General features: G+C 38.4%; 4 protein-coding genes, 1 long non-coding RNA gene and 1 pseudogene across 5 annotated transcripts; 1 reads left to right on the top strand and 5 right to left on the bottom strand.

Annotated features, from left to right (window-relative positions):
* Positions 1-15766: 15766 nt before the first annotated feature.
* On the top strand, positions 15767-44700 carry LOC140841265 (uncharacterized). The gene is made up of 2 exons (XR_012120114.1): positions 15767-16093; positions 43455-44700. It is a non-coding gene; the product is annotated as an uncharacterized lncRNA (long non-coding RNA).
* Positions 44701-44939: 239 nt separating this feature from the next.
* On the bottom strand, positions 44940-47209 carry LOC140841264 (glutaredoxin-like). The gene is made up of 5 exons (XM_073208542.1): positions 46762-47209; positions 46561-46634; positions 45898-45972; positions 45492-45518; positions 44940-45222 (listed from the first exon to the last, which is right to left on the bottom strand). The coding sequence occupies exons 1-5, from the start codon at positions 47031-47033 to the stop codon at positions 45146-45148; spliced, it is 525 nt and encodes a 174-aa protein (XP_073064643.1). The 5' UTR covers positions 47034-47209; the 3' UTR covers positions 44940-45145.
* A 485-nt stretch (positions 47210-47694) lies between these two features.
* On the bottom strand, positions 47695-57156 carry LOC140840422 (probable indole-3-pyruvate monooxygenase YUCCA5). Its single transcript, XM_073207620.1, has 3 exons — positions 56451-57156; positions 48176-48547; positions 47695-48069 (listed from the first exon to the last, which is right to left on the bottom strand). The coding sequence occupies exons 1-2, from the start codon at positions 57111-57113 to the stop codon at positions 48479-48481; spliced, it is 732 nt and encodes a 243-aa protein (XP_073063721.1). The 5' UTR covers positions 57114-57156; the 3' UTR covers positions 47695-48069; positions 48176-48478.
* Positions 47830-48433, bottom strand: LOC140840720 (probable indole-3-pyruvate monooxygenase YUCCA9). The gene is made up of 2 exons (XM_073207891.1): positions 48176-48433; positions 47830-48069 (listed from the first exon to the last, which is right to left on the bottom strand). Exons 1-2 carry the CDS (start codon positions 48431-48433, stop codon positions 47830-47832), a joined length of 498 nt encoding a protein of 165 aa, XP_073063992.1.
* An 8700-nt stretch (positions 57157-65856) lies between the features above and the next one.
* On the bottom strand, positions 65857-67829 carry LOC140840721 (uncharacterized). The gene is made up of 5 exons (XM_073207892.1): positions 67674-67829; positions 67593-67597; positions 66935-67530; positions 66486-66638; positions 65857-66371 (listed from the first exon to the last, which is right to left on the bottom strand). Exons 1-5 carry the CDS (start codon positions 67827-67829, stop codon positions 65857-65859), a joined length of 1425 nt encoding a protein of 474 aa, XP_073063993.1.
* Positions 67830-72999: 5170 nt separating this feature from the next.
* On the bottom strand, positions 73000-88231 carry LOC140840722 (uncharacterized; annotated as a pseudogene).
* Positions 88232-144179: the final 55948 nt, after the last annotated feature.

The following is a 144179-nucleotide window of genomic DNA, read 5'->3' on the forward strand; positions in this document are numbered from 1 at the left end:
TAAAATAATTTTAAGATATAAAATATGGATTTCATTTTATAAATTACCCTCCTACTATTTTGACATTTCCACCACCCTCTAATGAAAAAGGGTATCGTATTTCCTTAATAAGCACGTAGAGTCCAATTAGCCAATTATAATCCCGAATAATATCAGCCAATTATAATTTCTAAAAGGTAGAATCCAATTGCATCCCTATGCAACCTCCGCGTGTTTTGCCTCACGTTTAATAAGGACACAATAATATGACGTCGTTTATTTTCGTGTGCAAACCAACCCATAAATATTGAATTGTAGTAGACGGTCGCCATGAGTTCCCCCAATAATATGAGCCGAAGTCATGGGAGTTCCACTCAATTCATATCATATGTCCGGTGGAAGTCACAGCTTTCCGGCGTACAGGCCTCCCCAATAATATGAGCCAGACACTGTCCGCGGGTAGTGATCAACATGCAACCACGGTTGATGGAAGACAAGGAAAAATTAAAATCCTTTAATTTTTACTTTTTCGGTTTGATATATTTTTGAATCTTATTCAAAATGAGATATTTTAATTTTAAAATTGTCTCATCATTTTAATTTAAAAGTCGCGTGCCACGAGTTTGTATGTTTGCCGGATTCATGCAACTATATTATATAATAATACACATACATGCATACTACTATATATCACATATATCATAATATGACATTCAATAATAAATAAGGATGATCGATTGCCAACACTATTAGATCCATGTGAGCCAAACATGGATCCATGTCCAAAACCTAGGTGAATGCAGGGATGCAAATGCAACTATTACAAGAGCTTCTAATATTTTACATGTCTTCATCTCGTTAATCGGGCCCACCAACTTTCAATCTTGATCTCCCACTATTTCTAATAATTACATTTAAATATTCATGGCACATAAGGGATGCATCTCATTGCGTGAGAACGGGCCATAAACCAGGCTCACTTTAATAATATCAAATATTAAAAAAAAAAAAAGAATAAAACAGTAAAATATCCTAACATACACCTAACACATTGGTCAAGGCTCTCGATCATCCTTCATGCATTTAATATCGAATATTAACATCAATTTAATTAAACAATTTAATTAATTGATAAATCATATATCTAATAATTTTATCACTAACCACCACAATTATTAAAAGATTTAATAAATTAAATAAACTCCTTTATTTAATTTCTAATTAAATCAATAATAATTGATTTATTGTAAAAACTCATTTTTACAATAAATAATCATTGGGGCTTTGTCCGTCACGATTCTTCATTTCCTTACCGTCACAATCAAATCACTTCCTCCAAAATATTTTTCATCGTTTCCATCACTTTATAAAAATATATGCATGAACATCTTTTTATTTTACACCAAGCATGCAACACGTCTTTTAGCATTTAACATTTTTCATCATAAAATTCCATAATATCTCAAAATAAGCGTTTTGGCATTCATTAGACCATTTAGGACGCTTCCAGGGCTCCTAATATTTTCGAGTGTAAAATGGCAGTTTTGCCTCTGAAAACCTATTTTTCCCAACTTACCCTTGGAACTTAAAACAATGACCCGAATCTATTCAAACTTACCATAACACCTTAAAACACCCCATAAACATTCCTTGAACGTAAACTTAAGCCCCTTAACTAAATTCGTAATTCATTTTAAAACTTTATCCGAAGTCCCGATTTTAAACTGAATCTTAACTAAACTTTAACCATAGCTTACTAACACCTGACCAACCCCTTTTCAACCCAATTCAATCCATTTAGAACCCATAGAAACGCCTAGAAAGCTACTGGAAATTTCTGCACTTATTTGAACAAAACCCTAACCCTAACCAAGTACAAGTCCTTCGAACCTAGCCCTTAACCAACGAGTCAAGACCCTATGCAACCTTCCTAGGACCAAGATTGAACCGTAGGACCCTACTGGACCGAGCCTAGTGATCCATGCACGAGGAAATGCATGGCTCCAAAAAATCTTGCGCGCAGCCTTAACTTGCGCTACAAAACTGTGCGATGCCCTCCTAGCCCTTGCACCAGCCTCCCCTGAAACCATCTAGGACCTTGTGGCAACCCTCTAAGGACTTCTGGACACAGCCCAAACTGCAGCACGCAGCCGCACCCTTCAAGGAACCATGACTCGAGCCCTATTTCCCACAAAAACAAAAACTCGGGTAGCCCTTCCGTTCCCTCGTTCCAGCCCTGAACCGTGCTTCTAAGGACCATTAAACCTACTGAAAATCGACCCTTCTAATAGCGAACCTGGAAGCCTTTTTGTGGATCAATACCATGAATTAAAATGCATGAAAATCCAAGTTTTAACATGTGTATGCCATAAAAAAGAAAATAATATGATTCTTATTAGATTTTTCATGTAAGAATACATATTCACACATAATATGGTATGAACGATAATAAAATAAAGATTAAGACGTGTCTTTGCGTGATTCACTCACGAAATTCCAATTCTTGACACGTTGAGCATTGGCGAAGAGACGGGGGAAACCTTGCTGCGTTTTTCATTCAAAATCCAAGTGAATGGCCTTGAAGTGAGGGTGTGTGTGGTTGGCAGCTATGGGAGAAACTGTAAGATCCAAATGCGATAGCGTAATACAACTGCATGCAAATCTAAGAAAAATGAAAAATGACTAATGTAATTGTTTTAATTGAATTTATTAAATGTGGTAGGAATTTTTACATGTTTAAAATATGGTTTTTCTATTAGGATGCATAAAACTGTGTTATTAAGGGTTCCTCGAGACACGATCGAGAAACGGAGACCGGAGACTATAAAAGGAAAATATTTTTTATTAAATTATTATTTTTAATTATTTAATATATGATATATTTTAAATGATATTTTCAAAAATTGTGCTTTTTGAGATGTTTTTATGCGCCAAGTCGTATTTTAAACCAGTAATCGATTTTTGACGAAAATAAAGACATTTTGGGAATTCAGCTAATATTTTTGGAAACTTTCCTAAACAAAATATTTAGCTACATTATAATGGCATAATGTGCATATTATACTAAGGTTATTGGGCTTAGCTTACTACACAATTATTTATATCAAAAGATAGAGTTCCTAAACCCAAAACAATTCAAACCACGTGTTTAAAACACTAGAAACCTAGGGCTTTTTCGACCATCAGCGCACAAACACACACCACACATTTTTTTAAATATATTCACGTGGATTTGAAGGAATTTCAGCAAGGTCATCTCCCTCGTCTCTCTTCAACGTCCCTCGTGTCAAGGATTGTTTTCGTGCATGAAATATGCAAATGCGTGCCTTAATCTTCCTTCACTCATCGTTCATACCATATTATATGTATTTAACATGATTGCATGAAAAACATATTTTCTCAAATTTTCGTTTTTTATGGCATAACATGAACAAAATTTGATTTTTTTATCTTTTAAAATTCATGTTTATGATGCACAAAGGGGCTGCCATGATAAGGCTATGGGAAGGGACATTTTTCCACAATTTTAAGGGTCCATAGATGCATGTTTAAGAGTTGGACAAGAAGGGGTAACATGTTGAACGAAAATTTGGGTCTTTGGAAAACTAGGGTTTGCATTTGTTGGTCCTAGGAGGAGAGGCTGCTAGCTGCTATTTGGGTTGTGTTCAAGGGCCATAAGGGGTCTAGTAATGATCCTAGATGGGTTGTGCAAGGGCTGGAAGGGAAGGTTGAAAGTTGCACGTCGTTTGGGTCGCGTAGGCTTGAAGGGGAACGACTTGGTGGTTGAAATTGCTAGCTGTTGTAGGGCTGGTATTGAGGGTCTAAGGGGTTTGGTTAGGGTCCCAGCAGGGTCAGTTAGGGATTTATTGGATCGGCATGGGCTAGGGTCGAATGGATTAAGGGTTGGTTCAAGCTAGGGTTTCTTCGAAATCTTGCGGAATTTCCAGCAAGGTACTAAGCTTGATCAATGGTTTTAATTGGCTTGATTTGGTGGTGCATAAGGCATGGTTAGTGGTTAATAAGCTATGGTCTAAGTTTGGTAAATTTTGATTAAGTTTCGAGACGATTCGGGTTAAAATCGATACGAACGTTTAAGTTGTAAAACGAATTGACAATTATTCAAGGAGCGTAAGTTTATGTCTAAGAAATATTTATTGGCGTATTTTAAGGTATTAATTATGTTTGGGTAGATTTGGGTCATCGTTTTAAGGTGCGAGGGTAATTTTGGAAAGTTAGGATTTCAAGGGCAAAACGATCATTTTACACCTGAAAAATGTTAGACGTCCTGGCAATGCCTTGAATGCTGTAATGAATGATAAAATACTTATTTTGGAATTTTATGATGAGAAACGATAAAGCTAAAATACGTGTTGTATGGTTGGTTTAAAAGAAAAATGATATATATGCATGAGTTTTTATAATTGATGATTATTGTAATGCCCGGTTACTCGTACAAATGATAATAATGCGTTTATGTCGTTTATTATGTAGTTGTTTAGCTTGTTAGATTTAAAGTGATGATTGAGGTATCAATATTGAGATTGAACATGACTTTTATATTGTCCATGGTATATTGTGAATGAATATATGCCTAAATAGTTAGAGTAAGATGTGTAGGTAATGATAGTGTAATGGAAGTTGTGGGAAATGAGACGTAAATATGGTAGTTCGTACGGGTTTTAGCATGATGATTTGAATATTGATCCAAATTGTGTTAGGCCTTAACCCTTAGAAAGCTAAGACATAATGCTACAACTTTCACATTTTGGGTTTTGTCCAAATCATTGTGGAAGACAAGCAAAAAGCGCCCCGAAGTGAGTTGTGTGTATCGTCACTCCTACAATGACACATGTTAGGAGAATGGGCATAACCTTTTACTCAGACCTCCAAATGACCTGAAACCAGTGGGAGATTCAAGCCAAGACATAGAGCTACAACTTCCTAGTTTACCGCTTTTCCAGATTATGAACGGAAGAGACGTTTCTGGAGCGATCTTTGACGAAGTAGTGCGCAGAGGCAGAACAGGTGGCGCCCGAGCGGTAAGATTTTACCGCCCGAGCGCCGGTACTTTACAAGCTCACCAATTTTACAGAACATATGGCGCCCGAGCGGTAGAATATGACCGCCCGAGCGCCAGTGCACGAAAATTTTACCTCTTGGACAGAACATTCCGCGCTCGAGCGGTAGAAAACTACCGCCCGAGCGCCGCCTTATATATATATGGATAAGTTTCGACTTTCTAAGCCATTTTATCAGCTCTCCACTCTTATACCAGCAAGAAACTCGAGAGAAAAATCTAGAAAACATCCTCCAAAGCTTCCTTCTTCATTCCTTTCAAAGTTTTGAGGTTAGAAGTTTATTCTCCATCACAAGAACATCATATAGGTGTAAGTTTTCTTCTCTTTTAGTTGTTCTACATGTAGAGGAGTGATTTTGACCTAATATATACATAGTGATGGGTTTATTGATGTATTTGACAGTATAGGAGCGAGAAACACCATTTTAAACCAGTGTTCTTAATCTTGGACGGTAAGTTGGCATGTTCTTGAAGTAATACATGAGTAATATTATGATTTCAAATGATTCTCATTGATTATTGATATATGTACATTGTTAGTATATTTATTGTTGAAACATAGCACCATATTCCATTGTTATGTATTAAATATGTAAGGAACTCATGAATATTGAAGATGGGTGCTATGTCAAGAACGAGAACATGAACATGAAAGGAAAATGACTGATTTTTACATGATATAGAGCTTGTTGACATCATGGGTGGTTTTAAGTCCACCAAAGCTACTGGCCAATATATGTTCATGGGGCGTGGGGTTGCCAAAGGTTGCTCCCTGACGTCCAACACAGTAGTAGCTATATAATAAAGCAAGCACGGTAGTACAGGTCAACTAATGAAGCTCAAGTACAAAAATGAACATTGAATATATGCTACGGTATGACATGTTTTTAAGATTCATTGTTGTCACGACTTGATATGTATGTTCCTTCGATGCATATTGATACGTATAAGTGCCAACTTATTGAGTTTTATAAACTCACGTAGCTCATGTGTTACAGGATCAGGTAGTGAAGAGACATAGGATGCCGGTTCGCCAATGGATGCTTGTGACGTGCCCTACCTCGACAAGAACCGGGACTTCTTATTGTATAGCTTCCGCATATGTATTGTAGTAAATTTTATATGAGGGTTTGAAACAAGTTCCATGTTATGTATGATGATACAAAGTATGTTGGTGTAGATGAAATATGTTTTTATATATATGAATGTAGTTGCTTGAGTTTTGGGTTAAACAAAATGTAGGGACATCATGCCAAAATTTTTCTAAACCGTCAAAGTGATGTTCCTTGTTTGATTTGCTTCATACTATAGTGATATCAATCAAAACCTATTTTGATTATGGTAATTATGCTAAGTATAGAGTAAGGGTGTGACAATTATAATGAAAAGTTGAAGTAGGTGACTTGATTGTGACTAATACCATGATAATATGATATGATGATATGTGAGGCCAAGGCTTAGTTGACGGGTGAGAGTGTTGTCGATGTCTCCGCCGCCTGGTACCATGGTTATACGTAGATGGATCCATCGAACTACAACTAATAAGAAAGTCACAATTAACGATCTGAATTTAATAAAAACAAGGAAAACGTGTATGTATACGATGAAAATAAATGTTCATGATGAAAGAAAAAAGATTTAAAGTTATGCATGTTCAGAGCAATGTTCTTGCAAAGGGTTGTGTCACTGCCAGTTCCGGAAAGCTCAGTTGTCAAACCTCTAATCTGTAAGTTTAAATACTTTAAATGATTTTAATGATGGTACATGCATGTTTACATGGTTTACATGCGTAAGTTACATGGTTAAATACCTTTTGAAGTTAATTGATATTTATGCTTAAGTTGCTCGATAAAGGACTTTTATATGCTGCATGGCTAGAAGTTTAGATTTAAATAGATGTTGGTCACGTTTAGAATTTTGAAAATGATCAGATACAATGCCTCCTAGATTCACACCTAGTACTAATAGGCAAGCTAAGACTATGAGGATCGTAGAGAAAAGGCACCCCCAACTCCTAATGAGGATGTTGCTACTATAGTGCTGGAGGGTATGGCATGCTTCTTGGAACAGAAGGCTTTCAGGACACAGCACGACATGTATGATCAGTTCTAATGGTTGGGTCCGAAAGAGTTTTCAGGCACCACCAACCCATTTTATGCCGAGGATTGAATTAGATCACTTGAGGTGCACCTCCGTTACATGAATATGGGAGATGCTGACCGAGTTAGGTGTGCTACTTATATGCTGCGATATGATGCTTTTATTTGGTGGGAAGGAGTTGAACATGGTATTAATCTAGCCACCCTCACTTGGGTGCAATTCAAGAACATCTTCTACGAGAAGTATTTTACTGCTGACGTCTTAGGACGCTTGAAGAGGGAGTTTATGAGTCTCCATCAGGGAGACATGTCTGTGCCTGAATTCATAGGAGGTTTGATAGGGGTTGTCACTTTGTGCCCCCATTGCTAGAGACGCTGCTGAGAAACTGAGGCACCACATGGATGGCCTTCGACCTACTACACGATTCGATGTGACGTTGATGTGACTCGCAGATTATGCAGCTGCCATTGCTTGTGCTTTCCAAGCTGAGCATGCCTTGAAGAATATTGGTTTTGAGATGCAGCGCAAGAACCAACAACACCAGCAGAATTCTCAGCCAAACAAGAGACAATTTAGGGGACCTCCAAAATCTCAAGGGCAGCAAATGCCCCAAGGACAATGGAAGAAACACGGGCAACTGAAGCCACCACAGCCTGGAGCATCAAAACCTGAAGAGAGGCCATTGTGCATGGAATGCAATCGCTTACACTTTGTCAAGTGAATGTGGGGAACATACAAGTGCTTCATATGCAAGGAAAAAGGTGTTAGGATCGGTTATAAGGGTTGAAGTGTTTAGAAAGGGGGTTTAATAAACATTTAAATATATTTTCTTCTTTTTCGATAAAAGTGAATCAGTTTAGCGATAAACTGAATTCAAGAATCTTGTTGTCAATGTCAGTCAGTTAAGTAGTACAAGTGCTGAAATAAACTGACTGACATATTGAATACTCAAGGAATTGTTGAAGTAAAGAAAATAAAAGATTTTACAGATGTTTGGATACTTTAAATGCTCCTACGTCACCTCTTTTATCACAAGAATAAGATACTCACTAAAAGACTTTGATTAGTTACAGAAACTGTAATATCTCACTTAAATTTGGTATTAACACTGTCAAACTAAAACTCTTAGTATCTTTACAACTTATCAATATACAACTGATTTTCTTATCTTAGCACAACTGATCTTATGTGATCGTATACAACAAATTAATGTGCTAATACTTTTGCTCAGATGATGGCCTGAAAGCTATGAATATCACTGTGAGTTTTTCTGTCTGAATATTGTAGCTGAGCTTGTATGCTTGAATTCAAAATTCACTCAGAGAAATTGTTCGCCAAAAAGCCTTTTTCTCAGCAGAACTTCACGTATATTTTTAGGTTTTGCTTCCAACGGTAATATTGAATGCGTTTAAATGACTTATATCTGTTGATTTGCCTTTTTTAAATGTGTAAACATTCTTCTGACAATAGTATACTGTGGTATTCTGACATACAGTGATTCCGCTACAAGTTATAGTCTGCTTTCGTACAAATTGTCGGTTGTTGACTACGCTCTTAACTGATGACGTGTTAAACTGATTATCAGTTAACTATATAGTCGATTAGTTGAGTTTTCTGTATAACTGATAGTTCAGTTAGCTTTGATCAGTTTGATTGCCTTCGATTATTTTGCGTATTAATTATCAGCTCAGGGAACTTCAGTTTAAGATCGAATTAATTCAGTTGAGTCGATCAGTTCTCCAATCTTCAAGGATTTATTTGTCAAACTCTAGAATTCTAATTCCAACAATTTCCACTTTTTTGGTGTTTGACAAAATATAGAATTCAGGAACTGATAAACTCAATCGTCGATAAAATAATCTGAATTATTGTAGATAAAATAATCTTTCTCTGTACAGATTCGTACAAGCAAAGAATGAAAAATGAAATGTATAGATTCGTACAAATTAAAGAATGAAGAAATTTCATCTAACTGATCTTGATGCTTTTCACTTCTTTGCTCTTTTATCAGCAGTTTCTTGATCAGTTGGTTGACTCGTATTTTCTTTGATTGTTGATGCTGCTCTTCTTTTTCTTTTCCCCCTTTTTTGTCAACACAAACACAGTTTGATAGAAGGCGGACTTTTGAGCTGACCTGAGATATAGCGTTCAGCATCTGTTCCTGTATCAAATCCATTCATGACATACTTGTATGCACGAAATCAATTCGTTGGATGAGCATGTCCTGAGTTTGGAAAAGAGCCGGAATTGTCACTCGGTCCTTCTTCAGTTGATCTACGAGGAGAAATAGTGAAGTAATATCCTTAGTAACCTGCTTGAGGTTCTTCATGGTATTTTCTTTCATAGAATCAATCTTAAGCGTGTGCATCAGCTGGGTTGATTTCATATAAAAAACAGTTAAGATGAGATTGTTCAGGCTGGACTGGATTTCTTCAATCATGAGGTCAGTTGCCATAGGTATTTCAGGAAATAAAAATTCAGATGTGGCTGGTGCTTTGCCTTTGTCTTTTTGCCGAAAATTACCATAGCTAGACGTTGTGATTCAGTCTTAGTCTGATCTAGTTATTTAGTTATTTAGCAACTTCTTCAACTGCTTCATGTTGATTGTCTGGGGCTGAAGTAGTTGGCTGAGCAGTAGTTGAACTGGAAGGCAAATCAGTTGGCACTTGCAAATCAACTGTAAGTTAAGAGTGCAACTAGGTCATCTCAGCTTATTTTTGTTGTTCAGTCGTGATAATTGATTGAACTAATTCTTCAACTTCTTTCATAGCCTCCAAGGCTAGTTGTTCTGATGAACTTGAGTCTCCATTTGCCTCAGCTGGTTGAATAGATTCAAAATTCAGCTGAATGTCAGAGGCAACTAATCAAACGACTTCATCAACATTGGCGAATGACAACTCAGCGTCTGTGTATAGTTTTAGTCAAGCTGGCAGAGATTTTGTATAAGAAAAGGATGAGGATGGCAGATCATCCTGAGAGACAGGAACAATCACTGGCTCAGAGCTCTCTTCAGCAACTGCTTCATTGGTTGGCTTTGAATGATCTCCAGTTGGCTGAGCCTGCTCTACGGATGATGGACTTTGTGAATCAACTGGTATATACAGTTTTTGATCTATTTCCCATAATTTTGATCTTTAGTTGCAGAGATAAAAGATCTGAGTCTTGCGGCTGAAAGACGACTCTGTCATTGTAAGCAGTCGGAATGATCGGATCGTAGTTTAGTTCTAGCTGAGCTGTTTGTTGGAACATTTCAAGTTCGCAATCTTTATTTTTGTGATAATAAAACCTGTTAATTATGTTACTAATATCTAATTTAGTGTGCAGCATCTAGGATCACTTATGAGATGTTTACATCGCAAAACTAAAGACCCAACTGATCGCACAAAATGAATCAGTCTAACTGATTACGTCAATTGAGCAGTCCAGCTGATTATCCAGTTGATAGATAATTCAGCAGGAAAACCTCAGAAGCCTTGCCAGCCGAAGGAGTGTTCAACTGATGAAGAAACCCAACTAATCAGTCCAACTGAACAAGTGTGAAATCAGTTCTACTGACGAGTCAACTCATTTCACCAACCCAACTGAAAGATCAGTTCAACTGACCAGTTCGAAGCATCAGTTAGAATCCTTCAGTTATGGATGAAGAAAAACTCTCTCAAGTGGAATCCATCTGTCCGTGAAGGTACAAAGCCATTAATTCAGTCAAAGGACAATAATAGACGTTGCATCAGTGCATTAAAGACAAAATTTTTCAGAAGGGCAGTCGAAAAGTCGATACACAATGTCCAAGAAACAAATTCAAGATGCAACGGATACCACCAATGAGTCTCACTGTACAATCATTTTCCCGCCTATTTAAACAGAAGACCAGTGAAGACTCGATACACACACAACACAAGAGAGAAAAAGAAATGGCACGCTTCAAAGTCACATCAGCTTAGAGAGAGAAGCATTCAGCCCAGTCGAGAAAACTCTTCACAGATATATCAGCTTAGAGTAGAAGCATATTTCCCTCAGTGTGTGAGAACATCCCCGTTAGTTCTCACACACACAAACACTCTCTAAATCCATCCAAAAGCAGTCTTGCACAAAGAAAATAAATTTGTGTATGTTCTTTGACACATAGACGTTAAAGAAGTGTTGGCTGGAAGGTGCTGCCTTTAGTCGTAGCTAGAAGTTCAGTTTCAGCAGTAGTGTAAGGCCTAGCTGAGTGGGTTTGTACAAGTAGTTTTATAAATCAAAGTCTTCTAGTGGATCCTATCCATGGAGATAGAAGAGGTGACGTAGGAGCAGTTGAAGTCTCCGAACATCCATAAACATATCTTGTGTATTTAACTGATTAACTATTGCTTTCAAATTGTTTTGATCAGTTGGAGTATTCGTCAGTTCGGTTGACACCATAACTGAACTGAAGAATGCAAAAACTAATTTGTCTTTTATCGGTTATTCAGTTTACATAAGATAAAATGTTTTCTAAGTTAAAAGTTTTATTCACGAAAGATTACTTCGAGTTTCTTCCGATTGGTTTAAAACCAAACTCGATTTAATTCATCGATGTTAATATTCTTAGAACACGAGCTATTGCGGCTCATTGGAGAATATTTTGTTTGAAGCATCCTAAAGATGCTGAGCAAACGATCCTTCACTGTTGCTTCAGTCAGCTTCTTCACGCGCATCAGATCAAAGAAATAGGTCATCCTCTCCAGTTCTTGAGTGATTGTGACATCATTGACTGTCTTCAAGACCATTGTTTCCTATTAAATGAAATCATTTAAAACTGATTTCTTCTTCAGTCGTCTGGCAAACACCACAGTCCTGAATTTGACTCATTCATCAAAATTTTCCAACTCTGACTCATCAAACTCATTTATTTCATTCCAGATTAGATCAATGTGAGTCTGAATCGAGTTGGTAGGCCTGAGCTCTTCAATTATCTTGCCCTTGCCTTTTGGATCAATTAGGGCATGAGATATACTCAGTCTTGTTGTAGTTGTATCCACTCTTTCACGTATCACCACATCTTTTGGTCTAGCGATAGGTAGAATGGTTGGTCTGATGACAGTGATAAGTGGTGCGCGGACTCCAACAAACTTTAATTTTTCACCAGATTCGGTGATGATTTTCTTTGGAGGATCAGTTGGCTTCTTCCACTGTGTCTCTTCAGCTGATGTTGCAACTGGAACTGACTGAATAGGTATTGCAGTGATTGATGTCTCAGCTCCAGTAGGCTTTAGTGATGCGATTCTTCGACCACGAAAAGAAAATAAGCTAAAAAACGGAGTCACGTCCTTGATTCGATGAAACAAAGAAACGGTTGTGTTGTTCCAATCTTTTTGAACAAGTAAGGTTGTAATATTCACCTCTAAATTACGAAGAATTCAGCTACAAATATTAACGAAAATAACAATCGAAATTCAAACGAACCTTCAAAGAACTCGTCTTTGACAATCCGAGTGAAGAACGATCGACAAACGCCACAAAATATTAAACTTTTGATAAGTTTGATTTGAGAAACACACTACGGAGTATACAAAGTCAAGCTTTGAAATTGGAGAGAAAACTCACTCAATATTATATAACTCAATAATCTATCATTTACAATGATCAATTTCCATCCATATATTGTTAACAAACTCTAAAAGATCGCAAAATCTAGTTACCTAATAAATTAAAACTTTAAACTAGATAAAGATAAAGTTTCTCGGAAGGCGGCGCGCTCGGGCGGTAGGATGTTACGCTCGAGCGCCTAGTATTCTGGACATTGCGCACTCGGGCGGTAAAGTTTGGCCGCTCGGGCGCGGGTCGTTCTGGAATTCTTCTCTTGGACAGTGAGTTTGGCGATCGGGCGGTAGGATTTGACCGCTCGAGCGCGAATGATTCTTTCTTTCTCTTCGTTTAACACTTCCACTATGATCTTATGGCCCCAGGCTCATTTCCATACATCACGAACCCTTCGAGGCTTGGAATCTTGCTTGCAAGCTTTTTTTGATTGCTCATGAGTTCATGCAATGCTTCCTTGAACCTCCTTCCAATCCTTTGAATGCCATGCCCGGCCAGATTCATATCATAGCTACAGTAGGGCTGGTCTAGCAGGGTCTAAGGGGTTCGGTTAAGGTCCCAGCAGGGTCAGCTAGGGCTGGTTGGGTCGGACATGGGCTAGGGTTGAATGGATTAAGGGTTACAAATAGGGTTTCTTCGAAATCGTGCAGAATTTCCAGCAAGGTCCCAGGCTTGATCAAGTGTTTTAATTGGCTTTATTTGGAGGTGCATAAGGCATGGTTAGGGGTTAATAAACTAAGGTTCAAGTTTGGTAATGTACTAGGAGTGTCAGTGTTTGGTATTGGATATTACCAAGCTAAAGTAGGTTTTTGCAATTTTTTTAACAATTAAAGTCTTTTAGTTAATTCCTTCTTTGAGTGATAGAAGGAGAGACATAAATGGATTTTGTCTTCGAACTTTCATATATCTTGTGTTATTTATTTTACGCATCTTAATATAATTTGCTTCAGTTAATCTATTGTTTAACTTGTTAAGAGAACAATTAATTGAATATATTATAACTCAGTAGTACCAGCTAGACCTAGCTGCGATTTTCAGTTGTCAAGTTGTGTCTAGCCGGTTGAAAATCAGGCATTAACAGTTAACTATTAACGCCAGTTCAAGTGTAGAAGAAAATTTTAAAAATTTTATTCAACCCTTTTTCTAAACTCATTTTTTGTCCTAACAAAATTAATAATCCAGATCAAACCAAACCAAACTAAATAAAAGCGAAATTCCTAGTCTGGTTAGGTTTAAGAAAGCATGGTTTGGTTTGAGATTTGAAATTTTGTAATCGATCAAATATAATTTGATCTGATATTTGATCTAGAATCGTATAAAACCAAACCATAATTGAACATCCCCACATCATGCACCTTAAAATTATTGTCTTGTCGAAAAGACACAAAACAAACCATTCTATTTACGAAAATTATTTCTTAAAACACTTCCTTAAAATTTAAAAATAAAACCAAAAGCTGCAAATTAAGGCTAGAAAAAAAATCCCAAAATCCCGACTCATCCTGACAGTGTGTTTGACAACCAGGATTTGAGAGGATTTTGTGGGATTTAGAATTGGATTTGGAATTGGATTTGGAAATTCAAGTATTTGAAATTCCATTTGGTGTTTGGTTTAAAATTTAAAAATAGTATTTAAAAATCCATTTCTTGTTTGGAGAAAAAAAGATTCGAATTTGGAATTTTAAAATTTTACTAAACTACCCTTATATACTTTTGGTGGAGAATGATGTGTTGGATAAAAAAGTAATTTTATGTTTTTAAAATCCAAATCCCACCAAATCTTATCAAATTTGATGGGATTTGGATATACTTGTTGAAATCCCATGAAATCCTAAGCAAATCCAAATCTTTTTTTTTTAACATCTTGCCAAACAGTAAAAATAGGATTTTGAAATCCAAATCCCATGAAATACTCCCAAATCCAGGTTGCCAAACACACTGTGAATATCATCCCGTTCCCATCCCAAATCTTTCCCTATCCAATTGTTTCTCGAAAAAAATCCCAAAATCCCGACTCATCCTGAATATCATCCCGTTCCCATCCCAAATCTTTCCCTATCCAATTGTTTCTCGACCCAATTTATGGGATTTGTCCCCTCCAGATCAATGTAGAGAGAAGGATCGGAAAATAATCTCTATCCAATTTTATTAATGTTCCGACCTAAAATAATATTATTAATATTTAAAATATTTTATCAATAGAATTATTAACACATTGGGCCGAAGCCACCCACTAAACACGATTTATTTCATCCTCCTCATGTGGACATTACTCTCATGATAAGATGGATGATCAAGATTTGTCTATTTATATAAAACCCACTTTTTTTTTGAAATTATATGTGTGGTAAGATCTTACCCGTTGAAATAAAATAGGTAGTACCCACACGGTAGGATCTCATCTACCAACAAACACATTGAGCTCTCATTTTTTTCTTTCCTCTCCAAATTTCCTAAACCTAGAAGAGTTGAGTCTGTGACCGAGAAGGAAAATCACGTCAATCCATCTTTTTCAGCGGGAGGAAAATCACATCGATCCAGTTTTTCCATCGGGAGGAAAATCTTTAAAGGTTAATAAAAATTTTATGAATGCTGTTTTGATAAATGAAAATCCATTTTATCCACGAGTTTTTTCCATTATTGGTTTTTCAGGTTTGCAGAGATTGGGAAGCGTCTACTCCATGATTATTGGACATTTCAGGTCTGATTTATTCCATATAACGTGAAAGTCTCACTTCAATTAGTGAGAATCGAGACGGTATAATTGTTTTATTCTTTGTGAAGTTGTGTTTATTGTCTCTATTTGTTGTATTTTCAATTTGATTATATGTAGATTGAATTATAATTTCTCTGTTTATTCAATTTGTACTCGTTTACACTCGGGTCTAGTTTATTCCATATTAAAAATTGTATCTTTGAAAAATTGACTTATCTATCAATATGTATTTGGAGATTATGGATTAAAAAAATTTACTTTTCGTGATATCTTTCTCTATCCCAAGATATTCTGAAAATTCGGGCCCCGACAATTATCCAGCATGGGATAAAGAGGAAAAAAATGTCTTTGAAACATAGATTGAGTACAAGAAATACGGGACAGATCCATACCCGATCCTACCCCTACTACCAGTAAGTTTTTCCAACAGACATTTGTCGGGTGAAGACCTGCTCCTCGGTATTTTACACCCGGGAGTATTTCTGTTTGATTTATTGCTGTGTAATCCTCGTAAAAATACAAGGGATACACTAATAGCTTCATCTTATTTGAACTATACATTCTCAAACTTTTGATACAATAATTGCAACACAACGCCCAGAAAAGTAATGGAAATTCTTACCACTATGAGAGGATTACTAGAAGCAGTTCCAAAAAGTGGGGTATTGTTGGATCCGGTTTTCTACACGCCCAAACGTAGCGGAAGTTTTAAAATTTTTATTTTATTTTGACAATCAAAATATATTTGATTTGGACGCTCGTATGATTTTCATAATCAAACATACATAGGATGTTCAGTAATTATACCTTTGGTGAATAAATCACGTGGCTCCAACTATTCCGGGGTTAGCGGAGATAGCTCTTCGTGAATCCATACGAACGTTCTTCGATCTACTTCGAATTAGGTCCACGACTAGATGGTTTATTCCTCTTCCAATTTGCACTAGAAATTTGGAAGATATTTTGCGTTGGAGAGAAAATAATTGAGAGACGGCACAATAATTTTTTTTCCTTAAAAGCAAGTGGCCGAATTTTCCTTTCCTTGGAGGTGGGTCTCTCGAATTTTGGTTGGTGGTTTTTTAGGGTTTTTCTTAACATGTGTTATTTATAATTAAATTAAACCCTAATTACATAATTAACATTAATGGGCTTGATTTAATTAATTGGGCTAGTCTAACTAGTTTAATTAATTTAATCAAAGTCCATTAAAACTTTAATTATTTAATATGTTAGACTTGTACCCCTACAAGCCCATTAAACATATTATCCATCATATTTAATTTATTAATTAATCAACTCAACTTTTGAGCTTAATAAATTAAATACCTTATAAATTCAACATTTGAATCTATTATTTAAATTATCAATTCAACTCCTTGAATTTTTATCACCTCCAAAATTTAATATTTAATAAACTCAACATTTGAGTTTAATAAATTAAATTCTCAAATTTTATAAATTCAACTACTTGAATTTATTCTCTCAAAATTTAATTATCATAAATTCAACACCTTGAATTTACTATATAATATAAATTCAACTTCTTGAATTTATTCTCTCAACGGGAACGAACGATCCAGTACTTGTGTGACCCTCAATGGTTCAGGGATACAGCTAGCCGTGGGTTCACAACTCTTTGTGATTCAGGACATAATCCTTTATTCGGGCTTACCCTAGTTAGCCCCATTCTTTTCATCAACACATTGATCAAGAATGTCAGAACTCATTTCTGATTGCACCCATCGGATCATGGTAAGAACGTCTAGTAGCATCGCCCCATGATCCCCTAGGTATCACAGATAGTGCCTGCAAGAACCAGTCGATTATGATTAACGTACAGTACGGTCCCTTCATCTCATATATCCCGATCGAATCTGCAACCATTGGTTCATCAAGAGTTGCATATTAATTCGATAACTATGTGATAACTTTAATAGTGGCATCGCGTGTACTATTTGGAGAACTCCTTCTCCAATGTACATCTCATACTCTGGCCAGAGATTCCATGCACTATTATTACATAAGATCACATAGGATATCCACACCCGCAGGTGAGCGGTGAATCCCCGACTACAATACACTGGCTCCTATATGTGTCGCAACTATACCCAACCTCGCCACCTGATTACTCTCCTGGAGCCGGTAAACGAGTCAAAGCACAGCCCTAGCATATAGAGCCTCAGTGTTGTCCCGGGTCGTAAGGACTAATGGTGTACAATCATAACCACGGACTTATCCTCTCGATGAATGATAACCACTTGGAAAATCCGAGGGAGGGTTGTTCGGTATAATCATCATATGACTACCCATCTGTATGTTTGGACATCTCTATGCCCTTACCAAGAAACGTGGTACACAACATCACAGATGCTAGTCTCGAGCTCAAGCGACCTTTATCCATGTTTTAGGCGGCTGAATCGACTAGGAACGAATTTAGAATATGCAGTGTTTACAAATGAGTTTCAACATCGAATTACGATTCATTTGTATTAAAGCATAATCAAGGACTTTATCTATGCTGCTTGCATGGGTATACAGATAAAGTATTACGAAACCATTAAAAGTTAAATTATATTAAAATAAAGATTGTTTATTTCACTTGAGTCAATAAATTCCCTAGCCAACCGTTGGCTTGCAGGGCATCTACTCTAACAATCTCCCACTTGCCATAGAGCCAACTACCCTTCACTTTAATCCCATTGTTTCGCGATGCTTCTGAAACAATGGTCCTGGCAAGGTCTATGCAAGTGTATCAGCAACATTATCTGCAGAGGGGACTCTTTCGACTGATATATCTCCTCTTCCCACAATCTCCCATATGATGTGGAACTTCCTCAGTATATGTTTGGATCTTTGATGAGACCTTGGTTCCTTTGCTTGCGCAACGGCACCAGTGTTGTCGCAGTACACCGGGACTGGATCAACTTTATTAGGAACGACGTCCAACTCTTGGACAAAATTCCTCATCCAAACTACCTCTTTGGCTGCATCAGATGCAACACTGTATTCAGCTTCAGTAGTGGAATCCGCAACGTGTCTTGCTTGGAACCTTTCCAAGATACAGCCGCACCATATAGCATGAATACAAAACCAGAGGTTGATTTCGAATCATCTACGTCACATTGGAAGCTAGAATCAGTGTAGCCTTCCAATTTTAATTCTCCACCCCCTTAGACCATGAACAAGTTCTTAGTTCTTATCAAGTACATAAGAATATCTTTCACGGTCTTCCAATGCATTGGACCAGGATTCGCCCGATATCTTCTTGTAACACTCAAAGCGTAAGCAACATCAGGACATGTTGATATCATACCATACATGATACTACCAATAGCTGACACATATGGAATACGTGTCATCATCTCTATCTCTTCATCAGTTTTGGGACACATAGCTTTAGATAGAGTAATACCATGACATATTGGTAAGTATCTTCTCTTGGACTCTTCCATAGAGAATCGTTTTAGAATGATATCGATATATGTGACTTGGGTGAGTCCTAGCATCTTTTTTATCTATCTCTATAGATTTGTATTCCCAATACATAGGATGCTTCACACATGTCTTTCATGGAGAATTTATAGGCCAACCATACTTTAGTTGATTGCAATAATCCTACATCATTCTCAATGAGCAGGATATCATCAACGTAAAGTACTAGGAATGTCACTGCACTCCCACTAATTTTCTTGTACACATATGGTTCCTCAGGATTTTTAGCAAAACCAAACTCTTTGATAGTGCTATCAAATCTGAGGTTCCAACTCCTTGACTCCTGCTTGAGACCATATGTTGATATCTGAAGTTTGCATACCTTATGCTCACTTCTACTGATGTGTATCCCTCAGGTTGAGACATATAAATTTCTTCTTTGATGTCTCCATTGAGGAATGCAGTCTTTACATCAATTTGCCATATCTCATAGTCATACCATGCTGCTATGGCTAGTAGTATTCTAATGGACTTAAACATAGCAACTGGTGAAAAAGTTTCCTCATAGTCAACTCTTTGCCTTTGAGTATATCCTTTTGCAACCACTATCTTCCCATCCGCCCCAAGCTTTCTTTTGTAGATCCATTTGCATCCTATGAGAACGATTCCCTCAGGTGGATCCACTAATGTCCAGACTTGGTTTGAATACATAGAGTCTATTTCTTACTGCATGGCTTCAAGCCATTTGGTTGAATCAGTATCAGATAATACTTCTTTGAAATTCATTGGATCATATCCAACACAAGACTCATCATGGCCTTGTTCATGAAGAAGCTTATATCTTGCAGGTGGTCTAATAACCCTATCAGACCTTCTAGGAGCTTGTACTTCAACTTCTGGTTGTTGGGGATTAGGTTCAACTACTATAGTTGAGGGAGTATCTTGAATTTCTTCAAGTTCTATCATCTTTCATTTTCTATCTAATAGAAATTCTCTTTCCAAAAATGTGGCATTTCTTGAAACAAACATTTTGCTTCATTGGGATGATAGAAATAATATCCAACAGAATTATTTGGATATCCTACAAAGTAGCACAAAGTGGATTTACTATTCAATTTGTCTCCCACTGTCTGCTTCACGTAAGCAGGACATCCTCATATTCTCATGTAAGAATATTTGGGAGTTTTACCCATCCATATCTCATATGGTGTTTTATCCACTGTTTTAGTATAAACATTATTCAACAACATTGTCGCAGTTTCAAGCGCAAAGCCCCAAAACGATGTAGGCAATTCAGTGAATCTCATCATTGATCGAACCATGTCCAACAAGGTTCGCTTATAATGTTCAGAAACACCATTCAATTGTGGTGTTGCTGGTATAGTCAACTGTGAGAGAATCACATTCTCTTTTAGATAACCCAAAAATTCAGCACTTAAGTATTCTCCACCTCGACCAGATCGAAGTGCATTAATACTTCTTTCTAGCTGATTTTCTACTTCAGATCTGAATTCTTTGAACTTTTCAAATGCTTCAGATTTGTGTTTCATCATATAAACATACCAATACCTCGAATGGTCATCAGTAAAGGTAACGAAGTAGGATTTCTCATATTTTGTGCTAACACTTAGCGGGCCACAAACGTCTGTGTGGATCAAATCCAGTAGACCATGTGCATGTTCCACGTTTCCATCGAATGGAGTCTTTGTCATTTTTCTTTTTAGACATGATTTACAAGAAAGTAGAGAATTTATGTCTGACAAGTCAAACATGCCTTCTCCCACTAGTTTGAGCATCCTTCTTTGGGAAATGTGACATAGTCTAGCGTGCCATATTTGTGTGAGATTTGGATCATCTAACTTTCTTTTTTTTTATTTGTTGTTGAAATCATGTTTACTTGGACATTCACTTATCATTTTCAGAACATTTCTGGCGCATATAATTTCTTATGTCCGAACTTCTTGCAGTGAAATAAATATGTTCTGACTAATCGGGCTTTGTAGACCTTTTAAGTGTCTTTCAGAGTTTGCCTCTTATTGGGATTGTTTTTCTTGTGAGGGGCAGAACATTTTTTTCCCTTACCTTGTGGGCCATTTTCGTCTGACGAGTTGCCCATGAGAAAAACAATAATTTCCTGTTTTATGGTGATCTCATAAGTTTTAAGCGTATTGACTAGCTCATCAAGGCTATCATCTATCTTATTCAAATTGAAGTTCACCATAACCCCGTCAAATGAGGAAGAGAAAGACAACAAATTGATGTCATCAAAAAACTCGTTAGGAATCACATATTCCAGGCCCACCACATTTTCAATAAGCCCAATCATATGTACACCACGCTCATGGGCAAGAGCCCCATCTTGCATGCATGTAGTCATGAGCTCCTTGAAAGTGGTGTGCATAGTTTCATGCACCATGCAACTCTTGCACGTGCATTCGAATGTCAGTAGCATTCCAAATTTCCTCAAACTGTCTCTACTGTTCGTTTGACATAAAAGAGAGCATGTTACACTTTAGCTTGCATACTATGGTCCTACCATCTTGCATGCTTTTGTCAGTTCAACAAGACTAACATTAGTGTGTATGCCATTTTCTCTGAATTCAGAACAATTTTCCCAACCAGTCTTGAAAATTAGATTCGATTAGCTTTTTAATAAAAAAGTATTACGTAACGAAATCGAAAATATACTGATACTGAAACAGAATAATGGTTGCTAATTATTTTAAAATAATTTTAAGATATAAAATATGGATTTTATTTTATAAATCTCTTTCCCACTATTTTGACATTTCCACCACCCTCTGATAAAAAAGGGAAATCATATTTCCTTAGTGGGCACGTAGAGTCCAATTAGCCAATTATAATCCCGAATAATATCAGCCAATTATAATTTCTAAAAGGTAGAATCCAATTGTATCCATATACAACCTCCGCGTGTTTTGCCTCACGTTTAATAAGGACCCAATAATATGACGTCGTTTATTTTCGCGTGTCAAACCAACCCATCAATATTGAATTGTAGTAGACGGTCGCCATGAGTTCCCCCAATAATATGAGCCGAAGTCATGGGAGTTCCACTCAATTCACATCATATGTCCGGTGGAAGTCACAGCTTTCCGGCGTCCAGGCCTCCCCAATAATATGAGCCAGACAATGTCCGCGGGTAGCGATCAACATGCAACCACGGTTGATGGAAGGCAAGGAAAAATCAAACTCTTTTAATTTTTACTTTTTCGATTTGATATAAATTTTGAATCATATTCAAAATGAGGGATTTTAATTTTAAAATTGTCTCATCATTTTAATTTAAAAATCACGTGCCACGAGTTTGTATGTTTGCCGGATTCATGCAACTATATCATATAATAATACACATACATGCATACTACTATATACCACATATATCATAATATGACATTCAACAATAAATAAGGATGATCGATTGCCAACACTATTAGATCCATGTGAGCCAAACATGGATCCAGGTCCAAAACCTAGGTGAATGCAGGGATGCAAATGCAACAATTACAAGAGCTTCCAATATTTTACATGTCTTCATATTGATCATCGGGCCCACCATCTTCCAGTCTTGATCTCCCACTATTTCTAATAATTACATTTAAATAGCCATGGCACATAAGGGATACATCTCATGATGTGGGAACGAGCCATAAACAAGGCACACTTTACTAATATCAAATATTAAAAAATGAACAAAAGAGTAAAATATCCTAACATACACCTAACACATTGGTCAAGGCTCTCGATCATCCTTCATACATTTAATATCAAATATTAACATCAATTTAATTAAACAATTTAATTAATTGATAAATCATATATCGAATAATTTATGACTAACCACCACAAATATTAAAGAATTTAACAAATTAAATAAACCCCTTTATTTAATTTCCAATTAAATCAATAATAATTGATTTCTTGTAAAAACTCATTTTTACCATAAATAATTAAAATCATATTCTAATTATTTATTTCGCAAGAAAATTATTAATTTTCTAAAAATCAATTTTCCAAAATAAAAATTGAACCAATTTTCGAAAATAGCCATTTAACCCAAAAAATTGAAAAATCAGAAAATTGCACCCTAGGCCCAAACAATTCAAGCCCATCATCCAGAACGGTTCCCGAGACACTCCCGGGCAGCCGCCCGCGCTGCCCGCCACACTGCCCGAACGTTTCGGGCAGCCGCAAGGGCCCTGTGCGCGCGGGCGCCTGCGCGGCGGCACGCTGTGCGCGCAGGCGCGCACAGTGCACTGCCCGGAACAGTTCCGGGTAGCCCCCATAATTTTTTTTTATTTAATTTCTGGAAAAATAAACTTTTTAATGGTGCATCAATTTTCTGAAAAATTTTCTTGTGTGGTTAGAAATAATTATTCAATATGATTTAAAAACCATACGATTTAGAAAACCTGGCTCTGATACCACTGTTAGATCCGGTTTTCTACACGCCCAAACGCAGCGGAAGTTTTAAAATTTTTATTTTATTTTGACAATCAAAATATATTTGATTTGGACGCTCGTATGATTTTCATAATCAAACATACATAGGATGTTTAGTAATTATACCTTTGGTGAATAAATCACGTGGCTCCAACTATTCCGGGGTTAGCGGAGATAGCTCTTCGTGAATCCATACGAACGTTCTTCGATCTACTTCGAATTAGGTCCACGACTAGATGATTTATTCTTTTTCAATTTGCACTAGAAATTTAAAAAAAAAAAATTTGCGTTGAAGAGAAAATAATTGAGAGACTGCACAATAATTTTTTTTCCTTAAAAGCAAGTGGCCGAATTTTCCTTTCCTTGGAGGTGGGTCTCTCGAATTTTGGTTGGTGGTTTTTTAAGGTTTTTCTTAACATATGTTATTTATAATAAATTAAACTCTAATTACATAATTAACATTAATGGGCTTGATTTAATTAATTGGACTAGTCTAACTAATTTAATTAATTTAATCAAAGTCCATTAAAACTTTAATTATTTAATATGTTGGACTTGTTGTTAGGAACGATTTAGGGAGCCCGAAAACAAGCAACGGAAGCATAAAATTTAAAAAATTTCGGCCCCTATACATTTGTGTAGCAAAAATACAATAAACACCAAGAACTCATTCATAGGGTGTTAGAAAGTGATATACCTATCATCCTCACAAGGTTGATGAATGGCACCAACTTTGTTGTAAACAACAAAGCTCTTCTTTGGTAGACAAATCTACAAGCCCCTCCTTCTTTCCTTCAAGAAATAAGGCCCACCACTAGCAAGGCAAACCCCCTCAAGTTTTGCACTAGAAAAACTTAAGGATTTTTCAAAGAGAAGATTTTACTCTCCAAGAAATGAAGAACAAAAATGGAAGAAAAATGGGAGAGAAAATGGAAGGGAAATTTCGGCCAAGTGAGGGAATGGGAGTGTGTGGGAGACTAGCCTTGGTTTTGTGAAAAGTTGTCTCTCAAAAGTTGCATGCCTTTGAATTTTTTAATAAAAAGTAATCCACACCTCTTCACCTCCCAAGCATGCAAACCCTAGCATGTCTCACATATATCATATGGTTTCTAACACATTAAAAACCATGGACTAAATTTTTAATTATCTCAAACACATTTGAGATTAATTAAATATTACTTGAATTTATTCAAGTCCCACTAGTTAAATAATTATTTTAATTGAGCTTTACAAGACTCAATATAATTTAATTAATTCAATACTTGAATTATTTAATTATTTAGACTCTACTAGGTCCACTAGTGTTTAATTAATTCAACACTTGAATTAATTTAATTTAGTCCTCAATAATGTTTGTGAAAATCACAATTTTCAACTACATTATTTACTTGGCCAAATTTTAATCTAAGGAACACTTCCATAAATTAAAATTTATATTTCTCTCATAGAAGTCATACTTCTATTTTTCTTTACACTTATAAACACATTTATAAGCCGTTCAACACATTGAACTATTTTACTTCTCATCGGGATTTACAAAGCTAATACTTGTGTGGCCCTCAATGGTTCATTGATACAACTAGCCGTGGGTTCACATCTCTATGTGATTCGGACTAAACATGTCCTTATTCGAGCATACCACAATTGCTTCATTCTTACTTATCAACTCCTTGATAGTAAGAACGTCAGAACTCAAGTCTAATAATACCCAACCAATCACGTTAAACGCCTAGCAGCATCGCTTGCGTGATTCCCTAGGTATCACATGATAGTGCCTGCAAGAACCATTCAATTATGGTTAGCGTACAGTACGGTCCCTTCAACTCATATATCCCGACCGATTCGACAACTATTGGTTTATCGAGAGTTGTCAATGAATCGATACTATGTGTCATGTTGTGGTTGCACCGATGGTGTAATCTATGAAACCTCTTTCATAATTACCACCATACTCTGATCAGAGATTTCAACCCACACATACATGAAAAACACATAGGATATCCATACCCGTAGGTAAGCGATGAATCCCCGGCTACAATGCATCGACTCCTATATGCTTCGCCGTAACACCCAACCTTGCCACCTGACGACTCCACAAGAGTCGGTAAACAAGTCAAAGTGAAACGCTAGCACATAGAGTCTCAATGTTGTCCCGGGTCATAAGGACTAATGGTGTACAACCATAAACTAGGACGTTTCCACTCGATAAGTGAGAACCACTTGGAAAGTCCTTTATAGAGGGTTGTTCAGTGCACTCTACCAGGAGCACCTATCTGCATGCTCGGACATCACAATGTCCCCTACCAATGAAACATGGTACTCACATCGCAGATACTAGTCTCTAACTCGAGCGGCCTATATCCTTCTTAGTGGCGGCTGAATCGACTAGGAACAATTTAGAATATACAGTATTACAAATATGAGTTTCATGATACTCATCATATGAGCATCTCATATTCTTTCTACTATTTGTATATTCAAGGACTTTATCTATGCAACTCGCATGGGTATAAAGATAAGATGCGCCAAATTAATAAATTCAAATATTATTAAAAATAAAGATCGTTTATACAAAGAGTTTCATCGTGAACAGTCGGCCAACACTTGGCTCGACGTGTACCTACTCTAACAATCTCCCACTTGCACTAGAGCCAACTACCCATATACTTCAGACCCATTGATTCGCGATGCTTCTCGAATGATGGTCCTGGTAAAGGCTTAGTTAGTGGATCAGCAACATTATCTGCGGAGCCGACTTTGTCAATCGTGACATCTCCTCTTTCCACGATCTCTCTGAGGATGTGGTACTTTCTCAATACGTGTTTGGACTTCTGATGAGACCTTGGCTCCTTCGCCTGAGCTATGGCTCCCGTGTTGTCGCACATCACCGGGATAGGAGCAACTCCATTTGGAATGACGCCCAACTCTTTGACGAAATTCCTAATCCAAACAGCCTCCATTGCTGCAGCCGATGCAGCAATATATTCTGCTTCAGTGGTGGAATCCGCAGTACTTTCTTGCTTGGAACTCTTCCAAGAGACAGCACCACCATTGAGCATGAATATGAATCCGGAGGTTGACTTCGAGTCATCAACATCGCTTTGGAAGCTAGAGTCGGTATAGCCTTCCAATTTTAGTTCTCCACCACCATAGACCAAAAACAACTTATTGGTCCTTCTCAAATACTTGAGGATGTCTTTCACAGCTTTCCAGTGTGGAAGACCAGGGTTGGATTGATATTTACTCACTACACTTAGTGCAAATGCCACGTCAGGACGTGTAGATATCATCCCATACATGATACTACCAATAGCCGAAGCATACGGAATTCGTGTCATCGCCGCTATCTCTGCATCAGTCTTGGGAGACATAGACTTGGATAGAGACACGCCATGATACATTGGTAGATGTCCTCTCATGGACTCATCCATCGAGAACCGCTTCACGATGGTATCAATGTATGTGGACTGGGTGAGACCAAGCAATCTTCTTGATCTATCTCTATAGATCTGTATTCCCAATACAAAAGATGCTTCACCCAAGTCCTGCATTGAGAACTTACTTGCTAACCATATCTTTGTTGATTGCAACATTCCTACATCATTCCCAATGAGTAGAATGTCATCAACATAAAGAACAAGGAATGTCACAGCACTCCCACTGACCTTCTTATACACACAGGGTTCCTCAGGATTCTTAGTAAAACCAAACTCTTTGATTGTACTATCGAATCTGAGGTTCCAGCTCCTCGATGCCTGCTTAAGACCATAAATAGATCTTTGAAGTTTGCATACCATATGCTCACTTCTGATGGATGTAAACCCTTCAGGTTGAGACATGTAAATTTCTTCCTTAATATCCCCATTAAGGAAGGCTGTCTTCACATCCATCTGCCATATCTCATAGTCATACCATGCAGCTATGGCTAGCAATATCCTAATGGACTTGAACATCGCAACTGGAGAAAAGGTTTCCTCATAGTCAACACCTTGTCTTTGAGTATACCCTTTTGCTACCAATCGCGCTTTGAAGGTCAATACCTTCCCATCCGCCCCAAGTTTCCTCTTGTAAATCCATTTACACCCTATGGGAACAGTTCCCTCAGGTGGATCCACAAGATTCCACAATTGGTTCGAATGCATGGAATTCATCTCAGATTCCATTGCTTCAAGCCACTTGGATGAATCGGCATCCGATAACGCTTCTTTGAAGGTCCTTGGATCACATCCAAGATTAGGCTCATCATGGCCCTCTTCAAGAAGCAGACCATACCTTACAGGTGGTCTTGAGACCCTCTCGGATCTTCTAGGAGCTTGTATCTCCTCACTTAGCTCATTGGGTGTGGGTTCTACAACTGTGGGTGTCTCTCGAACCTCTTCGAGTTCTATCATCTCGCCTTTTCTATCCAATAGAAATTCCTTTTCCAAAAAGGTTGCGTTCCTAGAAACAAACACATTTGTTTCTTGGGGATGATAGAAGTAATATCCAACTGAATTCCTTGGATATCCCACAAAATAGCATAAAATGGATCGACTATCCAATTTATCTCCCACTGTCTGCTTCACATAAGCAGGACACCCCCATATTCTAAGATAAGAATACTTGGGAGGCTTACCCATCCATATCTCATATGGAGTTTTGTCAACTGCCTTTGTATGGACATTGTTCAACAACAGTGCCGCTGTTTCAAGCGCATATCCCCAAAAAGATGGCGGTAACTCCGTGAACCCCATCATAGACCGAACCATGTCCATCAAAGTCCGGTTACGACGCTCCGAAACACCATTCAATTGTGGTGTAGCGGGCGGAGTCCACTGCGAGAGAATCCCATTCTCTCTAAGATACTCTTGGAACTCGGCACTCAAGTACTCACCACCTCGATCCGATCGAAGTGTCTTGATGCTTCGTCCCAATTGTTTCTCTACTTCACTTCTGAATTCTTTGAACCTTTCAAAGGCTTCAGACTTGTATTTCATCAAATACACATACCCATACCTCGAAAAGTCATCGGTAAAGGTGATGAAGTAGGAATGTCCATGCTTAGTGGTGATGCTAAGTGGACCGCACACGTCGGTATGGATCAAATCCAATAACCCTTTGGCTCGCTCCGCATGGCCCTTAAAAGGAATTTTGGTCATCTTTCCTTTTAGACAGGATTTACAAGTCGTGAGAGCATTAATATCGGACATATCAAACATGCCAACTCCCACTAGCTTGTTCATCCTTCTTAGGGAAATATGACCTAATCGAGCATGCCATAATTGTGCCGAATTAAGAGTATCTTGTTTGCGCTTATTTGTTGTTGTTATCGTTTGGACATTGTTAAGTGGAATATCTTTTAATTTTAAGGTGTAGAGATTGTTTTCAAGTTCACCCGTACCAACTAAACATTCATTCTTGTAAATATTGCAAACACCTTTGCCAAATAAACAAGAAAATCCATCAATATCAAGCATAGAAATGGAAATAATGTCTTTAACCAAGTCTGGTACATACAAAACATCTCTCAAAACAAGCTTAAAATCATTGTTCAATATTAAATAAACATCTCCTACGGCTTTGGCAGCAACCCTTGCTCCATTGCCCATCCTCAGGAAGGTCTCACCTTCTCGGAGCCTCCTAGTTCTTCCCATCACCTGCAAATCATTACAGAGATGTGAGCCACAGCCGGTATCTAATACCCAAGAAGTAGAATTAATCGAGATATTTACTTCAATATAGAACATACCCTTGCCAGAACCCTTCTGCGCAAGATATTCCCTGCAGTTACGCCTCCAATGTCCAGGCTTCTTGCAGTGATGACAGATGTCAACTGTCTTCTCAGCCTTGGCTGGCGCGGCTGCCACTACGGGACTCGGAGTCTGCCTCTTCAAGAGCTCGCTCTTCTTGGGGCGCTTGAAAGAACGCTTCTTTCCTTTCCCAGGTGGACCGGTCTTCGTGCCAGATGAAGAGCCCACATAAAGAACCGACTTCTCCTTTTTGATGGTGGACTCAAAGGTCACAAGCATGTTCACCAACTCTTCAAGGCTGGGCTCGAGCTTGTTCATATTGAAGTTCACGACAAAAGGATCGAAAGAGCTAGGCAGCGACAGCAACAGCACATCCGTGGTCAACTCCGATGGCAAGATCAAATCCATGCCAACAAGCTTGTCCACGAGCCCAATCAACTTTAGGCCATGCTCATGGACCGAAGTCCCATCTCGCATGCGTAAAGTGATGAGCTCCTTTACTGTGGCATGCCTCAAAGGCCGAGTTTGCTCACCGAAGAGCTCCTTGAGGTGCATATGAATGTCAGCAGCATTCTTAGCATCCTCGAATCGCCTTTGCAGCTCATCGTTCATCGAAGCCTGCATATAACACCTCGCCTTCAAGTCATGGTCGCACCAATCCTTGTAGGTCTGCAATTCCTCAGGAGTGCAGCTGGTCGGAGCCTCAGCAGGGGGCGACTCAGTCAGTGTGTATGCGATTTTCTCCGAGTATAAGACAATCTTTAAATTTCTTAGCCAAGTGATATATTTTGGTCCGATTAGAACGTGTTTTTCGAGAATTACGGAAAACGGGTTGCGAATTGATGACATTGTCACAGATTTGTACTGAAAAGTAAAACAGATAAATGTTAATGACTATTTTAAAATATTTAATAAGATATAAAGTTTGGACTTTTACTTTATAAATTATCGCCCCCACTGTTTTGACATTTTCACTACCCTCTAGTGAAAACGGGAAACACTTTCCTCAGTAGGTACGTAAGGTCCAATTAGCCAATTGTGATCCCGAATAATATCGACCAATCACAATTCCTAAAAGGTAGTTTCCAATTGCATCGCTATGCAACCCTCTACGTATACTTTTGTCTCACGTTTGATTAGGACCCAATAATATGACGTCGTTCATCTTTACGTGTCAAGCCTAACCCATCGATATTGAACCTTAATGGACGGTCGCCATGAGTTTCCTCAATAATATGAGCCGAAATCATGGGAGTTCCACGTAGTTCACATCACTATGTCAATGGATGTCATAGCTTTCCGGCAACCAGGGCCCCCTCAATAATATGAGCCGAGCCCCGAGTACGGGTAGCGTTCATCATGCATCCATTGTCGATGGAAGACAAGGAAATTATAAACAAATTTATAATTCCTCTTTTCGGACTTGATATTAATTTTGAATCTAATTCAAAATGAGGGTTTTTTAATTTTGAAAGGTCTCATCATTAATTTTATTTTAAAAGCTCGCCATGTTTGATCGTATGTTTGTCGGATTCATGCAACTTTGTTATTATCATAATAATAACGCACATACTCATTATTTATAACATATCATGCATATATTATAAATAGAAAACAGTACAAGGATGATCAATTGCCCCAAAACTAATGGCTCGTGTGAGCTAAACACGGGCCTAGGTCCAATCCTAGGGTAAATGCAAGGGATGCAATGCAACTACATTATTACATTAGCATCCAATATTACATGTCTTCGATCTTCATAATCACCAAAGCCACCATCTTCCAATCTTGATCTTCCACTATTCTAATATTTACAATTAAATATCCATGGCACATAGGGATACATCTCATGGGGTGGGAACGGGCCATAAACCAAGCCCACTTTAAATTGATAATTATTACAATCATTCAACACAAATATCCTAGCATACACCTAGCAAATTGGGCTTGGGCTTTTGATCATCCTTCATGCATAATATCACATATCATACACCATCAATTAATTATCACTATAATTAATTGATCCAATATTATATATCTTGATCCAATCACTAACCGCCACAATTATAAATTAAATTAACAAATTATACAAACACCTTTGTCTACTTTCAAATTAATTTATTCATAATCGAATTTCTTGTAAATCACAATTTACTATAAGTAATGAAAGTCCAACTTCAATTATTTATTTTATGAGAAAATATGTGCAACAATTGTATATTTAAACTTAAGGGCCCAAAAACCATTTTTCACCAAAAATATTTTGGCCCATTTAAATTTCACAAATTATATTGTCCATCCAATGGCCCAACATCTCAAGGCCCATGACACTAAGATTCTCCAAAACACTTTTGGAAACCCTAGCCGTCATTGCCGTCGCCGGAGCTCCGTCGCCGGATTCCAGCAACAAAATTTTTTTTTTTTTTATTTAAAAACTTGCACTTTTTCGAGGGGCTGCCCTTTGCTGCCCGAAATTTCTGGGCAGCTCGGACAGCCCTGTTGCTGCCCGAAAAAATAATATTTTTTTTTGTTTTGATTCCAAAATTTTCGGCCTTATGGATTTTCATGCACAAAAATTCTCAAGCGGTTAGAAATCGATCTCAACATAATATTATTGTATTATGCTACACAAAATGGTAACCATAGCTCTGATACCACTTGTTAGGAACGATTTAGGGAGCCCGAAAACAAGCAACGGAAGCATAAAATTTAAAAAATTTCGGCCCCTATACATTTGTGTAGCAAAAATACAATAAACATCAAGAACTCATTCATAGGGTGTTAGAAAGTGATATACCTATCAACCTCACAAGGTTGATGAATGGCACCAACTTTGTTGTAAACAACAAAGCTCTTCTTTGGTAGACAAATCTACAAGCTCCTCCTTCTTTCCTTCAAGAAATAAGGCCCACCACTAGCAAGGCAAACCCCCTTAAGTTTTGCACTAGAAAAACTTAAGGATTTTTCAAAGAGAAGATTTTACTCTCCAAGAAATGAGAACAAAAATGGAAGAAAAATGGGAGAGAAAATGGATGGGAAATTTCGGCCAAGTGAGGGAATGGGAGTGTGTGGGAGACTAGCCTTGGTTTTGTGAAAAGTTGTCTCTCAAAAGTTGCATGCCTTTGAATTTTTTAATAAAAAGTAATCCACACCTCTTCACCTCCCAAGCATGCAAACCCTAGCATGTCTCACATATATCATATGGTTTCTAACACATTAAAAACCATGGACTAAATTTTTAATTATCTCAAACACATTTGAGATTAATTAAATATTACTTGAATTTATTCAAGTCCCACTAGTTAAATAATTATTTTAATTGAGCTTTACAAGACTCAATATAATTTAATTAATTCAACACTTGAATTAATTAAATTATATTGAGTCTTGTAAAGCTCAATTAAAATAATTATTTAACTAGTGGGACTTGAATTAATTATTTAATTATTTAGAATCTACTAGGTCCACTAGTGTTTAATTAATTCAACACTTGAATTAATTTAATTTAGTCCTCAATAATGTTTGTGAAAATCACAATTTTCAACTACATTATTTACTTGGCCAAATTTTAATCTAAGGAACACTTCCATAAATTAAAATTTATATTTCTCTCATAGAAGTCATACTTCTATTTTTCTTTACACTTATAAACACATTTATAAGCCGTTCAACACATTGAACTATTTTACTTCTCATCGGGATTTACAAAGCTAATACTTGTGTAGCCCTCAATGGTTCATTGATACAACTAGCCGTGGGTTCACATCTCTATGTGATTCGGACTAAACATGTCCTTATTCGAGCATACCCCAATTGCTCCATTCTTACTTATCAACTCCTTGATAGTAAGAACGTCAGAACTCAAGTCTGATAGTACCCAACCAATCACGTTAAACGCCTAGCAGCATCGCTTACGTGATTCCCTAGGTATCACATGATAGTACCTGCAAGAACCATTCAATTATGGTTAGCGTACAGTACGGTCCCTTCAACTCATATATCCCGACCGATTCGACAACTATTGGTTTATCGAGAGTTGTCAATGAATCGATACTATGTGTCATGTTGTGGTTGCACCGATGGTGTAATCTATGAAACCTCTTTCATAATTACCACCATACTCTGATCAGAGATTTCAACCCACACATACATGAAAAACACATAGGATATCCATACCCGTAGATAAGCGATGAATCCCCGGCTAAAATGCATCGACTCTTATATGCTTCGCCGTAACACCCAACCTTGCCACCTGACGACTCCACAAGAGTCGGTAAACAAGTCAAAGTGAAACGCTAGCACATAGAGTCTCAATGTTGTCCCGGTCATAAGGACTAATGGTGTACAACCATAAACTAGGACGTTTTCACTCGATAAGTGAGAACCACTTGGAAAGTCCTTTATAGAGGGTTGTTCAGTGCACTCTACCAGGAGCACCTATCTGCATGCTCGGACATCACAATTGTAATGCCCAAGATTTTATATCATGTTAATCGGAGATTATTGATTATTAGTGGACACGATTATAACCCGGACCATTTTGAGATTAATTTGAGAAGACTAAATTGTTGGTCGAAGATGGCGCGCCCGGGCGGAAGTTTTTAACCGCCCGAGCGCGAGTGCCTAGTGGAAGAGGGCCGAGAGTTACTCGCCCGGGCGGAAGTTTGTGCTCGCCCGAGCGAGACTGCTTGAATTTTCGAGGGCCGAGAGTTACTCGCCCGGGCGGACATTAAGACGTGTTCGGTGAAAGAATGGGCCACGTCGTGTAATGCATGCAAGGTATATATATATATATGTATATCTTTGCTTCAGAAACGAGAAAATGAAAGGAAATCGAGAAATCAAAGCCAACCTCGTATTTTTATCTTAAATTGAGATTTTGCGAAAATCCGTCCGTCCAAATTTAAATCCGACTTCGGTACCGAGTTCCTATCGACGTAGGCTACAACTGGACGTAAGTTTTACTACGTTTTGACATGTTTTGAAATTATGATGTTGTTAGAATTGAATACACGTCATATATGTTATTCTTGACATGTTAGACAGCGTAGAATCGAAGTCAGATTAAGAAACGGACTGAATATGGAATTGTTATGAATTTCAGAATGAAATTGACTAGAGTTGACATCAGATTTGGATGGTGGTTGATTGTAAACGTTTGGAATTGATATAGACTGATATAGTATTATCAGTATCGCAAGATTGTACGGTTGTACCGTCAGAATTTGATAAAACAGAGATGTTATGATTTGATTAGAATATTGATACAGAATATTGATATTGTCATTGCCAGATTGAACAGTGACAGACTTCGAATCAAGACTTTGATTGTATCAGATCAACAGCAAGAAAGGTATAAATAAATGTTGATTCGGGATTGCACAACTCGAGTTAGGTTTGACTTGAGTTTCCCTAAATCACATACTTTACTTTATTGCATTGATATTTGCAGATTATCAGATTGATATGTGCATGTATTGACTTAGAACAGGGTCAGAGTCCGAGTCTAGGGCAGACAGCCTAGCTAGGGCAGAACCGCCGAGTCTTTCTCAGAACCGATAAGACTCTAGACTTACGGTGTATCGACGAGCTTCAGATGTAGATCGACGTCTATCTCAGACACACTCGATACAGCATACCAAAGTCTAAATTAGATTGGGATCCCTAGATTTGAGATAAGATAAGATTAGATCACGAGTCATTAATTCATGTAATCGGATTAGATACATGTTTTGATGTTTGTTTATGCTTTTATATATGTTTTATATGATTGCATATAATACATTGTTTATACTGGTATATTTATATCTCACCGGAGTTATCCGGCTGTTGTCTTGTTTGTATGTGTGCATGACAACAGGTGGGACAGGTACAGGGTCACAGAGATGAAGACAGACTGAGATTAGAGTGGTGATACCGGACTTGGACTAGAGCTAGGGTTTAAACACTTGATAATAGTTGTTGAACCTGAGTGCGTATGTTTGTATATTTTATCAGATTTATGCTTTTATACTGATATGTATAGGAGTTTGATTCCATTACCTTCCGCATTTAAAAAAAAAAATAAAAATTTAGACCCTGTTTATTATACTTGATTAATTAGTCTCAATCATGATTAAAAAGATGATTAGCGTCCGGGTCCCCACAACAGATGGTATCAGAGCGATAGATCCTTTAGATTGAGATAGAAGAGGCTAGTGAGCGGGGTAGACTGAGGCTTACTTTCCTGCTTTTGAATGCTAGAATGTCTTACTGCTTTATTACATGTTACTTGTTTATCTGATTTGATATAGTAATATGTTTTATTGAGATTGGATCAGTACTGATTCTAGATCAGCAGTAAGATAATCAGAGGAGGTTGCAACAGAATTGTTGTATCTGTTACTAATCTATTTGATTATTAGATATGCTCCGAGACGAGTACCAGAACAGGGAAGTACATCAAATCCTCCAATGATGTCACTCCAACTCCAATGGAAACGTTACTGAAACGATTTCAATCATTTCATCCGCCGACCTTGAAAGGCACAGAGAACGCTGTGGAATGCGAGAGTTGGCTCGATGATATAGAGATGTTGTTCGAATCCTTGGAGTATACGGATGAGAAGAGAGTGAAATTGATTGGCCATCAGCTGCACGATGTTGCTAAGGACTGGTGGATTACGAGGAAGAGAGCCATGGAGCATAGAGGTACGAATATTACCTGGAATATATTCAGAACTGAATTTTATCAACGATTCTTTCCAGTGTCGTACCGGAAGGATAAGGGGGCGGAGTTTGCCAATCTAAAGCAAGGACCGATGAACATAGAGGAGTACGTGTCAAAGTTCTCCTCCTTGCTGAAATTTGCTCCACATGTGGCTGACAGCGAAGAAGCTACTGCTGACCAGTTCATCAATGGCTTGAACCCCGACATTTTCACATTGGTGAACACCGGGCGACCGGATAATTTTACTGATGCCCTGAACAGAGCTAAGGGAGCAGAAGCCGGTCTGATGAGACAGAAAGAGGCTTCATTCGTGCCTCCACCGAGACCACAGCAACCACCTCCCAGATTTGAGAGTGGCAGCAGTAGTGGAGGAAAGAAAGAATTTCTGAAAGCCAGGGGAAAGCAATTCAAGAAATCGGGGAGTAGTTCTTCCAGCTCCGGTGGTTCCAGACTGAGCCAGAGTTACACTGGAGTTTATTGCAAGACTTGCGGAGGAAGACATGCAACCGAGCAATGCCAGGGAGTGACTGGTAGTTGCAACTTCTGTAAACAGCCGGGACACTTTGCTAAAGTGTGTCCACAGAGAGGTTCGCAGAGAACTCAGGGGGCCGAGTCGTCAGGATCAGCAGCACAGACTGAGAGACGATCAGCTGCTGTTCACACATTTCAGCCAGCGCCAGCTCAGTCACAGCAGAGGCCCGGAGGAAGCCAGACAGTTGGTCAGCCTCCGAGACAGCAGGCCAGAGTCTTCGCTTTGACAGAGGAGCAGGCCCAGGAAGCCCCAGATGACGTGGTGGCAGGTAACTGTTCTTTATGTGGTTATCCTGCTTACGTATTAATTGATACCGGTGCTTCACACACATTTATTTCTGAACGATTTGCATTAAGTCATGCATTGCCTGTAGAGTCTTTAGCTACTGTAGTGTCTGTCTCTTCTCCGTTGGGGATGAGTTTGATATCCGTGAATTCGGTTAACCATTGTGTGCTTACAGTATGACGGGCATGAGATTGAGTTAGATTGCATTGTACTTGGTTTGTCCGATTTTGATTGTATTATCGGTATAGACATGCTAATCAAGTACAGAGCAACAGTTGATTGTTTCCACAAGATAGTAAGATTCAGACCAGACATGGCTGAGGAGTGGAAATTTTACGGGAAGGGTTCTAGATCGAGAATTCCTTTAGTATCCGTATTATCTATGACTCGATTGCTACAGCAAGGAGCAGAAGGATTCCTTGTATATTCAGTAGATTTACTGAAGTCGAGTCCAGCATTGGCAGATCTGCCAGTGGTACGTGAGTTTGCTGACGTCTTCCCAGATGAGATCCCGGGATTACCTCCAGTTAGAGAGATAGAGTTCAGCATTGAACTGATGCCAGGTACGGTACCGATTTCTAGAGCTCCGTACAGAATGGCACCAGTTGAACTGAAAGAATTAAAGGATCAGCTGGAAGATTTACTGGCCAAGGGGTACATCAGACCGAGTGTGTCTCCTTGGGGTGCTCCAGTACTATTCGTAAGAAAGAAAGATGGTTCGATGAGACTCTGCATCGACTATCGGCAACTGAACAAGGCAACGATAAAGAATAAATATCCCTTGCCTCGTATAGATGATTTATTCGATCAGTTGCAGGGTTCTTCAGTATATTCCAAGATTGATTTGAGATCGGGATATCATCAGCTGAGAGTCAGAGATTCTGATATCTCAAAGACAGCATTCAGAACCAGGTATGGGCACTATGAATTTATTGTCATGCCGTTTGGTCTGACGAATGCTCCAGCTGTATTCATGGGATTGATGAACCGTATCTTCCAGAAATATCTCGATGATTTTGTGATTATTTTCATCGATGATATTTTGATTTATTCAAAGAATATGAGTGAGCATGCTGAGCATCTAAGAACTATATTGCGAATTTTAAAAACTGAGAAATTATATGCTAAACTGTCGAAATTTGAGTTTTGGCTAAAACAGGTAGTATTTCTGGGTCATATTATATCAGGAGATGGTATATCAGTTGATCCCAGTAAAGTGGAAGCCGTGATTTCTTGGCCAAGACCGACGTCAGTACCTTAAATTCGCAGTTTCATGGGTTTAGCAGGATACTACCGTCGTTTCATTAAAGATTTTGCGAGCATAGCTAAACCAATTACTCAGCTAACTCACAAGAATGCTCCATTTGTTTGGTCTGAAGAATGTGAGACCAGTTTTCTGGAGTTGAAGAAGAGGTTGACCAGTGCACCGGTGTTGACTATTCCATCCGGTACTGGTGATTTTGTGGTTTATTGCGACGCTTCTCAAGAGGGTTGGGATGTGTGCTGATGCAACGAGGGCATGTTATCGCTTATGCCTCAAGACAGCTTAAACCACATAAGACCCGTTATCCAATTCATGATCTAGAATTGACAGCCATTGTCTTCGCATTAAAGATATGGCGACACTATCTGTACGGTGAAAAGTTTGAGATATATTCTGATCATAAGAGTTTGAAATATCTGTTTTCACAATCTGAATTGAATATGAGACAACGAAGATGGCTTGATTTGCTTAAAGATTTTGATTGTGAAATCAAATACTATCCAGGGATATCTAATGCAGCAGCTGATGCACTAAGTCGAAAGGTATGTTCTTTATCCTTGTCGACGATTGGTGTTTCAAATTTAATAGAGGACTGCTGTTTGTCTGGATTAGAATTTGAAACAGATTATAGACCGTTAAGACTTTATACGGTGCAAGTAGAACCCGAGCTCATACTGAAGGTAAAGGCAGCTCAGAAAGTGGATCAGAATATACAGAAATCAGTATCGATGGTCAGAGCAGGACATCGATCAGAGTATCAGGTACGTGATAACGTCTTGTATGTCAATAATCGTCTAGTTGTGCCGAATGTTTCAGATTTGAGACGACAGATACTGTCAGAAGCGCACAACAGTCGATTTAGTATTCATCCTGGTGGCAGAAAGATGTATAACGATTTAAAAAGACAGTTCTGGTGGAAACAAATGAAGACTGACATTGCCGAATTTGTTTCCAGATGTCTGAATTGCCAGCAGGTGAAGGCAGAAAGAAAGAAACCAGGAGGTTTATTACAGAGTTTGTCCATTCCCGAATGGAAATGGGATCACATTTCCATGGACTTTGTGACGCAATTGCCGCGTTCCTCCAAAGGTTGTGATGCGATTTGGGTCGTAATTGACAGATTGACCAAATCCGCATGTTTTATGCCGTACAAGATGACGTACAGATTTGACCAGATGGCAGAGATCTATGTCAGAGAAGTGGTCAGATTGCATGGAGTGCCGAAGTCGATTGTATCAGATCGCGATCCTCGATTTACTTCGCACTTCTGGCAGAGTTTGCAACAGGCTCTCGGTACGAAGTTACATCTGAGTACCGCATATCATCCACAGACCGACGGGCAGTCAGAGCGGACTATCCAGACACTGGAAGATATGCTGAGAGCGGTGGTGCTAGATTTTAGCACTACTTGGCAAGATGCATTGCCTCTTTGTGAGTTTTCGTACAACAACAACTATCAGACGAGCATTGAGATGGCACCATTTGAAGCGTTGTACGGAAAGAAGTGTAGATCCCCTCTTTATTAGGATGATATCTCTGAAGTTCCTGAGATTGGACCAGATATGATCAGAGATATGACCGAAAAAGTGAAGCTAATTCAAAAGAAGATGAAGGCAGCACAAGACAGACAGGCCAAGTATGCCAATGTGCGACGTAGACCATTGGTATTTGAGGTTGGAGATAGAGTATTCTTAAAGATTTCACCTTTCAGAGGAGTTGTCAGATTTGGCAAGAAAGGAAAATTATCTCCACGATATATTGGGCCTTATGAGATTCTCGAGAAGATAGGAGATCGTGCCTATCGACTAGCCTTATCGCCTTCATTATCAGGAATACATGATGTCTTTCATGTATCGTTACTAAGAAAGTATCTTCCTGATGCTTCACATGCTATTCAACCAGACGAGGCCGAACTGGATGAGACGTTGAGCTATATTGAAAAACCGATTCAGATTATCGATCGTAAAGAAAAGCAACTCAGAACGAAGACGATTCCACTTGTGAAAGTACAATGGACTCGTCATGGTGTAGAAGAAGCAACCGGGGAGACTGAATCAGATATGAGACAAGAATTCCCAGAGTTGTTTCGATGATGTAAATTTTTATACAGTTCTGTATATATACTCCTTGTTGATACGAATAAAATACCTGTGATTTCGAGGAAGAAATCGTATCTTAGGAGGGGAGAAATGTAATGCCCAAGATTTTATATCATGTTAATCGGAGATTATTGATTATTAGTGGACACGATTATAACCCGGACCATTTTGAGATTAATTTGAGAAGACTAAATTGTTGGGCGAAGATGGCGCGCCCGGGCGGAAGTTTTTAACCGCCCGAGCGCGAGTGCCTAGTGGAAGAGGGCCGAGAGTTACTCGCTCGGGCGGAAGTTTGTGCTCGCCTGAGCGAGACTGCTTGAATTTTCGAGGGCCGAGAGTTACTCGCCCGGGCGGAAACTTATGTCCGCCCGAGCGAGAGACGTGTTCGGTGAAAGAATGGGCCACGTCGTGTAATGCATGCAAGGTATATATATATATGTATATCCTTGCTTCAGAAACGAGAAAATGAAAGGAAATCGAGAAATCAAAGCCAACCTCGTATTTTGATCTTAAATTGAGATTTTGCGAAAATCCGTCCGTCCAAATTTAAATCCGACTTCGGTACCGAGTTCCTATCGACGTAGGCTACAACTGGACGTAAGTTTTACTACGTTTTGACATGTTTTGAAATTATGATGTTGTTAGAATTGAATACACGTCATATATGTTATTCTTGACATGTTAGACAGCGTAGAATCGAAGTCAGATTAAGAAACGGACTGAATATGGAATTGTTATGAATTTCAGAATGAAATTGACTAGAGTTGACATCAGATTTGGATGGTGGTTGATTGTAAACGTTTGAAATTGATATAGACTGATATAGTATTATCAGTATCGCAAGATTGTACGGTTGTACCGTCAGAATTTGATAAAACAGAGATGTTATGATTTGATTAGAATATTGATACAGAATATTGATATTGTCATTGCCAGATTGAACAGTGACAGACTTCGAATCAAGACTTTGATTGTATCAGATCAACAGCAAGAAAGGTATAAATAAATGTTGATTCGGGATTGCACAACTCGAGTTAGGTTTGACTTGAGTTTCCCTAAATCACATACTTTACTTTATTGCATTGATATTTGCAGATTATCAGATTGATATGTGCATGTATTGACTTAGAACAGGGTCAGAGTCCGAGTCTAGGGCAGACAGCCTAGCTAGGGCAGAACCGCCGAGTCTTTCTCAGAACCGATAAGACTCTAGACTTACGGTGTATCGACGAGCTTTAGATGTAGATCGACGTCTATCTCAGACACACTCGATACAGCATACCAAAGTCTAAATTAGATTGGGATCCCTAGATTTGAGATAAGATAAGATTAGATCACGAGTCATTAATTCATGTAATCGGATTAGATACATGTTTTGATGTTTGTTTATGCTTTTATATATGTTTTATATGATTGCATATAATACATTGTTTATACTAGGATATTTATATCTCACCGGAGTTATCCGGCTGTTGTCTTGTTTGTATGTGTGCATGACAACAGGTGGGACAGGTACAGGGTCACAGAGATGAAGACAGACTGAGATTAGAGTGGTGATACCGGACTTGGACTAGAGCTAGGGTTTAAACACTTGATAATAGTTGTTGAACCTGAGTGTGTATGTTTGTATATTTTATCAGATTTATGCTTTTATACTGATATGTATAGGAGTTTGATTCCATTACCTTCCGCATTTTAAAAAAAAAAAAAATTTAGACCCTGTTTATTATACTTGATTAATTAGTCCCAATCATGATTAAAAAGATGATTAGCGTCCGGGTCCCCACAACAATGTCCCCTACCAATGAAACATGGTACTCACATCGCAGATACTAGTCTCTAACTCGAGTGGCCTATATCCTTCTTAGTGGCGGCTGAATCGACTAGGAACAGTTTAGAATATACAGTATTACAAATATGAGTTTCATGATACTCATCATATGAGCATCTCATATTCTTTCTACTATTTGTATATTCAAGGACTTTATCTATGCAACTCGCATGGGTATAAAGATAAAGATGCGCCAAATTAATAAATTCAAATATTATTAAAAATAAAGATCGTTTATACAAAGAGTTTCATCGTGAACAGTCGGCCAACATTTGGCTCGACGTGCACCTACTCTAACACTTGTACCCCCTACAAGCCCATTAAACATATTATCCACCATATTTAATTTATTAATTAATCAACTCAACTTTTGAGCTTAATAAATTAAATACATTATAAATTCAACATTTGAATCTATTATTTAAATTATAAATTCAACTCCTTGAATTTTTATCACCTCCAAAATTTAATATTTAATAAACTCAACATTTGAGTTTAATAAATTAAATTCTCAAATTTTATAAATTCAACTACTTGAATTTATTCTCTCAAAATTTAATTATCATAAATTCAACACCTTGAATTTACTATATAATATAAATTCAACTTCTTGAATTTATTCTCTCAACGAGAACGAACGATCCAGTACTTGTGTGACCCTCAATGGTTCAAGGATACAGCTAGACGTGGATTCACAACTCTTTGTGATTCAGGACATAATCCTTTATTCAGGCTTACCTTAGTTAGCCCCATTCTTTTCATCAACACCTTGATCAAGAATGTCAGAACTCATTTCTGATTGCACCCATCGGATCATGGTAAGAGCGTCTAGTAGCATCGCCCCATGATCCCCTAGGTATCACTGATAGTGCCTGCAAGAACCAGTCGATTATGATTAACGTACAGTACGGTCCCTTCATCTCATATATCCCGATCGAATCTGCAATCATTGGTTCATCAAGAGTTGCATATTAATTCGATAACTATGTGATAACTTTAATAGTGGCATCGCGTGTACTATTTGGAGAACTCCTTCACCAATGTACATCTCATACTCTGGCTAGAGATTCCATGCACTATTATTACATAAGATCACATAGGATATCTACACCCGTAGGTGAGCGGTGAATCCCCGACTACAATGCACTGGCTCCTATATGTGTCGCAACTATACCCAACCTCGCCACCTGATGACTCTCCTGGAGCCGGTAAACGAGTCAAAGCACAGCCCTAACATATAGAGCCTCAGTGTTGTCCCGGGTCGTAAAGACTAATGGTGTACAATCATAACCACGGACTTATCCTCTCGATGAATGATAACCACTTGGAAAGTCCGAGGGAAGGTTGTTCAGTATAATCATCATATGACTACTCATCTGTATGTTTGGACATGCTAGTCTCGAGCTCAAGCGACCTTTATCCATGTTTTAGGCGGCTGAATCGACTAGGAACGAATTTAGAATATGCAGTGTTTACAAATGAGTTTCAACATCGAATTACGATTCATTTGTATTAAAGCATAATCAAGGATTTTATCTATGCTGCTTGCATGAGTATACAGATAAAGTATTACGAAACCATTAAAAGTTAAATTATATTAAAATAAAGATTGTTTATTTCACTTGAGTCAATAAATTCCCTAACCAACCGTTGGCTTGCAGGGCATCTACTCTAACAGGTATATCCCTCTGGATGTTACCACTTCCTCCGGGCATTGCGCATGAGGGCGACTCTGTCGCATTACTTGGCCTGGAAACCCCATTAGGTAGCCTTGGAAGAAACAATTTCGACACAGCTATGATATAGGAATAACCAATAGATTACACAAATAAGAATTGGCTGCTCTGTGCATTTTCAAGAAACATTTTACACAAAATGATGCGAATTAGTTATACAACTTGGAACAACCTGTAGCATGACATTTTCTTCATCTGGAGAACCACGAGAGTTCTATAAAACTATCATTGTGAAGTTTTAAGAGGGTCGGACCAACACGTCTGATGCCATGATAAATTATGAATAGTAATAATGCAGTGAAATGCTAGGGAATAAAAAAAAAAAGCAAAGGAGTAATGTGATTCGTCCGTAGCCTGCCCCATGAACAAATGACTCAGAAAACACACTTCTTTTCTATATGAATTTTGAACATTGTCAATACCTCTTATAAATACACAAGAAAATATCTTAGGAACATAAATTATAAGAGGAAATGACCGAAACAAAATCATAAGAATTGCAGAATTATGGAATCAAATATGATATCATATAACATATTTTATTTTCTAAAAATACATGGCTACAAACTAGTATTATAACAGTCACTTTGATATCCAAATTAAGGCTCTCTTTGGTCAACAACTTTAAATACATTTTTAGTGTTTTACAATTTTTTTGTACAAGTTAATGAAAATATTCTTTAAAAAACTGTTATCAAGTATAGTTTCACAAGAATTATTGAGTGGTTTAAGGTTGCTTTTTGATATTTTTAGAATAATATAAGAAGTTGCAATTTGCAACTGTAAAAAAGCTTTTATAGAATGGTTGTTCAGACGCATATTACTTCTTAAAGCAACTTTTAAAAACTTTCAAAATTTGTAAAATATATTTTTATAAAACCGTCTTACAAATAATTGTCCAAACGGAGCCTATGATTCTTGATATGATCATGCCTGAACTAGATGATATAGAATGATGTACTCGCTGGTAAAAGAACATTTTGTACTATTTTGCAGTGCATGGATAAAAAATCATGAATCACGATACTCTTAATATCAATTCATGACAAAATAAACAATTAATTAATACAAGAAGAAATGGCAAGTGATATTCCAGTCTAGTGTAAAGAATGTACCTTAGCCACATTGGTTTACTGATTTTTCTTCATTGCTGGAGAAGTGCAATAAATATATGAACCTGATAGAACATACAGGGCATCTTAGCTTTCGAGGCATCTTCTGGCAGTGAAGAACAGAAGACCACCACAGAAGAATCCAATCAGATGCTAAAAATTAATGACAAATAAGGAGTGCATTTGACGAAACAAGTTGTTTGCTCTCATAAAAAAATTAAAGAATAGCCTTACTAAAATGAAATATAATTGACAAAAAAGGACATAAGTAGCTTCAACAAATGTGGAAAAATCATACACATAGTTGACAGTGTATTCATCAGAAAAGAATTAACTTGCATTTACGCAGACATGTGTCCTGAAAAGATAAAGAATTTCATGGTTATGAAACTTAGGAACAAACATAATAGTACAATTTTTCTATTGAATCCAAGGATAAACAGTAGCATATTTTGTCGCAGAACTACGAGAACTCTCAATGCACGAGTAGAACTGGTACACATAACAACAAAAAATCAAGACTAGCTCTCTGACTTTTTGGCACCAGCTTCGGCCAACAGAGGCTCAAGTTTTCCTTCTTGATGCAGCTGGACAGTATCTGAACAAAATACAATGAGGCAAGTAAAAATTTCAGGGGCCATACAGCATTTATTTAAAGCAAATTCTCCCATTATTTGCATTAATTGAGCCAATCACCCCGAAAGATTTAGAAGCCCTTGCTGATTCAGTGATCACCCTATACACAATTGTTTCTTTTCTTCACCGGTAAACATAAGAAATTAGGAATTGCGTTTTAAATTACATTCAGAAAGTATCTAAATTTAGATTAGGTACAACCATCAACTTAATGTTCATAAAGATATATACCTGTACAGCCACCGATATGCTTGCTCCCTGGGAAAGAAAAAGAAATAATTGGTTATAGATAAACTTGAATATATACTGTATAAACAAGGATAACCGAAAGAAAAAATGATGCAACTCCCTAATGGATATAGGAATAAAAAAAATTATTACTCTTTATCAATCAATGCTTGTCGTAATCACTTTCAAGACAGATTAACTATTAAATTAAATTCATTAATCTTCTGAAAGTAGCGTATTGTTGATCGAAAAGGCACTTCTTGGTCTTTCATGCGGATATAGCTAATAGCTATTATAAAGCATTAAAACAGAATGGCACATAACAAACTGAGATGAACACGTGATTTGAATTGTCACATCATAAACAAAAGAAATACACACAACATTGATAATTGTTGATAATTCTCACCTATAAACACATTGGGAACAGTGGACTGTCCAGTTAGCTTTTCCAAAGCCTTCTGTAGATCTTGTCCCTGAGAGCCTGAATATCAGAAAAATTTCATGTAACACCCACCAGTTATTCGGGCTCACTTCTAACATCAGTTTTCTTGATATAGAATTCATTTTTACACTCTCACCATAAAATCTTTTCAGGTTGGACAATTCATTCCTCTTTACTCATAAACAATTCAAAAAATCCCTTAGAAAAATACTGGGACAAAGGATCAAGGTCTTTCTGAATAAATGAGTTGCAAATTACGTTCTTCAAGGAAACAAAATGAACTAAAATCCAAGAAATAGACTAAAGCAAATCGTGCCAGCTCCATCTCACTTGTTGGGAAGCATGCCTTTAAACATTACGCACTCAAAAAATAAATAAAAGAAACGACCAAGCATTTCTTTGTGAAGTGAAATTGTTGAAATTTATGTAGATTGGAATGACTTAAAGTTCACAACTATTTTTCACATGTTCATAACTATTTTTCACATGTAACAGTTGTTCAAATCGATGATATTATTTTCAAGACGTAAGGAAAGTATCACTGCAAGCATCATACAGGTTAAGCAGATACAATTTTAATTCTCTAAGAGTCATAATCTGTAGTGAAAAAAGAATGAATAGTAATACCTAATTGATCCAACTCAATAACAAATGGCTCGACGCCAACACTCTTCAATAAATACTTCACCTCCGATGAGAACCTTTGATCATAAAATTCAAAAAGCCCAATTACCAAATCGAAGAAAAGAATCGACAAAAAAAATTCACAGAAATCACAAATCATCCTATAAAGAAACAAAATGTATACTAATCAAAGTGGACACTTACGAGCACCAAGTTTTGGAGTAAACGACAACTGGGTTTCCTGCGACGGTCTTCTTGACGGTGTCTTCCGTTCCCTGTCCGAATGACGCAGAACACATCGGCCGCATCTTGATGAGCTGCGAATTTCTTGAAATGGTTTTGCTTAGTTTAACATTATTGCCCGAGTAAAAAGTTGAAACAACATTAGGGAGGCGATAAAGAGCGGCAAATTGGGTACGAAAAGAGAGGGAATCGAAGCCCTTTGCGAGCTGAGACGCCCCCGACATTGACGCCATTATCAGCAAATTCCGCTAAAATTGGCCAATTCACGCCCCTTTACGTCTTCGTTACGCCAATCGAAATTTCGAGAGCCTCGGGTTTACCAAGTTGTTGAATTGTTATCCAAATTTGGAGGGTTAGGTTTAATGAAACGCTGAGGAAGAAAGAAGAACGTTATCAATAATTTTTTTAAAAAATTGTCATTATATTGTCCTTATGTTTCCATGAAAGAACAAAATATTTATTTGATTTGCACTTATAAACTACTGATATTTTTTATTTTTGAATTATTTTAGTCAAGAAAAATGAAGTTCTTAGGTAAAATGAGAAGAATAAATTGTTCAATTTTTGTAAATAGACAAGAATAGGTTTCTAGTGAGACGATTTCATGAATTTTTTTCTGTGAGACGGGTCAACCCTACCGATATTCGCAATAAAAAGTAATACTCTTAGCATAAAAGTAATATTTTTTCATGGATGATCTAAATAAGAGACTCGTCTCACAAAATACGACATGTAACACCGTCTCATACAAGTTTTTGTCACGGATAAAAAGTGCTTCTTTCATTGGCTGATTATCATACAAGTAGTCATGAATGGAAATGTGAAGACAAGTCCTGATCTTCCTAGCTATGCAAAATGCCAAAAATTCAAATTTTGGGTCTTTTATATATGGTTTCTATTATTTGAATTTTACATTATCGGTTTTAGTAACATTTCTCCAGTTTTTTATTTGTTCTATACACCCTTGTACACTCAAGGATTTGGCAAAAAAAAACATTAGAGAGAAAAATGGAAGCCAAGAAAGAAATTTCAAGGCCCCTTTGATTGAAAAGTTGTAATGAATCTTCTTTGGATGGGGACTCCTTGCTTCTTATGCCTCAAATTATGTCTCCAAAGGCCTCCAATATCTTGGGATATTTTCGTGGCGTATGTGGATATACCGGATAACCCTCTCCTCGCGAATCCAACGACGTAGAGTCCATCTTTTCCTTTCCATCCATTTGGGAATGGAGCATTTGGAAACCCGTTGTTGGAAAAGAATTCAGTTTCCTGTACCAAATTAAGACTACATATATCATCTCTTTATTAAATAAAAATATAATGGTAAACAAGTATAGATGTAGTGGTTATTAGTTTCGATCTTAGTTTGTCTCACCTGCAGCCAAAAAGGGACGTTACTGCAGTATCCAGTCGCCAGAATAACCGAATCGATCTCAAGTTTTTCGCCATTAAGAAGCTCGACCATGTCGCGCGTAAACTTCTTAATGCCAGGGACAACTCGGATATCCCTTGTTTTGATTCGCTCAAGTGCACCAATGTCTAGAACTGGAGTCTTCCCTTGAGTGTTCTTCAGCTCCAATGGTCCAACAGATGGCCGTTTCAGCCCGTATTTCACGACGTTTCCGAGTATCATCCATGCTAAAACTAGCAAAATCTTGTCCACCACCCACAGTGGTAGTCATTTTAACATCAACATTGCAAGCTCAAACGATGACTTTCCAAATATCTCCCTCGGCAGTACATGAACCTAAAATATCAAGCATAGAGAATGACGGGTTATACACTGGACAAGGTAGGAAACTGTGACACCCCGATCCTCTTTTAAAATAAATACGCAGCGGAAATAAAATTTTCTCTTTAAAATATACGGAAGGAGTTTCAAAATACATTTCATCAAACATCTTTACAAAATAAATACATGATCATTTAAATGACATAACAAAAACAAAACATCATTCCTATGATCATGCCAAAATCCTCCTTCCAACGGTGTATGCATATGACCCCCGATCTACAGTCAACGTCCCGAGGCACCACTCTGATCTGCATCACATGAAAATAACTGAAATGAGAATAAATCTCAGCAAGTGGAACTCTTATATAACAATGAACAATAACTCTGTAAAACATCTCTTTGAAATCATAAATACCATCAACTCTGAACTGTAAACTCTGAATATCAATAATATAGCAATAGCATAAAATATGATGGTATTTCTCTTTTGCTCTGGGGATTGATATCAATAGTATCTCTGCTCTGGGGTTGCTCGTATCCCAAATCGATATAAATACCGATAACTCTGAGGGATATAAGCCTCTGGGCGATGATCATCTAATATTGCATGCAATCTCTGACTATGTATTTATCAATCCGAAAACATTTAAACTCTTCTCTGGTTTTAACAATCACTTTGAACTCTATATATCTCTTTGTATTCCCTTTAATCAATAATGAGACATACAATGCCTCCAATACATATAACAATACATACTATGGATCAAATGAAAGGGAATAACACCATAAACTCTTTGAAACACATACATATAAAATCATGTGAGCAAAAGGAATGAATTTCCACTTACAAACCACAACAAACACCTCAACTTAGCTCTTGATCACCACCTACAACAAATAATCCACAAATAACACCAATATCAACTAAATATCCAAGATTACAAGCTAAATAATCCATAAATCCACATAAACAACCAACCTAAACAACTCTTAATTTACAACCTTAACAGAATCGCACCAAAAACTTACCCAAGCTTCCTAGCACCAAGGAGAACGTCGATCTCAAGTCGAAATTCTAAACAAACGCTTGAATCGAAGATAGGAAGTGAAAGAAATGACCAAAAACCCTAGAAATGGAGAGAAAAGTCGAGAATGGAGGAGAAAAGAAAGAGAAAGTATGGCCAACCACTCCAAAAAGTAGCTTAAAAACTCGCCCATACCTTCACCGCGGGTGCGCCAACACAAGGACCGCGGGTGCGCAATGGTTACGGCATTCTCAAAAATTCTGGAACACGAACAGCGCGGGTGCGGCACTGCAAACAGCGCGGGTGCGGTCTCCACCGCAGGGGCGGTCTCTACATCACCGCGGGTGCGGTGTGCTCACGGCATTCCAACTCCAAAACAGCACAGTACACCGCGGGGGCACTCCAGTTAAGAGCGCGGGTGCACTCAAGCCACGGCCAAGCACTATTCCCATGCAACTAGAATCGATCCGAAACTCTGAAACGAACAACCAACATCAACTAACACCTCAAGACAATAAAACTAACAATACTATAGCCCAAAAATACAACTCTGAACATCTAATCAAATATCCCAAATAACAAACGAAACTTAAATCGTAACGTACACTGGGCTCGGCTATTACAATCTCCCCCCCTTAAGGGAATTTCGTCCGCGAAATTGACGTCACGGCACGAACAACTCAGGATACTTCTCTCTCATCTCATCCTCTGGTTCCCACGTAGCCTCCTCTAACAAATGGTTCCTCCAAAGAACTTTGACAATGCCGATCTCTTTGTTCCTCAGAACTCTAACTGTGCGATCCAAAATCTGAATCGGAATCTCTTGATACGTTAAATTCGGCGTCAAGTCCAATGGCTCATGGCGTACAACATGGGAAGGATCTGTAACATACTTCCTGATCATCGAAACGTGAAACACATTATGAACTCTGTCAAGATCTGGAGGTAGGGCTAATCTGTAGGCTCTGTCACCAACTCTGTCCAAAATCTCGAATGGACCAATAAATCTAGAACTCAACTTGCCCTTCTTGCCAAATCTCATCACACCCTTGAGAGGTGCTATCTTCAGAAACACGTGGTCGCCAATCTCGAACTGCAAAGGTCTGCGACGAACATCTGCATAGCTCTTCTGTCTGGACTGGGCAGTCTTCATCCTTTCTCTGATAACAGCAACAACATCAGCAGTCTGCTGGACCAACTCTGGTCCCAACATCTTCCTCTCACCAACCTCGTCCCAATATAAGGGAGACCTGCACTTCCTGCCATAAAGTGCCTCATACGGTGCCATGCCAATCGATGCCTGGTAGCTATTATTATAAGTGAACTCAGCCAAAGGCAACAAAGAATCCCAGCTACCTGGAAAGTCTATAGTACACGCTCTGAGCATATCCTCAAGAATCTGAATGACTCTCTCTGACTGACCATCACTCTGAGGATGATAGGCTGTACTGAACGCTAATCGCGAACCCATAGCTCTGTGCAAACTCTTCCAAAACTCTGAAGTAAATCTGGGGTCACGATCAGACACGATCGACACAGGAACACCATGAAGTCTAACAATCTCTGCTATGTAGTCCTCGGCATACTGGTTCATCGAATACGTCGTCTTGACTGGAAGAAAGTGCGCTGACTTAGTCAATCGATCAACGATAACCCAAATAGAATTGAAACCTCTCCGCACTCTGGGAAGACCAGTCACGAAATCCATCGTAATATGCTCCCACTTCCACTGAGGAATCGGCAACGACAACAATGTCCCAGCAGGTCTCTGGTGCTCAATCTTCACCTGCTGACAAGTAAGGCACTGAGAAATGAACACGGCAACATCCTTCTTCATACCTGGCCACCAGTAGAGTCGACGAAGATCCTGATACATCTTCGTACTGCCTGGATGAATCGAATACGGCGCGGTATGAGCCTCTGTCAGAATATCTTTACGAATATCGTCGCCAGAAGGAACACAAATACGACCTCTGAAAGTCACCAAACCATCACCATTCAAGGCAAACTCTGAATTACCTCTAATCTCTGCTCTATCTCTCAACTCTGTCAACTGAACATCAGTCGACTGCTCTCTACGAATCCTGTCCGTCAATGAAGATCGAATAACTAACGCTGAAAGACGAGCAATGGTGCCTGGAATCACCAGATCAATATCCTCTCTCTGCAAATCCATCAGTAACGGTCTCTGAATCAAAGAACTCAATGAAACACTCGACTTGCGGCTTAAAGCATCAGCCACAACATTCGCCTTCCCTGGGTGATAACTGATAGTCACATCGTAATCTTTGACCAGCTCTAACCACCTCCTCTGCCGCATATTGAGCTCTTTCTGCGAGAACAGATACTTCAAACTCTTGTGGTCTGTGAAGATCTCACACTTTTCGCCATACAGATAATGTCTCCAAATCTTAAGGGCGAAAACCACAGCTGCTAGCTCCAAATCGTGCGTCGGATAATTCTTCTCATAATCCTTCAACTGGCGAGAAGCATAGGCAATGACCTTACCTCTCTGCATCAACACTGCACCGAGACCCTTCTTCGACGCATCGGTAAAGACCACAAAATCCTCTGAACCACTGGGCAATGCGAGAATAGGAGCTGACGTCAATCTATCCTTCAACTCCTGAAATGCGCTCTGGCAATCTATAGACCACTCGAACTTCACAGTCTTCCTTGTCAGATTGGACAATGGCAGGGCAATCTTGGAAAAATCCGAAATAAAACGACGATAATAACCCGCCAAACCAAGGAAACTGCGTACCTCTGAAACAGTCGTAGGAATAGGCCACTTCTGAATCGCCTCTATCTTCATCGGATCAACAGCAATGCCATCCCTCGAAACGACATGGCCTAGAAAAGAAATCTGATCCAGCCAAAACTCACACTTCTTCAACTTAGCAAACAACCTCCGCTCTCTCAGCAACTGGAGAACAACTCTGAGATGCTCTGAATGAAGCTCTCTGGTCTTGGAATAGATCAATATATCGTCGATAAAGACAATGACGAAGCTATCCAAATACGGCTTGAACACACGGTTCATCAGGTCCATGAAAACAGAAGGGGCATTGGTCAAACCAAAAGACATCACGAGAAACTCATAGTGACCATACCTGGTCCTGAAAGCCGTCTTAGGGATATCAGACTCCCTAACCTTCAACTGATAGTAACCAGACCGAAGATCAATCTTCGAGAAAACAGTGGCACCCTGGAGTTGGTCAAATAGATCGTCAATCCGTGGCAACGGATACTTGTTCTTGATCGTCACTTTGTTGAGCTCTCTGTAATCGATACACAGACGCAAAGACCCGTCCTTCTTCTTAACAAATAGAACCGGAGCTCCCCAAGGCGAAGAACTCGGACGAATGAAACCCTTATCTAGAAGATCCTGCAACTGCGTCTTCAACTCTTTCATCTCGGTAGGAGCCATCCTATACGGAGCCTTAGAAATAGGAACCGTACCTGGAGCAAGATCAATAACAAACTCTACATCCCTATCCGGCGGCAAACCCGGAACATCATCCTCAAACACATCCGCAAACTCCCTCACCACATCAATATCATCAATATTCAACTTAATCAGTCTATCCATATCCACAACAGATGCTAGAAAAACATCACAACCTCTACACAATAGCCTCTCAGCACCAAGACACGAAATAAAAGGAAGGACCAGCGAAGTACCTGAGCTGGCGAGAACTCCTCCCTGGTCACCATCTGCAAAAGTCACCGACTTAGCAACGCAATCAATAACAGCACGATAGGTCGACAGCCAATCCATGCCAAGAATAACACCAAAGGCAACCATCGGGATCACAATCAAATCAGCAAAGACCTCTCGATCAACAAAACGAACGGGGCACGCATACACTATGGAAGTCGGGCACAAAACATCTCCCGAAGGCAAAACAACACTAAGCTGAAGGGGAATAACAGAAGGAACTATACCCAAAGATCTCAAAAACAATTCAGACATAAAAGAATGAGTAGCACCAGTATCAATCAAAGTAGTAGCTACTCTGCCTGAAATCAAAATGGAACTAGAGATTACAGAAGAATTACGATTAATACCTTCCTTAGTCATCGAAAAGATACGACCCTGCACCTTCTCCTGGCTAGCTCCCCTAGGACAATCTCTGGAAATATGGCCTGGCATGCCACAACGATAACAAGAACGAGTGCCAAATCTACACTCTCCACGATGGGGTCTGCTACACTTGGGACACAAAGATCTCTCAGAATCAGACGGAGCAACTGGCACTGACGGTGGCCTAGGACTCTGATCCACCTTGCCCTTCCCCTTGAATCGATCTCTGCCACGCTGACCTGAACTCTGGCCTCTTTGAACATTAGCCTGGTGCCTCGCCTGTCTCTCCCTGGCGATATCTTTCTCGTCCTGCTCTGCTAGCAACGCCTTGGACACAATCTCCTTGAAAGTCACAGCCTTGGACATATTGATATCACGCCTGATCTCCGCTTTAAGGCCTCGAATGAAGTGAGCACCTTTATCTTTATCACTGGTAGCAATGTACGGAGCAAAAAGGCAACCCTCCTCGAACTTGAGAATATACTCGTCCACATTCAAGCTCCCCTGACGAAGCTCCAAGAATTCTGTGACCTTCCTCGCTCGCAGTGCATCAGGAAAGTACTTGTCGTAGAAAAGATCAGTAAACTCAGACCACTTCAAAGTAGAAACATCAATGCCAACCTTGGTCGCATTCCACCACAAACGTGCAGCTTTAACCAGCATGAAAACAGCACAACTGATACGGTCTCTGTCCTCATAGTGGAGATGATCAAAAATCGCCTCCAAAGCCTTGACCCACTCTACTGCAGCTAAAGGATCGGAGCTGCCTGGAAACTCGGGTGGATCCATCCTCTTAAACGCAGAAAAGATAGCATCAGAACCAACTGCTACTGGAGCAACCTGCCCCCTACCTTGGTCTCTGCCCTGGCCTGCTCCTTGCAGTCTAAGCAACTGCTGGATCTGCTCACTGTGAACCTTAGCCTGCTCCTTCAGTAACTTGCCGAACTCGTCGACAACTCTCGAGGACGAACTATCCTCCCCCTCTGACGCCTTACGCTTAGGAGGCATCCTCTACTCTACAATGCTCACAAGATACCAATCAATACATAACAATAGATAGATGCAAAGAAAACATACCCGGACAGTTGAAAGTAGACGAAGTCATATGCATTGGTCCGAAGAACACCGCTCTGATACCACTAAATGTGACACCCCGATCCTCTTTTAAAATAAATACGCAGCGGAAATAAAATTTTCTCTTTAAAATATACGGAAGGAGTTTCAAAATACATTTCATCAAACATCTTTACAAAATAAATACATGATCATTTAAATGACATAACAAAAACAAAACATCATTCCTATGATCATGCCAAAATCCTCCTTCCAACGGTGTATGCATATGACCCCCGATCTACAGTCAACGTCCCGAGGCACCACTCTGATCTGCATCACATGAAAATAACTGAAATGAGAATAAATCTCAGCAAGTGGAACTCTTATATAACAATGAACAATAACTCTGTAAAACATCTCTTTGAAATCATAAATACCATCAACTCTGAACTGTAAACTCTGAATATCAATAATATAGCAATAGCATAAAATATGATGGTATTTCTCTTTTGCTCTGGGGATTGATATCAATAGTATCTCTGCTCTGGGGTTGCTCGTATCCCAAATCGATATAAATACCGATAACTCTGAGGGATATAAGCCTCTGGGCGATGATCATCTAATATTGCATGCAATCTCTGACTATGTATTTATCAATCCGAAAACATTTAAACTCTTCTCTGGTTTTAACAATCACTTTGAACTCTATATATCTCTTTGTATTCCCTTTAATCAATAATGAGACATACAATGCCTCCAATACATATAACAATACATACTATGGATCAAATGAAAGGGAATAACACCATAAACTCTTTGAAACACATACATATAAAATCATGTGAGCAAAAAGAATGAATTTCCACTTACAAACCACAACAAACACCTCAACTTAGCTCTTGATCACCACCTACAACAAATAATCCACAAATAACACCAATATCAACTAAATATCCAAGATTACAAGCTAAATAATCCATAAATCCACATAAACAACCAACCTAAACAACTCTTAATTTACAACCTTAACAGAATCGCACCAAAAACTTACCCAAGCTTCCTAGCACCAAGGAGAACGTCGATCTCAAGTCGAAATTCTAAACAAACGCTTGAATCGAAGATAGGAAGTGAAAGAAATGACCAAAAACCCTAGAAATGGAGAGAAAAGTCGAGAATGGAGGAGAAAAGAAAGAGAAAGTATGGCCAACCACTCCAAAAAGTAGCTTAAAAACTCGCCCATACCTTCACCGCGGGTGCGCCAACACAAGGACCGCGGGTGCGCAATGGTTACGGCATTCTCAAAAATTCTGGAACACGAACAGCGCGGGTGCGGCACTGCAAACAGCGCGGGTGCGGTCTCCACCGCAGGGGCGGTCTCTACATCACCGCGGGTGCGGTGTGCTCACGGCATTCCAACTCCAAAACAGCACAGTACACCGCGGGGGCACTCCAGTTAAGAGCGCGGGTGCACTCAAGCCACGGCCAAGCACTATTCCCATGCAACTAGAATCGATCCGAAACTCTGAAACGAACAACCAACATCAACTAACACCTCAAGACAATAAAACTAACAATACTATAGCCCAAAAATACAACTCTGAACATCTAATCAAATATCCCAAATAACAAACGAAACTTAAATCGTAACGTACACTGGGCTCGGCTATTACAGAAACATACTTCTTAAAGTGCTTTTTCAGACAAAAAAACAAAATTGAAATATTCTTTTTCTCTATAATATGCTTACCGAGCTTCGAACAACCATTGAAGGCTTGGCCTCGTGGTTGCAAAGATCGAGAGAAACCTCCATGCCTGAGTTCCCACAGCCCACAACCACCACCTTCTTCCCCCTGAAACTCTCCCCACACTTGTAATCACAGGCGTGAATGACTTCCCCTCCGAACTCCTTCAAACCTTCGATATCCGGCACCAGTCGCTCCGCATTCTCCCCTGTCGCCACCACCAGCCACCGGCAAATATACTCTACCTCAGACCCCCCGGCAGAAACGCTCGTCCTCACCCTCCACAACCCGCAGGTTTCGTCGTACCTCGCCTCCTCCACGCACTCATTAAACTGCGGGCTTATGTTGAAATTTTTCGCATACATCTCCAGGTATTCGATGAACTGCTTCATCGTCGGGTACTCGGGGTAATGATCGGGAAATGGGAAATTCGGCAATTGGCAGAATTGTTTCGGGAGATGAAGCTTTAAGCGATTGTAAGTCCGCTTCTGCCAGAGAGATGCTATGCAATCTGCTCGTTCGAGGATCACGAACGGGACGGCTTGCAGCTTCAGGCCGGCGGCCACTGCCAGGCCCGACGGCCCTGCGCCGACAATCACAGGGCCGTTCACCCACACACATCTGCGGGGCAACGAATCATCTTTATCTGTAGGATTACACATTCTCATTCGATCGATAAATCTGTAGTTTCTCAAGTGTATGTGAGCTGTTTATTGCTTTTAGAATTGGAATGAGAGGAGAAGATGGAGGGTGGAGGGGTTTAAATAGAACAACTGAACATTATTATTACATATGAAAGCTCCATGCAAGTGAAGAGGATATTTCTTTTGGCTTAAAACGATGTTTCGATTTTGACTATACATGTATAGTCAAAATCATGTATAGTCAAAATCGAAACATTATATATATAAATATATATGTATGTCCATTTTTTTTTTTATAATAATACTAATATTCGATTTAACAATTTGTCCATAAATGTTTATGTTTTTTAAAATGCGAGTAAAATTAAATTATTGGCCCTCTAAATCTATAATTTAGACTTACGAACAAAAGTATTTGAATACGAAATTAGACAAGTTTTTATTGAATTTTGAGGAAAGTAAATACTTGATTAATAAATAAAATAGAAAATGGGGTCTCTTAAGTGACGGTCAGGGTTCTTTCATCTTATAATTAATAATTGCATGTTTTTCTTTTGGTTTAATTATAAAGTGGCTATTATAAAGATGACACTCAAAAACTTTTTAAGCTATATCGAACAATTTAAACAGAACAAGCAACTTATATTGAATTTTGTAGATTCAATTGTTCTGTATAAAATACAACTAAAAGTACCTCGTTTAATGAAGGGAATATGAATTCACCTAGCTACGCCATATTTGGTGCCGCGTTTATTTTATTTGATAACACTAAAAATCGTGAGTATAACAACGGTTAGATTATCATTTTCTCGCAGCCTAGATGTAACAAAGATTTTGATTTTTTCCAATAATTTTCAATTTTGACACTCAAAAGATGCTTGATCGTCTTATGATTCAAATCCTTACATATGATGTTTAGAATTATTTAGCTTTACTTTCTAAAAGTTAGACACCAAACTATTTCGGGATTAGGGGAGATAGTCTTTCATGTAAGTCTCTACAAATTCAACTATCTCAACGGGAACACATAATTCGATACTTGTATGACCCTTAATGCTTCAAGGATATATCTAGATGTGGGTTCACTCAACTCATTTTATTTGAAACAACACTATTAATTACTCATCAGAACATATAAGGTATTCACAAACTTAGATGAATGGTGAATCATCGACTACAATGTTTCATCTCCTACTTATGTCGAAATAACACCCAACTTTACCACATGATGACCTTCATGGAGCCAGTAAATGAATCAAAGTACTATGCTAGTACGTAGAGCATACATGTTGTCTCGGGTCCAAGGACAATTGGTGTACAATAATAACTGTAGACTTATTCACACGATAAATGATAATCACTTGGAAAGTTTAAGTGAGAGTTGTTAATTGATTTATCATATGAACATCCATCTGTATGTTTCAAAATCTCCATATCCTAACCAATGAAACATAGTACTACACATCACATATTGTAGTCTGAAGCTCGAGCAGTCTTAATCCTTATTTTAGACGGTCGAATCGACTAGAAACACATTTAGAATATATAGTAACTTAAAAAATTAATTTCATAATTATCATCATATGTACGACCTCATAGTACCATAGAAACATAAATTCATAAAAATCACCAATAAACGCCTTAAACACCATTTCTCGGCTAAGCAGGCTGAAGGGCTACAACATGAATTTATTATTTATTGGTTACTCGAACCTTGTGTTTATCATTTCCTGTTCATCTTTCTACCTTATGTTTAACCAAAGACTCTTATATTTCATTAAATTCCAAAAATTTAAATAAATCTTTTATTATCTCAATCTAATTCCGAGTCACAAATAAATATAGATCATGTAATAGTAAGGTAATAATTTAACACTAGTGTTTCAGCCTGTCATTCAGGCTAATTTATGAAATATAAAATTTAAAAAGTAAATAAGAACAGAAAATAAAATCAATATAAACTTACAAAGAGAAAATTTCATTATTTTATTAAAAATTAATTTTAAGAAAAAACTATTAAATTCACAAAATATCAAGTCGAAATATAATTCTTCACAAAATATTCCCAACTAAAGATAAAAAAATTTCGATGTGACGAGGGTACAAAACTCGTTATTACGATACAAAATGAAAATTCTGAATATCAAAATTTCAACTGATTTGTTTTTTGTAGGTGCGTGTTTTGAAACTCTTTCATTGAATTAGGCATTTCACTATTCTCACAAAATTAAAAGTTATGCTAACTTTCACAACATGTAAATATGGAATCTACTTATAAACGAATTTATCAGCAATATGTGATAGGATCGGTTGTCGTAACAAGAGTGTTTAGAAGGGGGGTTTGAATAAACACTTACACATAAAATTGTTCTTTAATAATATTTGAGTTTAGGTTAGTGATAAACTGAATCTCGGAATCTTGTTGGTCAATAACAATCAGTTAAACTAGAGTAGTTGCGGAAAGTAACTGACTGAAAGATAGAATACGAAACTGAAAGAAATATGCAAGAGTTGTTTCTGGATGTTCGGAGAATTTAATTACTCCTACGTCACTCTTTCTATCACAAGGATATGATATTCACTAAAAGACTTTGATCAAATACAACACTTGTACAGACCCACTTCAGTTTGGACTTACAACTGACAAAACTGAAACTCTTAGTTCTACAAAATATTCTTAGTACGTAACTGATATTAGCACAATTGAATCTAACAGCTTTTAGAGAGTGCTAATAAGCTCAGATTGTAGCCTTGATTGCTCCGAGTAATTCAAATGAAAGTGAGCTATGTTTTTGACAGAGTAACAGCAAGCTTAAGATTGAGTGATCGTCTCTACTTTTCAGATGTTCTTCAGTCATATTTATATACTTCTCTTTCAACGGTAACTTTGAGATGTATTTGAATTCTTGTATCCGTTGATTGCCACTTCATCATTTGTTGGGCAATGTTCTCTTCATTGATTGTCATACGGCGTCTTAATTGCAATAGCCGAAATACATTGTTCTATGCTGTAATGATTGAGGTGCGGCTTTCCATATTCATTTGCTGTTTACTATGTCCTTTTGTCGGTTGAATGTTCTTTCCCAAGAAGCATTCAGTTGAGATATGTTTTAATTGAAACTTATGCGGCTGAGTATATTAACTGATCGGTTTCCAACTGATCAATTTTCTTCATTTGATCAGCTGGTTTCAGTTGTTAAATATTCAGTTTTCTCATAATTCAGTTAGTTTCTTCAGTTTGTCAAACTCCGAAATTTGATTTCCAACAATTTCCCCATTTTTGGTGTTTGACAAAACTAAGCATATATTAACTGAAGGATTGAACTCTTATAGACTGCTTCTTAACAAAAACTGTCTCAAAATAAACTGCTAACTGCTCTTCAATGCTTTTTCTGAGTCATACTAAACTTCCCCCTTTTTGTCAAACTGAGCCATGTGGAGAGATAATTGTCGAACTTCAGTAGATAAGATGCCGACATCGGCTGAAATACTGGCGATGGCAGTAAGAACTGAGGTTTGCAGTGAGTCTATTTTGTTTTCAACAGATGTTTCTAGTCTTTCAATTCGTTGGTTGATCACATCTTGAGTAACGAAAAGAGCAGCAGTTGTGGCTTTGTTCGGCTTGTGTTCTATGGCAACTGAGAGTTCAGTTACAACTTCTTGAATATTCTTCAGCTTTGCAAAAACAAAATCTTCGGATCCATTCAGCTTTACAGAATGATAGTATTGGGTTGACTGAATGGATTTGATGGCATCCATTATTTGATTCATATTTGTCTTGAAGGTGTTGATTTCATCGAACAATGCTTCTGAATTTGAGATTTCAGGAGACATGACTCCTATATCTTCCTGATGTGGCACTTGTTCTGGTAAAGTGAAAATTATCATAGTGCGATCAACTGTCTCTTCTTGACCTTGAGATGAAGAAGATTGCTTCTGAGCATCAGAAACACTTTGTTCTAGAATAACAGGGTTATCTGTGATAACTGCTATTGGAGAATCATGGGCTTGTTCTTCTGTTCGATCAACGGCTGAAACTTGGGGTGGTTCTTCAGTTTGAAGATTTCCAACATTAGGCAACTGCTCTTCAACAGATTTAGTGAGTGTTTCCTCTTGGTTCTGAGTGAGCACTTCAGTTTGCTCTTCAGTTTCAGATGTTACTTGCTGAACTGTTTCTGGAGCAACAAAAAATTGAGCTTGTTCTGCATTATCAGAGAATTGAACATGTTCTTCAGCAACTGGAGATTGAAAATGTTTTTCAGCAATAAAAGTTTGAACTGGGTCTTCAGATGTAACCAGAACTGTGACACCTCTGACCTCTTTAACTAAAATACACAGCGGAAATTAAAAATTTTCTTTAAAATATGGAAGGAGTTTCAAAATACAATTCTTTAAACATCTTTACAAAATAATAATACATGATCATTCAAATGACGAAACAAAATACAAAACATCATTCCTATGATCATGCCAAAATCTTCCTTCCAACGGTGTATGCATATGACCCCCTGTCCACAGTCAACGTCCCGGGCCTCTACTCTGATCTGCATCACATGAAAAATAACTGAAATGAGAATAAATCTCAGCAAGTGGAACTCTAACATAGCAATGATACAATATACTCTGTAAAACATGGCTTTGAAATCATAAATACCATCAACTCTGAAACATGAATATCATAGCAATAGCAATAGAAATGAGATGGTATTTTCTTTACTCTGGGGATTGATATCAATAGTTTCTCTGCTCTGGTGCTAATACACCTATCGATATAAACCGATAACACTGAGGGATAAAAGCCTATGGTCGTTGATCAACTAATATTGCATGCAATATCTGACTATGTATTTATCAATCCGAAAACATTTAAACTCTCTCTGGCTTTAACAATCACTTTGAAACTCTATCTTTGCTCTTGTATTCCCTTTTTAATAAATATGAGACATAAAAGTCTCCAATAATCAACAATGATAACAATACATAGCAATGAATCAATTGAAGGTAATAACACATTAAAACTTTTGAAACACAATACATATACAATCATGTGAGCAAAAGGGATGAGTTTCCACTTACAACCCACAAGAACACCTCCTCTAATCACTTGATTCACCACCTACAACAATAATCCAAATATAACACCAACATCAACTCAATATCCAAGATACCAAGCTAAACAATCCATAAATCCAACAAAATCAACAACCCAAATCAACTCTTAACTCAAAACCATGAGATAAATGCTCCAAAAACTTACCTAAGCTTCCTCTCACCACGTAGAAGCTCGATCTAAACTCGAAAATCCAACTAGATCCAAGAATCAAAGGTAGGAAATGAATGAAATGGTAGAAAACCCTATGAAATGGAGAGAATTCGAAATGAAAGAGAAGAGAAGAAGGTAAAGTGATGGCCAATGTTGCGTGTTTTCACTACCGCAAGTATACGGTGTCAAGTTTTAGTACTGGTTAGAGTACAGGTATCGATCCCACGAGGAGTGTGTATAAAAATGTATATCAATTCTTGTAATTAAAATAGCCTAGACTTTATCTAGAAAAATCAATAATCAGTTTTGTTTGTTTAAACGAATTAATTGAAAGCAATGAATAAATTAAATCACCGGATTGAGAGATAATAATGAGAGAAAGTATCTAGAGAAATGATTTCACAAAGTTTCCACGATAATTATTCACAGTTTAATTTATATTCCTGAATTCCAATCGATTAATGGCCAAGAACACTTAGATTGTTTTATTCCCCCTTTCCCAAGTGACGAATAAAGTGTATCTATCAACTTCGATTCAATTATTCCTAATTAGAATCTACGTTTCATAGATAAGCGCATACAATGTTCTTACTAGGCCTCGCTAAAGTTATACGCCTTCCGAACGCTATAAACATTCAACTGATGTGTCTCTAATGATTTATAATCCTAGTCCCTCTCCCGAGTTATAAGATTAATCAAACAACAAACAATTTATGGCCAGTAAATTGCAGTGCAGTAAACGCAGAGAACACAATTAAACGAAAGCGGAATTCAATCACATAAACAACGGTGTCAAGTCATCGTATCAACAGAGTTACGTCATTCTCTAGAATGGGAATTTAGTTCATCACGAAATCTAGATAAACACAATGCATGTTTGTTAATTCAGACATTGAGTTACACGAAAATATAAAAACGAAAGATAAAAGACAAATCCGAAGTGTCGTCTCTGTGTCCAGATCCGTCGTTCTTCGTATCTGTGATCGATCTTCGCGTTCTGGATCTTCGTCTCTTGATTTCTCCAGCCCTCCGAGGTGTTTTATCTCCCAAAACGGCTGCCTCTCCTGAATGACCTAAGAATCGTGCTTTTTATACATTTCTGGACTCGCGGCGCGCGCTATGGCGCATGAAGTGGCGCGATGGCGCGCATGGTGTTGCTCATCTGCCGAGTGCTAGCTCGCGCGGGTGCGCGAGAGTTGGCGCGATGGCGCGTCTGTCTCGGGTCTGCGCGCGCGGGTGCGCGAGATCTGGCGCTGGCGCGCGCTGCTCTCGGGTTTTCTGCTGCATCTTTGTGCGCGCGATAGCGCGTGTTTTGGCGCTGTGGCGCGCGCACCACTGGTCATTCGCTTGTATCGGTGCGCGCGAATGCGCAAGAGTTGGCGCGATGGCGCGCGCACCACTGTCGATCATCATGCATCTCATTGCGCACGGCTGCGCGTGATCTCGCGCGGGCGCGCGCGAGGTTCTGTCCGAGGGTTCATGGCATTTCATTGTTCTCTTGGTTCACTTGGCTTCGTGATCGCTATTTTCACCATTCCTGAAATGACAACAAAAACAAACCAAAAAACGCATAATTCTGTTCGAAACAAGCATAATTCAAAATGGATTCTAATATAAATTAAGTGCAAAACTTGCACTTATCAAACCCCCCAAACTTGAACTTTTGCTAGTCCCGAGCAAAATAGAATAACAGCTAATAAAGAAATACGCAAATTACTAAAGTCATGGATATGCGAAAAGTGATATTGACCTCCGACTCATCTAATTTCATGTAATTCATGATTTCCCAAGAGTCACGTGTGTGTGTGATATGTCAATGTTCGTTTACCCCATCGAATGCTCAAATAGAGTTGTAATGCCCATTCGCCTTACAGAATCAAGAAATCCTCAGTTCAGTTCAACTTACACAACATCAACATTTGCATTCACAGATCACATAGGACTTTTTCGGTGATTATTTGGCTCGAAAGATGATCAACACAAGTATGCCAAAGATGAAATCACAAAATGAGGTGCTTGCAAGCAAGTGATTAGAGTCTATACTCGTAGACAATGTTTTTCAGGTATCCATAAGCTTGATTTGAACAACTTTTCTCCACTAGTATATTGGATAAATGTGACAAGGTTAATAGGTCTTGTAGGCTTGTAACGTTAGGCCACGGCTCACGGCTACAATAAAAGGTATGGAATTCAAAATTTGAGAGAAATAATTGAACTTCATCAACTTCACTCATTTTCATTTTCTTTTCAACCACCCTCCACTTTATTGTTTTCTTTTCATTCATATCCTTCATTTCCCATATTTTCTTTTTCACCACTTTTGATTCACATTTTTTTTTTCTTTTGAACTTCTTTCAACACATTTAACTTTTTCTTTTCTTTTCAAGGAGTATTTGAATCATTACAACACCCATGAACTTATTTCTCTCAAAATTAGGTAGGACAGTAAGTGTATAAGCTTCATTAGGTAGTCGTTGTGGGAAGTAGAATAAATACAAGGGGGCTAATTGTGTGTCATTGACACATACCACTTGATTTTTTTAGTTGGCTCAAAATGGGACACTAGGGATATATCATGTTCATTTGGTAGGCTCGAAGGCTCAAAACGGTTCCAAAGATCGCCTAAATCATTCCTATGTCACATGTTATCCGTATTTCGCCTCGAAAAGTGTTCAAACAAGTTCTAGACTTCCGTCAATCCATTAGTCAACTCATACAAACCAATCACATGCAATTTTCAGCAAAAATGATATATGAAATAGGTGCACGAAGAAAATTTAAGCATCTCAAAAACTTCGAGTCTCAAAGGGCTACAATTGACAGTAACAAAGAAAACAGGCCCAAAGATATTGTGAAAAACCGCCTAGATCATTTCTATGTTTGTAAAAGTGTCAATCAATGTCATGCAAGAATTACCAAAAATCAGATATCCGTCGTCTGTTTAGCATCACAGGCATACAACTTGTCTCTAAGCAACAATAGTATCAACGAACACGACAGTGCAAAATATTTGTGACGCTTAGGTTCTAATGAACACATATAAATTTCAGGATCGCAATTAAGTTTTCATCATCGGTCACACATTTTACTTACATGACTTTTCCTAACAAATATAGAATGCAATAATAAAAATAATAATAAAAAAATCAAACTAACTACTGTGCAAAATAAAAAAAAATTCAGAAAAATTCTAACAAGCAATTTGTTACCCCCCAAACTTAAAGTATGCATTGTCCTCAATGTATATAAATAAAGAATATGACAACACATACCTCGCTCCCGAATGTCAGAACTCGGGGCTCGAGTTGTTGTCCGCAGCATCTGAGTCATCCATTTCCATGGGCTGCGGCGGTGATAGATCTGGTGGTGGGTAAAATTAACAACTCAGGACGTAAAATAAAATAAAATAATAAAAACAAAATGAATGCTAAAGAAAATAAATTGTGGGTTGCCTCCCACACAGCGCTTGGTTTAACGTCATCAGCCCGACTATACCCATCCTGTTCATGGTGGATTGTATGCTATCTTGGATGCCTTTATTTCCACAAGCTGACCTTCAACTTCCATGGTCATCTTTCTTCGTTTCACGTCAATAATAGCTCCTGCAGTAGCCAAAAATGGTCGTCCTAAAATAGCACGAACATTCTGACTGTTCCCCATGTCAAGCACCACAAAATTAGCTAAAAGCCTTATTTTATCAATCTTAAGTTCAACATCTTCCACAACACCTAGCGGTGTCCTGATCGATTTATCCGCCATTTGCAAACTTAGTCCTGTGGGTTTGATCACACTCAGTCCAAGTTTCTCGTAGAGAAAACTTGGCATTACATTCACGCTCGCTCCCGAATCACATATAGCTTTTTCCACTAATTGCCCTCTTATTTCACATGGTATAACAAATTCTCCGTGGTCTTGCAGCTTCTGAGGAAGACTTCCTTGCATGCCCTTATTCTCTCCTCCAGTGATTGCCACCTCTTCCTTCTCTGTAGACTGAATGTTAGAGTGTAGGTTCTTGAGATCTTCAAGACCTTTTTTTTTTTGAAACTCAGCCTGTAATTGTAAATATCTCTGGGGGTAGGGAAGTAAAGAAATATCAATGCATTGATTTGACTCATACCTCTCAGATTTCTTACCTCGGGTTCTTTTGCTTGGAGTTGGCTTTTCATTCGGAACTTGTGTGAGTTCAACCTCCTTCTCTTCGCTGCCTAACATACCAATCTCCTCATGCTGCATAAAAATGGCATTCACCTCTCTCAGATTTGGATCTGCAGTCTTTTGTACTACGCCTGACGGTTGAGACGTAAGTGCATTCGTTATCTGCCCCACTTGTGACTCCAGGATTTCAATGTCGCACCAATGCTCGCCATGTGTGTCTCAAGGTTGTCCAGTCTAGACTCAGTTCTAGACATTCTTTTACCAGATTCAACCACAAACGTTCCAACTAAATCTTCAAATGATGGCTTCCCTTCCCCATTTGATGTGTTGAACCCCGGTGGAGGATTCAACACATTCTTATTGTTTGCATAAGAAAAATTTTCATGGTTTCGCAAACCAGGGTGATAAGTATTAGGGGGAGGGTTACCTCGATATCCGCCAAAGCCTCCAAAGTTCTTGTTGTTGATGTATTGCACTTCTTCAGGAATAGGCGACTCTTCGGCAGTCACCAGTGCTACATCAGACGTAGACTGGCCTGCTTTGTTCATTGCTGCAATCTGTGTGGTCAATGCTGAAACCTGTGCAGTAAGTGATGTGATTGGATCCACGGCATAAACTCCAGCAGTCCTCTTCACTCCAGATCTTTCAGATGGCCACTGGTAGCTGTTTATGGTCATCTGCTCAAGCAAGTCATAGGCTTGAGCAGGGGACTTGGCAAAGATCGTGCCACCTGCCGCTGCATCCACAGTTGTACGCGTTTGACCATTCAATCCATTATAGAAAAACTCGATTTGCACCCAGTCTTCAAAACCATGGTTCGGGCATTTCCTCAACAGCTCCTTGTATCTCTCCCATGCCTCATACAGTTGCTCCAATTCAGTCTGCCGAAACGTGCTAATCTCTATCTTCAACTGTGCAGACTTTGCAGGGGGAAAGTATTTTGCCAGAAATTTTGTCGCCAACTCCTCCCATGTTGTGATACTTCCCAAGGGAAGCGATTGCAGCCATCCTCTTGCTTGATCCCTGAGAGAAAAAGGAAACAAGCGCAGTCGAATAATATCATCAGAAACACCATTCATTTTTACCGTATCTGTAATCTCCAAGAATGTTCTGAGATGTAGATGAGGATCTGAAGTAGTGGCTCCCCCAAACTGGTTCTGTTGAACCATGTTTATCAATGCGGGCTTAAGCTCGAAATTGTTGGCGTTGATGTTTCCTCGAGCAATGCCAGAATAATGCGTGTTGATCACTGGTCGGAAGTGATCTCTGATTGGTATAGCCTCAGGCGGCATCTGTCGGTCGTTTTCTCTGTTATCAGCCATCGCTTTGATTTCTTCCCTTCTCGCTTTTCTTAATCTTCTCGCAGTTCGCTCGATCTCCGGATAAAAAATAAGCAAATCAGGGCTGTGCGATCTTAGCATGCATTGTCAAACAGAAAAAGTGAATAAATCAAAAATGAAATAAAATAAAATATCTAAATTAAAATCTAGACTAATTGGTAACAATTCTGATATAAATTCAAATTTGACACTCCCCGGCAACGGCGCCAAAAACTTGTTGCGTGTTTTCACTACCGCAAGTATACGGTGTCAAGTTTTAGTACTGGTTAGAGTACAGGTATCGATCCCACGAGGAGTGTGTATAAAAATGTATATCAATTCTTGTAATTAAAATAGCCTAGACTTTATCTAGAAAAATCAATAATCAGTTTTGTTTGTTTAAACGAATTAATTGAAAGCAATGAATAAATTAAATCACCGGATTGAGAGATAATAATGAGAGAAAGTATCTAGAGAAATGATTTCACAAAGTTTCCACGATAATTATTCACAGTTTAATTTATATTCCTGAATTCCAATCGATTAATGGCCAAGAACACTTAGATTGTTTTATTCTCCCTTTCCCAAGTGACGAATAAAGTGTATCTATCAACTTCGATTCAATTATTCCTAATTAGAATCTACGTTTCATAGATAAGCGCATACAATGTTCTTACTAGGCCTCGCTAAAGTTATACGCCTTCCGAACGCTATAAACATTCAACGATGTGTCTCTAATGATCTATAATCCTAGTCCCTCTCCCGAGTTATAAGATTAATCAAACAACAAACAATTTATGGCCAGTAAATTGCAGTGCAGTAAACGCAGAGAACACAATTAAACGAAAGCGGAATTCAATCACATAAACAACGGTGTCAAGTCATCGTATCAACAGAGTCACGTCATTCTCTAGAATGGGAATTTAGTTCATCACGAAATCTAGATAAACACAATGCATGTTTGTTAATTCAGACATTGAGTTACACGAAAATATAAAAACGAAAGATAAAAGACAAATCCGAAGTGTCGTCTCTGTGTCCAGATCCGTCGTTCTTCGTATCTGTGATCGATCTTCGCGTTCTGGATCTTCGTCTCTTGATTTCTCCAGCCCTCCGAGGTGTTTTCTCTCCCAAAACGGCTGCCTCTCCTGAATGACCTAAGAATCGCGCTTTTTATACATTTCTGGACTCGCGGCGCGCGCTATGGCGCATGAAGTGGCGCGATGGCGCGCATGGTGTTGCTCATCTGCCGAGTGCTAGCTCGCGCGGGTGCGCGAGAGTTGGCGCGATGGCGCGTCTGTCTCGGGTCTGCGTGCGCGGGTGCGCGAGATCTGGCGCTGGCGCGCGCTGCTCTCGGGTTTTCTGCTGCATCTTTGTGCGCGCGATAGCACGTGTTTTGGCGCTGTGGCGCGCGCACCACTGGTCATTCGCTTGTATCGGTGCGCGCGAATGCGCAAGAGTTGGCGCGATGGCGCGCGCACCACTGTCGATCATCATGCATCTCATTGCGCGCGGCTGCGCGTGATCTCGCGCGGGCGCGCGCGAGGTTCTGTCCGAGGGTTCATGGCATTTCATTGTTCTCTTGGTTCACTTGGCTTCGTGATCGCTATTTTCACCATTCCTGAAATGACAACAAAAACAAACCAAAAAACGCATAATTCTGTTCGAAACAAGTATAATTCAAAATGGATTCTAATATAAATTAAGTGCAAAACTTGCACTTATCAGCCAACCACTCCAAAAAGCAACTTAAAATCTCGCCCATACCTAGACCGCGGGTGCGTCAACACAAGGGCCGCGGGTGCGCTGAGCTCACGGCAATCCACAAAAATTCTGAACTACTAACACCGTGGGTGCGGCGCTGCAAGCACCGCGGGTGCGGTGCACACCGCGGGTGCGGTCCCTGCATCACCGCAGTTGCGGTGATGCTACGGCTCTCCAACTCAAAAATCTGCACAGTCGACCGCGGGTGCACTCCTTGCACTACCGCGGGTGCGGTCTCCTCTCGGCCAAGAAACAAACCAAAGCAACTAAAATCGATCCGAAACTCTGAAACGAACAACTAACAACAACTAACACCTCAAGAACAATAATAACCAATAATACTATAGCCCAAAACACAACTCTAAACATCTAATCATATAACCCAATTAACAAACGAAACTTAAATCGTACCGTACACCGGGCTCGGCTATTACAAGAACTTCTTATTCTGTTTGTTCAGTCAGAGGATCAACTGATTCAAGATTATGTGCTTCAGTTTGAGCTTCCTGAGCAACTGACTGAATGATTTCATCGATATTGGCGAAGGTCAGTTCGGTCTCAGAGTACATATGTTGATTCCCGGCTGTTTTTTGTGGAACCTGCTGGGCTGATTTTTCAGCAATGATTTCTTCAGAAGATTCATTCTGCTGAGGTGATGAAGATTTGTATTCCTCTGTTCCTGAAGATTTTTCTGGAAGAACAAGTTCTTGATCTTGTTCCCAAAACCTTATTTCCCTCTGTAGGCCACTAAGATCTGCATCCAGTTGAGTGAACACAGCTCTATCTTGATATGCAGTTGGCCCTGTGGGGTTGTAGTTTTCTTTTAACTTTCTAACCATCTTAGTCAGTTGATTAGCCCGTATTTGATCAAAGAAATATTGTCTCCTTTCCAGTGCTTGAATAATGGTAGCAGCTTTAACTACCTTCAAAACTATCTTTTCTAGTTTAATAAACGTCTTCAGTTGGGATTTGTGCTTCAGTTTCTTGGCAAAAATTTCGGTCCTGAAGCTTTTCCCACGGTCAAAAGCTGTGATTTTTGATGTGGCAAATGTATTGACCTCTTCCCAAATTAGATCGATATGAGTTTGAATTGTGTGAGATGGCCTTGGCTCCTCCTCAAGCTTGCCTTTTCCCTTCTCCGTGGTTAGAATATGAGGAATTTGTAAGCCAGGTTTTGTAGACTCCGCTGGTTCCTTCAATGTGACGCCTTTCGGTCTAGCCCTAGGTAAAATAGTGGGTTGATTTACACGAGTGAAGGGGACTTTTACTCTAGTGAGTATCTTTTCAGTTGGAACTGTATCATCAGGAGGGATGACCTGCAATGGAATCGCCTGAATAGGCTTTTCAGCAGCTGACTGGGACAGTTTCTCAGTAATGGTTGGTTCCACTGCTGGTATTGGTTTGGTTCTTTGTGTCCTTGGCTTCTTGATAAGTTTGGGAGATGGAGTTTTCTTAGAATCTGATTCACTGAGAATCAGTTTTCACTTTGTAGCCTTCAGTTGGGCCAGGGTCTTGGCTTTCTTGACTGATTTAGGAGCAGCTTGCTGCATCCCAATCTCCTTCTTGACTTTTACGAATTGTTTAGGCGAGAGATCCATCTTGATTTTTGGTGGCAATACATTCTTGGCAGTGAATATCTTAAATTTTGAGAATTTTTCGGCATTGTTAGCTACCAGTCCTTTGAGTTTCAGAATATAACTGATTGGAATAGCAAACCCCCTGGACTGTTTTGTTGATTGAAGCATATTCTTTAGAATGCTGAAAATAATGTACCTCCAGTTGGATTTCTTCTCACCCATGATGATTGTCATCACCTGGAATTTTTCAAGAGTGAGAGCTGCATATGAGCCAGCTTTAGCTAAAATTCCCTTTGCTACAATATCAGCCAACAACTGAATTTCTGGTTTCAGTTCTTTTTTTGGGTCGGAGACTTTGATTTTCCGCCCATCAGCAGATAATGAGGATTGCATTTCCTCAATATCGAATGTTTTAACTTCAGAGAAATTGACATATCCATCAGTCGGCAAGGAAAACATTTCCCCAAAGTTTTCTTCAGATAAGATCAGCAACTGATCATTGATAGTGACAGCGATGTTTCCTTCAATAGTAACATATCCTTTCAGATAGAATTCATTCACTTCCTTCTAGTATATTTCTTGTGAAGATTGTCCCAAGAACATTCTGAGCCCAGCAGATTCAATCTTCAGAAAGACATTTTTGATATCAGCTTCTTGAATTGATAAAACTGAGTCAAAATCGATTGCCATGGCATTCATCACGTGAGCAGGGATCTGATTAGCCATTTCGGAAGGTGAGATGATCTGAAATTCGTAGAAAATAAGCTTTGGAAATTAGTATGCTCTTAGAACTGATTGTATGCGTGAAGGAGAAGAACTGAAGCGGGTATAGTACATTTGAGCGTGACTGTTCAAATTCTGGACACGTGTCAGTCCATGAAAATTTTGAATAAAAAATAAGTGTACGTGTGCTGTAATCGTGTGTATAATGGTTAGCGGTTTTAAAGTAAGCCACGTCGTCAATCTGCAGTCACGTCAATTGATTTAGAATATAATAAATTTTAATTAGTTAACGTATGTGAGATGATTTGTAAACAATCCAACTGAACGGTCAGTTGGGAAACTGATTCATTTCAGTTGAGAAGTTACAAACAACTGTCTTCTCAGTTAACCTTTTAAAATTAATATTCCCCCTAAATTGGTGCATAAAATAATTAAAGTAGTGCTACAAAATAATTTTAAGAGTGCGAGAAGTTATTGGTCTTGCTGAACCGTTGACGACTCTTCAGCTTTCTTGATATTCTCCTATAAATAGAAATAAATCAATTAGTTTTAGACATATCATCCAAAATATTCAAAAATGTCTGATACGGGTGACTCAAGTCTTTCTCCCTTTTCTGTAGAGGCCAGGAAGGCTGAGATTGAAGACGAAGTCTTCTATGAAAGTTTGCATTACTGGGAGCGATTGCAGGAGCTTGAGCTCTTGTACAATTCTGGAGAGGCCACCACTCCTGAATTGGTGGCAGAACTGAATCAAGTGCGAGAGCACTTGAATATTGCTGTATGGGTGGACGTCTTCAAGGATGGTCACATGTATCAGCTGATGCTCCGCAAGGAATTGAAGATTCTAAGGCGCATAGCTCATTCTCACAGCTTTCTCATGACTGCTCCTTCTTCTTTATCTGTTTGGCTGAAATTTTGGATAATTGTTGTGGAGAATAAATATGATGATGTAATCCAGACCAACCTTTATAAGTAATGAAATATTTATCTGATTTTAACTCTGTTTTTCTGCAAGTGATATATTTCATCAGTTGTGACATAAACTGATGAGAAACTAATTGTCATATGTTGATCATGAACTGGGACTATTTAAACAATTATAACAGAATTCAAAATGGTGTCAGTTGACTATGAACAACTGACAACTTAAAGTCCTTGGTAAATGTGAAAGAAGCATTAATTTTCGTGAGACTCTTCAGCTTCTCCAACGTCATTTTCCTATAAATAAGATGATAGTAATAAAAATGTGATGCAATATCAGTTCAAAAATATTTCAATATGTCTGATTCTGATGCATGCAGCATCACTCATGTTCATGTTACTGAGCAGTCAACCCCTCGTTTAACAAATATCAAGAGAAAGATGGAGATATATGTCTTTTAGAAGGTGATGTCAACATGGGAAAAGATTCATGAGTTGAAGAGGGTGAGTGACAGTGGTGCTATTCCTACTCGTGCTCAGGAGGCAAGAGCATTGAAGTACCTTGAACGTTTTGAAGTTAGACATGTTAGGGATTTGGTTGAAGACAAATGTCTTTTGGAGGCGATGCTATGGAAGGAGTGGCATGTTGTTGATAAGATTTCGAAATCTAGGGCATTTGCTAGAGTTCGAATTTATGAGTTAAATGATTGGGTTAGGGCGTGGCTAGATTCAGTTGATTCTATGATATCTTCTGTAAAATGGGAACGTTGGTATTCTTAATGAAGTGTTATTTTTAATTTGTTGTGTTCTTATTTTCTTCGTATAATTCTGTTAGTGAAGCAATATTACTAATAATTTCTAAGATAAATCAATTAAACCAAGAATATTTCGAAAATAAGAAAACTTAGCCTCGGGTAATGGTTTTGTGAAGATGTCAGCTGCTTGCTGTTCAGTTGAAATATATTCTAGTCGAATATCCTTCTTTAACGCATGATCCCTGATGAAGTGATGTCTGACATCTATATGCTTGGTCTTTGAGTGAAGAACTGGATTGTAAGTGATGGCAATTGTGCTGGTATTATCACAAAATATGGACGATTCAGTTGATGTTACTCCATAATCCTTCAGTTGTTGCTGAATCCAGATCAGTTGTGCACAACAGCTACCAGCAGCAAGATATTCTGCTTCTGTTGTTGAGGTAGCTATGGATGTCTGCTTCTTGCTGAACCAAGAGATCAGTCTGTCTCCTAAGAACTGACAAGATCCACTTGTACTTTTGCGATCAAGCTTACATCATGCATAATCTGCATCTGAGTATCCAACTAAATTGAAGGTGGAGTCTTTGGAATACCATAGCCCAACATTTTGCGTGTTCTTAAGATATCTCAGAATTCTTTTAGCAGCTGAGAAATGTGATTGCTTAGGGTTTGCTTGAAATCTGGCATACATACATACAGCAAAAACAATATCAGGCCGACTGGCTGTTAGGTATAACAATGAACCTGTTAACCCTCTATATAATGTCGCCTCCACTGATATTCCCCCTTCGTCAGTGTCTAGTTTAACTGATGAGTTCATGGGAGTTGTTGCAGCTGAACATGATTCCATACCAAATTTCTTTAGCAACTCTTTTGTATATTTTGTTTGACTAATGAATATACCAGTTTCCAGTTGCTTCACTTGCAGTCCAAGAAAGAATGTCAGTTCACCCATCATGCTCATTTCAAACTTATCCTGCATTAACTTAGCAAACTTTTCGCACAATTTGGGGTTAGTTGACCCAAAAATTATATCATCAACATAAATTTGAACTAGTAGAATATGATTACTTTTAGTAAATTTAAACAGGGTCTTATCAACTGATCCGACTGTAAAGTCATGATCAGTTAGGAATTTTGAAAGAGTTTTATACCAAGCCCTAGGAGCTTGTTTAATACCATATAATGCTTTGTTCAAATAGTATAAATGATCAGGAAGTTTGTGGTTTACAAAACCTGGAGGTTGTTCGACATATACTTCTTCTTGTAACTGACCATTTAGAAATACACTCTTCACATCCATCTGGTACTCTTTGAAGTTTTTGTGAGATGCATAAGCAAGAAATATTCTGATTGCTTCCAATCTTGCAACTGGAGCATACGTCTCATCGTAGTCAATTCCTTCTTCTTGCCTATATCCTTGTGCTACTAGTCTTGCTTTGTTGCGTATAACTGAACCGTCCTCGTTTAGTTTATTCCTGTACACCCATTTTGTACCTATAATGGTTTTTGAAGTTGGTCTTGAAACTAAGTTCCAGACGTTATTGTGAGTGAACTGATTCAGCTCTTCTTGCATAGCATTTACCCAATTAGGATCAGCAAGAGCTTCATCAGTTTTCTTTGGTTCCAGTTGTGAAACAAAAGCTGAATGAATAAATAAATTTAACATTTGATTGCGAGTTCTTACTGGATCAGATGGATTTCCTATTACCAGATGTGGTGGATGTGATTTTCTCCATCTGTACTCTGCATTTGTTGCATCAGCAACTTCTTCAGTTGGTAACTGAGTGCAATTTTCAGTTTCAGTTGATACCTCGTCAGCTGGTATTTGAATGTTATCAGTTTGCTTTAATAACTGATTGTCATCATTGACTTCCTGCTCATTTAATTGATCCAATATTTCTGGTTCTGGTGTTTGAAAGATGTCTTGATTGTTATGACTTTCTTCTTTTTCATCATCTTCCAAACTGATATCTGTAAATCGATCAGCTAGCTCAACTTGATCAGTTGGCTTATCAGTTAGTACAGTTTCATCAAAATCAACATGTGCAGATTCTTCAACATTTAAAGTTTTCTTATTAAAGACTCTATAAGCTATACTAACTGATGAATATCCAAGGAATATTCATTCTGCAGATTTGGCATCAAATGCTTTTAAGTAATTTTTACCATTATCATGAATGAAGCATCTACAGCCGAATATTTTGAAATAAGTGATTATACTTTTTCTTCCATGCCAGATCTCATATGGTGTTTTCATATGATTCTTATTAATCATTGATCTGTTCTGAGTATAACATGCAGTGTTTACTGCCTCTGCCCAAAATCTTTGAGAAATGCCAGAATCAGCAAGCATTGTTCTAGCAGCTTTTTTTAGGGTCCGATTTCTTCTCTCAGCTACACCGTTTTGCTGAGGAGTTCTTGCTGCTGAGAGCTCATGCTTGATTCCAGCATTTTCTAGAAAACTTGAAAGTGTTTGATTGATGAATTCAGTTCCTCGATCAGACCTGATTCGATCAATCCCAACTGATTTTTCATTTAAAAGTCTTTTGAAGAGTTTAATCAGTTGTCCAGCCGTATGGTCTTTGGATTTGAAAAATATAACCCAAGTAAATCTTGAAAAATCATCTACGACCACCAAGGTGTATTTCATTCCCCCTAAGCTCATGAATGGTATTGGACCGAAGAGATCCATGTGCAATAGTTCTAAGCATCGGGATGAAGATTTACAGCCCTTGTTTTTGAAAGAAGATCGTACTTGTTTTCCATACTGACATGCTGAGCAAAGTTTTTCTTTTGAAAAATTTATTTTGGGCAAACCAGTTACAAGTTCATGTTTACTCAGATAAGCAATGGATTTAAAGTCTAAATGATTTAACCTTTTATGCCACAACCAGTTTTGAGATGACTTTCAAGCAATGAAGCAGACTGGTGCATGAGGCTGTTCATTCCAACTGACTTTATATGTGTTTCCACATCGTTTGCCAGTTATTATGATTTCATCAGTTGATGTTTTAACTAAGCATGAGTTTTTATCAAATTGTACCGAGAATCCATTGTCGCATAACTGACTGATACTAATCAAGTTATACTTCAGATTCTCTACTAATAAAACATCTTTAATAGTAAAGTTACCATGGATAATCTTACCCTTACCCACAGTTTTACCTTTGGAATTATCTCCGAAACTGATGTTTGGACCACTATATTTGATCAGTTGAGATAGCATACTTGCATCTCCTGTCATATGTCGTGAGCAACCGCTGTCCAAATACCATATTGAATTTTTATTTGTACCTGTTACCTGCAAACACACACACATAATATGATTTGGTACCATATCTATTTGGGTCCAAAGCTTATTAGTCCCTTTGGAACCCATACTTGGATTAGTCTAACTGACTTTCCAGTAGCTTTATTCTAAATGGTTTTTCTCGGTTTTTGTGTGCTTGGTGAATAGTGTACAGATGATACAGTATGTATTTTAGCTTGGTTCAACTGATTGTTTAGTCTGTATCTTTTCTGGACTGGTTTGCAGTTATAATAATTTGAATAATTCTTACTAAATCTTTTTGATGAATGATTTTCTGAGTCAGTAGAGATTTTTGGACTGTAACCAACTCCATGTCTTCTGGCCTTATACATATTCTCAATAGGTTTTTCATTCAGTTTGCTGGGCTCAAATTTCTCTTGTTCTACTGTTGATCTGACAAATTGAATGTACTTCCCTTTGTTCATTGTCAGCTTTGGTTGAGTATCATTTGAAAACGTTTCTCCTTGATTACTGAACCCTAAACCAGTTTTATCAGAAACTGATTTTTGTGAATTATGCATCTCATTCAATGCAGTAGACGACTTATTACAAGATTGAATGAGTTCAGTCTGTTTTGAATTTTCAAGGATCAATTTCTGGATCAGTAACTGATCTTTCTTTTTCTCTGCTTTTAGCTCAGCAATTTCCCTTTTTAAACTCAACCTATCAACTGATTCATCAGTTTTGGTTTTGTTGTCCATGGGATCATTTTGCTTTGACTTTATTTCCTCAAATGATGATGCAAGTTTCCGGTACTCATTTACCATTTCATGCAATGTTAAAATGAGTTCTTCTCGTGTAAAATCAGTTGAACTAAAATCAAATACCTCTGCTTCAGTATCATCTGCCATTAGACATTTGACTTCCTCTTCATCACTTGAGCTATATGAGCTTTCTGGTTCTGATTCGTCACTATCAGTTTCTGCCCATTTGGATTTGTTCTCTTCAGCTAATAGAACTTTGTGTTTCTTTCTGTAGGTTTTCTTATCATCTCTGGGTCTTCTCTTATGCTCATATGGTTTCTTTCTTCTGTCAGTTGATCATTGACTATCCTTTTTAGGTTTAGGACAGTCAGCAATGTAATGACCTGTTTTGCCACAATTGTAGCAAGCATTTGTTTCTTCTTTGGAATTATTTCTCTGGTATTGCTTCTGAAAGTTTCCTTGGTTCTTTTTCATGAACCTCCCAAACGTTTTGATGAATAATGACATAGCATCATTGCTTAACTGATCAGCAGATTTCTCGGCTGAACTAGTTGGTTCAGTTCTGACAGCTGCTACAGCAGTTGTAGTTGTAGGAGTAGATGGTTCTCCTTCTCTGTTCTGCAATTCAAATTCATAAGTTTTTAAATCAGCAAATAGTTCATGAAGTTCGATCTGGTTTAAGTCTTTAGATTCTCTCATAGCCATAGTTTTGACATCTCATTCCTTTGGAAGACCTCTAATCACTTTTAGTGCAACCTCTTTGTTGGTATACACTTTTCCGAGTGCATTTAATTCATTTACAATACTGCTCACCCTTTCATCATACTCATTCATTGATTCTCCAACCTTCATTTTGATATTGTCAAATTTTTTAACAGCAACTGAGAGTTTATTTTCTTTTGTTTGGTCATTTCCTTCATATAACTGAATCAACTTCTCCCAAATTTCTTTTGCTGTTTTGCACATCTTTATTTTGTTGAAAGTTGCTTTGTCCAGTGTTTTGTATAGAGTATCTTTGGTCACATTGTCAAGATTAGCTTTCCTTTTGTCCTCAGTTGTCCACTCTTCTCTGGGATTTTGAATTCTCTGTGGTGCCCCTTCAGTTATGGCAATTGCTGTGTTTGCTTTTAGAATCTTCATGGGTCCGTCTGTTATGACATACCACATATCATCATCTTGTGCAGCTAAGTGAACCTGCATTCTGATTTTCCAGTCATCGAAATCTTCTCTTGAGAACATAGGAATTTTATTGAATGAAGTCATGCCAGCAGATTTATAGATCAGAAGTATTCAAGAACAAGATTCAACTGCTCTGATACCACTTGATAGGATCGGTTGTCGTAACAAGAGTGTTTAGAAGAGGGGGTTGAATAAACACTTACACTTAAAATTGTTCTTTAACAATATTTGAGTTCAGTTTAGTGATAAACTGAATCTCGGAATCTTGTTGGTCAATAACAATCAGTTAAACTAGAGTAGTTGCGGAAAGTAACTGACTGAAAGATAGAATACGAAACTGAAAGAAATATGCAAGAGTTGTTTCTGGATGTTCGGAGAATTTAATTACTCCTACGTCACCCCTTCTATCACAAGGATATGATATTCACTAAAAGACTTTGATCAAATACAACACTTGTACAGACCCACTTCAGTTTGGACTTACAACTGACAAAACTGAAACTCTTAGTTCTACAAAATATTCTAAGTACGTAACTGATATTAGCACAATTGAATCTAACAGCTTTTAGAGAGTGCTAATAAGCTCAGATTGTAGCCTTGATTGCTGCGAGTAATTCAAATGAAAGTGAGCTATGTTTTTGACAGAGTAACAACAAGCTTAAGATTGAGTGATCGTCTCTACTTTTCAGATGTTCTTCAGTCATATTTATATACTTCTCTTTCAACGGTAACTTTGAGATGTATTTGAATTCTTGTATCCGTTGATTGCCACTTCATCATTTGTTGGGCAATGTTCTCTTCATTGATTGTCATACGGCGTCTTAATTGCAATAGCCGAAATACGTTGTTCTATGCTGTAATGATTGAGGTGCGGCTTTCCATATTCATTTGCTATTTACTATGTCCTTTTGTCGGTTGAATGTTCTTTCCCGAGAAGCATTCAGTTGAGATATGTTTTAACTGAAACTTATGCGGCTGAGTATATTAACTGATCGGTTTCCAACTGATCAGTTTTCTTCATTTGTTCAGCTGGTTTCAGTTGTTAAATATTCAGTTGTCTCATAATTCAGTTAGTTTCTTCAGTTTGTCAAACTCCAAAATTTGATTTCCAACAATATGTTTGATCACCATCAAACTCAGTCATCGAATTCAAATTCTTGAATTCGACTATCTCAATCTGAACACATAATTCAGTATTTATATGACTCTCAATGATTCAGTGATACAACTAATCGTGGGTTTATTTAAGTCATGTGATTCGAGACAACACGTATATCTTATGGCTTACCCTAATTAGCCTCATTTTGTGCATCAATCTAGTGATAAGAAGAACGTCATAACTCAAGTATGATGGCACCCATCAGATCATGGTAAGGGTATCTAATAGCATCGTCCTATGATCCCTTAAGTATAACTTATTTTCCCTACAAGAATAAATATGTTATGATTAGCGTACAGTAATGTCCTTTCAATTCATATCTCCCGATTAAATGTACAACCATTGGTATATCGAGAGTTGCAAATGAATTCGAAACAATGTGATGTTTCTTTGAGTTGTCATAGTAGCATCATGTGTGCAACTAAGAAAAGACCTTTTTTTAAAGCACAACTCATACTATGCAAGAGATTCCTTCCATTATTAATTCAACAGATAACATATAAAATCTACATCCATAGGTGAGCAGAATACACCAAACTTCACCACTTGATAATCTTTGTGGAGTCGGTAAATGAATCAAAGTACAATGCTGGTACGTAAGGTATTCATGTTGTCTCAGTTCAAACGACTAATGGTATACAACCATAATTGCGAACTTATTCATTCGATAAGTGAAAATCACCTAAAAAGTTCGAATGAATGTTGTTAAGTTATTTATCATATGATCACTCGTATGTATGTTTGACATTTCCATGACCGTACCAATGAAACGTGGTACACCACATCATAAATGATAGTCTCAAGCTTGAGCAGCCTTAATCCTTATTTTAGATGGATGAATCGACTAAAAACACATTTAGAATATATATATATATATATATATCGATTTATAAATGAATTTCATGATCCTCATCATATGCACAAACTCATAGTACCATAACATATATAAGATCTTCATCTATACAGTTTGCATTGACATACAAATAAAGTAAATAACATAATAGGATAAAACCATAAAATATTTTTAAAATAAAGATTATTTTTACACAAGATTCAATAAAACACAAGTTAAATGTTGGCTCGCTTGAGACATACTCTAACAAAACCACCCCATATATACAAATTATTCCCCATAATCCTCCTTTCATGACATTAAATATTATTCATTTCGTCGACGCCCCTTGAGTGATTAAACAAAGTGTTATTGTAAGTTCTAAGGCAATAAGCAGAAAATTCAATCTGTATCATACTTGACGCATCTAAATAGCGGGAAAAGATTACCTTATTTTATAGAGTTATCATATTCTCTAGATATGCATGGATCTTCGATGATACTCCCTCGTCCTCCGGATTTACTATCACCAGGTCACCCTTACTATATACAAACCGGTGTCTTCCGAGTTTAGTTTCAAGAAAATGTGTTTCTGATAAAAGAATTGAAGGGGCTTATTATTGAAAGTATCACTCGATCGAATTTTTAAATATGAATTTTTATTATTAAACTTGTGTTTTTCCTTAATTCCTTTTGTTAAGTGATGAAATATTGAAATAAGATGATCGGCAAAGACACAATCACTATGTCGTTTTTATGAAATTTTCAATAAAGTTGTGAATTTGTATGTATGTGTATATATGTATATGTATATGTATATTACAATATATATGGTTTCGTCCTTAAGGCAGAACTTCCATTTCCCAAATGGTCAGTCTATGCTATGTACACTACGAGTATATCTTCTTTTATATTTTAATACAAGATATTCAATTGATAAACTGAATCCCAAATAAAGTATGTGAATATCATCAGATGATCAATTGAATGTTTTGTATTGAAACAAATAGATAATGTTACTCTAAGTATAGGATAGACTCAACCATCTCAAATACAAGTCCAGAGAGTGCGTGTTCTCGGTTTTTTTATGTTGTATATTTTGATGAAGCATTTATTTAATTTAGCAAATTAACAAATACCAATGTCACAAAACCAAAGTCAGCCAACGTCGTTTTTAAGGATTGAAAATTTGCATATGCAAGCAAATGTGACAAAAAATGACATGTCAATAAACTATAAATTATTTAAATGTTAAACGACCAAATAGTTTGCACACGATGATTCAATGTCGACAGTCTATTTCCAATGATTCTAATAGGCCCACTCGTCACCCAACGAGGAGTTCGGAAAATATCTAATGCTTACCTGGCAGTAGAGAAATCTGACTAGGATAATAGAATTGATGCTCACGTGGAGTGGAAGCTGCCAATATGGTGGGGACTGGCAACTTCAGCCACTCCTTATTGGACCCCCACAATGGGATTGTGACCCATAAGTTGTCGGCCCACGAAGCCCATACCTGAGAAGCAATGCTACACGCTGCGTATGTCCAATTTGTCCCCTAACGAGACACACGTTGCCTACTTGGCTATCAAAATATCTTTGTTCTCTGCATTAAATAGGGTTATGCTAAAATATTTTTTATTGACTAAATTATCTATTTTTATAAAACTTTTATTCTTTTTTTAAAAATAGCAATCGTGTTTGGATATTATATTGAGAATTATATTTTCTGTTTCTAAAAGGAATTTAATAAAAAAAAACTATTATTTTCTAGTTTCTATAACTTCTGGCTTTTTAAATATTTTTTTAAAGTAGGTTCTCTTTCAAATGTAACTTTTTTTCCATATATATATATATATATATATATATATATATATATTTCTTGCTCTGACTTCTATGTGTAAACACAATTTAATTTAAACTAAATTTCTAAAAATATATAGTTAATTATTTTGACTTATGTATCCAAAAACTGAATTCATTGTCTTTTTCTTGTGGAAAATCAGGTAAAACAAAAATCTAACCATCACAATTATGGTATGTCGATTCTGACTTTGTCAAACAATCGGCAACGAAATTACATTCGTTTGAGTGGTTAATATTAATACTACCATCAACTTACAGATGATTTGTATTTCATATAATTTAGTCATTAATTAATATAAACTTGTATTTTCAATAATTGCTCATGTTTACAATTAAAGTTTTTCATACGTGATTCAAATATAATGCTTGTTGTAATGATGTGAATCTTAACACGAATAAATAGCAAACACGATTAAAAATAAATCGCACCCTCTATTCAATTACGATATTAAGATCCGTGTGTTTTCCCGATCTTTTGATTCAAGTATTGTGTGATATTCACCTCTAAACTAGCAAGAGTTTAGCAACAAATAAACACGAGGATAAACAATCGAAAACTATACGAACCTTCGAAGAACTTCGCCTACGACAATCCGCACAAGCAACGACCGACAAACGCCACAAAGTTAAAAACTTTGATAAGTTTGATTTGATTTGACAAAGCTAAAAGCTTTGAAAAGTTGAGAGAAAATTCTCACAAGTTTGATAAACTCAAAATAATATGTGTATTGTGTGTTGAATTTCGTCCAAATACATTATAATAAAGAAAAGATAACAAAAATCTAGTCTCCCAAAATAATAAAACTCTAGAAAAGGAAACAAATCCGCGCAGAAAACACTAGGCACGGACCCCGTGCAGACCTCCGTGTCTGGGTCCATGTACATACTGTAACTCATCTTCAGTCGGGATCAAGGGACACGGACCCCGTGCTCACCTCCGTGTACGGGTCCGTGTAGACACTGCCTTCGCCAAATACATAGGGCACGGACCCCGTGCCTGGGTCCGTCTCCAGGTCCGTGGAGCCACTGTAAAAACTCATCCCAGCTTGTAAAGGACACGGACCCCGTGTGTAGGTCCGTGTACAGGTCCGTCCAGACTCGGTCAGCAACCTCAATGCTTGAATGACTTTCCGTTGGCCTCCAAACGTACTCCCATGCATCACGACCTCTTCCGGCTTGCTCATGACTCCTTGTAGCGCCTCCTTGAATCTCTTTAGTCGACCCCTCGTGATTGGTCCCTCCGGCAACTGCAAAGGATCCCATGCTTTCCTTGGGACGTCCACGTTCGCATCATCCTCCCCTTCTTGAGAAGGATTTGTCCTCAAATCTTGCTCGTCACCTACATCAAACAACGAAAAGTCACTAACATTAAAAGTAGAGCTAACATTATACTCACCTGGCAAGTCGAGTTTGTAGGCATTGTCATTGATCCTCTCTAGAACTTGGAATGGTCCATCGCCCCTAGGTAGTAGCTTTGAGCGTCGCTTCTCCGGAAACCTCTCCTTCCTCAAGTGTAGCCACACCCAATCGCCCTTCTCGAATACCACCTTCTTTTTCCCTTTGTTGGCTTGCTTAGCATATTGCTCATTTCGCTTCTCAATATTGGCTTTTACCTTCTCATGCAAACTCCTAACGAATTCAGCCTTCTTTTTGCCGTCTAAGTTTAACCTTTCACTCACAGGTAAAGACATCAAATCCAACGGAGTCAAAGGATTGAAACCATATACAATCTCAAATGGTGAATAGCTAGTAGTAGAGTTCACACAACGATTATAAGCAAATTCAACAAATGAAAAGCAATTTTCCCAATTCTTTAAGTTCTTCTTGAGAATAGCACGTAATAAAGTTCCTAACGTCTTATTAACTACCTCAGTTTGACCATCAGTTTGAGGATGACAGGTCGTAGAAAACAGTAATTTAGTGCCAAGTTTAGCCCACAGTGTTTTCCAAAAGTAACTTAGGAATTTAACATCACGGTCCGACACAATGGTCCTAGGCATGCCATGCAGCCTAACGACTTCTCTAAAGAATAGGTCCGCAATGTTAGATGCATCATCAGTCTTGTGACAAGCAATAAAGTGTGCCATTTTCGAAAACCTATCCACAACAACAAATATAGAGTCTCTCCCCTTCTTTGTCCTAGGTAACCCCAAAACAAAGTCCATAGAAATATCCATCCAAGGTTCACTAGGGACGGGAAGTGGTGTATATAATCCGTGAGGTAGTGTCCTAGACTTAGCTTGTCTACAAGTTATGCACTTCTCACAAATACGTTCAACATCACGCTTCATGTGTGGCCAATAAAAATGTTCATGCAATGCACTTAAAGTCTTAGCCACCCCAAAGTGCCCCATTAGGCCACCCCTATGTGCCTCCCTAACAAGTAATTCACGAATTGATGACTTGGGAATGCACAATTTATCCTCTCTAAACAAGAAACCTTTATGCAAGTAGAATTTATCATGTGGACCATGCATACAAGTTTCAAACACTTCCTTAAAATCATCATCTAGCACATACAACTCTTTAACAAGTTCAAACCCCAATATTTTAGATTCCAAAGTAGAGAAAAGTACATACCTCCGTGATAGTGCGTCGGCCACTACATTTTCCTTACCTTGCTTATACTTGATCATGTAGGGGAATGTCTCTATGAAGGCCACCCACTTAGCATGCCGTTTGTTCAGCTTTTGTTGCCCCTTGAGGTGCTTTAGAGACTCATGATCCGTATGAATCACAAACTCTTTAGGCCTCAAGTAGTGCTGCCACGTCTCAAGAGTCCTCACAAGTGCATAGAACTCCTTGTCATACGTGGGATAGTTCAGCGTTGCCCCATTGAGCTTCTCACTAAAATACGCCACCGGCCTTCCTCCTTGCATCAACACGCCACCAATACCTACACCTGAAGCATCACATTCAATTTTAAAAGTATTAGCAAAATCAGGTAACACAAGTAAAGGAGCATTAATTAATTTTTGCTTGATAATATTAAAGGACTTCTCTTGCTCCTCGCCCCAACAGAATGGAACGTTCTTCTTGATGACCGCCGTCATCGGTGCCGCCAATGTGCTAAAATCCTTTACAAACCTCCTATAGAAGCTTGCATGACCATGAAAGCTTCGGACTTGACCAACAGTAGTAGGCGATGGCCAATCTCGAATAGCACTTACCTTGTCTTCATCCACTTATATCCCTTGTGAACTCACAACGAAACCAAGAAACACAAGTTTGTTTGTACAAAAATCACACTTCTTTAAGTTAGCATACAAATTTTCAGCCCTTAATGTGATTAGCACAAGTTTCAAATGTTTAACATGCTCTTCAAGATTCTTGCTATACACTAGGATATCATCAAAGTAAACCACAACAAATTTACCTATATGTGCACGCAAGACATGATTCATTAACCTCATAAAGGTGCTAGGTGCATTAGTTAAACCAAAAGGCATAACCATCCACTCATACAACCCATATTTAGTTTTGAAAGCAGTTTTCCACTCATCACCTTCTCTCATTCTAATTTGGTGATACCCACTCCTCAAATCAATCTTACTAAAAATGCAAGACCCATGCAATTCATCTAACATATCATCTAGTCTAGGTATGGGATGCCTATACTTAATGGTTATGTTATTGATTGCTCTACAGTCGACACACATACGCCATGAGCCATCTTTCTTAGGGACTAGCAAAACAGGCACCGCACAAGGTGACATGGACTCACGCACATAACCTTTATCTAATAACTCACTTACCTGCCTTTGTAGCTCCTTAGTCTCCTCCGGATTGCTCCTATAAGCTGGGCGGTTCGGCAAGGCACTCCCGGGCACCAAATCAATTTGGTGCTCAATTCCCCTCAATGGTGGTAAGTCTTGAGGTAGCTCTTCCGGAAATACATCGTCAAATTCCTGCAATAGTGAAACAACAATGCTCGGAAGGGATCCGGATATATCACTTGTGTTAAGGAGGATCTCCTTGTAAAGAATTAACACAAGTGGTTCATGTGTGTGCAACAAGTGTTTTATCTCAGCCTTTTGGGCCATATAAGAATTCTTTTTGGCCTCTTTCCTCTCCTTTTCTTTTCCCTCAATTTCTTTCCTCTCTTTTTTTGTTTGTGTGGCTATCTCACTCTTTTCAACTCTCTTTTTTTCAGCCACTTCAATTTTATTTTCAGAGGCCATCTCACTTTTTAATTCACTATTTTTTTCGGCCTCATCTCTCTTCTTTTTTTTCAAGTGGTCCTCCAATACTTGCTTTGGGGACAATGGAAGTAAGACAACAGTTTCTTTTTTCAAGACAAACGAGTACTTATTTTTGAACCCATCGTGAGTCACTCGCCTATCAAATTGCCATGGCCTACCCAACAATATATGACAAGCATGCATAGGTACCATGTCACACAAAACCTCATCCACATACTTCCCAATTGAAAAGGACACTAGAACTTGCCTATTCACTCTCACCTCCGCACAATCGTTCAACCATTGAAGCTTATATGGTTGAGGATGTTTTATTGTAGGCAATCACAATTTCTCAACCATCTCAATGCTAGCCACATTGGTGCAACTTCCCCCATCTATGATGACATTGCACACCTTACCACTCACAAAACATCTAGTGTGAAACAAGTTCTCCCTTTGGTTAATCTCCTCATCTTTGACTTGGGCACTCATGATTCGCCTAGTCACTAGAGCTTCTCCTACAACCGCCCCATATCCCTCATCGGGATCCTCCAACTCCGGCATATCATCATCACTACCCTCGCCATCCCCCTCACTTTGAGACTCATATTCACCATAATCATTCAAAAACATGACTCTCTTATTAGGACACTCACTAGCAATATGGCCCAATCCTTGACATCTAAAACATTTTGCATCTCTAGAACGAGTAGTAGGAATTTCAGATTTACCTTGTACTCCATGCCTAGGTGCCTCTTGTTTTGGTTCAAACTTAGGCTTGGTCACCACTTTGCTATCATCTCGCTTGGCCGCATTTGGGCGCCAAGAAGAAGATGCACCTCCGGTTTGATTGGTACGGCCAACTCCTCGCCTCTTGAGTTGTTGCTCCACTTTAATGGCCATTTGCACCATCTCGTCTAGATCTAAGTAGTGCCGAAGCTCCACTTGATCTTGGATCTCCCTGTTCAAACCACAAAGAAAACGAGCCATAGTTGCTTCATTATCCTCCTCAGTATTTGCCCTAATCATGAGTACTTCCATCTCCTTATAGTAGTCCTCAACAATCTTCAATCCTTGCCTCAAAGTTTGTAAACTCTTAAACATCTCCCTATAATAGTGGTTAGGTACAAACCTCTTCCTCATTACACTCTTCATTTCATCCCAAGATTCAATGGGTCTCTCATTATACTTTCTTTTAGTGGTCACTAATTGATCCCACCAAATGAGAGCATAGTCTAAGAACTCAACCACCGCCAACCTCACCTTCTTTTGTTCGGAGTAGTGGTGACATTCAAATACGAACTCTACCCTCCTTTCCCATTCTAGGTACGCCTCCGGGTCAGATTTCCCATGGAATGAAGGGATTTTCATCTTAATACTACCCATGTGACCATCTTCCCTAGTCTCCTCATACCTACCCCGCATGGCCTCCCTTCTTCCTCTACCAAATCCTCTATCTCTTCCATTCCTACCCCAATTCTCATTTTGACTCTCATCGCCTCCTCCTAGATCATACTCCTCGTCATCTCTACCCAAATCCCTAGGCTTAGGTTTACCCCCACTAACACTAACCTCAAGTTTACCCAACCTCTCATGCAACGACTCCATTTGGGTCGTCATCATCCTACTAAAATCCCCAAACAACGCCTACAGTGGGAACTTAGATGACCCCGGGTTCGAATTATCTCCTACCTCCTTCTCCATCTAATTCTTAGAATTGTACCTGCAAGAAAATGTTAGTAGAAAACAAATAACTCCTCACCCAAAAGCTCACCGGTCACTCCAAAGAACTTCACTCGTCTCTCCTCTCTTATTTTTTTTGCTCACAACAAATACTCACTAGTCACTCCAAAGAAATAACACTCACACTCAAATGTTTCCACTCGAATTTGATAGTACTCTCAAAAGTGTGCTCAACCTTTGTATTTGGGATATCAAACAATCAAGGTTCAAACTTGTGAACAAATGCGACCGACTCACTTGGACTGTGTAGACAAGAAATTCGAATATGAATTTTTTTTTTACTGTGAGAGACAATTAAATATGACTCTCTAAAGAAAATAGAACAAGATATCAAAATGAAATAATGGTGAATTTTCGGAATTTTTGTACTCTTTTTTTTTTTTTTTTTTTTTGCTTGAGTACTACTCGAAAATTCCAAAAAAAAAGTCACCAACAAATTTCGAGAATCACAGATTCACGAAAAAATTGCGAAGAACGATAGAACAAAACAGATCTGAAAATAAACGAATAGATAATACAGATCTGCAATTTAAGAACAAGATAATTTACTTGAATTCAATAAACCTAAAGCTCTGATACCAAATGATGTGAATCTTGACACGAATAAATAGCAAACACGATTAAAAATAAATCGCACCCTCTATTCAATTACGATATTAAGATCTGTGTGTTTTCCCGATCTTTTGATTCAAGTATTGTGTGATATTCACCTCTAAACTAGCAAGAGTTTAGCAACAAATAAACACAAGGATAAACAATCGAAAACTATACGAACCTTCGAAGAACTTCGCCTACGACAATCCGCACAAGCAACGACCGACAAACGCCACAAAGTTAAAAACTTTGATAAGTTTGATTTGATTTGACAAAGCTAAAAGCTTTGAAAAGTTGAGAGAAAATTCTCACAAGTTTGATAAACTCAAAATAATATGTGTATTGTGTGTTGAATTTCGTCCAAATACATTATAATAAAGAAAAGATATCAAAAATCTAGTCTCCCAAAATAATAAAACTCTAGAAAAGGAAACAAATCCGCGCAGAAAACACTAGGCACGGACCCCGTGCAGACCTCCGTGTCTGGGTCCGTGTACATACTGTAACTCATCTTCAGTCGGGATCAAGGGACACGGACCCCGTGCTCACCTCCGTGTACGGGTCCATGTAGACACTGCCTTCGCCAAATACATAGGGCACGGACCCCGTGCCTGGGTCCGTCTCCAGGTCCGTGGAGCCACTGTAAAAACTCATCCCAGCTTGTAAAGGACACGGACCCCGTGTGTAGGTCTGTGTACAGGTCCGTCCAGACTCGGTCAGCAAACTCAATGCTTGAATGACTTTCCGTTGGCCTCCAAACGTACTCCCATGCATCACGACCTCTTCCGGCTTGCTCATGACTCCTTGTAGCGCCTCCTTGAATCTCTTTAGTCGACCCCTCGTGATTGGTCCCTCCGGCAACTGCAAAGGATCCCATGCTTTCCTTAGGACGTCCACGTTCGCATCATGTTGTTTCACCAAAAATTAATTGATAGTAACAGTATAGCTCTGATTTTTTAAATCATCCAGTAGTTCAAACGTTGCACTTCGATCATTCTCCAACAAAGGCATGCACACCCAACAAATATCTTACGCACAAAAAAATATAGATGTTGACGTATCGTTTTATTACACCCAAAAAGCAACGGAAATTTCAAATTTCAAATTTTCGACGTTAGGGTGTTGTATGATTCTAGAATCATTCATATGACGTTTATTAAATGTTATCTTTAGCGATTAATATTTGGCTCCAATTCTTTCGGCTTATAAGCGGAGATGGATCTTCTTGTATATCCTTCCGAATAACCAACTTGATTTTTAATTCGTCAATCCCCAACAATTAGGTCAACAAATGAAAACTATATTTCTCGTCCAGATCAAACTAGAAATATAGATGAAATTTGCATCGAGAATCAATAACCAGAAAAGCGGCGGTGGCATGGTGACAGAGAACCTATCGCGTGTGGTGGTGAGAGTAGTGCCCGGCCGAGATTTTTTTCTCATGAAATAGGGGTGGCCTAAATTACTTGTGTAGGAGAAGAGAGAAATTTTCTTGTGTGTAAATTTAACATGTAATGTAATATAAATTTCATGGATGATGTAGAATCCCATTAAGATTCTTACTAGTAGTTTTGACAAATTAAGACACCTACTAGTAGGTATTTGAGTTGGTTGCTCGGGCTCAACTGGTCAAAACTTCTACTTTTAGTTTTATCTAACTAAGACATTGTACAAATAATGTAATCTTGTCTTGATCATATCTAGACAATGTGATTTCATCTAATTATAGTTTGATTAGAATAATCCAGTCCTATGAATTAAAACTCCAAATTGGTGTTTTGTCTAACAAAGATACAGAGTTTTACTAGGATAATCCAAGCATAATCCATCAAACAATAAATAATCATGGTTTCATCATAATCCCGATCAACGATGTTATAACCAAAATGACGAGGGTACAAAGCTCGTTATAATGATGCAAAGTTTAACTTTTCAAAAAACCACAAGCCAAATTCAACTGTCCAAAAATCAACTTTCGACTTACTCAATTTTGGAAGCTGCCTTTTTTGGAACTTCTCCTTAAAATTCAGGCAGTGGACTCTCCTCACAAATTTGGTAGTCATGCTAACTCTCACACATTCAAAATATGGATTCCACTTATAAAAACACCTTCATAAATTAATGTTTGATCTTCATCAAACTTAGTCATCAAATTCAACTCCTTGAATTTGACTATCTCAATAGAAACACATAATTCAATATTGTGTTACCCTCAATGATTCGAGAATGCACCTAGATGCGGGTTCATAACCCTTGCGATTCGAGAAAACATGTTCCTTTATACAGGTTCTTATCCTTGTTAGACTCATTTTATGTATCAATCCCTTGGTCATAATAACGTCATAACTCATGTCCGGTTGCACCTATCAAACCATGGTTAGAGCATATAGAATAATTGTCTCATGATTCCCTAGGTATCAGTGATTATGTCTATAAAAACCTGTAAGTTATGTTTAGAATATAGTATGACCCTTTCAACTAACATATCTCGGAATCTGCAATAATTTGTTTATCGATGGTTTCATATGAATTCGTTAAAGTTGTGATGTATCCTTGAGTAATTATAGTGGTACCACACAAGAATCCCACTAGAAGAACATACTGTTATTTCTTTATGATTTTCTCATTAGTCGTAAGCATGTTGGCCAACTCTTCAAGGCTAACTTCTAGCTTATTACCTATTGAAATTCACCACAAAAATGTCAAGCGAGTAAGGAATGATGAAAGATGATGTCATCATGGAACTCGTGGGGAGTCACCGATTCTAGGCCCATCAAATTCTCAATAAACTCAATCATATGTACATCATCCTCATGGATCAAGCTTCATATTACTTGCGTGTAGTTATAAGCTCCTTTGTAGTAGTGCACCTTACTGTGAGAGTTTGAGCACCTTACAACTCTTTCTTGCAAATTCTAATGCCAGTAGAATTCGTTATTTCCTCAAGTTGTCTTTGCAATTCATTTGAGTTAAAAGTCAACATATAAAACTTTATCTTGCAGATTATGGTCCCATCATCTTGCTGAAAGATGATCGATTTTAGGTGTTCTAATACGCAACGGAAGTTTCAAAAATTTAATTTTAGGGCAAAAATTCGAACCACATCCTATAATGTGTAACAAATACAAAAACACAATATGTCATACATAGGGTGTTTAGAAGTTTTTACCTATCAATCTCAAAGATTGATGTTTGGCTCCAACTTAGTTGATAAACAACTAAGCTCTTCAAGGATGACAATCTACAAGTTTCATCTTTCTTTTGGACTCCTTTCTTCAAATTAAGTCCACCACTAACAAGGTAGATCCACTCTAATTTTGCACTAGAAAAATTAGAGCATTTTTCTTTGAGAAGTGTGTGCTTTCATCAACAATTGAAGAAGCAAAAATGGTAGAGAAACACATCAAATTTCGGCCATCATGTGTGGGAGAGAAAGGGAGACTTTTCTTGGTGCTTGAAAAAGGTGTTGTGTGTACCAAAAGCATGACATGCCTTGGACATTGAAAAAGTTGTCTCCCAACCTTTCATCTCCCATGCATGCAATTCTATTTGGGCTTGTAACAATTACAAGGCCCATGGACTTTAATTTAATTGTCTCAAACAAATTTGAGACCAATTAAACCATAGTTGATTTTACTCAAGCCCACTAGTTTAATAATTATTTCTAATTGAGCTCTACAAGGCCCAATGTTGTCTAATTAATCCAACACTTGAATTAATTTAATTATTTGGACTCTACTAGGTCCACTAGTGTTTAATTAATTCAACACTTGAATTAATTTAATTTAGTCCATAATAATGTTTATGAAAATCACAATTTTCAAATACATTATTTGTATGGTCAACTTTTAATTTAGGAACACATCCTCAAATTAAAAGTTACATTCGCCTTATAGAAGTCATAAAACTCTTTTATAAGCCGTTCAACACAGTGAACTATTTTACTTCTCAACGGGATCTAAAAAGTTAGCACTTGTGTGACCCTCAATGGTTCATTTATACAACTAGCCGTGTGTTCACATCTCCATATGATTCGGACTATACATGTCCTTATATGAGCATATCCCAATTGCTCCATTCTTACTTATCAACTCCTTGATAATAAGAACGTCAGAACTCAAGTCTGATAGTACCCAACCAATCATGTTAAATGCTTAGCAGCATCGCTTACATGATTCCCTAGGTATCAAATGATAGTGCCTGCTGAAAGGGATCGATTTTAGTGTGTTCAAATGCGCAACGGAAGCAACAAAAATGTTTTCAAGGCATGAAAACCGAAAATTTTATAAGAAAAATTGAACACCACATGTACTAGGATGTAGCATATACAAAAACATCTTTGTCATACATAGGGTGTTAAGAAATTATACCTATCAACCTCTTGAGGTTGATGATGGCTCCAACCAAGTTGTAAACAACTTGGCTCTTCAAAGGCAAGACAATCTACAAGCTTCCTTCTTTCAAAATTAGGCCTACCACCAACTAGGTAGATCCCCTCATATTTTGCACTAGAAAAATAGGAGAATTTTTCTTTGAGAAGTGATTTCTTTCCTCAACTCTTGAAGAAGAAAATTTTTGGATATTCTTTTGTAAAATTTGGTCCAAGGGGTGGTGAAGGAGAGAGGGGGGAGACTTTTCTTGGTTGTGGAAAAGTTAAAGCCAAAAAGTTGCATGCCAAGCCTTGAACATTGAAAAAGTTGTCTCCCAACTCTTCACCTCCCCATGCACATTCTATTTGGGCTTGTAACAATTACAAGGCCCATGGACTTTAATATAATTGTCTCATACAAATTTGAGACCAATTGAACCTTACTTGATTTTACTCAAGCCCACTAGTTTAATAATTATTATTTCTAATTGGGCTCTACAAGGCCCAATGTTGTTTAATTAATCCAACACTTGAATTAAATTAATTATTTGGACTCTACTAGGTCTACTAATGTATAATTAATTCAACACTTGAAATAATTTAATTTAGTCCATAATAATGTATATCAAAATCACAATTTTCAAATACATTACTCGTTTGGCCAACTTTTAATTTAGGAACACTTCCTCAAATTAAAAGTTATATTTTCCTTATAGAAGTCATACTTCTATTTATTTACACTTATAAACTCCTTTATAAGCCGTTCAACACATTGAACTATTTTACTTCTCAACGGGATCTAGAAAGCTAGTACTGGTGTGGCCCTCAATGGTTCATTGGTACAACTAGCCGTGGGTTCACATCTCCATGTGATTGGACTAAACATGTCCTTATACGAGCATACCTCAATTGCTCCATTCTTAATTATCAACTCCTTGATAATAAGAACGTCAGAACTCAAGTCTGATAGTACCCAACCAATCATGTTAAACGCCTAGCAGCATCGCTTACATGATTCCCTAGGTATCAAATGATAGTGCCTGCAAGAACCATTCTATTATGGTTAGCGTACAGTACGGTCCCTTCAACTCATATATCCCGACCGATTCGACAACCATTGGTATATCGAGAGTTGTCAATGAATCGATACTATTTGTCATGTTGTAGTTGCATCGATGGTGCAATCTATGAAACCCCTTTCATAATTACCACCATACTCTGATCAAAGATTTCATACTACATACATATAGGATATCCATACCCGAAGGTAAGCGGTGAATCCCCGACTACAATGCATCGACTCCTATATGTTTCGACAAAACACCCAACCTTGCCACCTGATGAACCCTTGAGAGTCGGCAAACAAGTCAAAGTGTAATGCTAGCACATAGAGTCTCAATGTTGTCCCGGGTCATAAGGACTAATGGTGTACAACCAAAAACTAGGACGTTTCCACTCGATAAGTGAGAACCACTTGGAAAGTCCTTTATGGAGGGTTGTTCAGTGCACTCTACAAGGAGCACCTATCTGCATGCTCGGACATCACAATGTCACCTACCAATGAAACATGGTACTCACATCGCATATACTAGTCTCGAACTCGAGCGGCCTATATCCTTCTTAGCGGCGGCTGAATCGACTAGGAACTGTTTAGAATACACAGTATTCCAAATATGAGTTTCATGATACTCATCATATGAGCATCTCATATTCTTTCTACTATTTGTATATTCAAGGACTTTATCTATGCAACTAGCATGGGTATACAGAAAAAGATGTGCCAAAATAATAATTTCAAATATGATTAAAATAAAGATTGTTTATACATAGAGTTTCATTGTGAACACTCGGCCAACACTTGGCTCGACGGACACATACTCTAACACCTGCAAGAACGATTCAATTATGCTTAGCGTACAGTACGGTCTCTTCAACTCATATATCCCGACCGATTCGACAACTATTGTTATATCGAGAGTTGTCGATGAATCGATACTATGTGTCATGTCGTAGTAGCATCGATGGTGTAATCTATGAAACCCCTTTCATAATTACCACCATACTCTGATCAAATATTTCATACTACATACACATAGGATATCCATACCCAAAGGTAAGTGGTGAATCCCCGACTACAATGCATCGACTCCTATATGTTTCGACAAAACACCCAACCTTGCCACCTGATGACCCCATGAGAGTCGGTAAACAAGTCAAAGTGTAATGCTAGTACATAGAGTCTCAATGTTGTCCCGGGTCATAAGGACTAATGGTGTACAACCATAAAATAGGACGTTTCCACTCGATAAGTGAGAACCACTTGGAAAGTCCTTTATGGAGGGTTGTTCAGTGCGCTCTACCAGGAGCACCTATCTGCATGCTCGGACATCACAATGTCCCCTACCAATGAAACAAAGTACTCACATCGCAGATACTAGTCTTGAACTCGAGCGGCCTATATCCTTCTTAGCGGCGGCTGAATCGACTAGGAACTGTTTAGAATATACAGTATTCCAAATATGAGTTTTATGATACTCATCATATGAGCATCTCATATTCTTTCTACTATTTGTATATTCAAGGACTTTATCTGTGCAACTAGTATGGGTATACAGATAAAGAAGTGCCAAAACAATAATTTCAAATATTATTAAAATAAAGATTGTTTATACATAGAGTTTTATTGTGAACACTCGGTCAACACTTAGCTCGACGTGCACCTACTCTAACAATCTCTCACTTGCACTAGAGACAACTACCCATATGCTTCAAACCCATCGATTCGCGATGCTTTTTGAATAGTGGTCCAGGTAAAGGCTTAGTTAGCGGATCAGCAATATTATTTGCGGAGTCGACTTTGTCAATCGAGACATCTCCTCTTTCCACAATCTCTCGGAGGATGTGTTACTTTCTCAATACATGTTTGGACTTCTGATGAGACCTTGGATCCTTTGCTTGAGCAATGACTCCCGTGTTGTCACAAAACACCGGGACAGGAGCAACTCCATTAGGAATGACGCCCAACTCTTGGATGAAATTCCTTTTCCAAACAGCCTCCTTTGCTACAGCTGATGTAGCAATATATTCTGCCTCAGTGGTGGAATCCGTTATACTTTCTTGCTTGGAACTCTTCCAAGAGACAGCAGAACCATTGAGCATGAATATGAACCTAGAGGTTGACTTTGAGTCATCGATATCGCTTTGGATGCTAGAGTCGGTATAGCCTTCAAATTTCAGTTCTCCACCCCCATAGACCAAGAACAATTTATTGGTCCTTCTCAAACACTTGAGGATGTCTTTCACATCTTTCCAATGTAGAAGACCAGGGTTCGATTGATATCTACTCACTACACTTAGTGCCAAAGCCACGTCAGGACGTGTAGATAACATCCCATACATGATGCTACCAATCGCAGATGCATAAGGAATGCTTGTCATCGCCGCTATCTCTGCATCAGTCTTGGGAGACATAGACTTGGATAGGGACACGCCATGACACATTGGTAGATGTCCTCTCTTGGACTCATCCATCGAGAACCGCTTCACGATTGTATCAATGTATGTGGACTGGGTGAGACCAAGCAATCTTTTTGATCTATCTCTATATATCTGTATTCCCAATACAAAAGATGCTTCACCCAAGTCCTGCATCGAGAACTTACTTACTAACCATATTTTAGTTGATTGCAACATTTCTACATCATTCCCAATGAGTAGAATGTTATCAACATAAAGTACCAAGAATGTCACAACACTCCCAGTGACCTTGTTTTATACACACAGGGTTCCTCAGGATTCTTAGTAAAACCAAACTCTTTGATTGTACTATCGAATCTGAGGTTCTTACTCCTAGATGCCTGCTTTAAACTATAAATAGATCTCTGAAGTTTGCATACCATATGCTCACTTCCGATAGATGTAAATCCCTCAGGTTGAGATATGTAAATCTCTTTCTTAATATCCCCATTAAGAAAGGCTATCTTGACATTCATCTACCATATCTCATAGTCATACCATGAAGTTATGGCAAGCAATGTCCTTATAGACTTGAACATTGCAACTGGAGAAAAGGTTTCTTCAAAGTCAACTCCTTGTTTTTGAATATATCCTTTTGCCACCAATCGTGCCTTGAAGGTCAATACTTTCCCATCCGCCCCAAGTTTCCTCTTGTAAATCCATTTACACCCTATGGGAACAATTCCCTCAGGTGGATCCACGAGATTCCACACTTGGTCTGAATGCATGGAATTCATCTCAGATTCCATCGCTTCAAGCCAATCGGCATCAGATAACGCTTCCTTGAAGGTCCTTGGATCACATCCATGGTTAGGCTCATCATGGCCCTTTTCAAGAAGCAGACCATACCTCATAGGTGGTCTCGAGACTCTCTCGGATCTTCTAGGAGCTTGCATCTCCTCTCTTGGCTCTTCGAGTGTGGGTTCTACAATTGTGGGTGTCTCTCGAACCTCTTCGAGTTCTATCATCTCCCCTTTTCTATATAATAGAAATTACTTTTCCAAAAAGGTCGCATTCCTAGAAACAAACACTTTTGTTTCTTGGGGATGATAGAAATAGTATCCAACAGAATTCTTTGGATATCCCACAAAGTAACATAAAATGGATCGACTATCCAACTTATCTCCCACTACTTGCTTCACATAAGCAGGGCACCCCCATATTCTAAGATAAGAATATTTGGGAGGCTTACCCATCCATATCTCATATGGTGTCTTGTCAACTGCCTTTGAATGGACATTGTTTAACAACAGTGCCGCTGTCTCAAGCACATATCCCCAAAAGGACGGCGGCAAATCCGTGAACCCCATCATAGACCGAACAATGTCCATCAAAGTCCGGTTACGACGTTCCGAAACACCATTCAACTGTGGTATAGCGGGTGGAGTCCACTGCGAGAGAATCCCATTATCCCTAAGATACTCTTGGAACTCGGCACTCAAGTATTCACCACCTCGATCCGATCGAAGTGTCTTGATGCTTCGTCCCAACTGTTTCTCTACTTCACTTCTGAATTCTTTGAACCTTTCAAAGGCTTCAGACTTGTATTTCATCAAATACACATACCCATACCTCGAAAAGCCATCGTAAAGGTGATGAAGTAGGCATGTCCATGCTTAGTGGTGATGCTAAGCGGACCGCACACATCGGTATGGATCAAATCCAATAACTCTTTGGCTCACCCCACGTGGCCCTTAAAGGGAATTTTGGCCATCTTTCTTTTTTAGACAGGATTCACAAGTCGTGAGAGCATTAATATCAGACATATCAAACATGCCTACTCCCACTAGCTTGTCCATCCTTCTTAGGGAAATATGTCCTAATCGAGCATACCATAATTGTGCCGAATTTAGAGTATCTTGCTTTCGTATGTTTGTTGTTGTTATTGCTTGGACATTGTTTAGTGGAATATCTTTGTATTTTAAGGTGTAGAGATCGTTTTCAAGTTCTCCAGTACCAATTAAACATTCATTCTTGTAAATATTGCAAACACCTTTGCTAAATAAACAAGAAAATCCATCTTTATCAAGCATAGAAATGGAAATAATGTTTTTCACCAATTCAGGTACAAACAAAACATCTCTTAACATTAACTTAAAATCATTGTTCAAATACAAGCAAACATCTCCTACGGCCTTAGCAGCAACTCTTGCTCCATTGCCCATCCTCAAGAAGGTCTAACCTTCCCTAAGCCTCCTACTTCTTCCCATCACCTGTAACTCATTACAGAGATGTGAGTCACAACCGGTATCCAATACCCAAGAAGTAGAGTTAACTGAAATGTTTACTTCAATATAGAACATACCGTTTCCAGAACTCTTCTGTGCAAGATATTCCCTGCAATTATGCCTCCAATGTCCATGCTTCTTGCAGTGATGACATACATCAGTAGTCTTGTCAGCCTTTACTGGTATGGCTGCCACAGCGGGACTCGGAGATTGCCTCTTCAAGGGCACGTTCTTCTTAGGACGTTGGAAAGAACGCTTCTTTCCCTTCCCAGGTGGACCAGTCTTCGTACCAGATGAAAAGCCCACATAAAGAACCAAATTCTCGTCATTCATAGAAGCCTGCATATAACACTTGGCTTTTCAAGTCATGGTCACACCATTCCTGGTAAGTCTGCAATTCATCAAGAGTGCAGTCAGTCGGAGCCTCAACAGGGGGCGACTCAGTAAGTGTATACGCTATCCTTTCCGAATTCAAGACGATTTCAGATTTCTTAGCCAATTGAGGTAATTAAGTCTGGTTAATACGTGTTTGTTGAGTATTACAAATAGCGGATTGCGATTCGAAGACATTGTCAAAAAATATTAAAAAGTAGACAGATAAATGTTAATGACTATTTTAAAATATTTAGTAAGATATAAAGTATGGACTTTTACTTTATAAATGTTTACTCCCACTGTTTTGACATATTTCACTACCCTCTAGTGAAATCGGGAAACTCCTTTCCTCAGTAGGTACGTAAGGTCCAATTAGCGAATTATGATCCCGAATAATATCAGCCAATCACAATTCCTAAAAGCTAGTTTCCAATTGCATCTCCATGCAACCCTCTAAGTAAACTTTTGTCTCACGTTTGATTAAGACCAAATAATATGACGTCGTTCATCTTTACGTGTCAAGCCCTACCCATCGATGTTGAACCTTAATGGACGGTCGCCATGAGTTCCCTCAATAATATGAGCCGAAATCATGGGAGTTCCACGTAGTTCACATCACCGTGTCAATGGATGTCATAGCTTTCCGGCACCCAGTGGCCCACCCAATAATATCAGCCGAGCCCCGAGCATGGGTAGCGTTCATCATGCACCCATTGTCGATGGAAGACATGGAAATTATAAACAAATTTATAATTCCCCTTTGCGGGCTTGATATTAATTTTGAATCTTATTCAAAATGAGGGTTTTTTAATTTTGAAAAGGTCTCATCATTAATTTTATTTAAAATCTCGCCATGTTTGATCGTATGTTTGCCGGATTCATGCAACTTTGTTATTATCATAATAATAACGCACATACTCATTATTTATAACATATTATAATTATAAACAGTAAAAAAAACAAGGATGATCAATCGCCCCAATACTAATGGCCCGTGTGAGCTAAACACGGGCCTAGGTCCAATCCTAGGGAAATGCATGGGATGCAAATGCAACTATTACATTAGCCTCCAATATTTACATGTCTTTGATCTTCATAATCATCAAGGCCACCATCTTCCAATCTTGATCTTCTACTATACTAATATTTACAAATAAATATCCATGGCAAATAGGGATACATCTCATGGAGGTGAAAACGGGCCATAAACCAAGTCCACTTGAAATTTGATAATTATTACAATCATTCAACACAAAATATCCTAGCATGGCTTGGCACTTTTGATCATCCTTCATGCATAATATCACATATCATACACCAACAATTAATTATCACAATAATTAATTGATCCAATATTATATATTTTGATCCAATCACTAACCGCTACGATTATAAATTAACAAAGTATACAAACACCTTTGTCTACTTTTTAATTAATTTATTTATAATCGAATTTCTTGTAAATCACCATTTATGATAAATAATTAAAGTCCAACTTAAATTATTTATTTAATGAGAAAATATTTGCAACTTTTGTAAATTTAAACTTAAGGGCTCAAAAAATCATTTTTCACCAAAAACATTTTGGCCCATTTAAATTTCACAAATATGTTAGCCATCTAGTGGCCCAACAAAATCAAAACCCATGACACTTTGATAATCCAAAACACTTTTGGAAACCCTAGTCGTCATCACCGTCGCCGGATTCTGGCCAACATATCAAATTTTTTTTATTAAAAGATAGGGGCTATTCGGGCAGCCCAAGGGGCTGCCCTTGCTGCCCGAAATGGGCAGCCCCTCGGGCAACCCGAGCTGCCCGAATGGGTAGCAACATGCTGCCCGAAAATCCCATTTTCTTGGCCTTGATTTTGTTGCAAAAATTCATCTCATGCGATTAGAAATTGCGTTCAATATAATATTATGTATATGCTATACAAAATAATATCCTTAGCCCTGATACCACTTGAAAGAGGATCGATTTTAGGTGTTCTAATGCGCAACAGAAGTTTCAAAAATTTAATTTTAGGGCGAAAATTCGAACACCACATCCTATAATGTGTAGCAAATACAAAAACACAATATGTCATACATAGGGTGTTCAGAAGTTTTGACCTATCAATCTCAAATATTGATGTTTGGCTCCAACTTAGTTGATAAACAACTAAGCTCTTCAAGGATGACAATCTACAAGTTTCACATTTCTTTTGGACTCCTTTCTTCAAATTAGGTCCACTACTAACAAGGTAGATCCACTCTAATTTTGCACTAGAAAAATTAGAGCATTTTTCTTTGAGAAGTGTGTGCTTTCATCAACAATTGAAGAAGAAAAAATGGTGGAGAAACACATCAAATTTCGGCCATCATGTGTGGGAGGGAAAGGGAGACTTTTCTTGGTGCTTGAAAAAGGTGATGTGTCCCAAAAGCATGCCATGTCTTGCACAATGAAAAAGTTGTCTCCCAACCTTTCATCTCCCATGCATGCAATTCTATTTGGGCTTGTAACAATTACAAGGCCCATGGACTTTAATTTAATTGTCTCAAACAAATTTGAGACCAATTAAACCTTAGTTGATTTTACTCAAGCCCACTAGTTTAATAATTATTTCTAATTGGGCTCAACAAGGTCCAATGTTGTTTAATTAATCCAACACTTGAATTAATTTAATTATTTCAATTAGTGTTTAATTAATTCAACACTTGAATTAATTTAATTTAGTCCATAATAATATATATGAAAATCACATTTTTCAAATACATTACTCGTTTGGCCAACTTTTAATTTAGGAACACTTCCTCAAATTAAAAATTACATTCTCCTTATAGAAGTCATACTTCTATTTATTTACATTTATAAACTCCTTTATAAGCCGTTCAACACATTGAACTATTTTACTTCTGAACGGGATCTAGAAAGCTAGTACTTGTGTGACCCTCAATGGTTCATTGATACAACTAGCCGTTGGTTCACATCTCCATGTGATTCGGACTAAACATGTCCTTATACGAGCATACCCCAATTGCTCCATTCTTACTTATCAACTCCTTGATAATAATAACGTCAGAACTCAAGTCTGATAGTACCCAACCAATCATGTTAAACGCCTAGCAGCATCGCTTACATGATTCCTTAGGTATCAAATGATAGTGTTTGCAAGAACTATTCAATTATAGTTAGCGTACAGTACGGTCCCTTCAACTCATATATCTCGACCGATTCGACAACCATTGGTATATCAAGAGTTGTCAATGAATCGTTACTATGTGTCATGTCGTAGTTGCATCGATGGCCCCTTTCATAATTACCATCATACTTTGATCAGAGATTTCAAACTACATACACATGAGATCACATAGGATATCCATACCCGAAGGTAAGCGGTGAATACCCGACTACAATGCATCGACTCCTATATGTTTTGACAAAACACCCAACCTTGCCACCTGATGACCCCTTGAGAGTCGGTAAACAAGTCAAAGTGTAATGCTAGCACATAGAGTCTCAATGTTGTCTCGGGTCATAATGACTAATGGTGTACAACCATAAACTAGGACGTTTCCACTCGATAAGTGAGAACCCTTTGGAAAGTCCTTTATGGAGGGTTGTTCAGTGCACTCTACCAGGAGCACCTATCTGCATGCTCGGACATCACAATGTCCCCTACCAATGAAACATGGTACTCACATTGCAGATACTAGTCTCGAACTCGAGCAGTCTATATCCTTCTTAGCGGCGGCTGAATCGACTAGGAAATGTTTAGAATATACAATATTCCAAATATGAGTTTCATGATACTCATTATATGAGCATCTCATATTCTTTCTATTATTTGTATATTCAAGGACTTTATCTGTGCAACTATTATGGGTATACAGATAAAGAAGTGTCAAAACAATAATTTCAAATATTATTAAAATAAAGACTGTTTAACATAGAGTTTTATTGTGAACACTCGGCCAATACTTGGCTCGACGTGCACCTACTCTAACACCTGCATGGTTCGCCATTTCAGAAAGACTAACATTTCAAGCACCTCTATTTGAGTATACTTAGTACGTGTGTATTCCATCTCTTTTCGATGTCAAAATAATTTTTATTTTTTTATCCAATCTTGATAATTAAGTCCAATTAGATTATTTTGATCAAGTATTGTCGATAACAGATTACGTGACAAAATCGCGAATATTCTGATTATTAAACAAATAAAAATTTCTGACTATTTTGTTGGAATATTTTAAGTTTCAGAGTTTGAAAAAATAATCCGAAAAAGAACTGAATAATCTAACTGATCGAACAACCGAGTAATCGTGACTGAAGAATTCATATGAGTTGAACTGGAAATACCTTATCAACTGAAATATTTATAATTGATAGGACATCAGTTAGAACTGATAATGTCCAGCTGAACTGATTGGCTGATCATTTGACTTCTAATCAGTTGGTCATGTCATCAGTTGAATTATCAACAGATAGGCTGATAGGTCGTACCAAAGCACAACAGATGAATCAGAACAGAACATGCTGAATATATCGTACTACTGTCAGATAAAGTAACTAGGCGACGATTCAACGGATATTTGTCATTAAATGTATTCAATACGACAGTTGAGATAGAATACTATATATAGCTGATCGAATCAGTTGAAGAAGACTGGTGAAACACATGAAACAATCAAGCTATAATATTCAATCAGTTTCGATACTTTTCGCGAGTATTTCCTAAATATAAAATCGCACACTCAAGCTGTAAATTCATTGTATTTATCAGTAGCATTCGGAATACCAGTTAGAGCATTTCAGCTCATTACTATAAAAGAGTTGTTGCACTAAGAGTTTCAGTTTGACAGTGTGTAAGACCAGCAAAAGCGGATTATTACATTTTGTTGTAACATATCGAAGTATTTTAGTGAAATATTATCTTTGTGATAGAAGTGGTGATGCAGGAGCAGTTGAAGTCTCCGAACATCCATAAAAATTCTCGTGTTCATTTTAGTTTTACTATCAGTTTTACATTATATTATCTTTCATTATTCAATCTATATTTCAATCTATTTTTGTACTTTTATCAGTTGACAGATTTATATCGACAAATGAGATTTTAGGATCATTTTCTCAAAGAACTGATTCATATTTGACAAATGAATAAAAAATTCTAAGTTTTTATTCAATTTTATTTCTAAATACTTAAACTTCCTTAATCGATCCTATCATATTTTACAATATTTTATGAAATGTAAAATATAGACTTTAATTTTCTAAATTATCTCCTACTATTTTGACATTTTTACCATTTTTTCTATGAGAATAAGAAATCATACTTCTTTAGTGAGTATGCGAGTCCTAATCAACAAATCATTATCCTTGATAATATTATTCAATCACAATTCCAAAAAAGTAGATCCAACTGCTGCTAATGAAATCCCCACATAATTTGTCTCACGTTTGATAAGGAGAAAATAATATGATGATGTTTATATTCACGTGTCAAGTTTAGCCCATCAATGTTGAGTCGTAGTAGACGATCTCTGTAAGGCCCAAAATGCGATAATGTAATCCAACTGCATGCAAATCTAGGGAAAATGAAAAATTCTTAATTAAATCATTTTAACCACATAAATGTGTTAGGTATAAAAATGTGTTTTTTCTAGGGTTATTTGAGACGCGACCGAGAACAGAGACCGGAAACTGTATGAGATATTTAATATGGACTTTTTGATTATTTAATATATGGCATATTTAATAATTGATTTTCGAAAATAGTGTTTTTAAACGCTGAGTCATATTTTAAACTGATAATCGATTTTTTAAGAAAACATGGACTTTTTGGAGGCTCGGTTAATATTTTCGAAAACTTTACTAAACGAGATATTTTTCCTACATTATAATGGGACTAATGTGCCAATTATACCAAGGTTATTGGGCCTAGCATTCTAACCAAATATTTATACCAAAATATGGAGTTTCTAAACCACAAAACACTTCATATCACACAAGAAACCTAGGGTTTCTCCATTGAAACACATGGCCACGCACACACCCACGTTTTTGAAGCAATTCAAATTAGTTTTTGAGGGAGAAAATGAAGCAAGGATCCCCCGTTTCTCTGCCAACGTTCTTCGTGTCTGGAACTGATTTTCATGCGTGCATCACGCAAAGGCATGCCTTAGTATTTCTTTTCTCATCGTTCATACCATATTATGTGTGAATAAGCATGTTTGCATGAAAAATATGACATCCTATTATTTATTTTCGCTTCTATGGAATACACATGGAAAAACCTTGATTTCTTGCATGATTCTTGATGTTCTTGATGAACAAAGAGGCTTCCAAAGTAGGGCTATTAGAAGTGGTGATTTTAGAGGGTTAAGGGTCCTTAGATGTATGATGTAGGCATGGTATGGTTCATGGAAATATGGGCTGAACGATTTGGGTTCTTTAGGGAACTAGGGATCGAGTTTGGTTTCTTGAAGGGCGCGGCTCGTGCGTTGGCTGGGGCTGGGGCTAGGTCCAAGGGTCCTAAGAGGGCTGTGAATGGGTCCTAGATGGGTTGAGGGAAGGTCGGTGCAAAGGTAGGTGCAGGAACGCTAGGCTCGATCGCGAAACCATGCACATGAAGGGATTTGAAGAACCATGCACGTCCTCATGCATGGCCTATAGGGCTTGGTCCAGTAGGTTCCTAAGGGGTTCGATTAGGGTCCCAGCAAGGGCAGATAGGGTCTAGTTTCTTGGTTAAGGGCTAGGGTAGAAGATCTCATGGGTTGGCTTGGGCTAGGGTTTCGTTCGAATAGGACAGGAGTTTAGAGCAGGTTCTAGGAAGTTTTCGAGGGTTTTAGATGGCTTGAACTGGGTTGAAAAATGGTTGGCTAGGTGCTCGTAAGCTATGGTTAAAGTTTGGTTAAGTTTCGAGTTGATTCGGGTTAAAACCGTGACTTCGGTTTTTGATTTAAAACAAATTTAGTCGAGGAGCTTAATTTTACATCTAATAAATGTTTATTGGTGTATTTTAAGGTGTTATGGCAAGTTTGGATGGATTCGGGTTGTCGTTTTAAGGTATAAGGGTAAAATGGTCAAGTTAGGGTTTCAGGGGCAAAACAGTCATTTTACATCTGAAAAATATTAATAGTCCTGACGGTGTCTTGAATGCAGTAAAGAATGTTAGAATGTATCTTTTTGAAAGGTTATGAAATTTTCTGTTGAAAATTGTAAAATGTTAATGAATAAGTTGCATGTTTGGTTTCAAGAAAATGTTATATGCATGAATTTTTACAAGTGATGAATATGATACAATGTGTTGAAGAAGGTTATTTGATTGTGACTAATTCAGATAAGAATAAGAATGCTAAATGACACGATGATATGTAAGGCCAAAGCTTAGTTGACGGGTGAGATTGTCGCTGATGTCTTCTCCGCCTGGTGCCATGATAATACGTAAGATTGATCAATCAACAAACAACTGACATGAAAGTCACAATTAATGAGATGAATTTATCTAAGGGAAAAATCTATATGTATATGATGACAGTAAAATTTTATGAAGAAAGGAAAAGTATATGATGAAAAAGGTTTAAGTTTATGCATGTCATTTAAAAGCTGTTTTTATTAAAAATATTTTCACTGTTGTATGTAGATGTATACATATCACTTTTTATTATGGTTAATGCTTGCTGAATCTATTGATGTATACGTATTACTTGTTATTATAGTTAATGCTTGCTGAGTCAATAGACTCAGTAGATGTAAATGATGCAAGTAAGGATTTTGATGTTGAGACTGGAGGATTGGCTTACTGAACTGGCTAGACGGATAGTGCACTAACCCGAGGACCTAAGCATTGCTAGTTTTCCGCGCAGTTATTGATAAAATAGTACTTTAAATATTTTGATGACTTTTATGAGTGGTTTTGAGAGGAATTTAGGAAGTTTATGCTATTTTTGAAGCCTTAGGTTTGGTTTGACGTTTATGTCGTTACGAATTTTATTGTACTTTTGTATTTTGAGTAAAATAGATGGTGAGTTTTATTTTAAATGGTGAAAAAGTATATATTTTTATATAAAATAACTTCTAGCATATTTTAAAGAAAACGAGTTAGAAACGTTTCAATCTTCATGAGATCGCCCAATAATATGAGCCGAATTAATGAGAGTTCCATCTAATTCACATCAAGTATGTCAGTGGTAATCACAACTTTCTTGCTTCTAGGTCTCCCCAATAATCTGATACAGACACTGATTGCGGGTAACATTCGTCATGCCATCACTGTTTATGGAAGGTAAGAAAAAAGTTAAACTCCTCATAATTTTTCTTTTACGAGCTTGATACAAATTTTAAATTATACTAAAAACAAATGATTGTAATTTTGAATTTTTGTCTCATAAATTTTTTAAAATTTTAAAAATTGTGTCATATATGTTTGTATGTTTGTTGAATTAATGCAACTCTTGTTATAATAATAATAATAATAATAATAACAACAACAACAACAATAATGCATTATTTATAATATATCAAATACATCATAAATAATAAATAAATGATGCTAGATCACCGAGAGCAATTTGATCCATGAGTGTCATACATGGATCTGAGTCCAAAAACCTAGGTAAATACGAGGATGCAAATACAATATTAAAATCTTCTAATATTTTACATTTTTTCGATCATAAAAATTATTGATGATCTGGCCCACAGTCTCTCAATCTTGATCTCCTATTAATCTTATAACTACATTAAATTTACATGACAAATGGAGATACAAACTTAAGGAGTGAGAATGAATAATGAACATGCCCACTTTATTAATTAACCCATAATTAAAAATTATTACATCGTAAATTATCCAAACATTTACCTAGCATATTGGTCATGACTCTCGAACATATTTATATCATATATTCTGCAATATTTCAGCTCGTGAGCAAGGGATTGCCCGAGACCATCTCGAGAAATCCTACCCCATGATTCTCCTGCTGCCCGCACTCTTACGGAAGCAGTTGTGGGTATTCAACAAGTCATGGGTAGGTGCACACAAAACTTCCCAATTTTCAATTTTTCTTTTAAAAAAACTCTAATGGACAATCGTTGGTGCCTGGCTGTGAAGCGGCAACCCACGGGCAGCTGCTACACACACATGCCGCTCAAACTGTTTTGGTTGTTTTTCTCTAATTAAATTTCATAGACTTCAATTTTTTTGGAAAAATTCTTACGCGGTTAGAACAAACCAATCAACATGATTTAAATAATAAAAAACTTGAACCATAAGATTTGAAACCTAGACTCAGATACCAATGTTTGTGTATCATTTTCTCATAGCCAAACGCAGCAGAAGTTTAAAATTATAATTTTTGACATTCAAAATTTCTTGGGTGACATTTATTTAATGTTACCTTTAGCGTTTAACAATTGGTTCCAATCATTTCGGATTTTAAGTGGAGATAGTTCTTCTCGTAACAATCAGTTGGATTCGTCGTTCTTAAGTCTCCAAAAATTAGGTCCAAGATTGAAAGCTATGTTCCTTGTCTAGATCTGTAAGGCCCGAGAATTTGATTACCGTAATCTGAAATGATTTATTGATTAATCAAGGTAATTATAGACGGAACGGAGTGGACCGGAAAAGGTGAGAAAAGACGCGAAATATATGTGCAAGGGGTGTCAGGGCCCGTGCTCTTAGTTAATATTTAATTACCAAACAATGATGATTAATTGGTGTAAACAGCGAAAACGAGTTTAAAACGTTCATTTGGGCCTACAGAAATTTCGGCATGACCTCCTCGTAAGTAGGACATCCCAAAAATTTCAAAACACAACAATAACAATATACGCTCGAAAATAACGTCAATTTCACAATCAACCAAACAAACATCCTACAGCCGCACTGGCCAGGACTAGACACAACATAACAACAAATAAAAATCCAAACCACATAAAGACATCACCATACAGCTACACAGGGCATCTCCCTGGAAAATGTATCAAACCAGTATAATATATAAATATCTGGGAACTCTGACACAAACCAACTGACTACTGGGTACCACTCGCTGACGCTCCACCAGACGCGTCAAAACCCCTGGAATGACCTGCTATGGCATCAAAAACAACCACAACATCAAAAGAAAACAGGGGTCGGACCCCAGTACGACAAACCAGTAAAATCACGACGTATATAAAAGACATGTAATAATATCAAGTAAATGCAATGCCATGCGATGCATGAATGGTAACAATGGAATATCGGATACCAAATGGAGTCCAAACGAATAGCATCATCAATACTAACTGTGGCCACCCGTGCCAGGAATGCAGCATCAAATCGCCGCTCGTCCATGCACGTAGTATCGGGAATGCGAGTAGCTAAGTCGCTCGTCCCTAGCTGTCATCTGGGAATGTGGCTAATCCTAATCCACTCGTCCCTCTGATGACTCAATATATCTCAACAGAATCAACGTAAATAGCCGTCAAAGGAGTCAAGGCTCAATATGTTATGCCAATACAATTTATGCATGAATGCAACAATATAAACATTCAATGCACATCATAGCAAACAACATTCACCGAATATTCGTACACGCCAATATAACCGTCATAATGATATAGGTTTGAGCGTACCTCAAATTACAACTTACAATACCACGGTAAATTCTTAAAGGCTATCGAATGAAACTCGTCCAACGATACAACCTACAATATAAATTCGCTATATACCTCAATATAATGAATTCCAACCGACTAAAACAAATTATATCGGAGCGGTTAAAAATCGAATTTCGGGCAGCCTATATAACCCATACAAATTCTGAAATTCCAAGTTTAATACCTCAAGAAACGAAGCTTTAACACACAATGGTGAACTCGGGAAGATGGCTCACCGGAAAAGTCACCGGAGTTACTGTTCACGTCGAAAACCTAGCTGGAAATTAGGGGAAAAGCTTAATACTACACTTTTACCAACTAACACACCAAGAACAACCAAAATTCGAAGCCAAAAGCTTACCTAAAACTGAATCAAAGCTTACCCGAACTATTGCTGGAAAAACATGACCGAACGATCTTGATAACTTTCGATTTAAGGCAGAAAATACTCTAATAAACTGGAGGAAGAAGATTGCTAAGTTGCTGCACTGAATTTCTTGCCGATGGGAACGATGCACGCTTGCTGCAGAAGAAAGGAAAGACGAGCAAGGTTGGGGGAAAAGTTTCTGGATTGAGCGATCTGATATCTTCTATCAAATGGTTTGGGGTTTAAAATAATTAAATGGTAATGGGCTGGGCAAATTATTAGTTATTGGGCCTCACATTCTCCCCCACTAAATAAAAGATTTCGTCTTCGAAATTTAACAAACACAACACTGATATCCACAACATTACATCTGATAATACATAGGAAATTCAGAATACATCGCGTAATCCATTACATTCTCAAACAAATGAGGCCATTCTTGTCGCATCTTTGCCTCTAATTTCCATGTAGATTCTTCTCTTCCATACCTACTCCATTGTACCAAAACTAGTGAAATCGTCTTGCTTCTGAGTTGTCTTTCTTTGCGGTCCAAAATCTGCACTGGATGTTCAACATAGCTAAGGGAATTGTCTAACTCCACATCCTCGACATTCAAGATATGAGACGGATCTGGCTCATACTTCCGCAACATAGATACAAGACAAACTCTGCGGCAAATCCAAACGATAAGCCAATGTGCCAATCCTCTCAACGATCATATACGGACCAATGTAACGCGGAGCTAATTTCCCTTTATGTCCAAATCTCATAGTACCCCAGAACGGTGATACTTTCAAGAAAACATAATCACCCACTTGGAACTCTAAAGGTCTACGCCTTTTATTAGCATAACTGGCTTGACGATCCTGGGCTGCTTTCATCCTTTTCCTGATCAATTCAACTTTATCTTTCATTTCTTGAATAAATTCTGGTTTTGACATCTGTCTTTCTCCTACGTCTTCCCAACATATCGGTGATCTGCACTTTCTTCCATACAAAGCTTCAAATGGTGCCATACTGATTGTTGCCTGAAAACTATTATTGTAAGAGAATTCAACCAAAGACAATGATTCTTGCCAACCACCTTTGAAATCCATCACTGCTGCTCGTCACATATCTTCTAGAGTCTGGATGGTTCTTTCTGACTGACCATCTGTCTGCAGGTGATAGGCAGTGCTCATAGCCAATTTTGAACCCAAAGCTGATTGCAAACTTCCCCAAAACTTTGAAGCAAATCTTGGATCACGATCAGATACTATTGTTATTGGCACACCATGCAATCTCACTATATGATCAATGTACAGTTTCGCCATTTTCATATAAGTGCAAGCACGATCATACGGAATAAAATGAGCTGATTTAGATAATCTATCAACAACCACCCAAATCGCATCACAACCCCGGTTAGAACGAGGCAAATGAGTCACAAAATCCATAGCAATGTGCTCCCAGTTCCACTGTGGCACTTCAAGACTATGTAACATTCCACCAAGTCTCATTCTCTCGGCTTTAACTTGTTGACACGTTAAACATTTAGCCACAAAATGAGAAATATCTTTCTTCATACCTTCCCACCAATAATGAGCTCTCAAGGTATGATACATTTTTCGAATTCCTGGGTGAATACTGTGCCGACTACAATGTGCTTCCTTTAGTATAGCTTCTTTCAGATCTATCAAATTTGGAACCACAAGTCTACCATTAAAGCGCAGACTACCCTCTGAGGCAACACTAAACTTTTCTGTCTGACCTGCTCGAGACAATTCTTTCAATCTATGAATATGCGGATCGGTCTTCTGTGCTGCTTTGATTCTGGACAAAATCTGTGGCTCGACTTGAATAGATGACACTATAAAGTAGTCTCCACTGATCTGATAAGTCCATCCTGAAATTCCCAAGTGTTCGTGAACTTTAGAGATAGTCAAAGATGTCAGCATAGCATTCTGAACTTTCCTGCTGAGAGCATCTGCAACAAGATTCAATCGACCTGGTTGATACTGAATCTCACAATCAAAGTCTTTAAGTAACTCCATCCATCGACGCTGTCTCATGTTCAAGTCAGGTTGTGAGAAAAGATATTTAAGACTCTTGTGATCCGAATAAATCACAAACTGCTCACCGTACAGATAATGACGCCATAACTTCAATGCAAACACAATGGCAGCCAACTCTAAGTCATGCACTGGATATCGGGTCTCATGCGGCTTCAACTGACGAGAAGCATATGCAATCACTCGCCCATTTTGCATTAGAACACATCCAAGTCCAATTAGAGATGCATCTGAACAAACAACATATCCACCTGAGTCTGATGGCAAAGCTAGCACTGGAGCTGTTGTCAACTTTTTTTTCAAAGTCTGAAAACTCGACTCACATTCATCAGTCCACACAAAACGTCGATCTTTTTGCGTTAATTGCGTCATAGGCCTTGCTATAATAGAAAATCCTTCAATGAAACGCCTATAATATCCTGCCAATCCCAAGAAACTGCGAATATCGGAAATATTCGTCGGTGTTGGGCAATTGATAACAGCTTCCACTTTACTAGGATCCACTGATACTCCTTGAGCTGATATAACATGACCTAGAAATACTACTCTGTCCAGCCAGAATTCACATTTAGAAAATTTTGCATACAATTGCGCTGCTCTGAGTGTCTGGAGGACTAACCTTAAATGTTCTCGATGCTCCTTCTTTGTTTTCGAATAAATCAGAATGTCATCTATGAAGACAATAACAAATCTGTCTATAAATTCTCGAAAAACACGATTCATCAAATCCATAAAAACTGCAGGAGCATTAGTCAATCCAAAAGACATAACTAGAAATTCATAATGCCCATAACGCGTTTGAAATGCTGTCATCGGCACATCTTCCTTTCGAACTCGGAGCTGATGGTAGCCAAAACGAAGATCAATCTTTGAATAAACTGACGTACCTTGCAACTGATCAAACAAGTCATCGATACGCGGCAGAGGATATTTATTCTTCACAGTAGCTTTGTTCAACTGCCTGTAATCAATACACATTCTCATCGTTCCGTCTTTCTTCTTGACAAACAATACCGGAGCTCCCCATGGTGACATGCTTGGTCTAATATAGCCTTTTTCCAGTAAGTCCTGTAATTGCTCTTTCAGTTCTTTCAATTCCGCTGGAGCCAAACGGTATGGTGCTCTCGAAATAGGATTAGTCCCGGACACCAACTCAATGCTAAAATCGATTTCTCTCTGGGGTGGAAATCCAGGAATTTCATCGGGAAATACGTCAGGGAATTCCTTGACAACAGGAATATCGGAAACTTCCAATCATTTTCCATGTGTCGAATCGACTGCATAGATCATGAATCCTTCATGCCCTGTTGACAAAAGTCTGAACATTTCCATTGCTGACACTAATGGAATACGTGATTGCGAATCACTACCGTAAAAATTCCATTTACTGCCATAATACGGTCTGAATCTTACGACTCCATGGAAACAATCAACGGTAGCTCGATAATTAGACAGAGTATCCATTCCCAGAATACAGTCGAAGTCAGACATATCTAGCTTGATGAGATTAGTAATCATAATATTGTCATCGAATCTAATCACACAATTCAGAATTATCTCATGAGACATCAAACATACACCGGCAGGAGTAGAGACTGACACAGTATCTACCAACGGAGTAATAGCAATCTCATGCTCATCAACAAATATAGCAGATACAAATGAATGAGATGCTCCTGTGTCTATCAGTATGCGCGCAGGATGATTAAAAATAAGGCAGATACCTGCGATAACTCCGCCCGGTGCATCTTGAACTTGATCCTGGGTTAAAGCATGAACTCGAGCATGCTGTGGCCCTGGGAAACGCTGCTGTGCAGAACCTCTAGGCTGAGGATAGCTAGACTGCTGAAAAGACTGAGTCGGAGCAAAAGGCCTAGTTGCTTGTCCTCTAAAATCTTGGCCAAACTGAGGTTGCTGAAATTGTTGTCTTGCTGCATTCGGACATACTCTAGCATAATGTCCAACTTGCCCACAGATATTACAAGATCCTTGAACTCCCGTACACTGAGTACTGAAATGCTTACCACCACAACGATCACAAAATACCCCAGCTGGGGACCCAACTGAGCTTCCACGCTGACTGCCGGAACTAGAAGAACTGCTACGAGTCTGTTTCTTGAACTGTTTTCCTTTGGCCTTACAGTTTTTCTGTTTTGGTTGCGGATAAGGCTGCGAAGGCTGATACGGCAATAAATATGGGTATAGTGGTGCACCCACTGGCATCGGCACATTACCTCCAAAACTCTGAGGAAAATCCTGGTTGGGCTGACTGTGGTTCTGCCAAAAGTAGACTCGCCTCCACATTCTTGGCTTTCTCAACGGCATCGGCATAATTAACAGGTGCTCCAGCGACTACCAAAGTGCAAATAGTTCGATTCAATCCTTGCATAAAATGCGATAGCTTGTTCCGATCACTGCTAGCAACATGAGGAACATAGGCAAGAAGCGCTGAGAATTGAGAGGCATACTCCACAACAGTCATATTACCTTGAGTCAATCTATTGAACTCAGCTTCCTTGGCCGAATAGTATGAAGGCGGTGAATACTCTCGAGCAAACTGAGCGCAAAACACATCCCAAGTAGCTCTTTCACCCGATTCCTTCAAAGCTTCCTCGGTAGTTTCCCACCACAACTGAGCTCGGTCATTTAATTGACAAATGGCCAACTTAAGCTGCAAATCAGGGATGTACTCCAACATATTAAACAAGCGCTTCATACTCTTTAGCCACGCTACAGCTTTCTCGCCATCTTCATTCCCAAAGAATCGAGGAGGACGCATATTCTGAAATCGAGATATCACAAGTTCCATTTCACCCATTCCTCTCGTCAACTGATCCACTTCCCGATCAACATTAACATTTTGTGCTTCACCCCGAGGACGACGACCTCGTCTTCCCCAGTCAGTCTCGTTCAGTCCTCTAACGTTAGGAGCTTCAGACTCCTGAACAACTTCCTTTCCTTTTCTACTCTTCCGACCAGGTGCCATCTACAAGACACAGGTATTTAATCCACAAGCAGAAACAAAATAATCGGTTGAGTATAAAAGCATAAACTTAAACTAATACGCTCTAGTCATGCTGATACGATTAATTCAAAACATAAAAGCAAGTAAGAGCAAATAATCAAGCACATGCACAATCATTCTATTTGTGCCTAAACTCGAGTGTCCTAGACTCTAATTCGAGCGTATCCCAGTTACGCTCTGATACCAAACTGTCAGGGCCCGTGCTCTTAGTTAATATTTAATTACCAAACAATGATGATTAATTGGTGTAAACAGCGAAAACGAGTTTAAAACGTTCATTTGGGCCTACAGAAATTTCGGCATGACCTCCCCGTAAGTAGGACATCCCAAAAATTTCAAAACACAACAATAACAATATACGCTCGAAAATAACGTCAATTTCACAATCAACCAAACAAACATCCTACAGCCGCACTGGCCAGGACTAGACACAACATAACAACAAATAAAAATCCAAACCACATAAAGACATCACCATACAGCTACACAGGGCATCTCCCTGGAAAATGTATCAAACCAGTATAATATATAAATATCTGGGAACTCTGACACAAACCAACTGACTACTGGGTACCACTCGCTGATGCTCCACCAGACGCGTCAAAACCCCTGGAATGACCTGCTATGGCATCAAAAACAACCACAACATCAAAAGAAAACAGGGGTCGGACCCCAGTACGACAAACCAGTAAAATCACGACGTATATAAAAGACATGTAATAATATCAAGTAAATGCAATGCCATGCGATGCATGAATGGTAACAATGGAATATCGGATACCAAATGGAGTCCTGAGAGTTCGGCGCATATGCGCGAGGTGGGTGAAATGCCGAGGGAGAACTCCCGAGAGTTCGGCGCATATGCGCGACGAGAACAGCGCATATGCGCGATTCGGACAGAGCATGTCGCGCACATGCACGACGATTTGCGCGCACATGCGCGAGCACTCCAGTAGACAATATTGTAGGACAGAGGCTTTGGCGCATATGCGTCGGATGGAGGCGCGCATATGCGCCAGTTGTTGCGAAGCCGGGCCGAGAGTTCGGCGCATATGCGCGGATTTGGGGCGCGCATATGCGCCAATCATGCAAAACGTAGGGTTGCCACTTGCCCCTTGAACATGCACGAGATATATATATATATATATATATATATATATATATATACATATATATCTGAATTGATTTCAATTCTCAGAATTGAAGAGAGAGCCGAGGAAGCTTCGGGAAATCCTTACGCCTTTTTACTTCAATCCGCCCGTCTGATTTTGAACCCGAGTACGGTATCGTGTTACTATCGACGTAGGCTACAACTTGACGTAAGTTTTGCTACGATTTGACATGTTTTGAAATTAGACTATTGTCAGAATTGAATAGGATTCGTATATGATGTTCTTGTTATGTTAGACATCATAGAATCGAAGTCAGATTGATAAACGGACTGATTATTTAATTGTTATGATTTTTGGAATCGATTTGTCTGAGAATTCATATCAGATATGTGTTGTTATTGAGATTATGATTGGTATCGATACTGATGAGGAATTCTGTTATTATATCTGTGATGTTCGGACTGACGGAGTTATCGAGATTGTATTGTTATACCGTCGAAACATCAGTTAATTGATATTGATCAGATTCAGTAGTGATTTCGATTATATCGTGATATTGTCGATATGGATTAGATTGTATCTTGATTTGATATCGATCAACGTATATTTCGATTTGAATATTGATCAGAACATGTATTGAATTGAGTAGTATATTGATATTATATCTGTTCGGTATTGTTATTAACAGATTGAGAATGGACCGAGATAGAGTCGAGACTTCTTCTTCTTCTTCTTCTGAGCGAGAAGATAAAGGTATAAATTAATGTTGAGTTGGGATTGCACAACTCGAGTGAGGTTTGACTCGAGTTTCCCTAAATCACATACTTTACTTTATTGCATTGAGTTGATTGATATACTTGTTCTCTTGAATTATAGATGACAGGTGTTAGACGAGTAATCTTGTGACAGAAGTGCCTGATAGTGGTGGTATCGCCACGGACACATTGCACGATGTCTCAAGATAGGATATTAGCGATGGAGCTACAGTCCATGACGGTTAGGTCAGGACACCGGATGTTTGGTTATATCGAGTAAATAGGATTGGAATTCTTCTATTACGAAATTCGATATAGGAACACCATATTTGGTTATATGGAGTAATAGGATCAGAGTTCCTTCTATTACGGAACTCGGTATAGGATCACCACATCTGGAAACCGGGATCCCTAGGCTGGGATTGAGTCTAGTCTAAAACGTGGAGTCACGAGTCTGAGTGACAATTATATTGATTTATATTTATTAATGTTGATTATGCTCCTGAATATGGTTCATGTTCCTTGCTGTTCCTGATATTGGTACATGTTTAGAATAGGAGTTATTCTTGATATTGAGTATGTTCCTGATATTGGTACATGCTTAGAATAGAATTTATTCTGGATATTAAATTATGTTCCGGATTAGGGTACATATCTAGAATATGACTTATTCTTGTTATTGATTCATGTCATGATTTTGACATAGGATATGATTTGCTGTCTTATGCTTTTATATTGTTTATATGATTGCATGTATACATGATTTATACTGGGATATTTATATCTCACCGGAGTTATCCGGCTGTTGTCTTGTTTGTATGTGTGCATGACAACATGTGGGCTAGGATCAGGGTCGAGAAGAGAACGAGGCTGGACTAGATAGCGTGGAGATCCGGGCTTTGAAGCAACTTAGGATTCAACACTGATTTGTAGTTGAACCTAGTCGGATTATTGTAGATCATGTAATAGTTGTATGTGATGTTTAATATGTAATTTGAATTTAATTACATTATGTTTCCGCTGTGTAATTTAGAAAAAAATTTTAGACCCTGTTTATTCTAATTGATTAATTAGTCCCAATAACAATTAAGAACTGGATTTGCTTCCGGGTCCCCACAACAGGTGGTATCAGAGCATTAGGTCTCAGAGCTGTAGGTCCTTGAACTATAGGTTCCTTAGCATTGAGATAGAGAAGAGTGAGCGGGGTAGAATGAGTTTTCTTTCCTTGCAGGTGATTGCTAGCATGTGATTGATTATAATGTGGAATTACATTGTGTATGCTAGCATGATATTATGCTTTACTGCCTGGATTTATATGGCATATGATTGAATACAATGTTGAAATTACATTGTAGATACTAAGATTTCAGGATGTTTTACTGTATATTAAGCTACATGTTACCTGAATATCTGAGTTGATTTGGTAATATGTATTATTTGAAACTGGATCAGAACCGATTCTTGATCAGAGGTAAGCTGATCAGGATTGGGATTGAGACGGATTTGTCTCCTGTTACTACTAACATCTGTGATTATCAGATATTCCTCCTAGAAGGATTCCAGAAAGGGTAGTACTTCGTCTGATCAGATAGATGTATCAGAAACTCAGATGGAAATAAAGTTGAAAGAATTCCAGTTACTGCAACCGCCGATTCTGAGTGGTATCGAGACGTCTGAAGATTGTGAAAACTGGTTTGATGACCTAGAAATACTGTTCGATTTACTTGATTGTACAGATGAACAGAGAGTTCAACTGGTATTCCATCAGTTACGAGAGGCTGCCAGAAGTTGGTGGATTACAACCAAAGGAATATTAGAACAGGTACAGTAATTTCGTGGGAAATATTCAGAACTGAATTTTATCGAAGATTCTTCTCAGGATCGTACCGAGAGGACAAGAAAGCAGACTTTGAGAATTTGAGGCAAGGTCAACTGAATATTGAAGGGTATGTTGATAAATTCTCTACTCTACTGCGTTTTGCTCCTCATGTAGCTGGGAATGATGAAGCTGTAACGGCTCAGTTCATCAGAGGATTGAACTCGGAGATAGTTGCATTGATGAATATGCAGCGGCCTTACCATTTTGTTGATGTCTTGAGTAGAGCAAAGAGAGTGGAGATGAGTCTGATTAGACAACTAGGAAGGTTGTGTGCAATGCAACCCCAGACACATCAACCTTCTCTCCGGTTTGATCGCGGTAGTACGAGTGGAAAGCAGGATTTGAAAGCTCGAAAGAAGCCATTCAAGAAAGTAGGAAGTGGACTGAGTGGTTCATCTAGCTCCAGTTGTTCTAGCCCGAGTTATACTGGAGTTTATTGCAGGAATTGCGGTGGAAGACATTCCACGGAGCAATGTCGGGGAGTGACTGGTAGGTGCAATATCTGTAAACAGGAAGGACATTTTGCTAAAGCTTGTCCACAGATAGGCCCCCGAAAATTTCAGGGAGCAGAATCATCTAGTGGTAGTAAGTGAGGAATAGACCCAGGACACACGTGACGATCTAGTGGCAGGTACTGATCTTTTATAATTCTATTGCATATGTATTGATATATACGAATGCATTCTTGATGTTTATCTTTGACTGAGTTGCATTCATATATGTTGTACCTGTTGGGTCTGTATTAGTGAAGTATTGACCTTTATACCTTTTGGGGAAAAGAATTGATAGGAGTGAATTCTGTGATATATTATATACGACAGCAAGTTGAGAATAAAAACGAATTAAACTATGTTGTACTTGTGTTGCCTGATTCGGATTACGTTATTGATATTGATAGATCGAACAAGTACAGAGCTATTTTAGATTCTTGCCAGGAGATGGTAAGATTCACACCTGAAATGGCCAAAGAATGAATGATATACGGTAAGGATTCTTGATTTTGAATTCCTTGATATCCGTATTATATATGATTCGATGATTATCGAAAGGAATGGAGTAATTCCTCATATATTCAGTTGATTACTGAAGATGAGCCTATCAGGGATTGATTTACTAGTAGCAGAAGTTTGCTATAGTCTTGTTGATGAGATTTCAGGTTTGTCCTGTATCAGGGAGAGTGATTTCAGCCTTGATTTGATTTCAGATATTGGTTTCATTTTAGAATTTCTTATAGACTGATACTGATTGAATTGAGAGAATTGAGATATCAGTTGAAAGGTATTACCTAAAGAGTTAGAGTTACATTTGATTATGTGTTTCTCTGGAAAGTACTTCAGTTCCAATTATGGGTTGATAAATTCGATATTCAGAGATATTCTCATGATATATGCTCGTTTTATCTATGATATTTTGATATATTCGCAGCGTATGATTGATTGAATCGAACAGTTGAAATTTGTATTGAGTATTATGGGAACTGAGATTGTTGTATACAGAAATGTTCGGATATGAATCTCGATTGTAACAGATTGTATTCAGAGTCTGTGATATCTGAAGATGGTATACTGATTGATTGTAGCACAGTGAGACCATGATCAGTGGCTGAGAACGACATTGAATATGGCAGAATTTTCGAAATGTCAGAAATTGCATTCTATGCAGTTATTAAATCAGTATTGCGTATTGATATTCTGAATCTGATATGATATTGTTATCATTCTGAATCCGTGTTTGATACCGATTGTTATGAACCGTTGAGCTTATATACAGTTTAGTCGAGTCAGAACTGATTTTGAAGATTAAAGCAGTTCAGAAGTTTGATCAGACTGTTCAGAACTTGATTTCGATAGTCAGAACTGAATACTGAAAGGGGATCGGTTACGGTGACCGGAAGCGCAACGGAAGCTCAAAATTTTCGATTTTGACATAAAATTTTCGGCCACCATAAGTTTTGTGCAACAAATACAAAAACACAACTATGTCATACATAGGGTGTAAGAAAATCGTTACCTATCAACCTCTTGAGGTTGATGATGGCTCCAACTAAGGTGTAAACACCTTAGCTCTTGAAGGTAGACAATCTACAAGCTTCACCTTTCTTTTGGACTCCTTTCTTCCAATCAAGCCCACCACCAACTAGGTAGATCCACCTTACCCTTGCACTAGAAAATGTATGGCATTTTTCTTTGAGAAGTGAGTGTTTTTCTCCAACAATTGAAGAACACAAAATGAAAGAAAAATGGAGAGAAAATGAAGAGAGGATTTCGGCCATTGTGTGTTGGAGGGGAAGGAGAATGAGTTAATTTTCTTGTCTTGGTTGTGAGAAAAGCAAAAAGCAAAAGGTGCATGCCTTGCATTATTTTAATAAAAAGTAATCTCCAACCCTTCACCTCCCATGCATGCATATAATATAGTTTTTAATCAAATTAAAAACTTTGGACTAAATTTAATTATCTCAAACATATTTGAGACTAATTAAACATTACTTGAATTTACCCAAGTCCCACTAGTTAAATAATTATTTTAATTGAGCTTTACAAGACTCAATATTATTTAATTAATTCAACACTTGAATTAATTAAATTATTTGGACTCTACTAGGCCCACTAGTGTTTAATTAATTCAACACTTGAATTAATTTAATTTAGTCCATAATAATGTCTATGAAAATCACTATTTTCAAATGCATTATTCACTTGGCCAAATTTTAATTTAGGAACACTTCCATAAATCAAAATTTACATTTCTCTCATAGAAGTCGTACTTCTATTTTTTCTTTACACTTATAAACTCATTTATAAGTCGTTCAACACATTGAACTATTTTCTCCTTTATAGAAGTCATACTTCTAATTTTCCTTACGCTTATAAACTTCTTTATAAGCCGTTCAACACATTGAACTATTTTTACTTCTCAACGAGATCTAGAAAGCTAGCACTTGTGTGGCCCTCAATGGTTCATTGATACGACTAGCCGTGGGTTCACATCTCCATGTGATTCGGACTAAACATGTCCTTATATGAGCATACCCCAATTGCTCCATTCTTACTTATCAACACCTTGATAACAAGAACGTCAGAACTCAAGTCTGATAGTACCCAACCAATCATGTTAAACGCCTAGCAGCATCGCTTACATGATTCCCTAGGTATCAAATGATAGTGCCTGCAAGAATCATTCAATTATGGTTAGCGTACAGTACGGTCCCTTCAACTCATATATCCCGACCGATTCGACAACCATTGGTTTATCGAGAGTTGTCAATGAATCGATACTATGTGTCATGTCGTAGTTCAATCAATGGTGTAATCTATGAAACCCCTTTCATAATTACCACCATACTCTGGCCAGAGATTTCAACCAACATATACATGATAACACATAGGATATCCATACCCGAAGGTAAGCGGTGAATCCCCGACTACAATGCATCGACTCCTATGTGTTTCGACAGAACACCCAACCTTGCCACCTGATGACCCCATGAGAGTCGGTAAACAAGTCAAAGTGTAATTCTAGCACATAGAGTCTCAATGTTGTCCCGGGTCATAAGGACTAATGGTGTACAACCATAAACCAGGACTTTTTCCACTCGATAAGTGAGAACCACTTGGAAAGTCCTTTAATGGAGGGTTGTTCAGTGCACTCTACCAGGAGCACCTATCTGCATGCTCGGACATCACAATGTCCCCTACCAATGAAACATGGTACTCACATCGCAGATACTAGTCTCTAACTCGAGAGGCCTATATCTTGTTAGTGGCGGCTGAATCGACTAGGAACCGTTTAGAATATACAGTGTTACAAATATGAGTTTCATGATACTCATCATATGAGCATCTCATATTCTTTCTACTATTTGTATATTCAAGGGCTTTATCTATGCAACTAGCATGGGTATACAGATAAAGATGTGCCAAAATAATAATATCAAATATTACTAAAATAAAGATTGCTTATACATAGAGTTTCATTGTGAACACTCGGCCAACACTTAGCTCGATGGGCACCTACTCTAACAATCTCCCACTTGCACTAGAGCCAACTACCCATATGCTTTAAACCCATTGATTCGCGATGCTTGTCGAATAATGGTCCAGGTAAAGGCTTAGCTAGTGGATCAACAACATTGTCTGCGGAGCCGACTGTGTCAATCGACACTTCTCCTTTTCCCACAATCTCTCCGAGGATGTGGTACTTTCTCAATACATGTTTGGACTTCTGATGAGACCTTGGCTCCTTTGCTTGAGCTAAAGCTGTTAGAGTAGGTGCACGTCGAGCCAAGTGTTGGCCGACTGTTCACAATGAAACTCTTTGTATAAACGATCTTTATTTTAATAATATTTCAATTTATTAATTTGGCGCATCTTTATCTTTATACCCATGCTTGTTGCATAGATAAAGTCCTTGAATATACAAATAGTAGAAAGAATATGAGATGCTCATATGATGAGTATCATGAAACTCATATTTGGAATACTGTATATTCTAAACCGTTCCTAGTCGATTCAGCCGCCACTAAGAAGGATAAATGCCGCTCGAGTTAGAGACTAGTATCTGCGATGTGAGTACCATGTTTCATTGGTAGGGGACATTGTGATGTCCGAGCATGCAGATAGGTGCTCCTGGTAGAGTGCACTGAACAACCCTCTATAAAGGACTTTCCAAGTGGTTCTCACTTATCGAGTGGAAACGTCCTAGTTTATGGTTGTACACCATTAGTCCTTATGACCCGGGACAACATTGAGACTCTATGTGCTAGCGTTTCACTTTGACTTGTTTACCGACTCTTTTGGGGTCATCAGGTGGCAAGGTTGGGTGTTATGGCGAAACATATAGGAGTCGATGCATTGTAGTCGGGGATTCACCGCTTACCTACGGGTATGGATATCCTATGTGTTTCTCATGTATGTGTGGGTTGAAATCTCTGATCAGAGTATGGTGGTAATTATGAAAGGGGTTTCATAGATTACACCATCGATGCAACCACGACATGACACATAGTATCGATTCATTGACAACTCTCGATATACCAATAGTTGTCGAATCGGTCGGGATATATGAGTTGAAGGGACCGTACTGTACGCTAACCATAATTGAATGGTTCTTGCAGGCACTATCATGTGATACCTAGGGAATCACGTAAGCGATGCTGCTAGGCGTTTAACGTGATTGGTTGGGTAATATCAGACTTGAGTTCTGACGTTCTTACTATCAAAGAGTTGATAAATAAGAATGGAGCAATTGGGGTATGCTCGTATAAGGACATGTTTAGTCCGAATCACATTGAGATGTGAACCCACGGCTAGTTGTATCAATGAACCATTGAGGGCCACACAAGTACTGGCTTTGTAAATCCCGAAGAGAAGTAAAATAGTTCAATGTGTTGAACGGCTTATAAATGTGTTTATAAGCGTTAAGAAAAATAGAAGTATGACTTCTAAGAGAGAAATATAAATTTTAATTTATGGAAGTGTTCCTAAGATTAAAATTTGGCCAAGTAAATAATGTAGTTGAAAATTGTGATTTTCATAAACATTATTGGGGACTAAATTAAATTAATTCAAGTGTTGAATTAATTAAACACTAGTGGACCTAGTAGAGTCCAAATAATTAAATATAATTCAAGTGTTGAATTAATATTATTGAGTCTAGTAGAGCTCAATTAAAATAATTATTTAACTAGTGGGACTTGAATAAATTCAAGTAGTATTTAATTAATCTCAAATGTGTTTGAGATAATTAAAATTTAGTCTATGTTTTTTAATGTGTTAAAAAACCATATAATATATAAGTGAGACATGTAGGGTTTGCATGCTTGGGAGGTGAAGAGACTTCAATACTTTTTAATAAAATAATGCATGGCATGGGGAACATCTTTTTCCACTTTTCCCACACCCAAGTCTAGACTTCACTCCCTCACTTGTATCACTCCTTGGCCGAAAATTTGAAGGATTTCTCTCTCAAATTTTTCTTTCTTTTGTTCTTCATTTTCTTGGAGAAAAATTCTTCTCTTTGATAAATCCTTAAGTTTTTCTAGTGCAAAACTTAAGGGGGTTTACATAGCTTGTGGTGGGCCTAATTCTTGGAGGATTGGAGGTGGAAGCTTGTAGATCTCTCATCCATACAAGAGCCAAAGTGTTTACACTTTGGTTGGTGCCATTCATCAACTCTAAGGGGTTGATAGGTAAACCTCTTTATACATCCTATGCATGTTTTATGATTTTGCAAATTTTACACAAAACTTTTCATGGGGGCCGAAATATATGCTCTAAAATTTTAATTTTTCGCTTCCGTTGCGTTTCCGGCCCCCGTAACCGGTCCGCTTTCAAGTGGTATCCGAGCTATGGTTACGGTTTTTGTGTAATATTTGCATAATATTATGTTGAGATCGATTTCTAACCGTTTGAGATTTTTTTGTGCAAGAAAACTCAAGGACCGAAATTTTGAAAAACAAACAAAAAAAAAAAAATATTTTTAGGGGCTGCCCGAGGGCTGCCCGAGGGGCTGCCCGAAATTTCGGGCAGCCGAGGGGCAGCCCAAGGGGCTGCCCGAAATGCTTCGGTTTTTAATAAAAAAAAAAATTTTTTTGTTGTTGCCGGAATCCGGCGACGGAGCTCCGGCGACGACGATGACGACTAGGTTTTCCAAAAATGTTTTGGACAATCTTAGTGTCATGGGCCTTGAGTTGTTGGGCCATTGGATGGCCAACATAATTTGTGAAATTTAAATGGGCCAAAATAATTTTTGGTGAAAAAATGGTTTTTGGGCCCTTAAGTTTAAATTTACAATGGTTGCACATATTTTCTCATAAAATAAATAATTGAAGTAGGACTTTAATTATTTATAGTAAATTGTGATTTACAAGAAATTCGATTATAAATAAATTAATTTGAAAGTAGACAAAGTTGTTTGTATACTTTGTTAATTTAATTTATAATTGTGGCGGTTAGTGATTGGATCAAGATATATAATATTGGATCAATTAATTATGGTGATAATTAATTGATGGTGTATGATATGTGATATTATGCATGAAGGATGATCAAAAGCCCAAGCCCAATTTGCTAGGTGTATGCTAGGATATTTGTGTTGTATGATTGTAATAATTATCAATTTAAAGTGGGCTTGGTTTATGGCCCGTTCCCACCCCCCATGAGATGTATCCCTATGTGCCATGGATATTTAATTGTAAATATTAGAATAGGTGAAGATCAAGATTGGAAGATGGTGGCCTTGATGATTATGAAGATCGAAGACATGTAATATTGGATGCTAATGTAATAGTATAGTTGCATTGCATCCCGTGCATTTACCCTAGGATTGGACCTAGGCCCGTGTTTGGCTCACACGAGCCATTAGTGTTGGGGCAATTGATCATCCTTGTACTGTTTTCTATTTATAATATATGCATGATATGTTATAAATAATGAGTATGTGCGTTATTATTATTATAATAACAAAGTTGCATGAATCCGGCAAACATACGATCAAACATGGCGAGCTTTTAAAATAAAATTAATGATGAGACCTTTCAAAATTAAAACCCCTCATTTTGAATAAGATTCAAAATTAATATCAAGTCCGAAAAGGGGAATTATAAATTTGTTTATAATTTCCTTGTCTTCCATCGACAATGGATGCATGATGAACGCTACCCGTACTCGGGGCTCGGCTCATATTATTGAGGGGGCCCTGGGTGCCGGAAAGCTGTGACATTCATTGACATGGTGATGTGAACTACGTGGAACTCCCATGATTTCGGCTCATATTATTGAGAGAACTCATGGCGACCGTCCATTAAGGTTCAATATCGATGGGTTAGGCTTGACACGTAAAGATGAACGACGTCATATTATTGGGTCCTAATCAAACGTGAGACAAAAGTATACGTAGAGGGTTGCATGGCGATGCAATTGGAAATTACCTTTTAGGAATTGTGATGGCCGATATTATTCGGGATCACAATTCGCTAATTGGACCTTACGTACCTTCTGAGGAAAGTGTTTCCCGTTTTCACTAGAGGGTAGTGAAAATGTCAAAACAGTGGGAGCGATTATTTATAAAGTAAAAGTCATAACTTTATATCTTATTAAATATTTTAAAATAGTCATTAACATTTATCTGTTTTACTTTTCAGTACAATCTTTGACATGTCATCAATTCGCAACCCGTTTTCCGTAATTCTCGAAAAACACATTCTAACCGGACCAAACTATATCACTTGGCTAAGAAATTTAAAGATTGTCCTAAACTCGGAGAAGATCGCGTATACACTGACTGAGGCGCCCCCTGCTGAGGCTCCTATAGGCTGCACTCCTGAGGAATTGCAGACCTACAAGGAATGGTGTGACCATGACTTGAAGGCGAAGTGTTATATGCAGGCTTCAATGAACGATGAGCTGCAAAGGCGATTCGAGGATGCAAAGAATGCTGCTGACATTCATATGCACCTCAAGGAGCTCTTCGGAGAGCAGACTCGGCCTTTGAGGCATGCCACAGTAAAGGAGCTCATCACTTTACGCATGCGAGATGGGACTTCGGTCCATGAGCATGGCCTAAAGTTGATTGGGCTCGTGGACAAGCTCGTAAGCATGGATTTGGTGTTGCCTTCGGAGTTGACCACTGATGTGTTGCTGCTGTCGCTGCCTAGCTCTTTCGATCCTTTCGTTGTGAACTTCAATATGAACAAGCTCGAGCCCAGCCTTGAAGAGTTGGTGAACATGCTTGTGACCTTTGAGTCCACAATCAAAAAGGAGAAGCAGGTTCTTTATGTGGGCTCTTCATCTGGCACGAAGACCGGTCCACATGGGAAGGGAAAGAAGCGTTCTTTCCAGCGCCCCAAGAAGAGCGAGCCCTTGAAGAGGCAGACTCCGAGTCCCTTAGTGGCAGCCGCGCCAGCAAAGGCTGAGAAGACTGTTGACATCTGTCACCACTGCAAGAAGCCTGGACATTGGAGGCGTAACTGCAGGGAATATCTTGCGCAGAAGGGTTCTGGCAAAGGTATGTTCTTTATTGAAGTAAATATCTCGATTAACTCTACTTCTTGGGTATTGGATACCGGCTGTGGCTCACATCTCTGTAATGACTTGCAGGCGATGGGAAGAAGTAGGAGGCTCCGAGAGGGTGAGACCTTCTTAAGGATGGGCAATGGAGCAAGAGTTGCTGCCAAAGCCGTAGGAGATATTTGTTTAATTTTGAACAATGATTTTAAGTTTGTATTAAGAGATGTTTTGTTCGTACCAGACTTGGTTAAAAACATTATTTCCATTCCTATGCTTGATATTGATGGATATTCTTGTTTATTTGGCAAAGGTGTTTGCAATATTTACAAGAATGAATGTTTAGTTGGTACCGGTGAACTTGAAAACAATCTCTACACCTTAAAATTAAAAGATATTCCACTTAACAATGTCCAAACGATAACAACAACAAATAAGCGCAAACAAGATACTCTTAATTCGGCACAATTATGGCATGCTCGATTAGGTCATATATCCCTAAGAAGGATGAACAAGTTAGTGGGAGTTGGCATGTTTGATATGTCCGATATTAATGCTCTCACGACTTGTGAATCCTGTCTAAAAGGAAAGATGACCAAAATTCCCTTTAAGGGCCATGCGGAGCGAGCCAAAGGGTTATTGGATTTGATCCATACCGATGTGTGCGGTCCGCTTAGCATCACCACTAAGCATGGACATGCCTACTTCATCACCTTTACCGATGACCATTCGAGGTATGGGTATGTGTATTTGATGAAATACAAGTCTGAAGCCTTTGAAAGGTTCAAAGAATTCAGAAGTGAAGTAGAGAAGCAATTGGGACGAAGCATCAAGACACTTCGATCGGATCGAGGTGGTGAGTACTTGAGTGCCGAGTTCCAAGAGTATCTTAGAGAGAATGGGATTCTCTCGCAGTGGACTCCGCCCGCTACACCACAGTTAAATGGTGTTTCGGAGCGTCGTAACCGGACTTTGATGGACATGGTTCGGTCTATGATGGGGTTCACGGAGTTGCCGCCATCCTTTTGGGGATATGCGCTTGAAACAGCGGCACTGTTGTTGAACAATGTCCATACAAAGGCAGTTGACAAGACTCCATATGAGATATGGATGGGTAAGCCTCCCAAGTATTCTTATCTTAGAATATGGGGGTGTCCTGCTTATGTGAAGCAGACAGTGGGAGATAAATTGGATAGTCGATCCATTTTATGCTACTTTGTGGGATATCCAAGAAATTCCATTGGATATTATTTCTATCATCCCCAAGAAACAAAGGTGTTTGTTTCTAGGAACGCAACCTTTTTGGAAAAGGAATTTCTATTAGATAGAAAAGGCGAGATGATAGAACTCGAAGAGGTTCGAGAGACACCCACAGTTGTAGAACCCACACCCGAGAAGCCAAGTGAGGAGATACAAGCTCCTAGAAGAACCGAGAGAGTCTCGAGACCACCTGTGAGGTATGGTCTGCTTCTTGAAGAGGGCCATGATGAGCCTAACCTTGGATGTGATCCAAGGACTTTCAAGGAAGCGTTATCGGATGCCGATTCATCCAAGTGGCTTGAAGCAATGGAATCTGAGATGAATTCCATGCATTCGAACCAAGTGTGGAATCTCGTGGATCCACCTGAGGGAATTGTTCCCATAGGGTGTAAATGGATTTACAAGAGGAAACTTGGGGCGGATGGGAAGGTATTGACCTTCAAGGCGCGATTGGTAGCAAAAAGGTATACTCAAAGGCAAGGTGTTGACTATGAGGAAACCTTTTCTCCAGTTGCGATGTTCAAGTCTATTAGGATATTGCTAGCCATAGCTGCATGGTATGACTATGAGATATGGCAGATGGATGTTAAGACAGCCTTCCTTAATGGGGATATTAAGGAAGAAATTTACATGTCTCAACCTGAGGGTTTCACATCTATCGGAAGTGAGCATATGGTATGCAAACTTCAAAGATCTATTTATGGTCCTAAGCAGGCATCGAGGAGTTGGAACCTCAGATTCGATAGTACAATCAAAGAGTTTGGTTTTACTAAGAATCCTGAGGAACCCTGTGTGTATAAGAAGGTCAGTGGGAGTGCTGTGACATTCCTAGTTCTTTATGTTGATGACATTCTACTCATTGGGAATGATGTAGGAATGTTGCAATCAACTAAGATATGGTTAGCAAGTAAGTTCTCAATGCAGGACTTGGGTGAAGCATCTTTTGTATTGGGAATACAGATCTATAGAGATAGATCAAAAAGATTGCTTGGTCTCACCCAGTCCACATACATTGATACCATCGTGAAGCGGTTCTCGATGGATGAGTCCAAGAGAGGACATCTACCAATGTGTCATGGCGTGTCCCTATCCAAGTCTATGTCTCCCAAGACTGATGCAGAGATAGCGGCGATGACACGAATTCCGTATGCTTCGGCTATTGGTAGTATCATGTATGGGATGATATCTACACGTCCTGACGTGGCATTTGCACTAAGTGTAGTGAGTAGATATCAATCCAACCCTGGTCTTCCACACTGGAAAGCTGTGAAAGACATCCTCAAGTATTTGAGAAGGACCAATAAGTTGTTTTTGGTCTATGGGGGTGGAGAACTAAAATTGGAAGGCTATACCGACTCTAGCTTCCAAAGCGATGTTGATGACTCGAAGTCAACCTCCGGATTCATATTCATGCTCAATGGTGGTGCTGTCTCTTGGAAGAGTTCCAAGCAAGACAGTACTGCGGATTCCACCACTGAGGCAGAATACATTGCTGCATCGGCTGCAGCAAAGGAGGCTGTTTGGATTAGGAATTTCGTCCAAGAGTTGGGCGTCATTCCAAATGGAGTTGCTCCTATCCCGGTGATGTGCGACAACACGGGAGCCATAGCTCAGGCGAAGGAGCCAAGGTCTCATCAGAAGTCCAAACACGTACTGAGAAAGTACCACATCCTCAGAGAGATCGTGGAAAGAGGAGATGTCGTGATTGACAAAGTCGGCTCCGCAGATAATGTTGCTGATCCACTAACTAAGCCTTTACCAGGACCATCGTTCGAGAAGCATCGCGAATCAATGGGTCTAAAGCATATAGGTAGTTGGCTCTAGTGCAAGTGGGAGATTGTTAGAGTAGGTGCACGTCGAGCCAAGTGTTGGCCGACTGTTCACAATGAAACTCTTTGTATAAACGATCTTTATTTTAATAATATTTCAATTTATTAATTTGGCGCATCTTTATCTTTATACCCATGCTTGTTGCATAGATAAAGTCCTTGAATATACAAATAGTAGAAAGAATATGAGATGCTCATATGATGAGTATCATGAAACTCATATTTGGAATACTGTATATTCTAAACCGTTCCTAGTCGATTCAGCCGCCACTAAGAAGGATAAATGTCGCTCGAGTTAGAGACTAGTATCTGCGATGTGAGTACCATGTTTCATTGGTAGGGGACATTGTGATGTCCGAGCATGCAGATAGGTGCTCCTGGTAGAGTGCACTGAACTACCCTCTATAAAGGACTTTCCAAGTGGTTCTCACTTATCGAGTGGAAACGTCCTAGTTTATGGTTGTACACCATTAGTCCTTATGACCCGGGACAACATTGAGACTCTATGTGCTAGCGTTTCACTTTGACTTGTTTACCGACTCTTTTGGGGTCATCAGGTGGCAAGGTTGGGTGTTATGGCGAAACATATAGGAGTCGATGCATTGTAGTCGGGGATTCACCGCTTACCTACGGGTATGGATATCCTATGTGTTTCTCATGTATGTGTGGGTTGAAATCTCTGATCAGAGTATGGTGGTAATTATGAAAGGGGTTTCATAGATTACACCATCGATGCAACCACGACATGACACATAGTATCGATTCATTGACAACTCTCGATATACCAATAGTTGTCGAATCGGTCGGGATATATGAGTTGAAGGGACCGTACTGTACGCTAACCATAATTGAATGGTTCTTGCAGGCACTATCATGTGATACCTAGGGAATCACGTAAGCGATGCTGCTAGGCGTTTAACGTGATTGGTTGGGTACTATCAGACTTGAGTTCTGACGTTCTTACTATCAAAGAGTTGATAAATAAGAATGGAGCAATTGGGGTATGCTCGTATAAGGACATGTTTAGTCCGAATCACATTGAGATGTGAACCCACGGCTAGTTGTATCAATGAACCATTGAGGGCCACACAAGTACTGGCTTTGTAAATCCCGAAGAGAAGTAAAATAGTTCAATGTGTTGAACGGCTTATAAATGTGTTTATAAGCGTTAAGAAAAATAGAAGTATGACTTCTAAGAGAGAAATATAAATTTTAATTTATGGAAGTGTTCCTAAGATTAAAATTTGGCCAAGTAAATAATGTAGTTGAAAATTGTGATTTTCATAAACATTATTGGGGACTAAATTAAATTAATTCAAGTGTTGAATTAATTAAACACTAGTGGACCTAGTAGAGTCCAAATAATTAAATATAATTCAAGTGTTGAATTAATATTATTGAGTCTAGTAGAGCTCAATTAAAATAATTATTTAACTAGTGGGACTTGAATAAATTCAAGTAGTATTTAATTAATCTCAAATGTGTTTGAGATAATTAAAATTTAGTCTATGTTTTTTAATGTGTTAAAAAACCATATAATATATAAGTGAGACATGTAGGGTTTGCATGCTTGGGAGGTGAAGAGACTTCAATACTTTTTAATAAAATAATGCATGGCATGGGGAACATCTTTTTCCACTTTTCCCACACCCAAGTCTAGACTTCACTCCCTCACTTGTATCACTCCTTGGCCGAAAATTTGAAGGATTTCTCTCTCAAATTTTTCTTTCTTTTGTTCTTCATTTTCTTGGAGAAAAATTCTTCTCTTTGATAAATCCTTAAGTTTTTCTAGTGCAAAACTTAAGGGGGTTTACATAGCTTGTGGTGGGCCTAATTCTTGGAGGATTGGAGGTGGAAGCTTGTAGATCTCTCATCCATACAAGAGCCAAAGTGTTTACACTTTGGTTGGTGCCATTCATCAACTCTAAGGGGTTGATAGGTAAACCTCTTTATACATCCTATGCATGTTTTATGATTTTGCAAATTTTACACAAAACTTTTCATGGGGGCCGAAATATATGCTCTAAAATTTTAATTTTTCGCTTCCGTTGCGTTTCCGGCCCCCGTAACCGGTCCGCTTTCAAAAGCTCCCGTGTTATCACACAACACCGGGATAGGAGCAACTCCATTAGGAATGACGTCTAACTCTTAGACGAAATTCCTTATCCAAACAGCCTCCCTTGCTGCATCTGATGCAGCAATGTATTCGGCCTCTGTGCTGGAATCCGTAATATTGTCTTGCTTGGAACTCTTCCAAGAGACATCAGCACCATTGAGCATGAATACAAACCCAGAGGTTGACTTCGAGTCATCGATATCGCTTTGGAAGCTAGAGTCGGTATAGCCTTCCAATTTTAGTTCTCCACCCCATAGACCAAGAACAATTTATTGGTCCTTCTCAACTACTTGAGGATGTCTTTCACAGCTTTCAGTGTGGAAGACCAGGGTTCGATTGATATCTACTCACTACACTTAGTGCGAAAGCCACGTCAAGACGTGTAGATATCATCCCATACATGATGCTACCAATCGCAGATGCGTAAGGAATGCTTTGTCATCGCCGCTATCTCTGCATCAGTCTTGAAAGACAGACTTGGATAGGGACACGCCATGACACATTGGTAGATGTCCTCTCTTGGACTTATCCAACGAGAACCTCTTCACGATGTTATCAATGTATGTGGACTGGGTGAGACCAAGCAATCTTTTCGATCTATCTCAATAGATCTGTATCACAATACAAAAGATGCTTCACCCAAGTCCTGCATCGAGAACTTACTCTCTAACCATATCTTAGTTGATTGCAACATTCCTACATCATTCCCAATGAGTAGAATGTCATCAAAATACAACACCAGGAATGTCACAACACTCCCACTGACCTTCTTATACACACAGGGTTCCTCAGGATTCTTAGTAAATCAACTCCTTGATTGTACTATCGAATCTGAGGTTCCAACTCCTAGATGCCTGCTTTAGACCATAAATAGATCTTTGAAGTTTGCATACCATATGCTCACTTCCGATAGATGTAAACCCTCCAGGTTTGAGACATGTAAATAACTTTCTTAAAATCCCCATTAAGAAAGTCTGTCTTGACATCCATCTGTCATATCTCATAGTCATACCATGCAGCTATGGCTATCAAAATCCTTATGAACTTGAACATTGCGACTGGGAAAAGTTTTCTTCAAAGTCAACTCCTTGTCTTTGAGTATATCCTTTTGCCACCAATCGCGCCTTGAAGGTCAATACCTTCCCATCCGTCCCAAGTCCCTATGGGAACCGTTCCCTCAGGTGGATCTATAAGATCCCACACTTGGTTCGAATGCATGGAATTCATCTCAGATTCCATCGCTTCAAGCCACTTGGATGAATCGGCATCAGATAATGCTTCCTTGAAGGTCCTTGGATCACATCCATGGTTAGGCTCATCATGGCCCTCTTCAAGAAGCAGACCATACCTCATAGGTGGTCTCGAGACTCTCTCGGATTTTCTAGGAGCTTGTACCTCCTCACTTGGCTCTTCGGGTGTGGGTTCTTCAATTGTGGGTGTTTCTCGAACCTCTTCGAGTTCTATCATCTCCCCTTTTCTATCCAATAGAAATTCCTTTTCCAAAAAGGTTGCATTCCTAGAAACAAACACTTTTGTTTCTTGGGGATGATAGAATTAGTATCCAATCGAATTCATTGGATATCCCACAAAGTAGCATAAAATGGATCGACTATCCAATTTATCTCCCACTACCTGCTTCGTATGCAGGGCACCCCATATTCTATGATAAGAATACTTAGGAGGCTTACCCATCCATATATCATATGGTGTATGCCTTTGAATGGACATTTAGTGGAATATCTTTTAATTTTAAGTTATAGAGATCGTTTTCAAGTTCTCAAGTACCAATAAAACATTCATTCATGTAAATGTTGCAAACACCTTTGCAAAATAAACAAGAATATCCATTTTTATCACAATAGAAATGGAAACAATGTTTTTCACCAAAAAGGTACAACAAAACATCTCTTACAAATTAACTTAAAATCATTGTTCAACAATAAGTAAACATTTCTTAAGGTCTTGGCGGCAACTCTTGCTCCATTGCCTATCCTCAAGAAGGTCTCACCTTCCCTTAGTCTCCTACTTCTTCCCATCATCTGCAACACATTACAGAGATGTGATCAACGTTCGGTATCCAATACCCAAGAAGTAGAGTTAATTGAAATGTTTACTTCAATTTAGAACATACCGTTTCCAGAACTTTTCTGGGCAAGATATTCCCTGCAATTACGCCTCCAATGTCCAGGCTTCTTGCAGTGATGACAAACATCAGCAGTCTTGTCAGCCTTGACTGGTGTGGCTGCCATAACGGGATTCGGAGATTGCCTCATCAAGGGCACGTTCTTCTTGGGACGTTGGAAAGAACGCTTCTTTCCATTCCCATGTGGATCAATCTTCGTACCAGATGAAGAACCCACATAAAGAACCAACTTCTCTTTCTTTATGGTGGATTCAAACGTAACAAGCATATTCACCAACTCCTCAAGGGTCGGCTCTATCTTGTTCATGTTGAAGTTCACCACAAAAGGATCAAATGAGCTAGGCAATGATAACAGCAACACGTCGGTGGTCAACTCCGAAGGCAAGATCAGATCCATGCTAACGAGCTTGTTCACGAGCCCGATCGCCTTTAGGCCATGCTCATGGACGGAGGCCCCATCTTGCATGCGTAAAGTGATCAGCTCCTTGACGGTAGCATGCCTAAGAGGACGTGTTTGCTCTCCAAAGAGCTCCTGGAGGTGCAAATGAATGTCAGCCGCACTCTTTGCACCCTCAAAACGCCTCTGCAGCTCATCATTCATAGAAGTCAGCATATAACACCTGGCTATCAAGTTATGGTCACACCATTCCTTGTAATCCTGCAATTCCTCAGGATTGCAGTCAGTCGGAGCCTCAACAGGGGGCGACTCAGTCAGTGTATATGCTACCCTTTCCGAATTCAAGACGATTTTTAGGTTTCTTAGCCAAGTGAGGTAATTAGGTCCAGTTAATATGTGTTTGTCGAGTATTACGGATATCGGTTTGCGAATCGATGACATTGTCAATTTGTACTGAAAAATAAAAACAGATAAATGTTGATGACTATTTTAAAATATTTAGTAAGATATGAAGTTTGGACTTTTACTTCATAAATATTTGCTCCCACTGTTTTGACATCTTTCACTACCCTCTAGTGAAAACGGGAAACATCTTTCCTCAGTAGGTACGTAAGGTCCAATTAGCGAATTATGATCCCGAATAATATCAGCCAATCACAATTCCTAAAAGGTAGTTTCCAATTGCATCACAATGCAACCCTCTACGTAAACTTTTGTCTCACGTTTGATTAGGACCCAATAATATGACGTCGTTCATCTTCACGTGTCAAGCCTTACCCATCGATGTTGAACCTTAATGGACGGTCGCCATGAGTTCCCCCAATAATATGAGCCGAAATCATGGGAGTTCCACGTAGTTCACATCACCATTTCAATGGATGTCACAGCTTTCCGGCACCCAAAGCTCCCCCAATAATATGAGCCGAGCCCCGAGTACGGGTAGCGTTCATCATGCACCCATTGTCGATGGAAGACAAGGAAATTATAAACAAATTTATAATTCCCCTTTTCGGGCTTGATATTAATTTTGAATCTTATTCAAATTGAGGGTTTTTAATTTTGAAAGGTCTCATCATTAATTTTTATTTTAAAAGCTCGACATGTTTGATCGTATGTTTGCCGGATTCATGCAACTTTGTTATTATCATAATAATAACGCACATACTCATTATTTATAACATATCATGCATATATTATAAACAGTAAACAAACAAGGATGATCAATCGCCCCAATACTAACGGACCGTGTGAGCTAAACACGGGCCTAGGTCCAATCCTAGGAAAATGCACGGGATGCAAATGCAACTATTACATAAGCTTCCAATATTTACATGTCTTCGATCTTCATAATCATCATGGCCACCATCTTCCAATCTTGATCATCCACTATACTAATATTTACAAATAAATATCCATGGCAAATAGGGATACATCTCATGGGGTGGGAACGGGCCATAAACCAAGTCCACTTTATAAATTGATAATTATTACAATCATTCAACACAAAATATCCTAGCATACACCTAGCAAATTGGGCTTGGGCTTTTGATCATCCTTCATGCATAATATCACATATCATACACCATCAATTAATTATCACAATAATTAATTGATCCAATATTATATATCTTGATCCAATCACTAACCGCCACGATTATAAACTAAATTAACAAAGTATACAAACACCTTTGTCTACTTTCCAATTAATTTATTTATAACCGAATTTCTTATAAATCACAATTTACTATAAATAATTAAAGTCCAACTTCAATTATTTATTTTATGAGGAAAAATTTGCAACTTTTGTAATTTTAAACTTAAGGGCCCAAAAACTTATTTTTCACCAAAAACATTTTTAGCCCATTTAAAATTCACAAACATGTTAGCCATCCAATGGCCCAACAACTCAAGGCCCATGACAATTTGATATTTCAAAACACCTTTTGAAAACCCTAGCCGTCATCGCCGTCGCCGGAGCTCCGTCGCCGTATTCCGGCCAACATTCCGGTGAACAAATTTTTTTTTTTTTATTTTTCGAAGGGGCTGTTCGGGGGCTGCCCTAGCTGCTCGAAACGGGCAGCCCCTCGGGCAGCCCGACACGGGCAGCAACATGCTGCCCGAAATTCCCCAATAATCGGCCTTCATTTTTGTTGCAAAAAATACACTCATGCGGTTAGAAATCGATCTCAACATAATATCTTGTATTTGCTACACGAAAACGTAACCATAGCTCGGATACCACTTGAAAGGGGATCGGTTACTGTAATGCCCGGTTACTCGTACAAATGATTAGTAACACGTTTATGTCGTTTTTTTTTGTAGTTAATTACCTTATTAGATTTCACGTGATGATTGAAGTATCAATATTGAGTTTGAACATGACTTTTATATTGTTTAGGGTGCATTGAGAATGAATAAATGTCAAAATAGTGATGGTAAGGTGGGTACATAGAAATAGTGTTATGAAGTTGGTAGGAAATGAGATGTAGATATGGTAGTTTTTACGGGTTTTAGCATAATGATTTGAATATTGATCCAAATTGTGTGAGGCCATAACCATTAGAAAGCTAAGACATAATGCTACAACTTTCACGTTTTGGGTTTTGTCCAAATCATTGTGGAGGACAAGCCAAAAGCGCCCCGAAGTGTGTCGTGTATACCGTCATTCTTTCACTGACACATGTTAGGAGAATGGGCATAACTATTTACTCAGACCTCCAAATGACCTGAAACCAGTGGGAGATTCAAGCCAAGACATAGGGCTACAACTTTGTAGTTTACCATTTTTTCAGATTATGAGCGGAAGAACCATTTCCGGAGCAATCTTTGAAGAGTCAGTGCGCAGAGGCAGCACAGGTGGCGCCCGAGCGGTAAGATTCTACCGCCCGAGCGCCGGTACACTAAGGGTTCACGAAATTTACAGAACATATGGCGCTCGAGCGGTAAAAAATGACCGCCCGAGCGCCAGTGCACGAAAACTGCACCTTTTGGACAGAACATTCCGCGCTCGGGCGGTAGAAAATGACCGCCCGAGCGCCGCCATATATATAAGAGGATAAGCTTCGGGTTTCTAAACCATTCCATCAGCTCCTCTCCCCCTTTTTCACAGAAAACTCGAAAGAAAAGTTTAGAAAACATCCTCCAAAGCTTCCTTCTTAATTCCTTTCAAAGTTTTGAAGTTAGAACTTGGTTCTTCATCACAAGAACATCATAGAGGTGTAAGTTTTCTCCTCTTTTAGTTATCCTACATGTATAGGAGTGATTTTCATCTAGTATTTATATAGTGATGGGATTTTGATATATGTTACAGTATAGGAGCGAGATACATCGTCTGAAACAAGTATTCGTACGCTTGGACTGTAAGTTGGCATGTTCTTGAAGTAATACATGAGTAATATTATGAATTTCAAATGCATCTCATTGTCTATTGATATATGTACATTGTTAGTATGTTTATTGATGAAAACATAGCACCATATTCCATTGTTATGTATCAAATATGTAAGGAACTCATGAATATTGATGATGGGTGCTATGTCATGAACAAGAACATGAACATGAAAAGAAAAAGATTGATTTACATAATATAGAGCTTGTTGACATCATGGGTGGTTTTAAGTCCACCAAAGCTATTGGCCAATATATGTTCATGGGGCGTGGGGATGCCAAAGGTTGCTCCCTGACGTCCAACACAGTAGTAGCTATATAATAAAGCAAGCACGGTAGTACAGGTCAACTAATGAGGCTCAAGTACAAAAATGAACATTGAATATATGCTACGGTATGACATGTTTTTAAGATTCATTGTTGATCACGACTTGATATGTATGTTCCTTCTATGTATATTGATACGTACAAGTGCCAACTTATTGAGTTTATAAACTCACGTAGCTCATGTATTACAGGATCAGGTAGTGAAGATGCGTAGGATGCCGGTTCGCCAATGGATGCTAGTGACGTGCCTCACCTCGACAAGAACCGGGCGTCTTATTGTATAGCTTCCGCATATGTATTATAATGAATTGAATGTCAGGGTTTGAAACAAGTTTTACAATGTTTATGTCTAGGGGTATGATGGTACAGAATATGTTTGTGTGTAAGAATACGATTATATATATATGGGTTGATGTTGTTGCTTGAGTTGAGTTTGTGTCTATGTATATATAAATGTTGTTGCTTGGTTTGGGCTTATACAAACTATAGGGACATCATGCCAAAATTTTTACAAACCGTCAAAGTGATGCCCCTTGTTGATTTGATTCATAATATAGTTATATCATTCAAATCCTATTTTGATTATGGTAATTATGCTAAGTATAGAGAAGGGTGTGACATTTATATGGTATCAGAGCCCACGGTTCTTCGACAGGGAAGACACTGCACTTCATCTACATGGAGAACTCGGCAAGTAAGTATCTTTGTATCCCATAGTTTATGTTAAGTTATGCGATCTATTTGTAGGTTAAGATAAGCGACGATGCCACCGAAACGTAAAGTACATGAGGGAGAGTCATCTAAGGGCAAGGCCCCAGCAGTCGAAGGTGAAGGTAGTGCGCCACAACCTGTAGATGACTTTGCCCAATTACTCCAACAACAAGCAAAGGTCCATGGTGAACAAATCCAGCAGCTACTGGAGATGCAACGGACTACTCATGAACAGGCACAAGCTCAAGCCATAGTACACAGACATGTGCCTGTTCAAACAGACGTATATGACCGTTTTAGACGTTTGAATCCTCCGGAATTCATGGGAAGCACCGATCCAGCAGTAGCAGAAGAGTGGATTAAGTCATTGGAGTCCATCTTCTCCTACCTTCATATGGATGATGCTGACCAAGTGACTTGTGCCATCTTTCTCTTAACAAAACATGCAAGAATATGGTGGGAAAGTGCAAAAGTGGCATTACCGGTTGGACCACTGACATGGGGAACTTTCAAAACCGTGTTTTACAACAAGTATTTCAGTAAAGACGTACGAGCTAAGAAAGCCAGCGACTTCCTTAACTTGAAGCAAGGAACTATGGCAATGACGGAATACATACAACAATTTGAGGCTGGAGTCCAATATGTACCATATATTGCACAAGATGACACCAGTAAGGGCGAACATTTCATGCGAGGACTTCGCGCGGAAATTAAAAGAGATGTACGAATGTCGAAAGTTGCTACGTATGGGGAGATAGTAGAAAGAGCACTTATGGCAGAACAAGATGAACATGACATTGACAGAGACAGACAACAACGAAGACAGCAGTACTTTCAGAAGAGCCAAGGACCAGGACAAGGCAAAAAGACTGATAGCAGAGGTACTCGACCAGAGGAACCCCGTGGCAAGGGTCCTCCTCCACGTAAAGAACAAGACAGATCACCTTGTCCTAAATGTGGCAAACTTCATGGCGGGGAATGTATGCAAGGTTCCAATGTTTGCTATCGCTGCAAAAAGCCAGGGCATCTCGCCAAGAATTGTCCAGGGAGTTCTGAGAAAGTGCAGGGATGCCTTTTCTCCATGACCAAAGAAGAAGTGGATGCGGATACATCGATGATTACGGGTATGTTCTTGATTTCTGGTATTACTGCTATTGTTTTACTAGATTCAGGAGCCACGCATTCCTTTATTTCGGAATCGTTTGTAAGGAGACTGGGCATTACAGCGAGTACACTAGAGACACAACTCGCCATAGCCTTACCTTCCGGGCAAGAATTACAGACAGATCAGATTGTGCGAGGATGTCCAATATATGTCCAAGGCCATCAGATGTATGCTGAATTGATTGTTTTGAAAATGAATGATTTTGATGTGATATTGGGAATGGATTGGCTCTCGAAGTACAGAGTTACTATTGACTGTGGCATAAAGATGATCAAGTTTGCACCAGTAGGAGCTGAACCATTCACAGTAGCAAGTGCAGGTATATCCTTACCTCTTCGGATAATCTCTTGTATGAAGGCTTGTAAATTATTACAGAAGGGGTGTCAAGGATATTTAGCATCTGTTTTAGTTATTGATCCACCGGTTCGTGAACTAAAAGATACAGATGTCGTTTGTGAATTTCCAGAAGTATTTCCTGATGATGTAACAGGCTTACCCCCAGATAGAGAGATCGAATTTGTAATTGATGTTGTGACAGGAACTCATCCGATCTCCAAAGCTCCTTATCGATTAGCTCCTACAGAAATGAAAGAACTGAAAGAACAGTTACAGGAGTTGCTTGATAAAGGGTTTATTAGACCGAGCTTTTCACCGTGGGGTGCACCTGTTTTGTTTGTGAAAAAGAAAGACGGTACCCTTCGTCTATGCATTGATTATCGGGAGTTGAACAAAGTGACAATTAAGAATAAGTATCCACTCCCCAGAATTGATGATTTGTTTGATCAATTACAAGGAGCTGCCATCTTTTCGAAGATTGATTTACGATCAGGCTATCATCAATTAAAAGTGAAGTCAGATGATATTTCTAAGACTGCCTTCCGAACTAGGTACGGGCATTATGAATTTCTTGTAATGCCATTTGGACTAACAAATGCACCAGCTGCTTTCATGGATTTAATGAACAGAATTTTCAAGCCATTTCTAGACAAGTTCGTGATTGTGTTTATAGATGATATTCTCATCTACTCACGAACTGTAGAGGAGCATCGAGAACATTTGCAATTAGTTTTGCAAACTTTGAAAGATAAACATTTGTATGCCAAATGGAAGAAATGTGAATTTTGGCTTGAACAAGTATCATTCTTAGGCCATATTATCTCAAAAGAAGGCATATCAGTGGATCCAAGCAAGATTGAAGCAGTTAATAACTGGCTACGACCTACCACTGTTACCGAGGTACGTAGTTTCCTTGGGCTAGCTGGTTATTACCGTCGGTTTATAGCGGGATTTTCTAAGATAGCATTACCTTTGACTGCTTTAACTCGAAAGAATGTGAAATTTGTGTGGGACGAAGCATGTGATCGCAGTTTCCAAGAGTTAAAGGCAAAATTGACATCAGCACCAGTCCTTGCTATACAAGAAGGACCAGGAGATTTTGTGGTATACAGTGATGCTTCGAAACAAGGTTTAGGAGCAGTTTTAATGCAGCACGGGAAGGTAATTGCTTATGCTTCAAGGCAATTAAAGGAATATGAAAAGAACTATCCCACACATGATTTAGAACTGGCAGCAGTGGTATTTGCATTGAAAATATGGCGCCATTATCTGTATGGTGAACGGTGTGAAATTTACACAGACCACAAGAGTCTGAAATACTTATTCACGCAAAAAGAACTGAATATGAGACAACGACGTTGGTTGGAATTGGTGAAGGATTACGATTGTGTTATTAATTATCATCCAGGTAAAGCCAATGTTGTTGCAGATGCGTTAAGTCGAAAGTCCAGTTCTATTGCTGCAATGCAAGTACAAGAGCAGATTTTATGGGATTTGCAGAACTTGAAGCTTGATGTTATTCCAAAGGGAGCTGCAATTCAGTTATCATCTCTCATGGTTCGACCAACACTTGCAGATAGAATCAAGGCCGAACAAAGTATAGACAGTGAATTACAACAATTGAGGCAGCGAGATGAAGCAAAAGGACATTCGAACTTTGAATTGAATGAGAAAGGAATTTGGACATATCGTAGTAGATTGTGTGTGCCAAAGCAAGGAACAATCAGAACTGATATTCTTATTGATGCTCATGCTACTCCATATTCGATCCATCCAGGAGGCACGAAAATGTACAAGGATTTGAAACCATTATTTTGGTGGCCAGGTATGAAAAAAGACATTGCTCAATTGGTTGCACAATGTCTAACTTGTCAACAGGTCAAGGCTGAACATCAAAGACCAGCAGGACTTCTGAAACCGCTACCCATTCCTGAGTGGAAATGGGAACATATCACAATGGATTTCATCCTTGGTCTGCCAAGAACACAAAGGGGATTCAATGCTATATGGGTTATTGTCGATCGACTTACAAAATCAGCTCACTTTCTTCCGGTGAAGA

The sequence above is a fragment of the Primulina eburnea genome, chromosome 9 (assembly GCF_022965805.1).
Source record: "Primulina eburnea isolate SZY01 chromosome 9, ASM2296580v1, whole genome shotgun sequence".
NCBI classification, from domain to species: domain Eukaryota; kingdom Viridiplantae; phylum Streptophyta; class Magnoliopsida; order Lamiales; family Gesneriaceae; genus Primulina; species Primulina eburnea.

Bases quoted from the DNA above. Each gene is read 5' to 3' on its own strand.
- LOC140840721 (XM_073207892.1), bottom strand. From the start codon at position 67,829: ATGGCTGATAACAGAGAAAACGACCGACAGATGCCGCCTGAGGCTATA. The intron at 66,639-66,934 runs GTAACCCTCCCC...CTCAACCGTCAG, and splicing joins AGGCTTTGGCGGATATCGAG to GCGTAGTACAAAAGACTGCA. The intron at 66,372-66,485 runs GTAAGAAATCTG...AAGGTCTTGAAG, and splicing joins TCCAAGCAAAAGAACCCGAG to ATCTCAAGAACCTACACTCT.
- LOC140840720 (XM_073207891.1), bottom strand. From the start codon at position 48,433: ATGATACTCGGAAACGTCGTGAAATACGGGCTGAAACGGCCATCTGTT. The intron at 48,070-48,175 runs GTGAGACAAACT...AATTTGGTACAG, and splicing joins ACGTCCCTTTTTGGCTGCAG to GAAACTGAATTCTTTTCCAA.
- LOC140841264 (XM_073208542.1), bottom strand. From the start codon at position 47,033: ATGGCGTCAATGTCGGGGGCGTCTCAGCTCGCAAAGGGCTTCGATTCC. The intron at 45,973-46,560 runs GTATTACTATTC...TCTGATATTCAG, and splicing joins TATTGAGTTGGATCAATTAG to GCTCTCAGGGACAAGATCTA. The intron at 45,519-45,897 runs GTGAGAATTATC...TTTCTTTCCCAG, and splicing joins TGTTCCCAATGTGTTTATAG to GGAGCAAGCATATCGGTGGC.
- LOC140840422 (XM_073207620.1), bottom strand. From the start codon at position 57,113: ATGAGAATGTGTAATCCTACAGATAAAGATGATTCGTTGCCCCGCAGA. The intron at 48,548-56,450 runs GTAAGCATATTA...TTGATATTTTAG, and splicing joins CAATGGTTGTTCGAAGCTCG to GTTCATGTACTGCCGAGGGA.